This window comes from Carassius carassius, chromosome 12 (genome assembly GCF_963082965.1).
Source record: "Carassius carassius chromosome 12, fCarCar2.1, whole genome shotgun sequence".
Taxonomy (NCBI): Eukaryota; Metazoa; Chordata; class Actinopteri; order Cypriniformes; family Cyprinidae; genus Carassius; species Carassius carassius.
In genome coordinates, this window is record NC_081766.1 from 15,399,788 (window position 1) to 15,543,966 (window position 144,179).

General features: G+C 38.2%; 1 protein-coding gene across 1 annotated transcript; it reads left to right on the top strand.

The window, feature by feature from the left end:
• The first annotated feature begins 71,299 nt into the window (after window positions 1-71,299).
• On the top strand, window positions 71,300-114,999 carry LOC132154899 (cadherin-6-like). The gene is made up of 12 exons (XM_059563623.1): window positions 71,300-71,432; window positions 92,349-92,681; window positions 95,205-95,499; window positions 97,454-97,573; window positions 98,853-99,026; window positions 99,708-99,895; window positions 100,086-100,336; window positions 101,769-101,905; window positions 102,153-102,283; window positions 106,219-106,336; window positions 106,576-106,827; window positions 112,804-114,999. The coding sequence occupies exons 2-12, from the start codon at window positions 92,469-92,471 to the stop codon at window positions 113,307-113,309; spliced, it is 2,385 nt and encodes a 794-aa protein (XP_059419606.1). The 5' UTR covers window positions 71,300-71,432; window positions 92,349-92,468; the 3' UTR covers window positions 113,310-114,999.
• Window positions 115,000-144,179: the final 29,180 nt, after the last annotated feature.

The following is a 144,179-nucleotide window of genomic DNA, read 5'->3' on the forward strand; positions in this document are numbered from 1 at the left end:
AGCTAGCAAAAGTTAAATATGGAGTAAACATCCAAAACAGAATTAAACCTGAATATGTGGAGCGGTGTTGACCAAATGTATGCAAAGCCAGTTTTTGCATTAATATTCCCAAGTGAGTAGCAAAATTACCCACTCAGGATAAATTGGTTATTTTCCAAGCAATTCGATATACCAGTTGGGATTGGGTGACTTGGATTTAATCCTGTCAGGTTATGAGTATGTTCATGTTAAGCCTCATGTCAGTGTCAAATAATGTGTAAGTGAAGTTACATGGACATAGTGAGTCAATTTCCTTAAAAGGATCGCTCTTAAAAAAAAAATCTACAACATAGTCGGTCATTCATGTTTGACTTGAGAATGGGTAAATGAAGTTTTGTGTGTGTTTGTGTGTGTGTGTGTGTGTGTGTGTGCAGTACATGGTACTCTGAGAAAATCACATTATCCTTTAACCTTATCGACATTCTACTGATGAAATAACTATAACAGAGTTGGCAGTTGAATAACAACTATATGTGCATGATGTGAAGTGAACATGAAATGTTAAAATCTAGTTATAGATGTAGGTTTAGGGTTACAACAGCAACATCACTGTCCTTCATTACTGAACTGCTTCTAAACATGATCCACAAATAAACAGTACAAGCAGACTCAGATAAAGAACTTTTAAAATTCCATGAACTTGATCTAAACAGTATTCCATTTACACCAGACCTCCTTATTTAGAGATATTATGTTTATTTGAAAATGTCACACATCCTTATCCTTTATCAGTAAACGTCAGATGGCCAAACTTTCCAATTAGTGGGACTATTGGGTTTGACATGGAAAATTCCACTTTGCTTAAAGTTAAAACAACACCAGCTAATGGAACCTACATTAGAAACATATGCTGCAGAGAGTTTCTAATCCCTACTGTGTCCAGCGGATTTAGTGGTGCTTGCGAGCAATTAACAATTTCAGAGATGTTAAGACAGTGTATGTGCTCCATTTACTCAATGGACAGTTTCACACTTTTGGGAGCTTTATTTTTGAGCCACATGTTCGCAAGGAAAGAGTAAGAAATACTAATTTTGGCGGATTAGTATGTTTTTAGACTTAATCCACTCTCCCATGTGCAATGCGGTTTTATGGCAGCAATCACATGTTAGCCGTATATGGCAGGGTGTATAAGGTCAGATGCTTTAGCATGACACTAGCACGCCAGGAGGATTAGGCTATCTTACAAGGTAGTGTGTAATTATACTAGAGACACTGAGTAAGAATTTATAGGAAAGAGAATAATATCAACAGTCAGGACGTGGCTGAAATGGGAGTGAGTGGGAAACGGCTTAACTGTAGGTCTCAGAGGAGGACAGAGAGGATTTTAATCCCTGCAGTGGATGAAAACATCATTTTTGAAAATGTTTTTAATCAGAAGCAAAACAATACACCACTTTTCTGGTGTCTGATATTTCAGCCAGTACTTATTACGTCACTGTCAACATTGAAATGTTTTGTGGTCACAGGAAATGGAAATGTTCTCAAGGTCACTTTTCAGCAGAGCTGTGTGGTCTGCGCCTCAATAGTTTCATGTGGAAGGTGGAGCTCTTTTCTAAACATTTATGAAGCCGAATATAGAAAAGAAAATGAGACTGTTTCAAAGCTTGTCTGAATGTGGGTCATATAACCTCAGTGGTGCTTTTTTAAATTGCTACAGGTGGACTCATAAATTCATTTCTTTCTCACAGCTTTCTTCCCTATAGTCCATGTGTTGATGTATCTCTAAATCTCCTCCCACTTTCACCCTGAGGATTTCTGTTGTTCCTACTAGACCCTGGCAGGTTTATACAGTAGTTTCTCTGAATAGACTGTACATGCAATGTATTATTATTTGTATTATTATATTATTGTTATTGAGTACATTAAGGTCAGTTTGGAAATTATACAATAACTTTTAAATGGTCAATTCCTGTGTCACTAAGGAGTAATTATTAGGGTTTAATCTGTTTATGTTTCACATGCAAACCATACTGTCTTTTTTAACTGTTGTTTATGATATACATGTCCTGTTTATATTCCTGTTTATTGTAGTCTTACTGAATTTGAAAAGCAGTGTGTATATAATTACATCTTTGATTAATGCATTTCTTATGTAATATCCTGAATTAAATCTATGTTATTTATTTAATGTACATTTTCTGTCTGGGTTTTTTTATTGGGGAGTCATACCTTGCCAAAATCCCTTTTTTTTTTGTTTGTTTGTTTAGTTTTTTGCATCCTGACTAAGAATATAATACTGTCCAACTTTTTTGGTTAAAGATTCATTTTAGCCATGCCCACATCCCCATATTTCAAGTTCAGAGATAAATTACAACATCTTCAAAGGTTAATCTCCACTTTTGACCTTTTAGACCATCGACCTGAGTGTACACTCCTTTTTCCTGTTGACCCCAGTCAGGCACTTGTTCTGTTATATGTTCCTGACCTAGCTTCTGTCTGTGTAATTTGAAGGTCACTCAACAAAGTCTTTTTGCAAGCTTTAGCATCAAGCATAAAATTGAGAGCACATGAGGTCAGTGAAAAGCAAGGAATATGAAGATTCAAAGTTCAGAACAGGTGTTCAGCCTTATTGACTTGCATAGAGGCAAAGCTAGTTTCTGTTTTTTAAATATGATGTAAATCCTTGGCTTTTTTTCCAAGTGGGACTTTTTTGCTTTCTGAACTAGTACAATCAGGCATTGTTTGGGTACTGTGCTCTTATTCAGTATGATGTTTATGCTTTTTGCCTTCTAAATCTAGTGTTTTGACTCTGTAAATCTCTGGTGCACATTGTAACTTTCTGCACACTTAGACAGCAATGAGGCTGATTGACATATAATGTCTTTTATGTTATGCTTTGGGTCAGATAATCTGTTTTCTCAATAATAGACTGACATGACAGTCCATTCAAGAAATGACACAGCAGACTGCACTGGAGAAATCAATAAACATTTTAAATGTTCAGAAACATTGTGGTTAGGATTTCCATCCATTCAAAAGTAATAAGTACAAACTATTTCACTGACCATGACTCTGAAAAGCGGAATACAGTTCAAGGATTTTTCATTTAATTGTTACTAATTGTCTATATCTTTCACAAATGCTATACCAGGAACCTCACAAACCTTGGCATGTGTATGACTTCTGGAGACTCTGTAGAAGCCAGTTTAATGTCATTTGTGTGTGCAATATGAGTCAGATGGTCTGTGAACAAATTATTGTAAATCGTAATATATTCATTATATAAAGGCAGCACTAACAAGTTGTGAAAGACTGGTGGTTGGTAATAGTACTTAAAGGATTAGTTCAAAAATCAGTTACTTTTTTTTTCTTTACCATACAATGAAAATCAGTGGAGTTCAATGCTCTTATTCAATCTTTTACATAATACATACACTCTAAACAAAAATGGTACTAAATAGCACTAAAAGTGGTTCATTGGCTTGTAATCATAGGGGAACCATACAGAACCTTTGTCAATGGTGCTATATACTGTAGAACCATAAGATGAACCCTATTCTCCTACTTAGATTTTAGTCATGTTACTGAACTTTCATACATTTGCTATGAATGTGTATTTATTACAATGGCAAAAGCTTTAAGTTTTAAATCACTTTTATTCTTTTATGAGGTCAAAAGTTCTTGTTTGGGGGCACTGGAATAGTTCCTTATAGGGGAGTCTTGGGGGCAAAAAGGTTGAGAACCATATTATCTTCATGAAATAAACTGTATGTTAATATTGTTTTTAGTCCTTTCCCCAATTAAGATAAGAAACTAGAGAGAGTTAGAGAACCTTTAAAGAACTATACAGGGGCTTAACGGATTCTTTGTATGGCAGTGGTGCTATATTGTACCTGTCCTTATCCACCTAAAAGAACAGTTGAAGAACCAAATGTGTGTGTGTGTGTGTGTGTGTGTGTGTGTGTGTGTGTGTGTGTGTGTGTGTGTGTGGTCACAGAAGGAAGAAGGATTTGGAATGAGTAAAACATTTTCGTACATTTAGTCTGTTTGACAATGACTCAGCAGTTTCAAACATCATTAATACAAATAAAAAAATAAATAAATAACCTATAAATACAAACCTTGGATTATAAATATAATGTAACTTTTTTTAACAATGTTCTCAATATTCACAGCATGTTTGATGAATAGCAAAGTTAACTGGGATGTTTATGTAGCATTACTTAAAGGTCTAGTGTTAGTGTAATCCAAAGCCATAATCTTTAATCATGCTCTGGAGTCTATATATTAATCCCTTTATACTACGATCATGAGCTTCCATTTAGAATAATTGTATAAAATTAATCTTTAAATGCCTTCATGCTTTGAACAAAAAAAAAATGAATAAAATTGCCAAATTTACTTTGTTTATTTGCATTTTTAATTATCACATGATAATTACATTTAAGACATGCTTTACCTTCTTTTATTTTATTTATTTTTCTCTCACATATTTCTCAGCTCAGTCTCTCACTTTCAGAAAGGCCAGATGGAGGTTCACCAAAAAGGATCTGATGTCACCAACACAGTCTGCCACAAAGAAACAATGATACCTACGAAGTATGTTAGAGTGCATGTACTTGTGATACGTCTTAAAACAGATGGTAAGACATCATATTTAGTTTCGTAGTACAATAATCCCAGAGAGAGGTTTAATCTCATTGACCTTTTTTCTAATGGGTCGAGGTGTGCATGACATGTCCAACATGCCTGGTTTATTTCAGAACACCAAATAAGGGGGAAAATAGATATTATACCTGAAAATAGAGGATTAAGGTACTGTGTACTATTTGCTGCAAATTATTTTGGGTTCCAGCAAATTTCCAACAATTCCTAAAAACAGAGCTGTATAATTTCCAAGCCATATTATCCATGATGCAACTGCGTTCACACTCCCAGCATCCATACCTCATTATCCACAGCGCAGTCACTCACAGCAAACCAGTCCATCAAGTCATCATCACGAGAGCGGTTAGATACAAGTGACCTAAACCCAGAATCTGACCTCAAACCCACTCAATCATGATTATGCTCTTAACCCTAAAACTAGACTTCTAAAATGACTGACGGATGAAGAAATATGCTCCATTCACAAGTCCCTTAATCACAATGAAACTGTGCAACCACGTCCTAGTCCTAGTTTCTGACCAGAAGTGTGAGTTTTGCTCCACCGGCGCCCTGCATTTCTGCTTGCTGCATCTTTACAGTGCCTCGTAGCTTTTATCACCACAGACTGAAATAGCTTTGCCTTTCATGGTGACGGATCCAAAAATACGACCTGATTCATTTCCCCCACGTTACTCTATTAGCATCAAAGCCTTTGTTCTGAATCAGGACTCGGTCCTCAACAGTGACTTTCGAAAGCAATGGAACAGTGCATATTAAAGTGTGGCTATTGACCCCAGAGTTAGATGGGAGAGAGAATACGAGACAGACCTCTGATGGCTTTGATAAATGTCCTCCCATGGATGAGTCACAGGGAACATTATTTAAAATCAATGTGGCTTTTTCACTCTGGCCCTAGAGTGGCCTGGCGCCTCTGAAAGCTCTGTAGCCTGGTTTTAAGAGGACAGTGATGTCCTTTTAAATGTGCCTGTTTACACAGGGGGTTAATGTAGCTCAATTACACGTGCGTTCTTTTTGTCATCACTCTAGACCCTTTGCTCTCGATTTTAATAATCAATTGGATTACTGTAACTCTGTGAAGGAAGGTTAATCCATATGTCAGGTATACAATTATCACTCAGACTCGCTGTGTTACTGGTAAGAATGAGGAATTGAAATATCATGGGTCGACTGAAATGTGTTTGCGTGTGTACAGTGTTGGAGAGTAACTACGAAAGAAACTACACCTGTCAGTGTGACTGTAGCTCATCTGGTTTCAAAACGGAGTAGCTTTTCCAGTAATGAGCTACTTTTGTCCAGCCATTAGTGGTGTAGGGTGACAAAATGCTGCATCGCTGTCACGTTGTATCGAGTGCACCACTTTACAGCCGAGCAAACTGAGGTAATAATCAAACCTCCTAAATTTCCAATCTCCTCTTTCATATGAAAAATGGGAAGTTTCTTTTTAATTAATTATTCCATTTGAACTCTTCATCCAGATGACAAATTATTATAAAATAATTATTATTATATTATATTATATTATATTATATTATATTATATTATATTATATTATATTATATTATATTATATTATATTATATTATATTATATTATATTATATTATATTATATTATGTACAATGAACAGTAATATTTACATAATTTATTCGTTTCAATTCATAATATGTTCAATTCATATAATGATGGGAAGTCATGGCCTAATGTTTAGAGAGTCAGACTCGCAATTGAAGGGTTGTGATTTCGAGTCTCGGGCTGGCAGGAATTGTAGGTGGGGGGAGTGCATGTACAGTGCTCTCTCCACCCTCAATACCACGACTGAGGTGCCCTTGAGCAAGGCATCGAACCCCCAACTGCTCCCCGGGCGCCGCAGCATAAATGGCTGCCCACTGCTCCGGGTGTGTGTTCACAGTGTGTGTGTGTGTTCACTGCACTGTGTGTGTGCACTTTGGATGGGTTAAATGCAGAGCACAAATTCTGAGTATGGGTCACCATACTTGGCTGAATGTCACGTCACTTTTTTTTATTTTTATAATTCATAATTGATTAATTGATAAATTATGTTACCTCGAAATGTTAGGTGAAGGAAACGGCAACTCAGAGTGATATGGATTTTCGAAAAATAATTTTTTTGCAGTTTGTAACGTAGTTATCCTTCAGTGTAAACAGTCTGCAATGTTGTTAATCAAAAAAGCACATAATAAATAAAGATATTGTCTCTCTCTGCACCGCTTTAACAAGGCATCATATTTTTTTATATTCTGCCTGTTACCTATATACATCACAAGTTAACAAATTTGCATAATTCCCATCTGCCCGCAAAATACACGCACTCTGACCTGCCCACAAACACTTCCGCTAGTTAAAGAAGACCTGTTTTCAGCTTTCACTGGCCATTCTAACACAGTTCCTACAAGTGCACCTCAAATAAGTAAATAATAATAATGAATACAATAAAACTGCTGTTGCGTCTCTCAAAGTTATCACTGAGAAACGTTCTGATCTAACTGTGCTTGCAGTGGAGTTTCCAGTTGAGCAACTGCATCGGTATCATCCTTGGACTCGGGCTCGAAATGATAAGGTAATATCAATGCCATTTTTGTAACCATATAGCATCTTTGTTTACAAGTAACTCTCCGGAGCAAAATAATAATAATAATGGTATACAGAAAGACCAATCACAACAGACTTGTCCAGCTGACCAATCAGAGCAGAGCAGGCTTATGGCAGGGAGGGGTTTACAAACCTTAACCTCAGAACTACTTTGAACGAATCGTTTCGAAATCATTGAAACATTATTGTAATATTAAATGTATATTCTAAGAAAATTACAATGTTTTCTGACCTTAGATGCATTTAAAGGGTCAAGAGTTTACAGGAGTCAATATGATTATTATAAGGGAACACGGTTCAATCTGTTTATATTATATTGTTTTAATAAATTTGTTTTCCCCTGTTTGTTGGTGTTTCAAGTAATATCCTGTTTAATCATGTATTTAAACTTACATTAAATAACCATATGTTAATCATATACTGTTTATGAGTGTTTATGATATCTCATTCATATCTCATGTTTCTAGATATGTGAATATTTATAATTATCTGTTAAGTATCATATAATGTTTGTTAATGATTTATAAATTAATGTTATTATAAAGTGTTCCCTAAAGTTAAAATGTACTAATATTTATAAATAAATAAATAAAAAATAATAAATAAATGACATTAAGTAAGATTAATTATGATAATTATTGTTCATTGTTTGTTCATTATAACTAATGCATTAAATAGATATTTAATTATTTGGTATCACTTTACAGTAAGTTGCAATTAGTTAATTTAATGCAAAAATGTTAAATGTTGCTTTTCACTGTTTTAGACTTTTTTTTAGTTGTAAAAAGTTATATAAAGTTTTAAAGTTGATTTAATTGAAAATTGTTTATGTTCAAAGAGTTCACCTTAATTGAAAACATTTATATATAACCACTGATAGTACAGATAACCATAATTAAAAATATAAAAAGTGTGGTTTCAGTGTAGTATAATACATTCAAGCTACTCGTAATTAAAAGTAACTTCCTTAACACAGTGGTTTACCCCCAAGCAAACACATTCTAAGGAGCAGTCAGAGGTCAATGTTTGATATCAGATGTGAACAAGGTGTCGTGTGCCCTGTCTGTGTGAGGACTCTGGATACAGCAGCAATCTGTCAAGCATGTTAGCCACAATGCCTCTTCTTCCTCCCCCTTTTGCCCTTGAAAGTGGTTCTTCCCTCATGGGATTGAACTGTCCCAACCGTCTGCAAGCGCCTCTGGCACTTAGTCGCAGCACTCATACCAAATGGCTATCAGATTTTAGATTATCCATTTTAAAAAGTCAACAGCTGGCCACACAAGCTGAAGAACTCTCTCTCTCTCTCTCTCTCTCTCTCTCTCTCTCTCTCTCTCTCTCTGTCTAACTGCTACTCTCCATCTCTCAACACATTCAGTAACACAATAAAGCCATGGGAAATGGCAGCGATCACCCTGATATTCCATTATATATAGAAGCAGTAATCTTCCCTTCGTGGCTGTGTATTTTTATGCTGCAAATGGACAAATACAAGATTATGGTTTATGTGGAAGGTAGCGAGTCCACGACAAAAGACCTTGAAACATCCCTTGGTCTGAATATAATCACAGATTCATCAAACAAGATGCAAACAATTTCACCTACATGGTACTTGGAGACATGACCATGTTTATTTAATCTTGTCTACAAGCTTGTCAACAGCCAAGAGTTAATTATAGCATATATTTGTACTTTTATTCAAAAAGGATGCCTTCAGTTGATCAAAAGTGACAGTAAAATACTTTTATAACATTAGAAAAGGTTTATTTTTCAAATAAATACAGTTTTTCTTCTTTTTTTCTTAATTATTTAATTATTAATTATTATATATATATTTAATTATTTAGGCTAAGCATCAGCATTCTCAAACACTGTCCACTGTTATTTTTAACAAAAAAGAATGCAACGAGCTCATAATCACGACTTTATAAGTGGGAAATAGGAAGTTTCCGATAGCACTTGAAAACAGTCCTCTCACTCAACACAGTGGAGTGTATCATTTAGTTGACTTTGAGGTTTATTGTTTTGAGTGGTATGTTATTAATTATTAATTATTAATGTTATTAGTTAAGATTTACAAGAAATATTTGAACTGCTATGTAAAAGGAATACTGCTGTATTATATATATATTTTTTTTTTTTCATGAGAACCAAATCAGCACATTAGAAAGATTTCTGGAGCATCATGTGACAGTGAAGACTGGAGTTAATGGCTGCTGATCAAATAAATTTAAATTTGATCAAATAAATAATAATAGTTATAATAATAGACAAATTCCTTGTTTAAATAAGGGATAATGTACATCCAGCTGGTTGTTCTCTCAGAATAAACCCAGACAGCTTGATCAGGACCCCGATGCGAAACGGAGGAGTCTTGTATCAGCCTGAAGCGGTTTATTCTGCACATTAAAATTAGACGAACATTTAAGGGAAATGGTGCAAACCATTTATTATACAACATTTCACCACAAAAATAATTAAGGCAATAAAAGAATTAAGAAAAAAAAATAAACCCTTTTGTTTCTCAGCTCTCTTAAAATCCATGACAGCGTACAAAACAATTGTAGCAAAATGGCAGCAGCTGCGTTTGAATGAAAGGAGATTGAGTCCAGGATGACATAATTAAATAATTGTACAGCATTTTGAATCGAGTTTTAATATTTTATTAGCTAAACAAACGCAAAGCTTCCACCAAGAAAAAATAGTTCAAGCAAGAGTACAGCACCGACTGCATTTACCCGGATGAGCCTGTGTTATTAGCTTTCACTGGTTGTTATCTAGGGATAACATACCTCGGAATGCTGCGACTGACCAATCAGAATCAAGTATTCCACAGAGCTGTGTAATAACAGAGAATAATGTATAGATGATAACGTTGAGAGTAATGCTGTGGTTACAAGTGAGAAAACAATGTCTTCATACCTTTAGCATCACATTTACAGGTATCTATCTCATTCTTGTTCTTTCTCTCCCTCTCTCCCTCTCTCTCTCTCTCCATATCCCTCTCCCTCTCCCTCTCCCTCTCTCTCTCTCTCTCTCTCTCTCTCTCTTTCTCTCTCTCTCTCTCTCTCTTCCTTTCCCTCTCTCATTCAATACAGATATGCAATTAGCCTCTGGAGAATATAGTTCACACCAATACTAATGGTGCCATTTTGTGTGTGAGATTGAAGTAGTCCACAAACCAATGACTGTGTGCTTCAACAGATGTACAAAACATTCAGTGCAGTTTTTTTATTATTATTATTATTTTAGGTTTACAGGTCACAGTTCTCAGTTTGTGTGCCTTGATTTGAATTTTAGAGGGAAATATTTCCATTCTACTGCATTTATTACAAAAGCAAAAGCTGTCCTTGGTTTCATCTGAACCTCTGTAACCTATCTCACTCACACAAAATTTGCAGCGTATATAAAGACCCAATACGCAGTTCTCATCTGATGATTATTATTGGACGCAACTCTCCAAGTAGGACATTAACAGTTTCTCACATTCATCACAGTAAAATTCACTGCCTTGACCATATTTACTTTACCTTCTTTTTTACATTTCTGTTTCTTCTACCCACAGGAAATGAAACATGAAGGTCAAGGTCTAGTTAGAGAAATTAAGTAATGGTAGAAAATTAATTTGTGAGCTGAAAATATTGATTGTTATCCTTGCGAGTGTCAGAGTGTTATTTTAATGGATTCAGAACATATGGTCTGTGGCCCTAAGGGAAGGCAGGATTCACTGACCCTTCTCCCCATTTGAAACCGCACACCAGAGCATGCCAGAGGATGAGATTGATTTGCCTTAAGGCCATTGACAATGTAAATGTTTCCGCACCCGCCCTTCATAGTCAGATTCTTTCTCAGTTATATGCAGTTTTTGTATAACAATTATTTTATTTTACCTGTCATTTATTTGGACATTTTACACATTTCTTTGTCTCCTAATGGAAGAAGCTTGACCAGATACACACACACCGGCTCACACTGCCGGTCCAATTTAATCCATTTAAAGCGTGCAACTTAATGGATACTACCTCTCCATATAGGTCACCTCTACATCGATTGCCTGAGGAAAAACACGATTTCATTCTGATCCTGTCCTAACAGTTTTGAAACCATTTATTTGGCTCTTTCGCAGAGGGCATTTGGATCCATATCATATGTTATTGTGGAAACATTTGTTCTTTCCTGTTCGGTCGCATCTGTATGCACAATTCAAGCATTCGAAATGTGTGCACACATGTAGGCAGAGCTGTTAATGCTCCTGCTAAACCCTCTTCCTTCTTGTGAAAGCCTTTCTGTTTTAACGCCACATTTCCTTAAGTATCTCACTAAGGATATTAAAGCATTGTGCTAGTGTTAATGTTTCTCCAGCACTGATGTAACAAAGAGAAATCTGGCGCCTTTGTCCTTTTCATTACAGTTGAACAAATGAAATGAATTCTTTAAGAAGCTAACAGTCACTCCACGTCAAGCAAATGTTAACGCTAATGTGAAAGCGGCTAAATCTTCGCACTTATTTGTGTAAGTGACAGAGAGTGGCAGGAATCGATTGTCATTGTGGAAGGTACAGAGCGGAGCCTTATTTAAAGTGTGCCTGGGATATGCTTGACAGGAACTAGTCTGGATTTGGGTGACTGCTTGAGGTTCTGGAGCTCCACTTCAGTCACACTCTCTGACTCTGGGTCATCCAAAGTCCCAGAGCTTGTCAGATTGACTCTGTGCTGCCTTTGTTTAGGTGTAAATCCTATTCTCACACCGCATGGATAAAGATGCTGTTCTTATAGGTATAATGAGAAATGCATTCTATGTATTAGTGTGCTGAGAGAGGTTTTCTTCCTGTGAGATTTTCTTTGCTTTTATTTTGCGGATCTGCGTATAATTTTGTAGGCTGCTCTTTGGAAAATATATCCGTATGGTAAAACTGCTAGGGAACTGAAGGAAATGAAGACATTGCTGGAACGGCATGAATAGATAAGAAAGGGGCCTTACTTGAGAAAATGCCTGTTTTGACAACAAAGCTGACCTGAAAGTAATGTTGTCATGGCGAAGATAGAAGGTCATAGTTGTTTGTGTTTGATTCTTATTCCAAACTCATTACAGTGGGAAAATCTCTAGATGGATATGGAAGAGAAAGGATTACGTTTCCTCTTCTTTATGTGTGTCTGTTATGTGTGCCCGCTGATGCTGTGACCCCTGACGCTCCCTCTCTCTCTCCGCTGTGCTTACATGGGCATAGAGCGAGGCTAATTCGCCACAGCAATGTGATAATTAACCCTGATGGGAAATGTCACATCAAACAGGAATCACGTGAATCCACCTTTTTGTGACACGCTATTAGCAAGTCATCTTCGTCGAGCGAGAGTAGTTTAGACACCGTTTGACATGCGTTGCAAGAGTAAAACTCCAAGCAGGCACAAATCTGGCATGTAGGAAACGTGTCAGTTATTTAGTGCTGTGAAGACACAAAGCTTTAGACTTGGCATCAGGCCTGTTAAAATCAGAGATTCCGGAGCAGTACTTTCAGAAAAAGCTCCTCAGATAAATTCTGTCTTCACCTTCAAATCCAATAAGTCACAGTGCCTCTGTCGATGCAGAGTTAAGATGTGCTGAAGCCTTTTGGCAGATTTTGTAAATAGCAGCAAGTTCTACAGTAAGTCCATTTTTTTTTTTGGTCAATGGTTCATGCATTAACCAGGGCTGTTAATTGAGCATTCATTTATTGTGACTTTAAAAAAAAAATGCAAAAGGTATTTATAACATCACTGAAGACACTTTTTGTGATGTTTGTTCATCACTTCTGCCTTTATGAATTATGGATCTTACTTTATGTACTCTTGGGAGTTTTATACAGAATGTGAAAAACTGGGACTGATTTGATTTATTGTACAGTCCTTCTATTAACTAATCATGGATCATTAAGCATAATGTCTTTTGCAGGGATTTGTAAAATATAAATGGTGATGTAGGTGAATTTTCCACTCAGTTATCTCTACTCTAGTGTTGTAAATCTAAAACTGTTAAAATTGTTTTCAGTAATTAAAATAAAGCTGAAAAATAAAATAATAAAATAAAATAATGTAAATATTAGATGGAAAAACTTAAACTTAAAAAATGTTTCAAAGACTTAAATTATTTTAGTTTTAGATTAAAACTAAAATAATATAAAAATAAAGATTAATTCAAAACATTAAGAAATGCTATAACAGTAAATAAAAAATACTAAAATAACTCTGTTCAATGTCTGTGATATAATTGTTTTTAATTTCATGCATTAATTTAGGTACAATTTAACTAATAGCATGATGCAAATATCCCATGATAATTTTTTTAAATTTCATTTTATTGCTAGATTCAAAAAAATATAAATAAAAGAAAAAGAAAAGAGAAAGAAAAAAAATGTTACATTCTTCACAGCTTCATAAGGACTAATCACAAGTTTGTCCAATTACTGTGATGCAAAGCACCCTTCATTCCTCGATGTTGTAATGCTTTCCAACAATTTGGAGCTTGAGAGGAAATGAGCTGTGCATATATTTAAAAGCAGTAACAGGTTTCAAGTCAATGGAATTCATGCTCAATCAAGTAGAGGAACACAGGCAATAGCGGTCCATTAATCATTTTCACCAATACCATTTTTCACACCATAATCCATATCTCGTGAACCTGTAGTAATTCATTATTAAACAGTTACTATTATCTCCCGTGTGAAAAAGCCAGCAAAGGCTGCCAAGGTCCCAGGTAATGCATTACAGAGTGGCATGGAGGGTGCTTAGTGAAACTTCAGAAGTCATCCAGGCAGTTTAATGGCCTTTTCTGAATGACTCAGCATGTTACTTCCAGTGCTATGGTGCTCTTTTATACTCCACAGCAATGTGTCCCTCTCTTTTATGGTCTCACAGACTCCCAGAGTTCTCTTTGAATGTTGCTTGGGTTTTATTTGAAGATTCAGACAGCTTTCTGTGCTGTGTATGTTGACTACAGAATAGCTGTAATGTAGATTGCAAGTAAAAAACTCTTTGAATGTTAACACACCATAGATCAAACCGTTTACAGAATCTAAGCAATGAGACTCCTAGGCTAGAGTTAAAATTCAGTCTTCCGAGCTAGAATGGAAATAGACAAATTATGTGTCAAAGCAGAATAGTGCACATGATATGCAATGTCATTGCCTTTCCAGGGATCTCTGCTGATTTCAGCTGCTCTTCTCTGCCACAGACTGGAGGATAAAAAGGACAACTTCAATGTAATTATTTAAAAATCATATCAGAGAACCACAGCAGACAAATTCTATTCTCATGAAGTAGTGCAAAAGACATACCAAATGATGAAAAACAATAAAACTTAACTTCAAGTGCAAACATTAAATTTGCAATATAGGTATCAGTTCACTCTCAAACATATTTCATATTTGTAATTATATCTGAACATATACACTTCAGATTGAATGTTTATTGATCAACAACTACATACTGTAGTTTTCAACAATTTTGAAGCCATTTAGAATATTTTGTAGGATTGTAGCTCATTCCCTCATTAACAACATTAAGTCTTTTTTTGTCTGATTGGTTGGTTGGTTGGTTGGTTGATTGATTGATTTTGCTTTTGTGATTCACCTCAGAGCTGGTTGGTTTGGTGGATGGTGTAGAAATATTTTTATTTAACTACTTCCCAATGAACAAAATGAAAAATCATTCTGGAACCAAGGCTTAAAAAATGGATATGCACTGTTATGCTCATTTGTCTGTTTGTTGACTCTAGAAAATGCAGTTGCATCTGATTTGAGCTAAAGAATCAAAATGTGTGATAAAATTGTTGTCACATTTTCTTGCTAAAACATATTATCGAAACATAATGTTGACAAAAAACTGGAGATTTCAGTTTTCCTCAAATAGATAGGAGAGAACATAGAATATAGCTTCAGGGAATATTACCAAGATGGCCGCTGTGTGAACCATCTCGCCCACACTGTCTTCTGGCCAATTGTCTTTCTGAATGACAAGAAGGAGAGAGAGTGAGATACAAAACCTTTTGACAGATAAATTCTAGTCGTCTTCTTCCAGAGGGTGGCATGAGGTTGGATGGGCAGAGCTCTACCTTTGGCCGGGCGCAGAGCAAAGGTGCCTTGAGCTCCTCAACTAGAGCTTAGCTGAGATCTCAAAGCAGCCATGTATTTTGACCTCTATGCCCACATGCCATTACCGACTTGCTGAAGCAGAAAAAGAGAGAGAACGAAAGAGAGCTGGTCAATTGAAGGGAGCTCAGCAAGACACTGTGGTAATGGTAATGCAAATTCAAACACAGCGGCCCCTCTGAAAGCACAGCTCGCTTTAGCTGGAGCTATGAAAAGGCCTCTCTGCGGCAATAATACAGAATGATGTCCTCTCCACTGAGTCTCTGCAGAACTCGGCAGTCATTATTCATGTAGATGATTTAGATGACACAGTGTGGCACAGTTTGTGAGTCTTTTCAAATCAGCCGATTTATAAATGAATGGCTTATGAAGAGTAAGAGTTTCAATCTCACGGTGGAATGATATGCTTTCACAAATACATATGACAATAATTACCTTAATCAGAGGTGGCTTTCCGCAGCTCAGCAGCAAAACTTGGATGGAGACAACTTGGGGTTAGATCAATGTGAGTGAAATTGCTATTTAAAAGCAATAGCAGGACTCAAGACAAGACATTTCAAATAAATGCTGTTCTTTTGAGTTTTCTACTCATCAAAGATGAGATTATTTTTTTTACTCATATACAGTTTCCACAAAATATTAAGAAGCATAACTGTTTTCAACGTTGATCATAGTAAGAAAAGTTTCTTGAACGGTGAATAAGCATATTAGAATGATTTCAAAAGGATCATGTGACCCTGAAAACTAATATAAATGTAAATATAATATACTAATATAAATAAATTGCACACTTTACCTTTAAAACATCTTTACTTTAAAAAAATATTAAAGACCATTTAAAAGCTTAAAAAATCATTACAAATTAATGCAAACTGATTTTTTTATTTTATTTTATTTTTTTATTGGTCCTTCAGTATGTTGACTTCTTATGTTTTGGGTCTCAGATCCCCCTTGTATTCTTTCAATCTGATTTTATAGGGGTCAAATAAAGATGTTAAGTAGTCAGACATTTAGTATATGAAGACAATTATTATTTCACTTTAGCGTGGGTTTTTAGAATGAAAGTTTTGGATTTATGTGATTTATTAGTTAGATCCACTTGAGAGATGTTTTGTTCTCCAACATAAATTATACAGAGTAAAATGTCAAGCATCAATCATAAAGCTATACAACGACCAGAATGTTGTTAGTTAGTGTCCTTGACAAATCAGACAACCGTAGAACTTTTGTGGCGACCAAGGTTTTTCCAAGAACATAACCAGCCATTGAAGTGATGTATGAACGAAAGTTAACACATGATGACTTAGAGCAGGGATAACCCATGGATGACTCTAGGCTGTATGTGCTTTTTACCAATGTAACTAATGTGATAATCCACCTCTCTCTTCCTCTCCTCTCTGCTCCCAGACAGGAAGACTACAGAGAATGTTGACAATTATTTTATTTTTTTCTCGTCTGTGTGTCTGAATGTGTATTTTCGTTCATAGAGTGGAAGTGACAGTTTTGCCCTGAGCATCACCTTTGTCTACTTGGGGTTATGGAAACTTTGAAGGCCTTGTCTAGAAGAGACCTCGTTCCTGACCAGCACTAACCCTGCACAAAGCCAATGACAGATGGGCTTCATAAAGGCCTTTGAAAAGCCCCCTATAGTGCTGATCAGGCACTTTCCGTGTTTCCACCTAAATTACCCGGAACATTTGTACCAGGAACTTTTTTTCCCAGGAACTCCCCCACCCAGACCTGTGTGAAGTACCGGGAAGATTAGGCAAATAGTCTGGTGACATAGGTCTGCACGCGTTTCTCAATACAAAGCACTCTGATTTTGGACTTGCATCCTCGGTAGTTCAGACTTTGTGCATTCGACTCGGGAGCGCGATGTCCACAATGACGTGAATCCAGTAATTCTGCAAACAGCAGCGTACTTGATAACTTCAGTCAGCTGACCATGGCTACTGCAATTTTCCTGTATGTATATTTACAATAAAACGAAATAGGATATCAAATACCACTGCCTCCTTTTGTTTTCATTTAAACATAATAACAGCTGCAGAAATGTACTTAGTTCAGGGATATGTGTATATACAGCCATTACAATGAAACGAAATATTATATATATTTATTATATTATGTTTAATATTATGTTTAACCACTAAAGAGACATCAAAGCCAGCGGCACATATCAGAAGGTCTAGCCGAGGTGAGGCTGCTCTCTGCGGATACATAAGCACTAAGCTCCCGCTGATCGCGTGGAGCTCACCGTCTCCGGGATCGGCGAAACACATTTTAAAAATAGGCGCTGTCTTGATAAAAAATTACTTTTAAAATTACATTTCATGACACAATAACAGTAATATTTTGAAAATGATCCGAATAAATGGTGGTTAACCCAAACAATGCTGCGTAACTCAGCTCGCTTTGGCTACTGCAATTTTCCTCTATGTATATTTACAATAAAACGAAATAGGATATTAAATACCACTGCCTCCTTTCGTTTTCATTTAAACATAATAACAGCTGCACAAATGTACTTAGTTCAGGGATATGTGTATATACAGCCATTACAATGAAATGAAATATTATATAAATTTACCTTTTTTATTTTCATTTTAACATATAGATAAACTGAATACAGACCAAAGATAACCTGTTAGATTTACCCAAAACAAATAATATTTTATGTTTAACCACTAAAGAGACATCAAAGCCAGCGGCACATGTCAGAAGGTCTAGCCGAGGTGAGGCTGCTTCTTGGCGGATAGATGATCACTGAGCTCCCGCTGATCGCGTGGAGTTCTCCGTCTCCGAGATCGGCGAAACACATTTTTATGATTTGAGTTTTAAACAACTACATTCTCGCCTGAAATACTTTTAAAATTACATTTCATGACACAATAACAGTAATATTTTGAAAATGATCCGAATAAATGGTGGTTGAACCCAAACAATGCTGCGTGAACTCAACCAATCAGCATGTTTAGCTCCCAAGTCCCGCCCCCGAAAGTTCCGGAACTTTGAAAAAGTACTACCTCGCCAGCAGGGACTTTCTGAGGGGCATTTTTTTACCCGGAACTTTATTTAGTTCCTGGTTCCTGCGGTGGAAATGCACCGAGTACCAGGTCAAAGTCTCTAGTTCCTGGGTAAAGTTACTGCGGTGGAAACGCGGCATTAGTGCTGCTTCCTCTGTTGGCTGCCTTTACCTTTGAGGGCCTGTCATTCTGCTGGAATGACACTAGCATGGGAATCTTAAATAAGTAATTTCTTTACCTCACCATTTTTTTTTTCTTCTCTCTTTTTTCAGGATGGCAAGTCAGGAAAGCTGCGCAAGACTCTGTCATTGATCTTAAGTCATGCTTATCACTGTTGAGGAAGCTAGTTTGGAACTACTCCTAATTTAAAGCAGTTAATCTGCATTCAATCTGCCTTTTACTACAAGCTACTAAAATAGATAACTACATTTAAGCTATTTAAAAGGATAATATTATTTCCAATATATATTAACCTATATAATAATGTGACAATATCATTATGTGTCCTATGTGACAATCTAATTTATTCATTTTAACAGTCGGATCATTTATCAGAGTATTTATCTCTGATAATAATAAATAAATAAATAAATAAAAATAATAGCAATTTCAAACACAGTTAGCAATATTGACAGTTTAACTGCAGAATAGCAATAAACACTGATACATTTCAGAATCAGAAACAAAACAAAAACAGCCTAAGCTTAACAAAAAGTGAAAACCTCTTGATTTGTACTTCTGTTCAAAAGTTTTGGGTCAGTAAAATGTTTACTTTTATTCATCAAAAATATATTAAATTACTCTAAAGTGATAGTTTTAGAAGTTTTACATTGTTGCAGAATGTTTCTATTTCAAATAAATAAAACTGTGCTCAACATTGATAATAAGAAAAAATATTAAGTAAGCAGCAAATCAGTATATTAAAATGATTTTTAAAGGATCACATGACACTGAAGACTTGAATAAAGGCTGCTGAAAATTCAACTTTGTCATCATCAAAGGAGTAAAAAAAAATTTTTTTTTCATATATAAGAATAGAAAATTTTTGATCTAAGAAATGCAGCCTTGGTGTGCATTAGAGTCTTTTTCTAAAACATTTCTAAAGTGTAAAAACCCCAAATGTTTGAACTGTAGTGTAAATTAACTGCTTAAACAAACTTCTAGAATGAATTTTCAAATGCTACATATGAAAGAATGGACAGTTTATAAGAGCATATTCAATTCATACAAAAACAATTGTGATTTATGAAAGCATTTATCTGCTACTCCACTAAACAATAGATTTGACTAAAAGTTAAAATGCTTTTTGTAGTTAGTCATTGGCCAATAGTGATGCTTACACAACTGTGACTTTAAGTGTGACTGTAAGTGTGAAGACACCTCAGGGCTGACTGTTGTGTACAGACATACACACACACACACACACACACATCTGTGTTTTTGTGAAAAGTGGGTTCATCCCATAGACGTAAGGGTTTTAATACTGTACAAACTGTATATTCTATAACCCTACACCTAACCCTAATCCTCACAGGAAACTGTGCATTTTTACTTTCTCAAAAAAACTCATGCTGTATGATTTATAAGCGTTTAGAAAAATGGGGACATGGGTTATGTCCTCATAAGTCACCCTCTCCTTTTAATACCTGTGTTATACCCATGTCATTATACAGAGTTGTGTCCTGATATGTCACAAAAACAAGAGCACAGATACACACACACACCGACACACACACACACAAAAAGAAATCCACATAAAATCTCACACCCAGAAACATAAACGCAAACAAACACACTTGTAGCATGCCATTTTGAGAAATGCCAAGAGAAAAAAAGGGCAAGAGGTCATCGATTTGACAGGCCCAAAGAAGCCCAAAAAATAAATTGGTTGCAATCATCCACCCATGTAAAACAACTTTAAGGTTTGTTGTTTTTTCATCAGGTTTTGTGTTCCCTCCTTTATTCCTGACATGTTTATGGTGCTCATCAATAAGCCATGGTGAGTTTCACTCCTGTCTCTCCAGACTGTGAGTGTGTTACCAGGCAACCACAGAGTGCAAAGAGTTAACAAAGGCAGATTCTGTACAGGCCACATGAGTGGGCAGCCTCGCCATGTGGAACAGGGAAAGGGTTGCGACTGCCAACTATTGAATCACGCTGGCCCCTGAGATCAAAGCCACAGTGTCACACAGAAGGACAGGGCTGGGTTTAGAGGCTGTGGGAGCATGGAAGGAGAGGTTGGGGGGTTGAAGGATGGCTGGATGGAAAAGGGGGACAGGTCTGATGTGAAGTTACAGAGACAGAGCGCTCAGGAGGGAACCATGCCTGACTTTTTGGGCGGTGTCAGAAGTTTGAGGCTAGCTAACCCCAGAGGACAAACAACTCCAGTGTCTCAGGAGGAAGGCATGAACTGGTGTCCTGGTGACACCCTGCTGTTCCCTTGTAGGAAACTCAAAGAATAACCCCTCCTGACATTTCTACTTTATTCTAATGCTAATGCACTCAGGTATGACTTCATAACTATGGCCTGAAAGTGTAGTAGGAATTTTGCCAAAAATGTTTGGAAAGCAGATTGTGTGCATAGCCAGTGGATATTTGCCATTGATTATTGCCACTGGTTATGTAGCTTGTATAAACAATGTCAATGTTGTGACACAGTTTACAGCACTGCTTTATGTTTGGACTTAATAAAGGTTAATATATTGATGTTTGGTTAACTTTTTGCCATTCGCTATGAGAACATATTTATTAATCTCCTATAAACTATATTTCATAACTATTATAAACCAGATTGTAATAAACCGCTTAACTGTTTGATATAATGATACATTGTGATAATCAAGACGTAAAACAAGTAAAAGCAATCATCTTCTACATCAACAATATGTATGGTGTGTTTATTTGTATTATTTTATGTAGTTTGAAGTGTTGTAATTAGCCTGATATTTTCTTTTCCTTGAGTTATTGCATAATTAGTACCACATGCTCTTTCTGAAACAAAAACAGGACCAGGAATAGACAAACTGCCTCCAAATGTTCTGAAACTTGTGCAGGGCGAAGTAGAAGAATTAAAATGTTGTAAGTAAAAGATTATTATGTGACAGGGTGTCACAAAAGTCTCATATACAGTATACAGATTTTCCATCTATATGAAGTTGTTTCTTTCAGTGAATCAGTTAAATGAGTTTGAACAACAATCTGATTCGATTTGCCATTCAGCCTGAATCATTTGGAGAGCTCACTCATGCACTGAATTGTTTTGAAAAAAAGAAAAAAAAAAGAAAAGAAGCTTAAAGTACCTTATTATTTATTTATTTTAACAGATCCATCTTATTTGTAGATTAAGAGTGGCTGTGCCCATATTAACTTGCTAGGCTACCAGTTCCAGCTGCTTCCTGTTAATTTAGCTGTACAAAAACAATCTGTTATGGCTGCTTCATGTTGCAGACTGGAATTTGTTATCATATTTTAATTTATTATTGCAATGATAAACACACAGATTTAATTGTGCAAATAATATTGCCATTGACTGAACTTTGCTGATATTTATAGTTATTTAACTAAAGTGGCTAATGAATCTGAATAAGTCTTGCACATTCACAGGAAATATCTTACTTCTACTCTGAAAAATTAGGTGAATTCCTTGACACATGAACATAAGGGCCTTTTGCACCGCTTTAGTTCCAGAACTAAATGTACTGTACTAAAGTCCTGGGAGGATTTTGCGCGAACTATTTCCCAGTACCATTTAAAGGGTTGCATTTGCATTTGCATTTATTAGAACGTGACGTAAGCTGGTCGACAGCTATGTCATTTGTGCCCAGCGTTCAACAACGTTAACGAAGAACAACGTCAACAACAGGAGGATGGAGGACACTCTCTCCACCCTCAATACCACGACTTAGGTGCCCTTGAGCAAGGCATCGAACCCCCAACTGCTCCCCCGGCGCCGCAGCATAAATGGCTGCCCACTGCTCTGGGTGTGTGTGTGTGTGTGTGTGTTCACTGCTCTGTGTGTGTGCACTTCAGATGGGTTAAATGCAGAGCACAAATTCTGAGTATGGGTCACCATACTTGGCTGAATGTCACTTCACATTCTTCACATTCTGTGATTGAAGCTGTGTTTTTGTTGTGTCTCGCGGGTTTCACAATAATGGACATGGAATGTCGATGTATACGGAAAGTGATTGAAAGAACGGAAAGGAGGACTAATAATCTCCAACTACAACTGGCAGTGCTACATTGCTACAAGTGCCTGCACTTCAGCGTCTGTCCATCTATCACTGTTCTCCATACTTGCGAAATAAGTTGACACAATGTTTACAGTGTGTTACACAGCGTTTTAAATCATGGCAGGTGAGAGCATTTTCGAATGTATCTGGCCAATCAATGTCTACTTATGTCACGGGTGGTACCAGTTGTGCTGCTAAGACCCTACTCTGGAGTAGGAGCTAATTTTGTTCTTGAAAAAGGCAGTCCGGTACTAATATCGCACCTAGTTCCGGCGGTGTGAAAACGTCCAAAAGTGGGTAGTTCCACAATTAGTTCTGTTACTATGAAAAGGTTCCGCCGGTGTGAAAGATATCATATCTGAATCTATCAATATACCATATTACTGCTACAGTAAACTGCTCTTGTAAAGGTAAGGCTGTATAGTATTTGTTTTTCCTTAAAATGTAGTTTTCTGACCAGAGTTTGCTGGGTTGATGCTAAGATTTCTAATTTGTAAAAAAACTTTTGTTATGCAAGAAATTGAACTAGTCAGTTATATGAAGATCACAGAACTCATTAATAGTAAAGAAAACTGTATGCTTATTGGGAGACCTTTGCTTCAGTTCTGGTGGCTAGAATCTCCACTGGTGTACGATTGTGTGGTTTTAGCTCCAGCTGGAAAAAGTCTGTTGAATCAATTTTTATACTTGACTCAGTCATAAATGAAGAAATCATCTCATGCTGATAGGTTACTATTCATTTCACTCGCTTTGTCTGCCACTTGGATTCCAAACTATAACTGCAATCTCTAAAGCAGATTGCTGGTCTTTTGATTGAGTATTAGACACACAGTGACTTATTATACAACATATTTCTGAGTATATATATATATATATATATATATATATATATATATATATATATATATATATATGTTGTTATATAGTTGAATATATTCAGAGTTTAAAATATATAATAATTCGTGCTATTTTTCAATGGTGCTAGCAATGACAAGGTTTGATTCCCAAGCAATGTGTGGATTAATGTATAACTTGAAATAATGATATATACTGTAAGTTTAGATAGAAAGCATAAATACACACAAAAGTTCAGCATTTCTAACTAGGTTTATAAATATATAAGACATATCTGTGTGTGATGGGAGAACACCATTTTTTTTGAATGAATCATTTCCATATGGGGACATCTGTATCCCTCTGTTTTTCTGTTCATTGAGTGCATGTGATAAACGGTCTCATTCCCAGTTGTACAAAGGTAAACCTATAGGGACCATGAGTGTGCGTCTGTATGCATCTGTCTGCACATTTGTGCAGTTTTCTGCTACTTCAAAGTCAAGCAACACACCCCCAGCTCTGCCCTGTTCAGGCTCACTAATGATTAGTTCATGAGTGCTTCTATTCACATGCAGCCAACCTCAACAGAAACCGAATTCCTGCTGACGAAAATTGCACAGCATTGCAAGCTATTGCACTAGAAGCCCTGTTTCAAACATGCATACTGTAGACAGGAAATGACACTGTGTGGTAATAGCAGGACAGACATGACAGCTTGTTGTCATTATTTTTCATCTCTCACTTCAGCCCCACCACAGCGAGATGGACTCCCGCTAAAAGCTAATGTATGTCTTCACTCGTTCCTCTCTCACTTTGTTTCTATAAACATCCCTCTCAGCCTAATTTCCAGCCGCCTATTTTATGTCCCCCTCGTGGTACGCAGCCTTCACCCTCCATGTTCTCCAGCTGCTACAATGGCCATTGTAGCTCAAAGGACTTGTCAACAACTGAGAAAACTGAAAGCCCTTTTGTTGTGAGTTTGCCTGCATTATCTAAAGTGTCCTCAAACCACTCAATGAAGAACAGGGGTGGGCTGTCTGTCAGCCCTGTGCTGTACAGAGTGTGACTTTTAGCATTATTTTCAATTGTTTGGTTTAATAATTGACAGCAGCAGTGATTTCTCTGAAAAAGAGAGAAAAAAAGTTTTTTTTTTTTTTAAGGTTTCTGCAATTAATGGTTTGGGAAGATTTTAAGATGGTTTCAGATTTATTGTATAAACATTTTATATTATTATTATTTTTTCCATTATTTGTATTGCTGTATTATTATTATTATTATTATTATTTATTAATAATAATTGTTATTATTATCATTTGAGTCATCAGTACAAATCACATTAGAATTATGAATTTAATTTAATTTAATTTAATTTAATTTAATTTAATTTAATTTAATTTAATTTAATTTAATTTAATTTAATTTATTACAAATGAGTCATTGGTGCAAAAATTATGTTTTTGAAGTAGCATGTGGTAAAGTTTCTGCCAAGCATTCCCACAATATGTTAACATGAATGGCAAATAGAGTTGGCCTACACTGAGGATAACTTGTGAACATAAAAATATTTATGGTGCTGGGAAATGGAGTCTTATGGTGCTAATGTGGTGCTCTATGCCTAATATCGAAGTGTTTTGAAGTCATAAGCTGTCTTTTTGGCATCACAACTGAGTAAAGCAGGGTCTTTAGGGCGACTCCATGCTGACATTAATAGCATAGTTCTGCTCAGAGAAATGTGTGTCACCCGAAGGCCTGTAGGAAGACTCTGATGCCCTGATTGACTCCCTGGGGGTCACACTGAGCCTCCAGAGTACAAATGAGGGGGAGGCAGAAGGGGATAGATGGCAAAACACAGGACTAGATTAAGACCGTATACAGCTACTAGGCAGCGCTGAATGTATCTGTAGTAGTGTTAAGCAGAAAAGGCTCAATTCACCTTGTTTTGTGAAAGCAGGCATTCCTATACTCCATCTATTATACATCAAACTCGCTTAGACTTAAATCAAAACCTTCCTAAATGCACAGAACCACAGAAAGACAAAAGCCACAACATGTACAGCAGATCAAGCTTTTGTAAGCACTTCTAGAGAGCTCATTTCAGGCTACAAAATAACAGTAATACTAGCATTTTCATTTAAGGCAGAATGCCCAGCCCCCAGTACAAATAATGCTAATGTGTAATCTGTATACCTTCACAACTGTATTTCCGTTCACAAAGGTATAATTGTTCTGTTGAGATTTAATGAAATGCAAATGCTCTTGGCATTTCAGAATCAATTTAATACTGGGAGGTTTAACTCTCATCCACAAATCCCTGGATAACATTGTTTAAAACCTTGTTAATAGTCTTAGTATCTGGAGTGCACAAAATGATAGCACAATGAATAAAAATGAGAGACTTTGAGAGTGGTTTAATTTTCGAAATTAATGGAAACCACTACCATTTAGCAAATTAAATTTGTTTTAATGGGCGAAACAGTATTTACATCTTCACAAAGGCTATACGATTATTTGCATGTAGTTAAATTATTACAAAAATAAATCTGCATTGGAAAATGAGATGCACTTAACTGTCACCCTGTTTCCTGGCTTTTGTATGTTTTTGTAACAGTGCTTCAGAGTTTGTAGGAGGTGGCTGAAGCCCCATATCTGTGAGCATATGGAGGCATTGTGCTTTACGCCCCTTGGGCTCACTGGTTTAGGCCTGTGGGCAGGCCTGTGGTGTTAGATATCCACAATGAACTGGAAACGTAACATTTATCTGCAAGTTTCATCATCGTTTCATTATTAAAATGATGATGACTCACCATCATAGAACTCTACTTCTGATGTCATCTCAATTTTTTGAGTGTTATTTCATTGTTTGCTTGTCCTCCACACGGCTACCAGCTATGAATGATGTTATTCTTATTTATAAAGGTGAAACCATCATATCTGCTGAGGGATGAACTAAATATCATTGCAGTTTGTAAAAACTGGGTCTGCTTGGTTTTCTATAGTTGACACAAAAATGGAAATTCTGATATCATTTAAGCACAACATTCTTACCCCCCTCCCCCCCATTAATACTTTCAGAATCAGAATCAGAAAGAGCTTTATTGCCAAGTATGCTTGCGCATACAAGGAATTTGTTATAGTGACATAAGCTTCCAGTACACAGAGACAACAACAGACAGACAAAAAAAAAAAAAAATTTGGCAAATAAATAAGTGTATAAACAATTGTGCTATAAATGATAATGGCATAGGATTGAGTAAGATGCAGGGATGTACTAGGATGGAGGGGTAACAAATAAATATATGTATATTGCAAATTTTTTGCATAAGCATAAGTGGGGAGCATTTAACTGTTCATGAGGTAGATTGCCTGGGGGAATAAAATGTTCTTGTGCCTTGCTGTTCTGGTCGGCCAGATGGCTAAAGTTCAAAAATGGGGTGACTTGGATGTGAGGGATCCAGAATGATTTTCTGAGCCCTTTTCCTCACTCTGGATGTATACAGTTCTTGAAGGGTGGGCAGGGGAGCACCAATAATCCTTTCAGCAGTCCGAACAGTTCTCTGTAGTTTTCTGATGTCTGATTTTGTTGCTGAACCAAACCAGACAGTTATTGAAGTGCACAGGACAGACTCAATGACGGCTGAGTAGAACTGTTTCAGCAGCTCCTGTGTCAGGTTAAACTTCCTCAGCTGGTGAAGGAAGTACAACCTTTGTTGGGCCTTTTTCACAATGGAGTCAATGTGATTGTCCCACTTCAGGTCCTGAGAGATGGTGGTTCCCAGGAATCTGAATGACTCCACTGCAGTCACAGTGCTGTTCATGATGGTGAGTGGGGGGAGTGCACGGGGGTTTCTCCTGAAGTCCACGATCATCTCCACTGTTTTGAGTGTGTTAAGCTCCAGGTTGTTGAGACTGCACTAGACAGCCAGCTGCTCAACCTCTTGTCTGTAAGCAGACTCATCACCGTTCTGGATGAGGCCGATGACTGTAGTGTCGTCTGCAAACTTCAGGAGCTTGACAGAGGGGTCTTTAGAGGTGCAGTCGTTGGTATACAGGGAGAAGAGCAGAGGGGAGAGAACACATCCCTGAGGGGCACCAGTGTTGGTGGAGCAGCTGTTTGACATGTATATAATATAAAAAAGCATTTAAATAATAATGATTAACAGATCACTATTTTATGTAAAATAAAATTCTTACAAATATAATGTCAACTTTTTAATTGATTTAGTAAGTTTATGTTAGTTGTTAACATGAACAAACATTAAACAATTCATTTATTACATTGTTAATTCATGTTAATTCACTGTGCATTAACTAATGTTAACAAGCACAACTTTTGATTTTAATAATGCTTAAAAATTGTAATGTGTACCAGCAATACTCTTCTTGAAAATCTACAAATAACTTTAACAGATTTTATGCAATCATTAGAAGCTTTTGTTAATACGCAACACTTTTACTGCTATTGGCTAAAGTCAGCGATGGGCAATGTTTGTTAAATGTGCTAAATGATTAGTAAACAGTTATAAACATTTAAAAATTATGAAAAGTCTAAACTTTAGATTGGGTGCTGCAAAAATATGAACAAATGATTAATAAATTATTTGTAAATATGTGTAAATATGGTGAATTGAGGTCATTCTGAGACTTTTTGTCATTGAAACGGCTGCACATTGTAATGGTTGGTAAACCGTGATCTCTGGGTGTTTGCACTTTGTGGTGAAGTCTGTGTGTCTCGCGTCTGCACTGATTAGTTTGTGGGCGTCAAGGCTCATCTTCGGTAACAGACTATTCCATCGAGTTCCGCACCCTGGCAGCCACGTGCCAGTGGAACGAGGCCGCACAGTGGGGTCGATTCCTGCATGAGTTATCTGACTGTGTTCAAAAGGAGATCTACCTCCTCGAGCTTCCCCCCACACTTAACGGACTCATAGACTTGGCTCTACGAGTGGACACACGGATTAACCGCCTGGGTCGCCAGCCCAGTCCAACACGCCCAAACATCTCTCCTGGCAGGGGGCGCTCGAGTCGAGAGAACGCAGTCGGTCCCGTCGACGATCACGAGCCCATGCAGGTGGGTAGAGCTCGGCTGTCCCGGAGGGAGAGGGAACGGCGGAGGTCCCAAGGACGGTGCTTATACTGCGGAGGCTCAGCTCATAACATCTATTCATGCCCGGTAAAAGAGGCAGCCCGGTAGTAAACTTGAGGCTACTATCGGGTGGGATCTCCGCTGGGAAGTCCTCAACTACATCATCAACCCTCCTTCCGGTGAAACTGCGGTGGAGGAATCAATCTCACGAATGTCACGCCCTTCTGGACTCCGGAGCCGAAGGTAATTTCATTGATTCTTCACTTGCACATCACTTGAACATTCCTGTCCTTCCTGTGTCTCTCCCCATCCATGTCACCGCACTCAACGGCCAGGAACTGCTTCACGTCACTCACCATACTGAACCCATCACACTGCTCACGTCTGGAAACCATCGCAAAACCATATCCTTTTTTCTCATGGACTCCCCTGTTGCTCCCATTGTGTTAGGTCACCCCTGGTTAACCAAACATAATCCACGAGTGGAATGGGGTTCAAACACTCTCACACTGTGGAGTGAAAGTTGTCATGAGTCTTGTCTGGTTTCTGCTTGTCCTGTTGTCCTTGTTTCTGTCTTTCAGAAGGAGAACATGGTCTTGCCAAACGTGCCAGCAGAATATCTGGACCTGAAGGAAGTGTTCAGTAAGTCCCGCCTAAGGGCAAGTTATACTCTCTGTCTATTCCTGAGAGGGAGGCCATGGAGAAATACATTTCTGATTCCTTAGCCTCTGGGTTCATCTGTCCTTCCTCTTCTCCAGCGGGGGCGGGATTCTTTTTTGTGGGTAAGAAGGATGGTTCCCTGCGACCTTGCATTGATTACCGAGAGCTGAACAACATCACGATAAAGAACACCTATCCTTTACCACCCATGTCTTCAGCTTTCGAGAGGTTGCAGGGAGCATCCATATTCACAAAGCTGGATTTACGTAATGCTTATCATTTGGTCCGCATCAGGAAGGGGGATGAATGGAAAACCGCCTTTAATACCCCTAGAGGGCACTTTGAATACTTGGTGATGCCGTTCGGGCTCTCCAACTCGCCCGGGGTTTTCCAAGCGCTCGTTAATGACATGTTGAGAGATATGGTAGATCAGTTTATATATGTTTACCTGGACGACATACTGATTTTTTCTTCATCTCTCCAGGAACACGTTCAACACGTCAGACGAGTGCTCCAGAGGTCACTTGAGAATGGGCTTTTTGTCAAGGCGGAGAAATGCGTATTCCATGCACAGTCTGTTCCCTTCCTAGGATATATCGTCTCGTCCGAGGGAATACGTATGGACCCTGACAAGGTTAAGGCTGTGATAGATTGGCCATCCCCAGATTCCCGTAAGGCCCTACAGCGGTTTCTGGGGTTCGCCAATTTCTATCTGTGTTTCATTCGCAATTTCAGACAACTAGCCTCACCTCTGACAGCCTTGACCTCCCCCAGTACTCCGTTTAGGTGGTCGGATGCAGCTGAGGCTGCGTTAGCTAACCTCAAGAGCCGCTTCGTTTCGGCTCCCATCCTTGTGGCCCCTGATCCCACACGGCAGTTCGTGGTGGAGGTCGATGCGTCAGAGGTGGGGGTAGGAGCAGTGTTGTCCCAACGTGCTGCTTCTAACGATAAGGTACATCCTTGCGCGTTTTTCTCTCATCGACTATCTCCTGCTGAACGTAATTATGACATTGGCAATAGAGAGTTGTTGGCCGTCAAATTAGCATTAGAGGAGTGGCATCACTGGCTGGAAGGTTCAGGGGTTCCTTTAATTGTTTGGATCGATCATAAGAATTTAAAGTACATTAGAACTGCCAAGAGACTCAATTCCAGGCAGGCTCGGTGGGCACTTTTTTTCGGTCGTTTTGAGTTTACTTTATCGTACCGCCCGGGTTCCAAGAATGTCAAACCCGACTCTTTATCACGTCTTTTTGATTCCTCCGCCCGCCCGGTGACTCCCGAGTGTATTTTACCTGAGAAGCTAGTGGTCTCACCACTCGTATGGGAGGTCGAGTCGAAGGTCAAGACGGCCTTACAAGGGGTAACGCCTCCGTCCGGTTGTCCACAAAAGTGTTTATTTGTGCCGGAGGAGTTAAGGTCCGAGGTTGTCCAGTGGGGTCATTGTTCTAATGTAGCTTGTCACCCAGGGATAAGTAGAACTAATGGGTTGGTTAGACAACGATTCTGCGTTCCATTTCTAATAAATTAGCTCCCAAATTTATTGGCCCGTTTACTATCACCAAGATCATTAGTCCGGTGACAGTCCGCCTCAAACTACCTCCTGCGTACAAGAGGATACACCCCGCCTTTCATATGTCCAAAATTAAACCCGTGTTTTATGCACGTATTAATCCGCCTACTCCGGTTCCCCCGCCGCTGCGTCTCGTAGATGGGGAAATGACTTATTCGGTAAATCATATTCTCGACTCGAGACGGAGGGGACGAGGATTCCAGTACCTGGTGGACTGGGAAGGTTACGGTCCGGAGGAGAGGAGTTGGGTACCTGCTAGGGACATATTGGATCACTCCCTTATTGATGACTACAATCAGCAGGTAGGCCCTTCTGGGAACTCCAAGAGGCGTTCTTAGAGGGTGGGGGGGGGTGGGGGTTTTGGGCACTGTCATGGTTGGTAAACCGTGATCTCTGGGTGTTTGCACTTTGTGGTGAAGTCTGTGTGTTTCGCGTCTGCACTGATTAGTTTGTGGGCGTCTCCGTTAATTGTCATCAGCAGCAGCTGTCCCTCATTACTCATCCCCTATATATTTGCTTGTCTCACGTCTTGTGTTTGTGAGATCGTTGTTTAATGTCATTTACCCTGTTTGTTGGCTTCAGTGTTGTCTGCTTTGGATGTCCATGTTTCCCAGAACCTCATCCACTCTACGCACTTCGACTCAGCTACAAACACTTACCTTCGGCTCTATTCCCCGCAGTTCCTGTGCCATCCTCTCCTGCTGTCTTCTCACCGCCATCATCCGGATTCCTCATCTCCTCACCACCATCTTGGATTGTCGTCTTCCCAGCATCATTGTCCCTTCATGTTTGTTTGTTTGTTTATTTTCATTAAAAACTGTTAACTCGCATTTGTTTCCAGCCTTTCCTTCACCCCACCGTCACACACATAAAGATGCCAATGATTAGTAAATGTTTATAAACATTTACAATTGATGAAGATTTCCACCTTAGATTGGGTACTGCAAAAATGTGTACAAATAATTTAAATATGATTTGCTAAATTATGTGTATATAGATGTTTCTTTTGAATAGACTAAAAAACTTTGTTGGCATTAATGGAAGTGCATTAGCATGGTTCAGATCATACTCATATGACCGCCATCAATTTGTGGCAATGAATGAAAAGGTATCATATCGATCACAAGTGCAGTATGGAGTACCTCAAGGCTCAGTACTCAGAGCCATCACTCTTTACGCTTTACATGTTACCCTTGGGAGATATATTCAGGAAACACAGTGTTAGCTTTCACTGTTATGCTGATGATACTCAGCTCTATATTTGTTCACGGCCCGGCAAAACATGCCAATTTGAAAAACGAATGGAGTAAATGTTGATATAAAAAAAATGGATGACGAGTAATTTCTTACTGCTAAATTAAAAACAAAAACAAAAAAAACAGGTGTTAGTTATAGGACCTAAAACCTCTGCATGTAATAACATAGAACACTGTCTAAGAATTGAAGGCTGCTCTGTCAATTCTTCGTCATCAGTTAGGAACCTAGGTGTGCTATTTAATAGCAATCTTTCCTTAGAAAGCCACGTTTATAGCATTTGTAAAACTGCATTTTTCCATCTCAAAAATATATCTAAATTACAAGATATGATCTCAATGTCAAATGCACAACTGTTAATCCATGCATTTATGACCTCAAAGTTAGATTATTGTAATGCTTTATTGGGAGGTTGTTCTGTATTCTTAATAAACAATTACAGCTGGTCCAAAATGCAGTGACTTTGCTGCAGCCTGGAACTGAACTGCTGGTTTCATCTAGCCAGAGGAGAACAGAGGAGAAGGTTTTTTCTCTATTCTGTCACCGATAAAGTTTTGGTTCCTTGCCGCTGTTGCCTCTGGCTTGCTTAATTGGGGACACTTAATTTCCAGTGGTATCGCTGAATTGATTGTACAGATACTATTTAAACAGAATTGAGCTGGATGATGACATCACTGAATTTAATGATGTACTGCGTGTTTACTATTGTCATTTTGTATTATTGACACACTAGTAATGCTGTACAGTTGCTTTTACACAATCTGTATTGTTAAAAGCGCTGTATAATTAAAGGTAATAAGTGAACGTCTCCAGGTTATGTATGCAACCCTAGTTCCTCGAGGGAATGAGACGCAGCGTCGAAACGCTTCGGGGAACGCGTTTAGCGTGAGCGACTCTGAATATCATATCTAATCTGTCTTATAGAAGAGCGTGACGTCACGGGTAGGGGTGACGTAAGCGACCAGGAAGCTATAAAGGCACGAGCCGCGCAGCTGGCTTCAGCTTCGAGTACCAGCAAGCGCCAGCAGGGGTGCCGGGGGTATGGCCTCGAGACGCAGCGTCTCGTTCCCTCGAGGAACTAGGGTTACATACGTAACCTAGAGACGTTCGACCCGCTCGAGGGTATATAAACACTTTGGTCATGCCAGGTGCAAAATCAAGATAGGTAGGGGCCACTGAGAGGGCCTGTAAATCTCCTACTCTCATCAGAGAGGTAATGGCCACAGAAGGCGGTTTTAAGAGTCAGATGTCTGTCTGAGATATCTTGAATCAGTTTGAATGGAGATTTGCAAAGAGCCTTTAACACCACAACCAAGTCCCATGGGGGAATACGGGACCGTACTGGAGGTCTCATCCTCAGCGCACCTCGGAGGAAACATGTACCTAAGGGGTGTCTTGCCAAAGACTGGCCATCGAGAAGGGCGTGGTAGGCTGCAATGGCCGCCACGTAGACCTTCAACGTGGAGTGGGTCAACCCTGCAGAGAGCCTGGCCTGTAGAAACTCTGGAACTGTACCAACTGGGCAGTTTGCTGGGTCTAGCTGACGGTCTCTGCAGCATGAGCTGAAGAGTTTCCCCCTCCGGGTTTACAGTTTCCTCGTTGAGGGAGCTCTGGATTGGAGGAGGGTCTCAACAACCTCGGATGAGAGACCAGCTGCTAATAGTTGTGCCCCCTCAGGGGCCACACCCACAGCTTCCACAACTCCGGGAAAAAGGGGGAATTACTGTGCCCTGCGCCTGTGAGAGTAGGTCTGTCCTGATCGGTATCTCCCATGGAGAGCCGTCGAGGAGCAAGACCGGGTCTGCGAACCATACTCGGCCCGGCCAGAACGGGGCTACTTATAACAGACGGACCCCGTCCCGGAGTACTCTCGCCAGGACTCCCAGGAGCAGAGCAATAGGGGGAAAGGCGTACAGACGAAGCCTCGGCCAGGTCTGTACCATAGCGTCCAGCCCCAGAGGAGATGGATGAACTAGAGAGAACCAAAGGGGACATTGAGATGTCTCTTGAGTCGCAAAAAGGTCTACTTGAGCCCTGCCAAAAACTATCCATATCTGCTTCACCACCTCGGGGTGAAGCCTCCATTCCCCCGGGCCTCGGCCCCTGCCTCGACAGTATGTCTGCTCCCATATTTAGTTTCCCAGGAATATATACTGTTCTTAATGAGAGGAGTTTGCTCTGGGACCACACAAGGATCTGGTGCGCCAGCTTGTACAAGGGGCGCGAAATGCAGACCTCCCTGGTGGTTGATGTAAGACACCACCGATGTGTTGTCAGTGCGCACCAACACATGGTGACCCCTTAGGTCTGGGAGGAAGTGCTTCAGTGCACAATAAACTGCTAGCATTTCTAGACAATTGATATGCCATGTCAGATGGCGACCGCTCCATAGACCACAGGCAGGGTGGCCACTAGTATTACACGGCGACAAGGAGCTCCCAGCACCGGTCCCCGATTCAAGAACCAAGGTTTCTTCCACATGTCTAAGGCACGGAGGCAGCACCGCGTGACCTTGAAAGAGCGAAGTGGATTGCCCCTCGGGGAAAATCCCTTGGTCTTGAGCCACCACTGTAGGGGTTTCATGTACAGCAGGCCAAGAGGTATCACGTTGGACGCAGCTGCCATCAGACCCAACAGTAGGGGCTGCCCTCTGCAGTCGTGACCGAAACGTGTCAGGACTTCTTAACCGCGCGGACAGCAACGCTCTGACGATAGACTGAGAGGTCTGCTCCCATCCAGCAGCCCCTCCAGTATATATAATTTCTCAGAGTGAGATAAATGTCATTATATTCCTCAGAATTTAATGCAAACAAACAATCAGACGAGTAAACACGGTCTGCCTTGTTGGTATAATTCATATCTAACTTCTCATAGTAAGACAGATACTGAATTTATTCCTCAGAATTACTGCAGTTAACCAATCAGACGAGTAAAGACGGTCTGGTTTTGGTAAGATTCACATCAAAACTGAAAATGATGTAATACACACGTTGCCTCGGCAACACACGAGCCGCTTAGTCACACAAACAATATTAATCTCCCCGGAGATAAGTAGCTGCAGCTGCGAGTTTACAGAGGGGGAAGGAACAGCTGCGCATGCTTCCGAACCTCGAGAATTAACTCTAAATCTAGGGAATACGGGTGGAGATAGGCAGAGCCATCTTCGCCCCGTCCAGATATGCGAGAAGCACAGTCAGCCCCCTTATTTTTTCCCGAGAGCTAACTGAGTGAGCTGCGCTCCTCATTAATGCTGCTCGTTATACAGTTAGGCATAATATGATTGTGAAACTGATGCTTGTGTAACTGTTGTCTGTGAAACTGATGTTTATGCAGCTTATGTTTGTGCAACTGCGAACTCATTGACGCCCTCCATTTCAATCTCCTCGGTGAAAAAAAAGGCACTACGTCACGGCCGACACTCGGGGGGAAGGACCACAACACTCTGGCTTCCGAACCCGGAGATTGGGCAGATCTGGCGGGTGAGGTAGGAGATAGGGACGCGCCTGTCTCCATACCCTCCAGCAGATCTAATCTGCGAACACAGCGAGTGCAGGCGCCGCTCCGCCTCGGGGATCGAAGCGTCCTCCGGGATCGAAGCGTCCACACTGGCTTGTACCAGTGCAGGCAGTCGGCTCCCTCAAGAGCCGAAACAGTGTGCCTCGATCCCAGGCAGACCGCGCACAGACCATGTATTCCCACTCGTGATGAACACACAATCTGAAACGCGATCTGGATTCGCCTTTCAGATGTCTCGTCTTAGCTTTGCTTTTTGACTATTGCTTACTCTTTGAGGAGCTAATAGTGACAAACAACAATAAATAAGACTGACAAGACAGAATGACATGCACACACAGAGCGCTTGCTGAAATACGCGAAGCTGACTCGTGGCTTTATAGCTTCCTGGTCGCTTACGTCACGCCCTTCTATAAAACAGATTAGATATGATATTCACAATCGCTCACGCTAAACGCGTTCCCCAAAGCATTTCGACGCAGCTCGAGTTCCTGAAGAGGAACTGATGTTTAATGACATTTGTATAGCATTGAAAAATACAGTAAAATATAAGCATTTAATCATTGTATAATTTCTGTTAAAATAATTTTGTAGATTTTTAAGTAGAGTATGATCATATGAATTTAAAATGTAATGCCATTTGTAAGTATTTTAATTTACAATAAATAATCATGTTAATCATTAGGTAATGTTTAATTAGTTCATTAGTAAACATTAACAAGCACATTATCTCGTGTTTCTAGCTATGTGAATATATTAACCAATGACTTGTTAATATATCTATATATAATTGTTATATAATGTTTGTTAATGATTTATTAATGAAAGTTATTATAAAGTGTTACCTCCAGGCATACTGAAGCCATATGATGACTTTGTGTGAGAAACAGTCTGAAATGTAGCTATATTATTCCAATGATAATCTTACCTCTGCAGAAGCATGCTGATAAAACATGACACATGGTACAGGTATCATGATGTTTGGCTACAAGAACCAATGTCTTTCAGGGGTTGTTGACACCCTACCTTCTCCAAGTGGGCCATGTTTGATTTGATCAAATAAACATCGGTAGGCGAAGAGGACTTACATTTCGGTAAGTTCTTCACAAATTTGCATAACATGACTTCAGAGAGAACTTGAATATGCATGCAATTTGTATGTTTTTAGAGAGCTTTTTTAACATTTCGGAAACTTGACAGCCTCTTAAAAATGTAGCATACATGGTTGAAACATATGAGGGTAAATAATGTAAATAATTAAGGTATTTAGATTTTTTGGTGTTCCTTTATAAGATTGTGACTTGCACACTAGCGTGGGTTGATTTCCAAAGGGTACCTCATGACTCTACTTTGTTTTCACGCAAAGTTATGATGGTGCCTCCGATATTACCTTTGTGTTATTCAAATGCATTTACCTGACTCCCACAGGTTCATGTTCAGGTTGCCATAAGTGCATGTAGTACTGCTCAAAGCAAAAATATTTTATTCCTATTAAAATGACCAATGCATTGAATTGCTCATGGCCATATTAATGTAATTTTAATATCTCCCTATTTCAGAATTAAGGCCTAAATTTAAAACTAATTACAGATGCCTTTCCATTCATTCCCAGAGGAACAGTTCTATGCTTGTGGAAAATTACAACCTCCGCAAGCTTCCCTGTTGGATGCCATTGTCATATTCTCTCTACAGAGACTAGGATCCAATAGGGGGCCTTTCTCCTTCCAGACGCCAACTTTCCGGTGGCTGATTGACGAGAAAGGAAGGGATGACTTGACTTAATGCAGCGTAACCAGGGCAATCTTCCAGGTGATGATCCTATTGGGGGAAAGGGGGACATAGAAAACCTGTATTCTGTTTTTGCATTGATGCCTGCCGACCCTCCATGAAACTCAAACATATTTTTTGCCTTTTTTCCTCTTTTCCTTATTGTCAGTGCTTTGGAGGGATGCTGGCTGGAGGATGGCCCTGAAAGATCTAGAGAAGCTGTCGAGTAAAATCCATTGGGGTCTCTGTGATGTTTTCCGAGCCCCTCGAAGTGTTCCTTTTGAACTTGTGCTTCTGAAAGGTTGCAGGAGCAGCAGGTCCAGCCAAAGCCGATGCACACCTATGGTTCTAATCATGTGGCACGTGAGTGGACTTGTTTAGGTGTTTTGCCCTTATTTTTTTGAGTAGTTGTTTTCTTCTTAATCATAATGTGTTTGGTTCAAGCTTCCTCCATTCTTATATCTGATGTGTGGGACTGAAAACATATTCGCAGTGCATCCGGTATGACATGATTAAAGAGACTCTAAAGTTTTATGCTCTTTGAAGAGTGGCTTTGAATGCTGAGACTCCTGAGGCCCCTGTGGAGCGGTATTATTCACTGGTTGATGCAATAATTGGATTTCACAGAGTATTATTTTTGCATTAGATTTATAATTCAGTCGCGATAACAAACACGCTGGGAATTTGCTCTTATTTATTTCCAAATATGTTCCAAATATTTGTCGGTATACAAATAATACATTTCAAACAATGAGAAATAACAGAACAACATCTCTTTTACCCATTTATGGCATTTCTGACACTGCGTCAAAAGTGTCAAAGTGTGATGCTCAGCCCATAAAAGAGATGACTTTGAACTGTCAGCACATCCTTCCTACCCATGTTACATGCTTGAACTCCCCAAGTATGGTTTATTCTTTGACACCATTTTACTCCTGCCTCATATCCTTCCTCTCGTTCAGAGTGTTCATTCACCTGATAAAGAGGCCGAAGAGTTCAAAGGTATCACAAAAAGATTTGAGAGACTTTCGGTAGCGAATAAACATCAAAGTCAGCATCAAGGTTTGGCACGACTGAGTGCTATAGTAGCTTTGCGAAGGTAAACAATTAAGTTTAAACCTGTGGAGACAGGCCTATAATGAGTTCTGAGGTTGTTCAACAATGGTATGTTTCTTTAGAAGTCAGATAATGTGTGATTTTTTTTTTCTTTCTTCAAAAATATTTTTTAAGTTTAATTGCTGAATTCTTCATGACAGTCTTTAAGCTAGATTAGCGAGGTTCGCCAGTCGAAGAAATTGCTTGTACCACGTAAATGGGAAACGCAGCAAATGAACTGAACAGTGGCTGTTACATCATTCACAATGCTTTATGGTAGTGGACAGAGTTAGTTTCCCTGCACATTTCTTGTGCGTGTTGGCTTCTTTTAGAAAATGTGAGGTAAACGTGTCGTGGAGTAGAAAATAAAATGACCTGGCAAGTGTAATGATACATTATCATTTTTAAAATGTGTTATGAAGCAACAACCATATCTACTGTTTAAAAAAAAAAATAATAATAATAACCTTTCTGTTTAAGGAAGTAATGATTGATGGGAGTAATGTAGGCTATTTTAAATAAAGCCTTTTACACCCTGTCTGGTCTGCACAGCAAGTAAGTGACGCTGCAACACTAGAATGGCTCCATTATAATAAAAGCTGTCCACATTGCATTATAATCGACATACTCTTTTGTAGCATGGATAGCTTTGTTCATTGTAATGTAATTATTGTGTTACTCACTGATAATGAATTTTCAAATGGATTTTATGTAAAACAATAATAATAATAATTTGGAATGTGGTGATACTGATGGGTCACTGATATCCTCTTTACGGACTACATTACATTATTTTCAATATTTTGTAATAGCCCATAGATTCATATTGTAACACTGTTGTTGATTTGATAACAACATGTGGTGGTTACAAAAATATATAAAGTATAAAAATATATAAAAAATATATAACTAATAATAATTAGTGTCATTAGAATATGTTGTTGTCATTGAAAAATAAACTAAATGCCGCTAATGCATAGTGTATTATTTTGGATAATGGTGATTGGTATTCCTTGCCTAGTATGGATGATAGATTATTTGATTACTTTTGCCTTGCGACTTTCACCTGCTGGGGGAGGGGGCGCGCTGCTCAGACAATACACAAATCCACCGTGAACTCTATGGGCGCCGCCATCTTGCCTGCCGCCATTACTGCGTGCCTGTGAAGTGTGACGGTGTGACACTTGGCGGTGCCCTCTAATGACATTTCAATGAAAGCGGTTCCTGCAAATTAAAGAAAATGTCTGGTGAAAGGGAACATTGGGTAGATGATGTCAGGCAGTGGCCAAAACTTACTGATAAAGGTAATTTATTGACAACATAATGTAATAATGTAAAAATATGTAATGTAATTAAGAAGTGTATTAATTTATGACAATAATAAAACCGAACGCTGTCAATACAAGCTGTGTTGCTAATATGTTCACAAGTTTCAAATAACTATAAGGCCATCCTTAAAAAATATTCTTGTTTGCCAATAACCTGACCGACCCAATTAATATTTTTTTCCCCTTTTAGTCCGACCGACTTGCCGACTGTAATTGTGTTACGAACACAGTCTATGGTTAAGACCCACAGATTTTTTTTTACTCTTCAAACAACTAATAAAAAAAAAAATAAACGCTTCTCCCACGCTCTCACACCACACATCCATTTTCTCACGCACAGAAAAATCGCAAAGCAAAGAGGACACGGAGACCGACAGACCAGGTTACTTATGATAGAAAAAAAAAACTCAGCTCTCATATTCTGTCAATTTTATTTCGAAATTCAAACAATAAATACTCCTCCGCTCGACCAGGAACTCTGTGTAATCCGTATGGCCGTAAACATGGGCAGTCAATGTGCAACAAAGGCTCGTGAATTTCACAAATGGTTTTATTCCAGGCCTGTAGTTTTGTGCTGTTGTTAAAACAGTCAACCACACAACACGCTCTTCCCGGCATCACTGGACAGCATACATACTAAAAAAAAAATAATAATAACTTTTTGTACAGCTTGAGCTAACATCTGCTACAGCTGCCTACAGGACAAACACGCTACTTCTGCTACTTCCTTAGCAGCAAAGGCACGCAGTAATGGCGGCACTGCTTTACTTCCATGTTTCGCCGGATTTGTCTATACAGAGACTCAGAAGATATTGCAGCAGCTCCGTGTCCTGTGTCTTTTATTGACTGTATATCTCCCCTAACCAGGTATGATGCTAGTAAATTGTAGTGGAAATACACTTTATATAAGTCAAGGCTGTAAAAAAGTGAATGAATACCATATTGGTGTTTTTGAGAACTGATTTAACAATTAAGATACAGGTGACAGTGCTTAAAGAGAAGTAATCTGTTGGTTCATAAGAGAAAGTGTAATATGTGTTCATACTAATGGTGTGTAAAGAGATCATTAGTTTTGCTGACATGCTATAATTCTTGAGCTAATTTAAGAAGTTTAAAAGAGTTGAAGATATGGTAAACAACACATATGTTTAAACTGTAGAGTATCACATGAATATTGTATGCAATATACTGTACGTTGTAGTATTAATGTGCATTGTAATTCAAGTTTCTATTGAAATTATTTGTTTAATTGGTGGAAACAGTACCTGTTGAGAAGCTGTATGTGAGTAATTCTATATATTTTCCATATATTGTGTTTTTCTCTAAAAGAGGTATGTTGTTATATGTATTGTATTACATATGAGAATGCAGAATTATTTGCATTAATGTGAGACAATACAGAGACTCAGAAGATATTGCAACAGCTCCATGTCCTGTGTCTTTTATTGACTGTATATCTCCCCTAACCAGGCGGTCAGGGTACTACAAACACACACACACACACAAATGCATAAAAAGCAGACTTTTTGTCATATAATTAGTAATTAATTCATTCACAAAATACATTAAGTACACAGTCTAGTACTTTTGCCTTTTTTCAGTTCTTGAACACTTCTTTTGCTTCGTACCAAATTTTGGTTTTTATCTTTCTTTTTTTTCTTTTTTTTTAATGCCTCTGAAGAACATCAAGGGGAAGAAAAACTTCTGCAATCAAGGTCACTGGAAAAGTTGTGATTTATTTCAGCAAAATATGAATTTGAACAGAATGTGTTGATACAGCATTAAAGAGATAGATAGATAGATAGATAGAGAGAGAGAGAGAGAGAGAGAGAGAGAGAGAGAGAGAGAGAGAGAGAGAGAGAGAGAGATTTTTTTCTAGATGATCCATGGTGAAAGTTTCTCCTCTCAGCAGGAGAATCACTGGGAAGACTGCTGGGTGTTGTGGGTAAGAGAAAAGTATTGATGTCAAGATGCCCTTGTTGAAGAGGAGGTGAAGTAAGCAGTTATCTTTGGTTTCTGAGGAAACCTCTCATGTGCTTTCATTGTTCCCCATAGCCTTCACATCTTATCAGGAAGATGAGAAAGCGAGAAAGGCATAAACATCCCCCTTATCACAGTCTTTCTGAGAAAAATGAATGCGAATGGGAAATGTGGCTCATCAATTGATCAACAACTAACTTCTTACTCTCCAGGTGGACATTTTGACAGGACTATTAAATATATATATATTTATATATAATATAATATAATATAATATAATATAATATAATATAATATAATATAATATAATATAATATAATATAATATAATATAATATAATATAATATAATATAATATGTAAATAAAATTCAATGTTGCAAAGTGGGAGGGAAGTGCCAATTTTTTTATTTATTCATGTAGCAGACACTTTTATCCAAAGCGACTTACAAATAAGGAATATTTTAAGCAATTTATTTATAAGAGCTAACAATATTTGTAGCACACAATGCCAGGTTTTGAGTATAAGCTATATTACTGTAATATGCAACCCAGAGCAGAAGTATAATGCAGAAATCTAGAGTAAGAGAGAAGAAAACTTTTTAATTGTTCTTGTTGGCTATTAGGTGTCATTACTTGGTTCCTTCAAATAATTGTGAATAAAAGTCGGTTGTTTGTTGTTTTACATAATGCTACCATGCTACAGAATAATATTTTTGTTTGTTTTTTTTTTTTGTTTTTTTTTTTATGACAAAAGTGTTTATATATATATATATATATATATATATATATATATATATATATATATATATATATATATATATATATATATATATATATATATATATATATATATATATATATATATAAATCATGCAAACCATGATGGTTTGATACCAGCAGATGGGCGTTTCAGATGTTTAGACTGTTCTTTTCTGTTCCACGAGCACTTGCAAGAAAGTCACGCCTTGCCAGATTGCTTAGTTTTACACAAGTGTCTGAAATAGCTCAAGTCTGCTGGGAAGAGTGTCAGCATGCCCAGTGTTATACCACCTTCAAGGTCAAATCTGGACGTTGGGCAGATCTGGGAGATGGGGGGTGGTTTGATGGGTTTAACATCTCCCAATTCCCCAGTAATTGTAGGGCAGGAGTTCTCTGCCTCGGCAGCTTCAAGGTCAAACACATTTAGCAGTTGGCTTTGAATGTCGACGCAGCAGTGACTTGTTTCATCTCATTATTATTCACTTGTTTTGGTGTCTGATGTTGGTAGAAGAGCCGATAATAAACATTCTGTTGCTATTACTAAGAAAAATAGATATTTGAGTCATTGTGTGGTAATAATAATCATACAGTGAGCTGCTGATGGAAGTTTGCCAAGAGCGTTTGACCATTGCCCATCTGTTGAGTTGGTTTAATGAATCTCTTATGTCCATTTAGTGAAGGAACTGTGTTTTACCACAAATGAAGAATATTAATGGATTGGAAAAGAAACATTATGTGACTGAAGATAACAACATTATTTTCCAAATCATGAAACATGTAGGTCATGATTTAGAATTTATTGTCAGGTCAGAAGAAACAGACGGAGATAAGATGAATAAGTTCCAAAAGTCAAGAGAGAGAGAGAGAGAAAGAGAGAGAGTCCTGGACAGAGCCCTGGGGCCCCTACTTTTCATCATTTACCTCCTTCCACTCTGCAAAATCTTATTTTAACATTCACTTCCACTGTTATGCTGATGACACCCAGCTCTACCTCTCAACTAAACCCTCGTCCACTCTCCCGCCCACTTTTCTTATTGATTGCATCTCTGAAATAAAAACCTGGTTCACCCAAAACTTCCTCAAATTAAACAGTAATAAAACCGAGGTTCTCCTCATTGGCACCAAATCCACTCTATCCAAAACCGATAGTTTCCCCTTACCCCCCACACTGCTGCCATCCTTGTCCACAGTCTTGTCACTTCCCGTCTGGATTATTGTAATTCTCAGAGAAATTCTCAAAGAAAGAAAGAAAGAAAGAAAGAAAGAAAGAAGAGGAGGAAGAAGGAAAGAACAAATAGAAGTAGGAAGGAAAAAGATAAATAGGCAGGGTAAAGAAGGATAGGAGATGGAGATGATAAATTGTACTTAAATGAAAGGAAGAAAGCATTAAAGTAATTGTCAGTTATTTATATTTTGAAGTCTGTGAGAATGTTTTTCAAAAATATATGTTTTCACAAAAAGTCGAAAGTCCAAAAAGGTTAATTAATCCAGATTAATGTGGGTGTAGCCTCTTTCTTGTAATAATAATAGTAATAATAATAAATAAATAAATAAATACATAAATATCAGGTCATCAATCTATGCTGTTTAATGAAAGTTCTTGTCCTACAATAAGAACCACACCCAGACAATATGTTAATGTCTTCTAGCAACAGATAAATTTAGGTGACCTCCTGAACAGCATCACTCCATATTCTTAGGTTCCTCAGTAGTGTAGGATTTTTTTTTTTTCTGTTTTGAACTATAAGTGAGTCTTTCCCCACCTTGTGCTAATAGGGTCATGATTAATTGTACAAGCTGTTGCACCTTAAATGCACCACGGTGAGCTTTTATTCCCACAAAAAGAAAGAAAGAAAAAAACAATCCTGTCTGGATTAGCGAATCATTGCCTGATCCATCATTCTTGGCCGTGAGTAACTTGGCCGAAAAAAATCTGTTTGAGAAGACTCTTCAGAAACACCATCCACCATAATGTGCCAAATAAAGCTAAACACGTGCTTTGCAGATGTATTCAAAGTTTCGAAAGAGAAAGTGTGATGGTGTGTGCGAGGGCGAGAGTGAATCTCATATCACTGAAAAATGTATCGTACCAGCTAAAAGCAGATGGTGGGGCACCAATGCCTGAGCAGATCAACAGCACATCAAAGAGCGTGTGATCCTTCAGCAGATGCTCAGAACAGAGGCCACAGCCCTGACCTGCTGTGCCAGAGATAGCTCATGCAACGTGTTCAACCTATGGGATACAAGCGCTTTGGCTCATGGTTAATCAGCGTCACCCTAGCAAAAGTTTGTCCAGCTCCAAATACAAATGGGTCTAATGATCATCATGAGAACCACAAAGAAGGTGATGTGAATCCTGGAGGTAAGTACTCCCACAATGGGCTTATGGCTCTCTGATAAGGCATTTATTTCTTAAATCTCCTGTGATACACCTGTCAAAGGGTTAAGGAATTTGGAAGGGTCACGGTGAGCTTTGCTGTTATAGTTCATCCGAGTTTTAGGCCACGACTCCACCGGTTTCGAACCACATATACAGTTTCCCCAGCTCTTATCAATGAGGGATAGGGAGTGATTTACAGGCTCTGGGGGAGCTTGTCTGGTGGAGTTCATCTGACAGAGCTGGAGGCCTTGATGTGGGGGTGGAGAGGGAATATTTCTTCAGCTCGTTAAACATTTGTGGAGCTAGTTCTCTCCCTCTGCCCGTCCTCCTAAATCTGTCCACCTGCATGACAGAGCTGAAGTTACTCACTCAGTATACTCTGTCAAACACAATTCCCCAAAGTCGCTGACTACGATGGTGTGTTCGGTTTACAAAGGAAGTGTATGCTATGTGCCTCCCTGTCTTCGTTTTCCTCACTTTTTGGTCGATGAAAGAAAAATGTTGGGGTATTGTTGTTGGTGGAAGTTCAGATTCTGTGTGGTCCTCTGTGAACCTTGGGAAAATTTCAAGGGAGCACTAACTTGGATTTTGAGGGTGTTTACAGACTAAACTATTGTTAGGTGACAAAATAATTTACAGCACAAATGTACGGGACGAGTATCGTGAAATTCCTAAACAAATGACTCTCATGAATGGTTTTAATCAGCACAACCATTGTAGTCTGATTCCTGAATAATGACTATAGCTTGTTCTATTTAGAAAATCAGAAACATACAGCACACAAGTGTTTGATTCCTGAACATATTATTCTTATTAAATTATTTTTTTTAGCAAAAAACATACAGCACAATCATAGTAGACTGATTCATGAATGTATGACTTTATGAACTGGTTCTTTTTTGGTTCTTTTTTGTGAATCAAATATATACATCACAAGGGGTGTCACAGTGTGAATTTTTAGCTGTACAATTATTATTTATAAAAATAAAAAAAACTGCTTGGAGATCTAAAAGGTGCTACGACAACTGTAATCATCAACTACAATGCTTTAATCATCAAGCAGAAATGCTCAAAATGATGCAAAAATTAAAATAAAGAGTTTTGCTCTGAGACATTACATAAAAACACTGGCGGATCATGAACTGCACACATGTATACAGTGCAGCACTTCACCCTAAAACGCAGGGTGCAACAAGTAGCAAATAGATTCCAAATTAGCTGATTTAATTCACTTCTTCAGCAGATAACAATCTGGGAGATTGTACTGTTCTGCCATGTTTTAGGTTTGAGTTTCATGTGTATTGAATGTTCATGCTCTGCACGTGCCCAGCCTCACCTAGACTATCACCTCATGAACTCAGTTACCCAGTAACAGACCATCCAGGCAGAGGTCAGGGCACACACATGGCACCAGTGAACCACACTGAAAGATTCATTGTCAGTACATTCTTAAATGTTTGGTTTTCTGAATTATAGCTTGATAACCATAAACATTTTAATTAATAATTAATTTATTATTATTGCAACAAAAAAACTACTTTTTAAGTATTAACATTATTGGTAATGGAATGGTTAAGGACTTGATGATTGAATAAGGACTTATTATGATTATCTAATAATATGTATGTGCTTTTTTCACTAAAACTCTTACAAGCTGCTGTTAGCTTCTTAGAGAAACTCAAAAAGAATTTGAACAGTGACAGCAATCTTTTTTTTTTTTAAGTGTGTTTTTATATGTATATTTAGAAAGGATTTACATAATGATATGTCTACAGATGGAAAGGCAGTTATTGAAACACATGCTATATGCTTTTTACCTCTTGCATTTTTACCAGATAGTGTTACTTAAGAGTTGGAAGAGTTTGCAAATGCAGTTCTATCAGTAGGTATCAAAATGTACCAAGTGAAAAAGGCCATAAAAGGAGTGTGACTGACAGTGTATCACATGATATCATCAGTTGTATTGTTTTGTTTTTTGTTTAAGTTTGTTCTTTTGTTTGTGGTTCGTAAACTGCTCTTTCAGTGAACATGTTCTGCTCTTGTACGATTCTGCTAACATGACAAATTGTTGCTCAAACTCAGAGAAGATAACACGGGAGGGATCCTTCCCCTTCCTGTCTCCTCTGAGTTGCTAAACCAACCATATTTTAAGCTGTAAAATTGGATGGAAATTCACAGAGGTATGTGCTGGTCATTAGATTAGCCTGTATGATTTATTGACTGTCTGAACAAAAACAACAGCACAAGCCCATTAAGGTTAAAGATTGATATGGGGCCTATATATTAGTATTTGAAACAAAGAAACTATGAAAGTTAAAAGTTTAAGCTGTTGAAAAATAACTGGAATGGCAAGCCCCTCTGGATCCTTACTAAATTGATATCATTCCTTTGTCGTTTATAAGATTAATCAAAGAATCTTGCATCGTGTCCCTTTATTTCATCGGCTGCTTTCGGTTGCTGTTAGTTTTCCTGTTTCCGCTCTAATCCAGGCACTGGCGAATTGTTCTTTTTGATTTAAGTAATCTGGAAACATATTCTTATCTGGATTATATTTCAATTCTCTTCAAATCCAGCTCTCAAGGTTACTGTGGGTCTGTCTATGCCATCTGGGCAAAAGTGTTCAAAATGCTGAGCCTGGCTCCGACTGCCAAAACAGGCAACAGATGGAGGGCGCAAACAACTGAGAGCCTGTGCGCTTTAGAGGAGTATTAAGGAAAATCTCTGCGTCTGCACTTGTATATTCTTACCATTTTGAGCTAAATTGTCATGTACATATTTCAGATATGCATGCGGGGCCCCCTGATTCCTGGTTCCACCACCCACAAGGACTTTCCACATTCCCCGCCTTTAAGTCAGCCAGCCATTGACCATGAGACAAAAGTCCTCTAATCCCTGAATCAGGCCCAGTTCCTTGTGAATGATTCAATTTCCCTCGCATTGTATCCAAACAAGGACTCAGCACGTTCCAAGCCCCTGTGTCCTTGTTCTTTGTCGTCATCGTTCCCGGTTTCACCCCCTTTTTGACAGAGACGAGATCCCTCAGGGGTGGCAGTATAGGAACAATTTGGAAACATGTCATTACCTGCTCAACCTTGCAGCCAGTGAAAATATCCTTTGTAAAGTGGCCAAGGCGAGGCGATGTGACAATATATATTATTTTTTTGTGTTCCTCTGTGCCACTATTCTTACTGATTTCAGAAAATTATTATTATGAACAGTATTTTTAATTTAGTAAGGGCAAAAGTTTGGGCATCATCTTAGAGTTTGCAATTGAAAAGCCTGCTTTTGTCATACTGAGGACACTCACATATTCTGCTTGGAGTTTTAGACTGTCTTCCCCAGAAGCAATTTCGCAGAGCAGAAGCACGTGGACTCAGGTTCAAAAATAATTGGCCTTGAGCCGACCGGATCACTGAATTACCTCCAATTACAGGAAATCAGCCTTGATGTATATAAATCACATGTGCCTTACAGATGCTCACTCACAAACCCTGAAGCATCGATAAGTCAATGTCAAAGACAGTCCTGTCCACATTTTCATACACTAGTTGTAACCACCAAGGAAATGATGCATGTGGTTAAAAGGATAAGATTGGGTGGAGATCTATTTTACAAGTATTGACTTCCAAGCTTCTTTCTAACATCATTGTGAATTTTTTTTTTTTTTTTTTTTTTTTTTTTTTTGTGCTTAATGCAAAACCAGGTTCTCTAAAGTATTTCCTTGTAATTACTAATAAATAATCCATACGTGAAGGCAGCTGAAGTAAAGTCCAATCAATTGGGAGTAATTGACCACCTGTTTCAGTTTAACTGGGGTAATTTAAGATATAATTGTTGCCAACACCTATATAACCTTGGGACCCTTAAAAGTATAGTAATTGACCAATTGATGAAAAGAATCAATAGAAGACATGTGCTACCACTCAGAGCTAATAGTGCTATCATTTGCTTTAGCATGGGACCATCTGGGATGGTCAGACAAGTGAACCTGCCTATTAACTCTACAAAAAGCTTTCTATTTATTTTTTTATAAGCAATGGTGCACTGCTTCAAGTCAACCCACTGAACTTGACTCAGTGATTGTTCTGCAATCTTTGTTGAGTTGGTTAAACCTCACATCAGGATAATATGAAGCTTCACTGTAATTTATAGCTTCCTTTGGTCTTATATAAAGAAAAGCAATAATGTTTTACAGCATGCATCTGATTCTCATCCATAATGAATCCATTTTTAGGAATAATATGCACATCCTGAACTAAGTTTCAGGTGTACGCTTGCATGACCCATAATAATATGTGTCTGAGCCATGCAATGCATGCTTTATGAATTCAAAGCAACCTCATCTCTTCATTGCGGTCTTCTGTTCTGAGGGGATTGTATAATAATAAATAGAAGTTGATCCTCTTGATTCATCTTTATTCTCTGTAATTTACATCTCGACATCTCTGCTCAGTGGTATCGGCACTTCTCTTTCAGCCTCCTGCGTTATTCCACATCACATTTCTATCCCAATAACACACATAAGCCAGACTACATAACACCACATTCAACATTCATACATTATAGTTTGTTTTTTTCCTCCAGCTATCAAGACCAAAAGACTTTAAAGTGCACTGAAAGGAACATGTTATTACTGCAATAAATCTAATCATCTTGACAAAGTACACTAAGCATATCATAATGAATTGCAAAAAAATAAAGAAAACTGTTATATCTGGTCATTCACAAAATATTTTAATTTCAAACATCTGTTGAGGAGTGTCAGCCTCAAGTAGTTAATATCAGTGTTGCATTAACACAAGATTTGTGTCAGCCATTGTCCATTGTGGACACGAACAATATGTTGACATGTAGGAAATGATCTATTAGAAGTCATCAGTTCCATTTATATGATGAGAACCAGCTGTTGATCCAACTGTGACATCTGGCACTAAGATGATTCTATAAATTATGACCTAAATTCCACTTGGACCCAATTCTCTGATTAATGTTATTTGCACAGTATCCCTCTCAAACATGTATATGTCTGAGAGATAATGTGTATTAAACCTGCCATGAGTTTAATAGTCAGATCAAAACTCTTTGGAGACGTTGCTGGTAATTCCCGCTGTGTTGAAGTGCCTCCTACAGACAGGGCACCCTATGGCCTATGGTATTTCTGCCCCGAGCACAGAACACCACGCTGGGCTGCTGTTGTCAAGGGTGGGCTGCTGGGGAGATGGTAATGATGCCCTTTACTCAAAAGGCCTTGGGAACTCCTTCTCCCAGTTCTTTGAGACTTCTGTAGGCTTCTTGGCCCCTGGTGGGCTTCATAAAACCTTTCTACATCGCACATGCCCTGGTTTCTGGCTAAAGATCGTATAAAGTTACCCCGTTATTCTGCCTCTTTAAACTTGGTGACAACACCCCATTTCTCTACATCACTTTGGATTGTAAGCCAATAAATCAAGATTACATTATTCATATACGATATCGTAACTGAATTATTACAGCATTTGCATGTTATCAGATGAGATCAGAATGTTCTCTTTTTTCTTTTTAGATCTTTTAGCTTTATATTTCCTCCCAAGAATGCATCAGTGTCTGGCTTGCAGATGAGATAGGAAAATTAGTATTTATGATGAGTTACAATGAAATCCACAGTATGGGGTAAGAGGTTTATTTTCTTCTTTAATATTAAGCTCTGAGAGACTATTACTACTGAAAACTCTTTAATATCACAGCACTGAGGCTTTTGTTTGGTTAAGACTGACTCCAATTCGGAATCAAACTACGAGGTAAATAAGGTATTAAATGTTGTTTAGTTTCATTTCAGAGTTGAAATAAGGTTAATAAGATGCAAAGTGAGGATTTATGTGTTTGTTCTTAAAGGCCCACTAAAATTTCTAAATTAGAGTTAGAATTTTAGTCCATGATTATCAACTTTTACAGGTCTAAATCTGTGCTGGTTTCAATAAAATTCACTTTTAAGATATAAACAGATACAAACCTTCTAAACCAAATATAGACCAAATATACAGATACAAATATAGAATATATATATACAGTACAGACCAAAAGTTTGGAAACATTACTATTTTTAATGTTTTTGAAAGAAGTTTCTTCAGCTCATCAAGCCTGCATTTATTTGATCAAAAATACAGAAAAAAATGTAATATTGTGATATATTATTACAATTTAAAATAATTGTTTTTACATTTATTATACTTTAAATTATCATTTATTTCTGTGATGCAAAGCTGAATTTTTAGGATCATTATCACATGATCCTTTAGAAATGATTCTAATATGATGATTCATTATCAAAGTTGGAAACAGTTCTGCTGCTTAATATTTTTTCAGGATAAGATAGGATAATTTGATGAATAAAAAAAAAGAAGCTATGTTTTTAAAATATAAATATTTAGTAATAACAATATACACAACTGGTCAGTAATTTGGGGTCAGTACAAGTACAGTTTTTCTTTCTTTTTTTTTTAATAAAATCAATTTATTCAGCAAGGATGTGTTAAATTGATAAAAAGTGATAGTAAAGAAAATATATTATTAGAATATATATTATTAGAATTTTTTATTTTTTTTGAATAAGTGATGTTCTTTTTATTTATATATATATATATATATATATGTGTGTGTGTGTGTGTGTGTATTATTGACTTTTATTTTAATTATTAAAACGTGTAAAGTATTTATTTATAATTCAGCTATTTTTTGTTCACAGTTTTCTATGTTTCCTTTCTTACTGTTAGAAACTATGGCTATCAATACAATAAAATAACCATGATTAATCTCACAAATTTAGAACGCAGAATAAAATGAAAATAATATCAAATGTATTCGAAATGGTTGTGATTAACATATCTAATTAATATGTTAAGTTAAGTTTGACAACTCTAACAAATATTTTTTTGTAAAGAACTATTTTTTCTTTCTCGCTCTCAAATTTTCTGCAGACTCCCATCCCTCTGTGGACCCCTGTGGTTCCCTGAACCCCTGCAATAGAAAACATGTCAGCCGGAAAGAAAACTGCACTTGTCAAGCAATATCATGGGGTCTTTAAAGTTGCATTTGTATAATAATGGTGTTCACGTATTCATGAATATAATTTAGAAAAGAATAGGGCAACAATACAACAGCCATGTCTCAGGGTACTTAGGGAGTTATGATGAAAAGATGCATTCATTTATCATCCAGGCTTTAATTGACCGATGGAAACGTGACGTTGGTTTTACGAGGCCTCATTCATTTATATGGCAGACATAATGACATCTGCTCAGTGTGCAGTACGCAAATAACCTCCTTCTCACAGTAAGATTTACTAAAGAACATGCAGAGCCCATGAGAAATGGATCAACAGGACCAGATTCAAAGTGATGATAAGTTAGCCCATGGGCAATGGGGTGCTGATGGCAGGGAGTGTTGTAGGGAGAAAAGAAAGAGAGCTGGAGTGTCAGCAGTCCATAGAACTGCAGTGCTGAAAAAAGACCTTATTTCATAGTGAATGAGCTGTTCGATATGGAATTGAATTAGAGTAAATTGGACTCTCAGAGACAGAGGCACTCACAGAGAAAGGGTAAATGACAGTGAAAGGGGGGATAAAGGGATAGGAGGAAACATGAAAAGGTATTCTAAGTGAATTTGAGCTGTACAGGAGAGAGACTGAGAGAAATGGAAGAGATGGCATGATTGGTCTTTTAGGTGTTGGGGAGGTGCTGGGTTGGTCACCAGTAGTAACGGTATCATGCAGTGACTGTAATGAGACTTGTCTAGAGGTTGCTGAGAGAGTCTGTAATTACAGTCGGAGTTAGCTCTTAGCCCAACAGTTTCCAGTAACACACCACATCTCACTTTATCTCTCTCTCTTTCTTGCTTTGTGTGTTTTGTTTTAATGAAATATAAGGTTATATGGTTTAATTTTATATTTTATCATATGGCATATGTTCTTTGACAAATTAGAAACTCACTTTAAAGGGATATTTTATTTAAAAATGTAAATTTTGTTATTTATGGTAACTTTGTTTAAGTTTCATTGGTTAACATTCGCTAACATGTACTAACTACTGTATGAGCGATATAGTTTTACAGCCTTTATTAACCTTTGTTAATGTTAGTTAATAGTACAAAGCTGTTGTTGTTGTTGTTTTGTTAGCTCACAGTGCATTAATTAATGTTAACAAAAAAATAAGTATATGTAGAAATCAGCATTAACTAATATTAATAAATGTTGTACTTTGTTAAGTAATGTATAGTAGTTAGCAAATGTTAACAAATTAAACACAAAACTGTGTTACCTAATAACATAAGCATCTTCTTTTTGTGAAGAAATTTGTATGGATTAAAAAAATAAAAATAAACATGAAGACTACTGAATTTTATTTTATTTATCTCTTTAAATGTCTGCTGCCTGGCTGAAGAACGAATTATTTCTCTTGGGTTTTGGGTTGATTGTTATTTTCTGCAAAGAGGAAAATTTAATTCCTGTCAGCAGTGATTTAGTAAGCTAACACCAGCCTTTAGTCAAGCTAATTACCACAAATAGTTTATGCCTGTGTGTGTTAACAGCATTCACATGCAAATAAGAATGAAAAATATATCACTGGAGCAAAACTGAGGATTATGACCAGTAAAGACAAGTAAGAGACTGCCCATAGGCCCATGACTCACTCTAGTCAGTGATTTCTGAAATCACAACTGTGAAAGACACATGCGTTACACTTATATGCTCAGCAAGCCTCTCTGCTGCTTTAAAACATAGTGATTTCTTTTCACCAGTGCTTTGGAAAACATCGCCGCTGCCAAAATTATTATCTCCCAACGAGATGATATGTAACCTATAACTCATGCCTAGAAAGTGAAGGCTACTCTCTGTGGGCCTAGTTATTCACAAGGCATTTAATTTGGCCTGCATTTCATGGTCATTTGAACAGACTCTCTATTTTTTTTTCCTTCTTTCTTTCTTTCTTTCTTTCTTTCTTTCTTTCTTTCTTTCTTTCTTTCTTTCTTTCTTTCTTTCTTTCTGGCAAAAGCTTTTGTTGTACACCCTGCATGCACCCCCTCTATTGGAAGCCAAAGCTTGGCATCATTTGGAGCCAAAGTGTGCTACCAAGCTAATAAAAAGAATCAAGGTCTTTCAAACAATTGCCTTTCAGAAAATGTGTGTGTGTGTGTGTGTGTGTGTGTGTGTGTGTGTGTGTGTGTGTGTGTGTGTGTGTGTGTGTGTGTGTGTGTGTGTGTGTGTGTGTGTGTGCCTGCATGCGTGCGTGCGTGCGTGCGTGCGTGCGTGTGTGTGTGTGAAAGAAAAAACAGAAGAATGGGCATTTAAAAACGAGTGATCCATTTTCTCATCCATTTCTTATGTCTTATTTAGGCATATCCCTTCCTCTCTCAACTCTGTTTGTGATTATTCTTAAATTACAAAGTAATTTATGTTTATCTGTTTTGATTCTCTGATTTTAAAAGCTGTTTTGTCAATGAGTGCAATTTTGTTGTTCATGTTTCTCATATCTCGCTGCACTGATGGGGTCATCTGTGATGCATTTAATTATTGTAAATCTAGCATCACACGCCAGATGTTTCCTGCAGATAGATGGCTTCAAAACCAGGACAGAGACAAAAAATTATGACGCACACTTTCCCAACATTTCCCAAATCGCTCTTTAATATTGCATTGTGCACAAACAGTGTTGAGTGCACATGTTCAGTGGAAGTCAGCTAGACAGAGATGCACCTAAACGTGCACATATACACGGATGCACATGAATCGTCTGACTGACAGCTGTCTGTAGTGCTGTCCAGTGAGTTAGAGGAACAGACAGCTTATATAAGCCTGATGATCCCGTAAAATTTTTCCCTCATATTCCACCTGATCAAAGCCGAGGCTTCTCATTAAGCCAAAACTCTGCTTTCCATTTTCTTTCCATGTGTTCAGTGCTCACATTCATGTACTGTACCTCAAGAGTTTAATTATGTATGTGGCAGGGGAGGGGAAAGAGTTTTGTAGATGTCAGGGTCTGGAAATACATATCACAACCTTGAGGAAATAAATTGACAGATGTGAGAGAGGATCATGTGCTGGGCGTAAGCAGTTTAGGGTAACCGGCTCTCTGAATGAAGACATCTGGTGGGACAGTGGGGATGTAAGAGAAAAAATATGAGGAAATAAACAATATATTATGCCTCATGTTCTGTTTCAGGTCTGAAAAAACCCAAGGCTCTTTAAAAAAATATAATAACAACATATTACTATCATGTTGATATTTTATGATGTTGTGTACTCTGATAAGAATGTAATTTCAACTTAATAAGCTACAAAAGTATTAAAGTATAATTCATTCATTCTTTATGTTTGGAGTCTGAAATACTAAAACATAAAGTATAAGGGAGGTATAGAGGGAGATTCATTATCATCTGCCTACTGGGTGTTGATTAGATCGAGTAATTTATTAAAATAATTTGAATGAAAAAGAGGTTAATTTTCAAAAATACTGTTTTTTTCAATTATGACAAGGTATCAATAAAGATTTCCCAATTAAATTCTAATTCATAAGCTCATAATTTGATTTGATTTTGATTTAGGTTAGAATAAAATTATTGTCTTACATACACTGAACAAAATTATGAACACAACACATTTGTTTTTGCCCCCATTTTTTATGGGCTGAACTCAAAGTTCTAAGTCTTTCTCTATGTACACAAAAGGCCTGTTTCTCTCAAATATTGTTCACAAATATGTCTAAATCTGTGTTGGTGAGCACTTCTCCTTTGCTGAGATAATCCATCCACCCATCAGGCATATCAAGATGCTGATTAAACGGCATTATTATTGCACAGGTGTGCCTTATGCTGGCCACAATAAAAGGCCATTCTAAAATATGCAGTTTTACTGTATTGGGGGGTCCGGGGGTCTGAAAACCAGTCAGTATCTGGTATGACCACCATTTGTCTAAAGCAGTGCAACACATCTCCTTCGCATAGAGTTGATCAGATTGTTAATTGTGGCCTGTGAAATGTTGGTCCACTCCTCTTCAATGGCTGTGCAAAGTTGCTGGATATTGGCAGGAACTGGAACATGCTGTCATATATGCTGATCCAGAGCATCCCAAACATGCTCAATGGGTGACATGTCTGGTGAGTATGCTGGCCATGCAAGAACTGGAATGTTTTCAGCTTCCAGGAATTGTGTACATATCCTTGCAACATGGGGCCGTGCATTATCATTCAAAATGCCATCAATAAAATACACCTATGTTTGTTGTCCATAACATATGCCTGCCCATACCATAACCCCACCGCCACCATGAGTCACTCAATCCACAACGTTGACAACAGCAAACCACTCACCCACACGATGTCATACACACTGTCTGTCATCTGCCCTGTACAGTGAAAAAAACGGTATTCATCCATGAAGAGAACACCTCTCCAAAGTTCCAGACGCCATCGAATGTGAGCATTAGCCCTCTCAAATCGGTTACGACGACGAACTGCAGTCAGGTTGAGATCCCGATGAGGATGATGAGCATGCAGATGAGCTTCCCTGAGATAGTTTCTGACAGTTTGTGCAGAAATTCTTTGCTTATGCACCCTGTCCGGGTGGCTGGTCTCAGATGATCTTGGAGGTAAAGATGCTGGATGTGGAGGTCCTGGGCTGGTGTGGTTACACGTAGTCTGCGGTTGTGAGGCCAGTTGGATGTACTGCCAAATTCTCTGAAATGCCTTTGGAGATGACTTATGGTACAGAAATGAACATTCAATTCACGGGCAACAGCTCTGGTGGACATTCCTGCAGTCATGCCAATTCCACCCTCCCTCCAAACTTGAAAGATCTGTGGCATTGTGCTGTGAGATAAAACTGCACATTTTAGAGTGGCCTTTTATTGTGGCCAGCCTAAGGTACATTTGTGCAATAATCATGTAGTCTAATCTTCATCTTGATATGCCACACCTGTGAGGTGGATGGATTATCTTAGCAAAGGAGAAGTGCTCACTAACACAGATTTAGACAGATTTGTGAACAATATTTGAGAGAAATAGGCCTTTTGTGTACATAGAAAAAGTCTTAGATCTTTGAGTTCAGCTCATGAAAAATGGGGGCAAAAACAAAAGTGATGCATTTATAATTTTGTTCAGTGTATGAAAGAATTGATCTGTCTGTCACCATATAATTCAGTTTGAACTTTTCTTTCACAACATTTCTGTGCATTGAGTTAATTGTGTCATTTTGTTCGGGTGTGTGACATTTAATTAGGCTAGTCTGCTTGTGTTTATATAAGATTTATATATAAATCAAATATTGCAACTTAAAGTTCCACAAAAGGCTGTGAGTGGCTGCACAAGCAAACTTGACTGTGCTAGTCATGATGATATAGCTCTGTGGATGCATTCTTTCCATAACAACGCCCGGAAACATGGAATATTCTTTCACAGTCGTGTTCTCACTATAATTGTATGTACCCTATATGACAGCTTTGTTCTGCACATGATGCCCTTAATGGTACCTTTCTTTTCAAAGTGATTCAAGCAATTCAAGACCATCATGGCCGAACACATTGGAAGTGTCATCAATGGTAGGCAAAGAGAGTATCGCAGTACATACAGTGGGTGGTGTATCGTGGCTATTCGGTTCGGTTTGAATATCATTACACCCCTAATATTGAAAAACGTATTCATCGTTTTTATTTAGAACTTGAGGTTTAATTCTGTATACTCAGGGGAGTACAGTAAATGTGTGTGTGTTGGTAAATATTTTTAACCACATTATAATAAGATCTCTTCATTTAAATGAATATTGGCAAGTCAGTTTCACAGTCAGTATTAACTTTGTCTTGAACCTGTTTTATTTATAGGATGGATGGATGGATGGATGGACCTCACCTGTGGTTCTGGGCCACTGGTGCATACTGTGGATAATGGCACAATGTGCATGACTGGAACAATGGGATCAGACAGTTGAGAGCATGAGCCGACAGAAGGAAGTGTGATAATTCTCTCTCTCGCTCTCTTTCACTCTATCTCCAGCTATGACGTGTCCTCTCTCTTTCTCTCGCACACACCTTTCCTTTGCATGTAGGTCAGTGTCTCATCTTCAGGAATTTGATATGTCCTGGGTAATGGACTATGGCTTAAATTGGGCCAGAACGATCTGGAATGGTGTACCAGCACCTTAGATTCAATTTGTTTGTGAATGAATTCCATTTCCCGTATGCTCCTGCATATTTTTTGTGGATTCATTATTGCTCCATTTAGTAAGTGTACTTGGTCATTAACCTTTAAAGTTTACTACACTAAGCATTATGTTCCCTTCAAATCGGTAACTCTGACAGAGACAAGATTATTGCCCAGTTCTGTGATATATAGCAGCATGGGGCATCTCGCCCCTCTCTAAAACCCCATTCATAGCGCCAATGTCTTTGTCTCTGCATGTCACCAGTCTCAGTAGTGGTTGGTCATCTGTAGGCATTCTTAGTACTGGTTGCCCTAGAAACAGTAAAGGAGTAAGTTTATTCAGATCTCAAGTATGTTTTTTTCATGTGTCATTTTTTTTTTTTTATTAAATTGGCTGACATAATTATGTGTGGTTTATCGTTTTCTTTTTACATTGAATTTGTCTTTGCATAAATGTAGATATATTTTGTTGTTGGATATGCCCACATCGATTCACCAGTGGTCTGTGTTGCTCATGTCACTGCATCTCGCCAACGGTCATTGAAAATTAATTTAACAATAACAATGTAAACATGTAAAGTTTACATGTCATATTATTTCACATTATTTGCACAACAAAATGATTCAGTAATCCCTAATTAAAGCTCCCAATGTTCACCTCATTAAGTAACTACATAAATATGCAACCTTTCCTTGTAGGTAGTTACAGCTTGCTACATCAAGCTCAAGCAGCTGTTATCCATGCAACAGTGGAGCAGCTACTTTCAGCAATTAAACCACTATGGTTACAGTAATCCAAGATTAGACATGAAGAAATGTAAGAGAGGGGGAAAAAATCCAATCAATGTGCCATTTAGCACTTAGCTCCTCAGTGGTTTATCATTATTTCATCAGAATTATTGCTCTTTTACCATGCCTGATATGACAGCAGATCTGTGTTGAAGGTGTCATCATTGCAACTGTAGCTCCACAAATGATGAGTAGATAAATGGAGGTTGGGAGAACATGTTCTCTGCGACTGTATGTCAGAACCTGCTTTGTGTGCAGCTTTATCAGCCACAATGTGATCCCTCTGGCAAGAGAAGACACACAATCACAGAGTACTGACAGTTCAATTTCACACTTCATTATTGGGCTGCAGAGTGGTTGGAGTTACTCAGAGAACTAGCATTGTTTTGCTTCAGTTCTGTGATGCTGTTCATTTTTCTCTCCAAATTAATCTGGAACACAGTATTATCCACAAGGCTTTGAAGAATGTATTCTAAAAATAGAGCACCTGTGCTTTTATTTACGGTATATGCATTGAATGTACACCTCAGGTGTATGTGAGGTAGAGAGGGCTGGTTCTGAACACGAGCTAATATGTTATACTGTACTGTATGTGTCAATAGTATTTGACAAGGTAAAGAGAGAAGGGGTATACACATTTAAATAAGGTTCTGCAAATGCCTTGAATATTGAATCATTGAGATGATTGAATACAATGGTAAGTTACAGTAGCTCTGATACTGATAAATTTTGAAGACCCCCTCGTTTTTATTTGTATTTATTTATTTATTTTTTATTTAAGTTACATTAATGGCATTGTATACATTTGCCTATATGCGCCAAAGAAACAAACACATTGTCATCTTTTTCTAGCTGGTGAAGTAGATTTAGTTATTGTAGAGTTAACAAAAGTTATCCTGAGTATTATAATGACTAAATTGAATATACATATATAATGAATATACATAACAAATGTCAGCAGACCAGAAAGATTTAAAAATGGCCTGATAATTCATAAATCCATAAGATCTTACCTTCATGCTGTGGAAGTACTGGTGTTTGGACAAATCAAAGGGCCAGGCGAGGGGGCCCAGAATGTGATTTAAACACACATATATGTCAAACTATTAGTTTATTACTTTAACTATTAGTTTATTATTTTACTTCCATGCAAAACAATTTTACTTACATTAAGCTTTTACTTAATAATATATCTATTTTTTTATTTATTTTTATGGGAAGACAAATTATTTTGAAAATGTACATTTCCTTAGTACATATTTTCCTTAAATGTCATAAATCTGCATGTAGAATAATATAAGTTCCAAATTTCATTTCATTTACAAGTTTTAACACAAATTATTAAGAAACTGTAACCCAATTTTTTTTTTTTTACATTTCACAAATAAATACATGTTTAAAGACAAGGAAAGGGAACCCAATATATAGAGCAGTACACATGAGGATCAGGTCAAAACAAATCAAGTTAACAAAGGCTAAACAAGGACCAGGGGTAACAAGGAGGTGGGACAAGAGGAGCAGACACGAACAAATACAGATCCATGTGCTTAGACACAAAACAAACAAACATGGAACAGAGACAATATGGACAGGACTGTCAGGGCAGGATCCTGACATATATATATATTAGGGCTGTCAATAGGGCTATTAATCGCACACTTCATGAAATTAAGAATATACCAAATATCTTGTTTCAAATATTTATTTATTCAAAATTTGCTATATCCAGCGAATTAAACCAAAATATTAAAGGGTGATTCTCAAAAATCTGCATTTTTGCTTTTTCAAGATAAATGTAGATGTCTTTCCAAAAAAGGACACTTAGAAACTCCAAAAGGACACAAAAGAACCAGATGATATAAGGAGTCCATGTAAACAAAAAAAAAAACAGAATTTTGTAGTATGTGTACAGTGAGCAAAGAGCTTTTTTTACATTTTAGAGAAGTCAAGTTGCAATACTTGAGAGACAATCACAGAATATTACAGAACTCATGTTTAAAAGCCAAACACACTGGAATGAATAATTCACTGAAATGCAATGCGAGTCTTTGTTCTCTCTGCAATCTCTGATGTAATCAGCCTGGTTTCCTTTATATTAGCGCTGTTTTGGACAGATTAAAAAGAACTGATAACAAGCAGAGATGCAAAATTTGGGTTAAAGGGTTAGAATATAATTTGTTCATCAGTAATTTTGTGTTAACTGTGTTAAATTATTTTAATACATTAAGAATTGTAAAATTAATAACATGCGTTAAAGATGACAGCCCTAATATATACATATATATGATTTGGAATGATTTGGGGGGATGAAATGGTCAGTATTTTTTTCCAGAAAAACCTTGTTGTAGAGTATATATATATATATATATATATATATATATATATATATATATATATATATATAGTGAAATACTTAATTATAACCAATTATTTATTTAGTATTAATAATATCACATTAAATTTTCTTAGTAAAATGTGCCTAGGACAACTGGCGCCTCTTTTAACATATTATGCTAATACTAATAGTGTGCTACTGCTATTACTGCCACTAATACTTTTAGAATGACCTCTTTTTTCCACAAATGTAACGGGGCTGTTCTAGGTGGGGATTGAACCCGGGTCTGTTGGGTCCAAAGTCACTGAATTAATGGATGAGTTAACTCCCCACGGAGTTAACTCCCCACTAAATGAATCCAAGAGCAGGGATGATCAAATGGCCAGGAGTCGTGGGTCTTCAACAAGACAAAGCTTTACTAATAAAAGGTGCAACAAAACAAGAGAAGCCGTGCTTCCAAAAAACAGTACAAAGAAAAATAGACACAAGGGTCCAAAGACTTAAACTTTAACAGACTTAGCTTGCAACAGGTAACATAGGCTCAAGACTGAACAATAAGGCATGGCACAAACACACTTAAATAGGGCAAGACACAGGTGTGATGCATCAGGCATAATGAGTGGTAGTGTTCAGCAGGAATCTGGTGAGGGTCGCCACCTGCCGAAAATAGCAGTCCAGTTAAGGATTCCTTACACAAAATCTTGTTATTTTTAATGGGCATCTGATGTAAAATATTGACCATAAAATTAACATCAGTAAAGTTTATCTCCTGACAAACTGCTTCCTAAGAGATGTGCTTGATTAAAGCAAACTTTCATTGAACTGTCTTTTTGAAGTTCCTTAAAAGTTCCGGCTCCATTTTTGATGCTGTTGGTGATTGGCCAGTGAACCCAGCTTAGATCTACCAGGACCAGCTAAATCAAACTTGCTGCAGTGAATACTTTGACAGAAAAAAATCTGAGACATTGCTCCAAAAATCTGCTGCTGGCTATTTGCATTGATTTCTAAAATTGATTTCTAAATTTATTTGAGTTAAAGGTTTATTTGGTACAAGTGTATAATCATAAGTCAGAGCTAGAAACATGAATTGCTTTTAACATTAGGGGATATCTGGTTGTTTGTTTTACTAGTAGGTAATGCTAAACTAGCTTTTTTTGGCCTAAGTGGCTAATAAAGTAGCATTGCATGGCTAATGGTTAAGTCTTCCAGAAGAGTTACTCTTTAAACCATACCAAACAGCAGTTAAATTTAGCTTAGGATTCATTTAGATAGTGGAGAACCCCCTGTAGTCCTAACTGTGTTCCCCATTTTAGGGCCCTATTGTTTAGTCATCAAGTGAAGATAAGTGAAACAATGCTAATCACCTGTCAGAGAACAAAAGTACACAGACATCAGAAAGCCACTACTGATAATGGTGGACATCAGACACGTAGTGTCCTCATCCAGCCTGTCTCCCGGCCTCCATATCTACATGTGTGCAGGTGGAGGGAAACAAGAGAATCTTTATCTGGCTTTCCCTAGGTAACATCAAGAAAAAAAGAATACTGTTGTCAACAAAGGGAAGGTCCATTGCATTCAATTTATGTAAAGCACAGTCTGTACAGGAGAGAAAAACTTTGAACTGTTGAGCAGTAAATGTGTTGAACCATATACAAAGAATTACTGTAAAATGTTACCAAATTATTAATGCACAAGTTATCAAGCTATGCTAGTTATATGTTTGAATGTTTAAAAATAAAATAAAACCGGTAATGTTTCAAGTAATGTTTAATAATGTTTAATAATACTATTTCAATTTAAAACAATGTTTCTATTGTAATGTATTTTAATTGTAATTCTGTGATGGCAAAGTTGAATTGAATTGTTTTATTAAATTGTTTTACATTTTTATTATTATTATTATTATTATTATAATTATTATTATATATTTTTTAAATTGTGATGTGTTTTTGTCAAGATTTTTTGATGAATACAAAGATCAAAAGACCAGCATTAATTTAAAATAGGAATCGTTTGTAGCATTATAAATTACAACCTAATTAATTAATTAATTAATTAACTAATTAATTTAATGTGTCCTAATATAAAAATATTAATTTCTTTAAAAAAATAAAAAATAAAAAAAAATCTTGCAGAGCCTAAACTTTGAAACAGCAGTATATATGTTTATTTTCCACATTATATAGCCTTTTCTTAACAAAAGACCTCTACAAAATTCTCCAATCCAGTTTAAATCATAAATACTGTAGTGAGACATTTTACATCACCATCCCCATAAATAGCAGCCAGAAACAGATATCAACAGATGTTACAAAGTGGTATGAAGAAATCAATCCTCAGATGTCTTAAATTTTTAATTTTTATATATTTTCCATCTTAGGCGGTTTTCTGCTATCTTTTGCATATAATGAAAGCCCTACATCTCACAATCCACTCTTGTCTTTTTTCAGGCCCTAAAGCTTTTTTCAACAGAGAGGCACATGAGAGCGACTGTCTGCAGTGTGGTAACTGCTCCTAAACTAGTGCTCATTTGTAAGATGGTTGGCTCAGTATTGTTGATCACACTCCCACTAATGGGGTGGGGGGGGGTGTATTTAAACATGGTAAAATCTGTTGAACAGTTGAGAATATTAGTAATTATTTTTGCTAGCTGCAAGCATAATCAAATTAGCCAAACTCGTTCATAAACAAACAGTGACGTGAAGAGCTTTGTCAATGCCGGCTTTCCACATGTACAGATATTTTTGTGGAGTTCTGCACGATCACATTCCTGCCGGCCTGCTAATGAGGTACCATTCAAAGGAGAAATCCTTCAAACAGAATCCAACTTCTGTATTATTTAAAATCAGACTATAACATGAAATTAAAATGGAGTCAAATATATACACATATGTGTGTGTATATCACAGTATTTACAAAAATATTAAGCAGTTTTCTGTTTTCAACTTTGATAATAGTATGTTTCTTTAGCACAAAATCAGCATATTCAAATGATTTCTGAAGGATCATGTGACAATGAACACACACTCTCTCCCTCTCTCTCTCTCTCTCTCTCTCTCTCTCTCTCTCTCTCTCTCTCTCTCTCTCTCGTATGGGTTATAATAATGAGAAATAAAGGAGAACCCACAGAATATAGCTTCTAAAGACTAAATCACTCAGCAGGAGAGAATATAGCTCTTAGACAAAATCATCTTTCAATGAAGCAATCTATAGTTCAAGGAACAGAAAATACTGTAAATGAATTAGCTAAAGCTACTTTTCCTCTTAAGAGACTGCATCTAACATTGTTTAAATGCTCATCTTTGTATAAATTGAATGTGTTTTAGATATGAGATGGTTGCTACAAATTGCATGGACAAGTGTGGTTAGTTTGTATAAAAGCATTACTGCTGAAGGTCTAGAGGCAGTTGCTGAAGTGCTGTGGCAAAAGAATTGCAGGGTCGAGTGCACTCTTCAACCAAAGGTTGCAACAAAGTTAATTACCGTAGACTGAAGTTATTTTGTGTTCCCCATGTGATTTCCTCAGAGCAAAAATAAAGTAGTTACTTGTGAATTCATGCCATTTCCTGGAGCCTTCCGCCTCATTTTAAAAGGAACAACCTCCAGTGAATGTTACCTTGGGTTTTCAGCAGTCCCTGCTCCTGCTTATTGTAGTCCTATACCTGAACAGTATTTTTGACTAATCCTTTTATTATGTTCTCTTCTGTCAAGACAAAGGCTCTGTGGGTCATCATCACCCTTTGGCTCTTTTAAACCTCAGACCTGGTCTTTACCAGTTGGAAAAAGCAGATTCCGGGGCACTTAAAAAAAAAAGAGGATTACGTCCATTGGCTTTGTAAACCACCAGCACCTGGTAAAGCCTTTTTAAAATGGGCCACACTCAGGTTTTCCTAGATTTTCTCATTTTTGCCTTGCTAATTTGAAGATGGATTTAAACAGACCTCTTGGATTAATCGACTGAACAGTCTCTAAAGCTTTAAAAATGCCAAGTGCTTAAGGGTAGTCTTCAGACAGCCCGAACCACACAAGTGTGAAAAGTGATTTTCCTGAGGGACGGAACGGAAATATCCTTATTTGCATTTAGAGAATGCATCAACTTTATGAAATGTTTAGCAACTGTGAAGCAGAGCTTGTGTTGATGTCACAGCACTATTTGGCTTTTAATAGGACCAGAGGCTTAAGCACGGCATTACATCTTTCCTTCCTCTTGAAATTGTCACTCTGTAATCCCTTGGCAAAGAGTAATGCAGCTAGATTAGTGGGCCAACCCCAGATTTCTGAGCGATCGTCAGAGAACCCACAAAGAGATCACTGAACCATCTAGCTCCCAATATATATGTTGCTCTGTGTTTTTCTATTTGACATCTACAGAATGCATTGTGATGCTATATGTATGTGATCTGATGACGATGGGGGGTTTGAAATGTGTTTATGATTTGAGCACAAAACACTCCGGATTTAATAACAATGAACAGGCTCTGTCCATCTGGGCCAGCGAGGGGTGGGGGTGGGGGTGGGGCGATTAATCCATAGCTCTGTGCAGTATGAGGGATATTAATAATGGACAGTTGAAAAAGTACCTGTCTAAATACAATGAAAGCCGAGGGAACTGTTTCTTTTTCACGTGAAACAGCTTACATCTTAAAATATGATGAATTTGATTGCCTTCTTCCCTTCAAATGGTAATTTCCTCAACCCTCATGAGATGCCTTTTCAGAATATAAACAAGATTAGATTAGCTCAACACCTCAGAAGAAAATCTCATTCAAATACTAATGTAATTGTCTGTTAATTCGCTTTTCAGCAGCTTTTATCACCTGTCAGCATCTTTAACAGCGTAAGGCAATCAAGGGGTAATTGACACTAATGTTACATAGAAATCCAACATATTAAATGAACAATGAGAATCATTTTGACTGTGATCAGCACTAATCGTCATAAGAACTGATTTTATATTTATATTGCTTTGTGATGTATGTGAGCTGAAAATTATGAAATTTAAATTAATCTTTGTGAACTTTATTTTACTGTTACTCTTTAGGTAACACTTTGAAATAAGGATTAATTCATTAATATTAGTTAATGCATTATGTAAAAAATGAACTATCGGTTCACAATGATAGTTCAAATATTCGCCATTTAAAAATAATTATTGGTAATATATATTTTTTTAATTATTTTAAAATTATAATACATTTAAAGTTTTTTTTTTACATATCATTAATATTAATATATTTAGTTGAATTATGTTTGTTTATAATACATTTGAGTTATTTTATACATCTTGAAAAGTAAAAAAAAAAATGCATTAGTATGTAGATATTACCATGAACCTAGAATGCTGTAAAATACTGTTCGTTTTATTATACACTGAAAAAAAAGAAAAAATAAAAGGAATGGTGTAGAAACAATTTCACTTAAAGATTGCTAGGATTATTTCATAATTACTTACAAAGAAATTGCATATAGCACATTGAATTAAACATGAAAAAGATGTGTTCTAGTAAAGCATACTATTATAATCTTTGTTTTATTTACAACATAGAAAAAATAATTGTATACCAATGTATTAATTAATGTTAGGGAATTGTACATTATTGCAAAGTTACCCTCTTTTTTGTAGTTTTATTTAAAAGCGCACACACATGATTGTATGTTCTCCTAGAACTCTTTAGGCCAGTGTTTGTCTCTTTCAGTCTTGTTTCCCCATGACAGTAGCCCTATAAATGCAACATGACAAAGTCTATTGAGAAGCACGTCTAATAAATTTTTCCCCCTGCTGTAGTGATGTTGCCCTGGGTCCTTGGGATCTGCTCTCTTGCTGAGGGTGGAAATTACATTCCAGTGGCGGAGACGGGTCAACCCCTGCAATTTTCCATGCTCAGCAAGAGTGCACGGGACTACTCTCTTAGGCCCCAATGACTCGCATTTGAATCCTCAGGGAATAGATACCTTACAGGTCATGAAAATACAGTAGGATGCCCTTGAAGTTTCCACAATCAATAAGAGAAATTCAAACATTTGCATTAAGAAGCATGGAGATAGGAAGACTCGGATGTGACAAGAAGTCATCAGCATAATTATGTATGTAATACAAACTGACATTTGCTCCATGCACTTTTTTCCCCTTAGAAATATTGAAGGCTTTGCGTGACATATTTGGGCTGCTTATTATTTTACATTGCACCCATTGCTCCTTGACTCTCTCTTGGGTAGTATAAGGTATAAGCCTGAGCCAATATGCTGTTACTGATTTAAAGCGGATTATCGTTTGCTGTCCTAAGCCTCAGTGAAATCCTTTAAAATATTCATATTGGCAGACCTGGATTAGAAAACGAAACAACAGACCCTTTTTTGGGTATTTTTTACATTGTAAATGGAGTATATGTTTTTTTCTTTTTCTTTTTTTTTTTGCAAAATTCATATGAACACAATAGTTTGGATTGATCTCTGCTTCTTTACATTCACCTTAATGGTATTTTCATAGTGTGATGGAGTGTGTGTTGTCTCCATGTTAGATTAGATTGCACTTAATGCAACATAAACATAAACATCTGCTGAGTGATTGGCTGTTAACATAAAGCATGTTAGCTATCGTTCTGTACTCCGTCACCACATTTATACTCATTTCACATTACAAACATAATCTCTGTTAGCATGAGACTGGAGACAGCAAGGATGAGAATTTTCAGTGTCACTTTTTTGTAAATCACATGCTTGTCCTGCTTTATCAGTGTAGGACAACAACGTATATGCTTTTTTCCCATTTTTCCATTTTTACACACATACTGTAAAAGCATTTGTAGATTTATTCACGCTGACTTGAGCAAGACTTTCTGCTTTGTCAGCAGTCAAGTAGAATGTGCATCAGCCATGTCAAAGAATACATTTAGGTCATGTCAGGATTTCATCAGTTGGAATTCAGCTGGTGTGTCTAAACGCGTGGCATTTCCAGAGTTGAGCATCATGACTGTGAGCACATTGTCACACTCCTGCTAACTCGAATGTAATGTGGTTTTGGTGATTCCTTAAAAAAATAATAATAATAAAGTTGTGAAGACAATGTTTTAGAATTTGTTCTGATGTTGTGAAATGTCTCAGGGTCTTGTGAGCAACGCAATAAAAATTTCACAGGATTCAAGACTGCTCCTCAATGCTGAGTCATATATCGGCTAAAACAATAGCTTTATTATGTGCTCCCACTAACAGACCCACTAATGAGGCATCATCAGGTCTAAAGGAATTCCCATTGTGTTTAGGAGTAGTTGGATTTGACAGGAAGGGGGCTTGCTTCGTTAAAGTGTGACCAGGTTTAATGAGGTGTCTGTCTGATAACTGAAAATGTTTCACAACAAACTCAATTGACAAGTTCTATCTCATTCAAAAGTTTCAGGGTACTGGTCCCTTTAAGTTTTAATGGTTTATCACTTTATACAGCCTGTAAATCAGTTTTCACTCTGCATTTAAGTTTACCATCTAATGTTATCTATAGTTGTCTTAAAGTTTGTTAAGATGAAACCTACAGAAAATTTAAAGTAGAAGTCACAGATACATCATTGGCAGCTGTGCACGTAAAATATTGTAGTGGCAGAAAAACACTGGTAACAAATGGAGGGAATGGATTAAAACCCATGGGATAAGAGAGAAAAAAAAGATTGTTATGCCTTTGGATGTCAGAATCGGAATACAAATATTTTTTTTATGTAATACTATCATTAAAGACACCATTTGAAGCTAAACACAGACATTTAAATGAACAAACTATGGATGCTATGATTACCCTACTTTTAAAGCATAAATTTGAGTCAGAAAATAGGTCTATATAATATTCATATAGGGAACATGTTGTATTAACCCTACAGTTAAAGCAGGAAATACTATTTAAACCTATAACATTTTATATAGAATTTACCTATTTTATCTCACAATTGGGACTTTTCTTTTTTCTTGCAATGCAAGTTTATCTTCTAGTTTGAACATTATAACTTAATTCAATTCAACAATTGCAACTCAACAATTGAGTTTGTCAATTCTGAAAAAAAAAAAAAACAGTGTGGTATTAATAACTCATGATTCTGAGCCAAGGGAAAAAGAGAGAATGACGAGTTGATTTTTCTTACCAGAATTGTGAGATGTAATCAGAAGGAATTTGAAGGGAAAAAAAGACAGAATTTTGAAATATAAACTCAAAATTGCCTTTTTTATTATTTGATTAAATGGCTTGCATAGACATGCTACGTTAAAACACTAAAATTGGTCTATGCGTCTGATCAGCAGTATACTGAAAAACAATGGTGTGTTTACTTTGGAGAAAAGAAAATCATTCAGAAATTGCTAGTAAATTTCACACATAATTACAAAGTTAAAAGTATCATTGAAATAACACAACATTTGGAGTAAACATACTCCAATAATCTTTGTTTTATTTACATCTTTGAAATTTTGTTTTCCAACATGTATTTATTCTATTGATAAATATCTATTATATCTATAAATGTTTTCTTAGACCATAAAATCCAATGTTTTCTGAACAGTGAATTTCAGATTACATATACAGTATGTGTGACTTTTACAGACTTAAAAATACATTGTGGCACCTGGAACCTAAAAAAAAAAAAAAAAATGTATAATTGAGTCAGTAACTTTAGATACAATTTATGGTTGTGTAACATTAGTCTCCTGATGGACAACAGTATCCAGCTCTTTTGAGTTTGGGGCCCCTGATCCTTGATGTACTGATAGAGTAAACTGACTTGGCTTACTGTCCATAATGGAGGGCTAAAGTGCTGTTTCCCCCTAAATAATTAAATTATTAGTAAAGTTACAACAAAATAAAAGATGCCGGAGAACAATTGTCACGGGAGTGAGCTGAGCAGCTGTTTATATATTCGTATAACTGACAGGAGTAGAAAATCATGCACCTCCCGAAATTTCATTTAGAGCTCCATGTAATGCAAGAATGCCAAGAACATAACATAATAGTTAAATTGCTTCTGATGTAGGAGGCCTGATGCATTCCCCTTGGTTGTGGAGAATAACTGTACAGCAGCTTCTATAACCAGGGATCATACAACAGTAATTATTTTATCACTAGTCAGAAAAGTGCTAAAGCATCATAGTGTAAAATAAGTCAGACAGGGTTCTTGAGGGGGTTTTGATTCTTAGCAGAAAAATATGGACAGTAAAACTTCAGTGTGAAATGGTAGGCCTAATGCCCACAACAGCTACGGGGTCAATAGATTTACGACACCAATCTTTGAAAAATGAACTAAAAACCTTGTTCTCCATCTTGCATAACATGTTCAGGACTCTGAAGACTTAAAGGGAAAGTTCACCCCCCAAAAAAGAAAGAAAGAAAGATAACCCTGTCTTGTGGGTCTACCCATCCTGATGTTATTCCAAACCCGTATTACTGTCTTTCTTCAGTGGAACACAAAAGAAAATGTAAATATGACAGCTTCAGCAGGGGCGCTACTATGGTCTCTGGGCCCCCTGAACAGCATATTGACCCGGGCCCCCTCGGTGATTGCGTTTTTGTATTTTATTTAATTTTATTAACCCCTTAAAAATCCCTTTATGGGTACCCTCTACCTTGTCGGACCTTTGAATTTGTCCTAACCTTCCCCCAATTACGGCTTCACCGTCATAAAAAAAAAAAAAAATTAAAGTAACTGGCTGTCAAAGTCCCCAAAGTTAAAAAAAAAATATATATATATAAAATAAAATAAACAAAAGAGATTTTTTTATACATCGTTTTGAGCTCCTCTGAAAAAAAAGAAAGCCATACAGGTTTAAAATAACACGAATGTGGGTGAGTAAATTAATTGTCATTTGGGTTGAAGTATCTCTTTAAAAGCCACATGAACACAAGTTTATTTATTATTTTATTTATTTATTTTTATCTTATCTTCGCCTTTTCATTCCACGGCCAAAAAAAGATGAATGATAAACTGAATCAAAGTATAAGACCCAAATATAGGTGAATAGTAGTGACCCAAATATCTGAACAGACGCGACATATCACAGGCTTAATTTTCAAACTACTTTCGCATCCCTTAATGTTGATGATCCCTCTCAGTCACCGCGCTACGAGTGACAGCCAATCAGCGGCTCTGTCGCTTAGACCGCATGAGATTTCAGAGAGAGAGAGAGAGAGAGAGAGAGAGAGAGAGAGCGGTGATGCTGCGCACAAGGGAGGGCAGAGAGAGAGTCCACACAGTACAGTGTCTTCACAGTGCTCAGCGGATACGCATCGAAAGCAGGACTACTCTCGACTCCTCAGCATTGAGGTGAGTGGGGGAAATTAACTACACTTATCTAATTTCTACGTTTAATTGAACAGATCTGAATTGAATGTGCACGCGCTATTTGACCCCTACATACTTAAGCGGTAGACTGACTTTCGTGGATGATGGTTAACAAAATTGGCCCGGATACTTTTTTTAACTATTAAGAAACATTATCTATCTATCTATCTATCTATCTATCTATCTATCTATCTATCTATCTATCTATCTATCTATCTATCTATCTATCTATCTATCTATCTATCTATCTATCTATCTATCTATCTATCTATCTATCTATCATAGCGAAACATGTTTAGGCTATGTTATCTCCTACGTAGGCCTACTACGCGTGAATTTTATTTGGCTCGTTGTAATACTGCACGCGATAGTGTTGTTCATTATTGTTTTTAATGCTTAAAGTAATTTTCGAATACAAGATGTTAATAAAAATTTCTTGAGGAAAGTTTAAGTTTTGCAATTGCCATTTAAGCTGCAAAAACCTACTGTTAAAAAGTTTTAATCTGTTTCCATCTATCCATATAACTTGCGACTATATATATATATATATATATATATATATATATATATATATATATATGTGTGTGTGTGTGTGTGTGTGTGTGTGTGTGTGTGTGTGTGTGTGTGTGTTTCAGCTTAATTGTCTCCGTCAGTAATTTAATTCAAATGAGTGAAAAGTGTGATGACCCCTTCACTGCCGGTTGTGATGAAGTGATTTTACATAATTTAAAGTAGCAATTATAGCCTACTTAATTTTTCAGTTTATGAAAAAATTAAGTCAAGTAGGTTGACATTTTGTGCAGTGCTCACTGTCCATCTGTTTTGTGGAGCGGCTGAATGTCCTTAGTTATTTACATTTCAAGGCCTTTTTTTCAGAGATAACACTGAACAAAAATTTCCAGCATGCATATGCAACATCTAATTTTAGCAATACTTGTTATATCAGAGGTTATATGACGGAGACTTTCTTTGTTGCTTTGTTGCACCTTACCTTTGTACCTTTTTACAGCATTCACTGTATTTTGGTGTCAGGACTTTTAAAACTGAGATGTTAACTTTAATATTTGTAGATATAAACTGACCACATCTGTAAAGGTCATGCAAGATAATAAAATCTTTTTCTTTCAAGCTATGTATTAAAAAAAATCTATTATATATATATATATATATATATATATATATATATATATATACTAAAAATGGCTCTTTGTGAGCACAGTCTCTATAAAATTATTCAATAAATCCTTATCCAGTAATCAAGGATGACTGAAATAGTAATGGAGAAGTCATGGAAATTCAATGATCAAAAGATGTGGGAACATGTTCAGACTGTGGCTCTGTTTGAGCCCTTTTTATGTCAGGCACCTGTAGATTTCTGAGTGGATTGATTAAAGTTGTTGTACATTATGTATATTATTCAGACATTTTGGACTTCTCCTTCAGATTCTATTTTGAGGAAGAACCACAATTGTTGTAAGGGTTTCTAAAATTAAATGTGTGAGATGGTATTTTATGTTCTTTGACTGTTTGTTCTTTCCAGTCTTTGCAGTCTTTCCCAGGATATGCAGTTTTTAATCCAGTACATTTCTGAATTTGACACACTGTAATATATCTTAGTCTGGGAAATATTGGTTGAGCAACTCTGGTCTTCGGTGTATGGATTGGCTTGTGGTGTTCTGCTTGTACTTTGATTGGAGTTTTAGGCCATATACATAATAAACAGCAGACCTCTTATGTGATGTTTTTTGAAAACTTTGATTTTAGGACCTTTTTTTTTTTTTTTTTTTTTTTGATAAATGAAACTGGAAGATGGGTGTGTTCAAGTTTAAAGATTCAAGCAAAGATGTGCAATTTTCAGTTCTCCTTTTTAAAGGAATAACACTTTTTGTGGTTCACTATGGATTTATACTGGATTCTGAACAGTTGGGTTCATACATTACCCTCATGCATTATCTCTAAACATGGATTTGATGCAGAACATGGATTTTCCAAAAGATAATTGAAGGAAATAGGTGCCCACCACTTACAACGTGTTTTAAAACACAAACATAACATTTAAATGTTAGCATGTTGAGAAATATGTCACCTCATAATCAGAGTAGTTTGCCAAAGTCTACATGATAGTAAGGCTTCATGACCTTTGACATGCTGAAATTCTTTGATAACAAGCCACATCACCATTGAATGGAGAATATGCCATTCATGTTGTTGATTTTATCATGGGCATTTTAATTAAACTGGAGAGGCTGCCTGAGAGGTTTTTTTATTTATTTAAAAACATAAAACAAAAAAAGCCTTTTAATGGCAGTTGTCATAGTTGTTTTGTTACATTCAAACAAACAGATTTTAAAATATGTTATAGCAAACAATAGACTTCCCTTTTTTTATCAATAGTTTCACACTTTTTAGACAGTTTTAATAGTTTGAGTTTTGAGTTCCCAGATCGAGGATGCCTTTATGCAAATGTTTCAGTAGGCTCTGTATGATAATTAGATCAGAGCTATCTGTCACCTGACACAACAATGGCCCAGTAAAAGATGTATTTGCTCGCAGGAGATAAAGCAGGATAACATTGATTAGCCCATGCATATGATTAATTTCACCCAAGAGTGATTTATGGAGCTCCATCTTGCCTTTACCTTAATAATGGAACCCCTCACAAATATCGCAAAAAATTAAGCACTTTCAGCCAGTTGAAATGCAAAATAACTTAATCAAGGAAAGCGAAACTGGAGTTTATTATTCCAAGATTTTTCCAAGATATGGATCATGTGCTGTTCTGATGTGTAAAACACTTCCAAAATCAATAGAATGGTGTTTATCTACACCCGCTTTAGTCCAATTCGAGGCAATTGATTTTCTTTACCAATTCATCGTCCGCTATCTCTTTTCAGTTTCCTTGCTTGTTCGTGCTCGTTCTTGTTGTTTACTAATTTGTAATGATGAGGATGGAGGGAGGCAAATGAATAAAACAGTGTCTCATGTGAATCTTTAAATGGGCTCACAAAGGAAAATACATTCTCCTTGGTTTCTATCTATGATAATAAGTTTACATCTTACAGCAGGTTATTGTTATTTTCTTTCATCCACACATCCCTATAGGAAATAGCCTTGGTATATGAAAGCTCTGGATGTCCTCCATAACATACTCCTCACATCATTCAGTGTATAAGATGACAGGGCAGATCACAGAGAGTGCGAGTTGGAGGGAATTTGGGGGAAAAAATAGCATTGATGATGAAAAACAAACTTGAAACAGAATTCGCTATACACAATGAATATTTCTTTCATTAAGGCTGGTGCTTTAGAATAAATAAGGATCGCTTGCTCTCTTTGTGCCGAGTGTGAAATAAGAATGCTGATGACAGAGACAACATGCTGGCGGTCCTAAGATGTAAGATGATTTATTCAGTCAGCATATGACTGCTCTGATCTGTAGCTCTCCTCCATCTTAATCATTGTGACCCTGGTGATTTTGGTAAAGTTCAGTTCAACTCAGATTCTTCTGAGTGTGTACGGTTATTCAAAAGGGTGGGCTCCAGTTTGAATCGAATGTTTATGGTGCTTATGGATCCTTTAGCTGTGGATGGTGAGATTTTAAGATGATTGCTTTTACATAACTTTCACTGTAAAAAGAAATCTGTGAAATATGGTAGCAACATTTTGTGCTACACGGATTGAACTTAACTTTAAAGTAAAAAAAAAAAAAATATATATATATATATATATATATATATATATATATATATATTTAATTAATTCAAATACTGTTAATATCAAAATACAAAAATTTGCATTTACCTTTATAATATACTGACCACCTTCAGTTGGAGAAAGCCGCTTGATGAATCACAAGAAACCTATTTTCACAAGTTGAGGTAAATACTAATATATAGAAGGTGCTCAGTATCAAAGTTTAAAGTTATTATTATTTATTATTATTTTTTTTTTGTAAAAAAAAAAAAAAATAAAAAAATAAAACTGAGCATAAATGACAAGTAAGAACAAGGAAACTAAACCAAGACTTTAACATAAAAGTCCTGAATGGGGAATGCTACATGCTACATGCTACACTTAAAAATGCTATAAACATTTATGAACATAAATTATAAGAAACAAACTAAAAAGCATACTAGTTTTTTCAATGAAAAACCATCAAATGTAAAGTATAACAAAAATTTTGAATGTCAATTTACATTTTTCCTTGTAAATTATTAGAGTTGTTCCGATTCCGATATTAGTATCGGAAATATCACCTATACCACAACAAATTCTGGCATCGGCATCGGCGAGTACATGAACCCATATACCAATTCGATACCATTTTCTTAGTTATGACCGCAAGCTTTGCCTAACCGCTGCACGGTTCTTCTTCGCTGCTCAGAATGCATTACAAACACAGGAAGTTGTGCTGTGTTGCCACAAGCAACCCCTGTTTAGAGCAGCGAAGAAGAAATGAAAACGCGTTAGCAGCACTGATCTATATATGACTGGATCACTCCTCGAGTTCTAAACTGCCAACAGACAATGAAGCCGCTTCTATATTGTATATATAGTATTGTATCTATACAGTGGTTAGCAGTATGTCCACTGTTTAGCAGTATTTCAGACTGGACCAACCAGACAGTAAAACGGCGACTGGGGATGCCACAGGTACTGGCACTTCACTACCAAGTCGGTGCTGAAAATGTAAAAATGTGATAATACCAGAGTCTCTGTAGTACCAGTAGTAAGTTACCAACTCCCGAGTATATTCAGTACCCGCAGCTGCGTTCAGTCGCTTCTGTGTTAGTCTAAGCGCAGGGCTCCAGACTGTAGCCGAATATATACTAGTGTCTGTGAATATTAAACTGCAAAATACTATTTAAATATTACTCCTGCAAATTCTACATCTCTGTGGGTGACGGGCGCAGATGCGCGGGAGCTCGCTGTTTTGTAGTCTCTGCTGTGTGTCACTATATGAGGACACAAACGCATAAACTGTCACTTCATGAGAATTTTCCGTTTCATTTGAGAAAACTGTCATATCATAAACACAGACACTCAAAGATCTTCATCTGTAGTAATAATAATATGTAATAATAATAATTATGCCTAGACGGTTGTTTGTTTTTTACTTGTTTTGTTGTAAAGAGATTATCTGATTAATATATCATTTTTTATATTCCTAGACTTATTTGTTGCAGTTTTTTATCCAGTTATATTGTAAAACTAAAATACCTTTTTTAGTTTGCGGTGTTAGATTTTTGGCTGCATTTGAAGTTCTTTTTCGCTTAAGAAAATAAATAAGATAATAAAAATACTGTAATAAATACAGTAGTTCGCCATGTATTTGTCAGGGTTCTGCCCTGGCAGCTGTGTCTATTTTGTCTTTGTTTTGTGTTTCTCTGTTTTCCCTGTGTATGACCACATGGCTTTGTCTCTGTTTATGTTGGCCATGTGCTCCTTTCGTCCTGCCACCTTGTTTCCCATTACCACGCCCCCTTGTTTAGTCCTTGTTTGGTGCTCATTAATTGATTGTTCTCACCTTGTGTTTGTGTGCTTTCCTTCCTATTTATTGTGATCATTTCCCTCATGTGGTTGCTGCTTCGTTTTGTACGTGAGTTAATGTTTGCTTAGCTTGCTAGCTGATCTATACTATAGAGTTTTTCCTTGTCTGTTAAAGTCTGGTATTTATTAGTTTAAGTTTATCTTGTCATTGTTTATTCTAGTCTAGTTTAAGCGTTTCTTTTTGTTTGGATCTCATTTTTATTTTCTCGTGAGTTTGACTTGTTGTTTAAAGTGTTTATTTTCCCCTTTGAGTTATTTTCTTGGTTAGTTTTTCCAGTTATTTCTAGAACTTTATTTGGTATTTGTTTCTTTACCTTTTTAGTTCACTTTAGTTAGTTAGCTTTGGTTATTTCTCTAGTTCCCCTTTTATCTTGTTTCTAGGTCATAGCATTCTTGTCTGACTTTTTGCCCTTGTTTATTATTATTATTATTATTATTATTATTATTATTATTATTATTGTTCTCTTGTTATCTTAAGTCTTGTCTAGTGTTTTGTGAGTTCTGTCTGTTCCTGTCTTGCCTGCTGCTTTCTCCCTGGCCACTGGGTCTCCCCGCCTGGAGGTCTGACGTGTGTGGCTTCACCTCCATAGCCAAGTGCCCTTGGTTCCTGGTGCTGTGGTCTGGTCCCTTGCACCGCCTCCTCTACAGTCCTGCACTCGGTTGTCTCCCAGGGCCCCCCTCAGCGGTCATCCACCCCCATCTGCCTGCTCCATTGTTGTATGCCCCATCCCATTGTCTTGATTGTTCAAACCACTCCCCCCCTATCGTGCTTTGTCTAAATTGTCAATAAAACGTCCCTTGTTCATTCTGCATCTGGGTCCTCTCCCTCAGTAACCTTGACAGAACGAACCGGCCAAGTCAGGACCCAGCAGAATGAGTCTCAAGATCCTACCCCCTGCAAATGCTCAGGAGAGACTGGCCCGCCAGCAAGGCCTGGGGGGCACTTCGGTAGCAGGGGCAAGAGGTGAGGGCCTTTGCCCAATTCTTTTGGACTATGTCCAGGGGCATTGATTACCAGGATGCAGCCCTTAAGGATGTCTTCAACCTCTGTTTGGATGATCCACTGCCTCAGTGGGAGATGGAGCAATTGAGGATCTTGGACTTTTGGAACTTTTCTAAATATTTGCACCACCGCAAGGATTGGCAGATACTTACACCACCAGAGTCCCCCTACAGTGACCGTGATCACCCCACTCTCCCTCATCCATCGAGTCAAGTCCCTGATCGTCTTCCGACTCCCACTGAGAAGAGGAGAGACCGAAGAATGAGGGCGGCCAAAGCTGCTGCATCTGCCATGGAGGCCTCTGTGCTGGTTCCAGCCTCCGACTCTGCTGAACCCCTCACAGTCACATCAGAATCAACCAAGTGCTCTGAAGCAGTCAAGCTCCAGGAAGCTGTGAGGGAGGTTCCCCTGTTAACCTGTGTTCCTGTGCCAGTCAAATCTGTTCTAGGTCATTCAAAGCCAGTCGAGTCCAGTTCTGAAAGTTCTGTCAACGTCAGTTCAAGTAAGTCAAGATGTAGGTGATGTGAACGCTTGCAGGCCCGGGAGACGGAGGGGTAGGAGGGCCCGCGCCAGGAGTGCTAGAGAACTTAGTCTGGAGATCAATCCTGCAGTATCCCTCGAAGATATCAAGTGGTCAGCTGCTTCAGTCATGACCCTGGAGTCCAGTGGCGAGCAGCCAGCCCCAGAGCTCACTCCAGTGTCGGCTCCAGCCCCTGTGTCTAGCCCAGAGAGGACTCCAATCTCGGTGGCCCCAGCGGGCAATTCCACAGCCCTCAAGGGTGGTCAAGATGTAACTCTCACCCCGGTGGGCAATTCCACAGCCCCCAAGGGCGGTCAAGAGTCCACTGACGAGTCCATTCCAGTAGCCTCGGAGGGCAGCTCAACAGCCCCCGAGGGCAGTCAAAAATCCAATCCCGAGTATGTTTCAGTAGCCCCGGAGGGCAGCTCCACAGCCCCTGAGGGTGTTCAGGAATCCACTCACGAGTCTGTTCCAGTAGCCCTGGAGGGCAGCTCAGCAGCCCCTGAGGGCGTTCAAGAATCCACTCCCGAGTCTGTTCCAGTAGCCCCGGAGGGCAGTCCAGAACCTATTCCGGAGTCCATTCCAGAGGTCCTGGAGGGCAGTTCTGCAGCTCCTGTGGAAGGTCAAGGGTCTGCCCCTGAACCCGCTCCATTGTCGGCTCCAGCTCCCGAGTCTGCTTCATTCCAGAGTCTGTCAAAGTCTGCTACAGATTCAATCCAAGAGCCCTCAGAGCCAGTCCCAGCACTCATTCCTGATCCAGTCCAACTTCAGGAAGGGGTACCTTACCATACTCCAACCTCAATCTCCAGAACTCACCACTTCACCTACCACTTTCAAGCCATCACTTGTCATGCCGGTCAGTACTTCTACTTATGCCACCACCCGTATCCCTATGGCCCCGTCTTCTCTGCGGCGAGGCTTTAACTATACTCAAACCATGCCTACTGCCTTCAGTTCTACCCTGTCAGGCTACACCCCTGGACTTACTCCCACCCCCTCTCATGTGCTGCCTGGTTGCTTTGGTCCTGCGACATCTGCACCCCCCTGGACTTGTTTGCCTGGTTTGGACGCCAGGAGGCGTCCTTTGGGAGAGGGGTACTGTCAGGGTTCTGCCCTGGCAGCTGTGTCTATTTTGTCTTTGTTTTGTGTTTGTTTTCCCTGTGTATGACCACATGGCTTTGTCTCTGTTCATGTTGGCCATGTGCTCCTTTCGTCCTGCCACCTTGTTTCCCATTACCACGCCCCCTTGTTTAGTCCTTGTTTGGTGCTCATTAATTGATTGTTCTCACCTTGTGTTCGTGTGCTTTCCTTCCTATTTATTGTGATCATTTCCCTCATGTGGTTGCTGGTTCGTTTTGTACGTGCGTTAATGTTTGCTTGGCTTGCTAGCTGATCTATACTATAGAGTTTTTCCTTGTCTGTTAAAGTCTGGTATTTATTAGTTTAAGTTTATCTTGTCATTGTTTATTCTAGTCTAGTTTAAGCGTTTCTTTTTGTTTGGATCTCATTTTTATTTTCTCGTGAGTTTGACTTGTTGTTTAAAGTATTTTCCCCTTTGAGTTATTTTCTTGGTTGGTTTTTCCAGTTATTTCTAGAACTTTATTTGGTATTTGTTTCTTTACCTTTTTAGTTCACTTTAGTTAGTTAGCTTTGGTTATTTCTCTAGTTCCCCTTTTATCTTGTTTCTAGGTCATAGCATTCTTGTCTGACTTTTTGCCCTTGTTTATTATTATTATTATTATTATTATTATTATTTTTGTTCTCTTGTTATCTTAAGTCTTGTCTAGTGTTTTGTGAGTTCTGTCTGTTCCTGTCTTGCCTGCTGCTTTCTCCCTGGCCACTGGGTCTCCCCGCCTGGAGGTCTGACGTGTGTGGCTTCACCTCCATAGCCAAGTGCCCTTGGTTCCTGGTGCTGTGGTCTGGTCCCTTGCACAGCCTCCCCTACAGTCCTGCACTCGGTTGTCTCCCAGGGCCCCCCTCAGCGGTCACCCCCCCCCATCTGCCTGCTCCATTGTTGTATGCCCCATCCCATTGTCTGGACTGTTCAAACCACTCCCCCCCCCTATCGTGCTTTGTCTAAATTGTCAATAAAACGTCCCTTGTTCATTCTGCATCTGGGTCTTCTCCCTCAGTAACCTTGACAGTATTTGTTCATGTTTTATCAAGGGTTAAGTCTGAAGCACACCTTAAAATAATTCTAGCAATTTACACAGGGCTAGTAGTATATACAGATACACACCCAGGTATCGGATCAGTACTCTGTATCGGCCGACACCCTGAGCCCAGGTATCGGAATCGGTATCGGGAAGAGAAAAAGGGTATCGGAACATCTCTATAAATTACATTTTCTTTTTCACTTCCAAAAACTATACTTGTAAAAGTAGTTTACTGTAAAATTGCATGAAATGTACCAAAGAGTAAGGGAATTTATTGTTAACAAATTCTTTTTACTATAGCATTTTTACAGTTTATACTATTAAAATTGTTCATTTTTGGTGTTATTAGCACAGAAATGCAGCTCGAAACTGTTTTCGTGAGACTGGAGTCCCTTTAATCGAAAATCTTCCTCAAAGTTTTTGATTCGTGTTTGAAGTGACTTTTGATTTATGTTTGCAGTGACTTGCTCAGCTCGGCTGTCTCTGCTGATATGATCTGCTCTGGTTCATGTTGAAGCCAAGTTCTCCACCCATGTACGCAGGGATGCACGAGTCCTCTCGATCAATTTTTTATAGTCATATATAAGACATCTCTAACTGTCTCCAGATGTCCACCATGTTACACTAGGACAGAACAAGTCCCAGTTGCATGGAAAATTTGCGTGTTGCTAATTATCTGGTGGCTGTTGTTTGAAATATAGCCCATTGAACTCTAATGGTCATGTATCTCCCTCAGCATAGCCTCTTGTAATACAGTCTAGATTTGCATAACTGAGGAGCTTCCTCCCTTTGTAAGTTGAAACTGTGTCCACAATATGTGGCGGTGGCACCTAATTACTCACCAGCACTGAATTGTCAGAAATTTGCTATCTGTGCACGCAGCATCCAATCATGTAGTCCACTTTCAGGCACAATAATAGGCCTAATGTCATTAATGTTCCTCTCAGTTGTCATGGTTCTTTCAGTTGATTGCTTTCTCCTATTACGTACGAGTCAGTCCAAAATGAGGCAGAATGTGTTACAGCTCTCCAATTTTCAAACCTGTCCTGTACGTGTGCGATATGAATTACACCAGTATCCATTCTGTTAAAGAATCACGGTTGTCACAAACATAGATTGGTCAGACCATCTAGCCTGGAAATTTTCAGCCGGTGACATCTTGCACTGAAACTGCGATACTGATATATTTACCCTTGGAAAAACAAACTATCATACAAGCAGCATGGCCTAAAAGCAAATAGTTATTACCGGGAAGACGACATAGTCAGAATGTGGTTACAGAAAGGGCACAAGCCCTAAGAGCAAAGTGCAAGAAATACAAACCACATATAGATGACTGTTTAGCTGATGTATTAAATGGTAAATGCGATGCAGTCTGTTATGGAAATGATTAACAAATTTATTTATATTAGTTATTGCATATTTAATTGTAAATGCTCATTCATGCTCATTCTCATAGAGTATTTATAATCTCACTTAAAATTATGTTAGTTGTTAGTTTATTTTTATATGTTAGACAAGTCATTAAGACAAACTGTTATAGAATTTACCAGTTATTTTTATAATTCATTGTGCATGCTAAATTTCTTATCGGCATTGAAAAATCCAGGGTCTTTTATATCCAAGTGCAAAAAAAATTAAAGATAAAAAAAAGTATGTTTTAATCAACAGCCTTTAACCTTTGCTCTTTGTTTGCCCTTGGCATATACAGTGTCTTTTAATGCGAAGAATTTTCCAGTTGCCACTCACAGGTTTTGTTTATTTTTGGTCACAGAGCGTTGGGATTTTCAGTTGAATTGCTGCGCTTGTTAATGTCAATAAATGTCATTATCGATTATTTCCATTGATATATACTTTTTTCTTTCCTTGCCGTGTGGGGCCTGAACTGTAATATCAACAAAGAAGCAGAATCAAATGTCAGAGTTTGTTGTGATTGCAATCAAGATGACTTCTTGTGACCTTTTGAAATGGAAGCATTGTTACCTTGATTGTAAAATCCTGTCTTTAAGGCTTCTTCTACAAAGCAAGGGTTAGAGGCATAAAACAACACAATGAATTACGACCTAAGCCAGGAACGGTTCCATTTAGATACCTTCATGTAAATCCCAGCCGTAAGTCTGGGGGTTAAACAACCATGTCACAGTTTGTCTGGAACACAAGTCTTGTGTTTACCAAGGTAAAGGTGCCATACTTACAAGATATTGAGAGTCTGAGGATCAGTTAATGGCATTTTCAAGTTGTAAAAGGGCCTTCAGGGTAGAACACGCAATAAATATCAACTATGGTATGAGAAACAGTCTTTGACTTTGACTGCCTCTGCAAACTCTGTTAGCACAGTGTTTGTGATTTGCGTATTTGACGGCCGTGGAAGTGACAAGTAAACAAGCACGCACATAAACGCGCGAGCACAAAACAACCAGACTTGGAGACATTTGCATTGCAATGGGAGCTGCATTCCAGGGCTCAATCACAATGCTGAAGGGAGACTGCTGTCTCACAGGCTCCCGCGGAGCTCTTTACACAGGCCGTAAAACTGTGGTTCCCACGGCTTCTCCTGTGCCTCATGAGAGGAACCCTAAACAAACACCCCACAATGCTGTTATGGGATTACAGGGAAACCTTTCCAGCTCCATTGTAAATGCTAGGGCCACACTGACACAAGGTTAACAGGTGTTTTGTGTTATATATTTGAACAGTCTGCACAAATCGAGAAAGCAAGGGCAAGCTGCAGTCTATCATGCGACGCTCTCATGAGCAAATGAATGGCATGCAGCTAAATGGGGATTTGAGGAACATTTGATTTTAGCAGGTTTGGCTAAATTGCTTTAATTCACCACACAGTGCGGGCTGCTCCAGGCAGTTTGTGTGGCAAAAGCAAATGCTTTCACCATCATTATGGCTGACCAGGAAAAGCAGATTCGAAGTCAGTGGCACAACATTGCTTCCAGATCACATTATGGCCTCTCTCGTTACGTAATTAAGAGGACCCATCTGGTACGGGCAGCACTCCCTGACACTAATTGTGTTGGTGTGCACATGGCCGTCCCATTGAGCAAAAAAAGACCTCCAACATTTGAAACCATTATCTCCTGCTGTTCAGATTAAGGCACACATGTTGCCGGGGAGATTATGAGGGACGCTTGTATCTTGTAGGGTCGAGGCTTGAGGATTAAGTCTGTGGTTCGGTAACCACATTGGTTTGGTACTTCCAGCAATCTAGTCACATGTTGGGTGTGCTGTGTCTTAACAAGTGACTCTTTATGTGTAGAGACTTTATGTATAGAGATAATCGGTTTTGACCGATACTTATACTTTTCATACTTTTTAACTTAATCATATAGGAGTTCTTTAACAATGGATCTATTTGGCAAGAATAGCACCCATCAAATTTTTTCAAATAACAGCCATTCACTCTTCAAGTTACAAATGTGTAGCTTAAATATTTGTCAATAATTACAACAATTATAGTGAAAAATATCAATAAAAAATTATATAAAATATAAATGTATAATAATAAATCTAAATATTAAAATGTATTATAATCTTTTTAAACAATTATTATCACCAATAAATAAAAAATAATATATATATATATATATATATATATATATATATATATATATATATATATAATAGCAAATTTCTATTTTATTATATTAATATCATTAATGATAATAATAACAATAATAGTGCATATGTTGCTATTGTAGTTTATTTGTGTCAAATAAAACAATAATTTGCATTTAGTTTTGAATTTCAGTTATTGGATACTTTATTCTTAACATTAAAATAATCCCTCACTATTGATCATAAAAACATTATATTAATCGATTGTGTTCTGTTATATGATACTCCAGTACTTTTGGTTGCGTCAGCTGCAAAAACAGCACAGTATTATACCTTCTCATCACCGATTTATTCCACATCTTAGCCTTCTTGCTGTCAGGTAAGTGTGTTATTGCATTTAAACCTCAAGTGATGTGTATAAATAGCCCTGGCAAAATGTAGGGTAGGTCAGAGTTGGGAAAAAATGGATGTCTAAAATGAATAAATCAATCATCGCTTACAGCCAAGCTAAAGCGTTGCAGGAAAAGTGATACCTTAGCTTTCGAAAACCCAGCTGTCTAGACAGCCCTTTTCCCCCCAAACAGACAAATCAATATATATTGATTACCCACAATGCCCTCGGGAATGACACGGATACGCTGCTTGGCAGGCAAGTGCACCCGAACGGACCGAAGAGGAGCTTGATTCTGTTCAAGTGTGCCACCCTGACTGAATTTGTGTTCACCTGATCTCGACTTTGCCTCTCAAGCACTGTTGCTCAGTGGTAGGAAGAGAACCCACAATCAAACATGGCACATGTCTCCTACCATTTGCTCGAGCGAGATGAGTACTAGCTGGAGAGTTTTCTCTTAGTGTTTTCACTAAGATGTGATGTAGCCAGAAGCTACACGAAAATTTCTTAGCGGAGGCAAAAAAATAAATAAGTGCTTTGCACAGCTCCAAAATTCAAACATTTATGCCATCGCTACCTTGAGCCGCTATATCATGTACCTTGGCTATGCAAACAAGAATGACCTATTTAAGAGCTATGGCGTCTAGTCTTTCTAGTTAATGGGTGGTGGTCCGGTGCCTTATTCATTTTAATAGAGAGCCCGAAGACAGTGTTGGCATTAGCTAGCTCTGTTTCTCTCTGCTCTGCTGGTCTGTGTTCCTGCAGCAAGACTTGTTACCTGTCGGCTCCCTCCTCGATGCCCGTGGCTGACATTCTCCTTCTCTCTCTCCTAATTGCCCCTGTGGGACTTATCAGGGCTGCTGTGGCTGTCTGCAGTGTGGCAGAGCTTTCAGCGAGGGCCACTCTCGAGGACCGGCCTCTCTCTTTCTTTCTTTTCCCCGTTTCGTGCCGCCTGGCTGACTCCCCAAGTCCTCCACAGGTGTCGCCGGTCTTCCTCTTCCTCCCTCACCTGTCAGCACCCACCTTGCTCACATTCCCGAAGGGCTTCTGGGGGGATTGTGTCTTTGAAAGGAAAACAAAAACAAAAAAAAATAGGACATCTGATGTCTCAAGGTCAGACTGGTATGTTAAATTGCCTGATCTGAAAATAAAAAGCAGATAACATTCAGCCAGACTTAAGTGAGGTGCTGTTGAGGTTAATTTGTTTTGTCTGTGTTTTGGATAGCAGACGACTGTGGCCCTATTTATGGCAGGCACCCTGTGAGTTAATTACTTTATCGTTGCATTGATTGAAACATGAAAAATGTAAACATGCTAGTGTATCAGAGTCAGTTTAAAGGTGTTGTGTGTAATTTATTCTACGGTATGTAGGTTGATTTCTCTGAAACTCTGTGGCCTGTGGTGCTTTCAAAACATTGGGTGTCTTAGCTTCTACACCAGCCTGACACATCAACAGTGGCTCAACCAGAGGTGTTTGGGGCAGTTTGGACAGGACTTTTGACCAATTGCTGACAGGTAGAATTTTTAGGAAAACTGTCATTATTTTTGCAGTTCAATTTTAGTGATGCCTAGTGAAAACGAAATGACACACTGCACCTTTAAGGTAATTGTGAAGTTCGCCAAATCTGTTATATTAAACAAATAATGTTATTTTTGAGATTGATCATGTTCATGTTAATGATACTAAAATGATAATGTTAATAAAATAACCAGTGGGTACTAACATAACAAAGTGTTCTAAACACTTGCATGTTTCCTTCTTTTTTTCCCTGGTGTTGTTCATTTTGGGGGTCACACTTGTGTTATTCGAATTCAAAAGTGACTGAACACCTGAAATGTAACCTTTTTTATTTTAATTTTTTCAGTAAAATCAATGTAATATATTTTTTTTCAATATTTTGTTTTGAGAGAATTTCATGGTAGTAATTAATATTTATGTTATAATTATGATTGTTTTCCCCCATTCCATTACTTTTCAATTAAGGCAGTGTTTCACGTTAAAACAGAGACAAAGCCTTTAAAATGCAATTTTTGAAGGCAAATTAGGGACATCTGGTTGGAGTTAAATAAGAAAAACATATTTTAGCCACTAGATTCCTATATAGCACTAAATGAAAAGGCTTATAAATTATCTATTTGTTTTTAAACATAAATGCTTATTTTTATTAAGTTGCGGATTGGGATTTATATTTAGACATTCTCAAAGACAACTTTTTGTAAAAATTTTAGATTTTTTTTTTAATTATTATTATTATAAAAAATGTCAATTTTTCATTTTACTAGTCACAAGTGAACACAGAGAAAGACATTTTATTACACATAAAAATCGAGAAAAAATGAAATAAAATAAAACAATGTCTTCTGGCTCAATTTTGCCAAATTGTTACAGCCACACCAGTTCATTTGTGTGTGTGTGTGTGTGCGCGTGTCGCTGAATTATTGATTTAATTTCATGCATTTGTAAAAACATGCTTTGTGAAGTGTCTATTTTGTACTCAATATTTTTGAGTGTCACCCCTTCACTGCTGTGCACTTTTTGTGGAAGTATTTCCCATCCATTCCAATGGTGTGTCCATTTCTTTCTTTCTTTCTTTCTTTCTTTCTTTCTTTCTTTTTTGTGGTCACATAACAGCTACCATAAAAAGTCAGTGTTTCATACCATTCTGATGAAGTAGCGATTTTTAAAAGCTCAAAATATATTTTTGTTTCATCTAAAATGACTAAACAACACCAGAGGGTTAAAATATACATAAAAAATAAGTCTTATTTTTAGCATTTATTTTCACCATTCTGTGTCATGCAAAGCATGCTTAAAAATGTAAGTTGTTCCAATGCAAACAAGTAAATGATGACAGATTTAGAATTTTTGTCTAAATTATCCTTTTAAGGTACTCAATCATGACATAAATAGTATAAGACTGACATAAAGAGTCTGCAGAGTCTGTAGATCCGCATGTGCCAAAATGACACAACAGTGAGCGTGTAAAATGAAGTGCTGTGTGAAACCATAGTGTCCCATTGAGTTCTCCTAGGTTTGTGCTTATATTTAAGGAAAGCAGGGGAATTTTCATCCTGCACTATCCATCTCCCTCTCAGCAGGATGGACTTGTAAATGAACAAGCAGACATTTTGTGCTGGAAACTGTGTCTGTTCACTCTGACACACCATGTAACAAAACCGCTTTAGATCCAGCTGAGTTCCCCCGGCAGGACTGTGTCAAGGGATTTGCCAGGTCACAGAGCTGAGCAAAATGGCTGCCTGAGTTTGACTAATGTGCTCCAGGAGGCCGCTCTCATTGCCCAAGAGTTTTGGGTGGCTGAAATTCATTAAAGAGTAGAATCCATAAACTACAGTTGTTTGACATAACAGGGCCCACATTTCCCATCCCGCTTTCCTGTTTGTACTGAAATACACAGATAAAATCATGTGCACACCTATATTTATATATACGTAGAGCTCCCATGACAATTTCTAGCTCATTGACTTTGACAGCAAATCAATATTCTGCGCTATCTATTGTTAGCTAATTCAATTAGTCCAATTGATAAAGCAGAACATAATGGAGCTAATGGAAAGTGCTATTAGGGGAATAGCGGCATCATTTAAGTCACGCACGGAACTACGAAAGTCAATTTGGCATTGCAATTGTGCATTTCCATCTGAATTGCTGGCCCTCAACCGTCGCTCTTCCCGGATGAAGAGCGATGTTGACCTGATGCATTTTTACACTGACGAAGGGAGTGAGCGAATGTCGCAAGCAATATTGTAAATAAAACAAAATAATACAGAGGTACTTAAATGCGATTCATTGAGAAGCCTTCATCTCCCCTTCAGCACTTTGTACAATCGCATTTGCTTCAATTCAATTTATTTATTTAAATGGGACAGTGCATATTCATGAACTTACAATCAAAGTTGAACGTAAATACGCCGGATTTAGCACAATGCTAATTTCCATCCGTAGACCCAAACATAAACAAATACAAACCAAAAAACAAACAAACAATATACATATCAACAAATATACATATATAGCTAAATAAAAAATAAAAGTTCCTATACCTTATTTTGTACTTATTGTAATATTAATTTAAAATGCATAAATGCCTGTACATAGACATCTCAAAGTGCTTATTATAAATATATAAATAAAACTACCTATCAAATTTTACCTGCATACTTAATGATTACATTTTTGATTATTATTCAGCCATCTTTTAAGATGTTTCTTAAATGAAACAAAAGTGGGGCTCTCTCTAATTACCGTTGGTATACTATTCCAATTTGTGCAGCCTGTAATAGAGAGGACATTTTGTGCAAACGAAGATTTTCTAAATAGTACTTCACAATCTCCCCGGGTAAATGATCTAGTCTTCATCTCGCTATTTCTCTTTTTGATAAAATCGCCCAGGGGTGGTGGGGCGATTCCATTCATAGATTTATAAATAAGACAGCTATTTTTAAAAAATTTTAAGATTTTCAAAATTTAGTAGTTGATACTTCTCAAGAATTAGACAAAGGTGAAACGACTGTGGGTTTTAATCCAATAACTCCAGCAAAAGACCAAACTGTGAAGCAGTATTCAATATGGGAAAAAATAATACAATGGAGATATGATTTAGCAGCCTCGGTTGTAATGTAAGATCTGATTTGTTTGTAATTTTGTAGATTAAATTTTATGGTATTAGATACCTTTTGTATGTGTTTTTTAAAAGTGAGGTTTGAATCTAGTATAACCCCAAGATACTTGAACTGGGCTACCAACTCCAGTTCCTCCCCTCCCAAAAACACAGAAGATCTACTTCTTGTTGGTAGTTGTTCAATGAGTGTATTACAGTCAGTTTTTAAAATATTTGGCTTCACAGGTTTTTTTTTTTGTAAAAATCATCACAACGGTCTTTTTAGTATTAAGAGTGAGACAAATTTGATTTAGCCAGTTTTGAACTTTAGTTAGTGAATTTGTAAGGTTTGTAGCTATTATCTTTTCATCTTTGCCATGTATAAAGATCACAGCGTCGTCCACATACATCTGCACATTACAGTCAGGACAAGCAGCTGGAAGATCATTAATGTACATTGAGAACAATAGAGGTCCGAGAATTGAGCCCTGCGGAACTCCAACATGATTGCTAATGGAAGGAGATTTAACCCCATCTATATTAACACATTGTGTTCTGTTTGATAAATATGATTGAAACCATGATATAGCATCTGTAGAAAAGTTAAAATGTGTGAGTTTGGTCAGAAGTACTTGATGGTTGACTGTATCAAAAGCCTTTTTAAGGTCTAAAAATACAGCTCCTACACAAGGACTCTTATCCAATAAATACTTGATCTGTTCAATCAGAAAGCAATTCGCTGACTAAGTGGAATGATTGGGCCGGAAACAGAACTGCATACGATGCAGTGGGTTAAAACCTTTATCCAGATGTTCAATAAGTTGTTTTGCTATCCACTTTTCAGCCACTTATTGGCAGGATGCTAATTGGCCGGTAGTTGGCGACCTGTGTTTTTGATCCTGATTTAAAGATGGGTGTAATAATGGCCTCTTTCCAAGTTGCCAGAACTGCCCTTTGATTGATTGATTGATTAACCATAAGAGTAATAGGTTGTACCAAGGCATCGTTATGAGTTTTTAAAAAGTTATTGTCAATACCATGGACATCCACAGCTTTGGAGTTCCTGAGCGCAGCAATGATCTTTATTACCTCTGCCTCTGTTATGTTTTGTATCTGAAAGATGGGCTGATCTTCATTTAATAGTCGAGGTAAAATATTAGAAGGAACAATGGAACTTGTTATTTCAGATATACTGTCTATAAAATAATTATTAAAAGTGTTTGCCACGATCGTAGGATCTCTAATCAGGGCATTGTCCACGGCTAACTCAATGGCTTTAATTTCCTTTTTATTATGTTTACCTAATAATTTATTTAAAATTTGCCATGTTTTTTTTCCCATTACCTCTTGTATTTTCTATAATGGAGACAAAAAAGTCTGCTTTAGCTTTTCTTAAAGTTTGTGTAACTTTATTACGTGCATGTGTGAATTTTTCCCTGTCAGTGGACAAACCAGATTTCAGATATTGTTTAAGCAGCACATCTCTAATTTTTAATACATTTTTACAGGTTTGATTTAACCATGGTAAATTATTTCTCTTCTTAGCCCCTCCACTCCCCCTACAGGTGAAGGAGGACATTACCTCTTTAAGCTTGTTGATAAAAGAGTTACAACTGCTTTCTATATTATTTGAGCATAATATTTCCTCCCAATCAACCACTTTCAAGGCTGTATTGAGATTCTGTGTTTGATTCTTAGGTATAACATTTAATTTAACATCGGAGGAATGAAGAGCACTATTTAATTTTAGATGCCTCTTTTTTGAAAGCTTCCTAGAAAATAAAATCATGTTATGGTCTGATAAACCAGTAAAAAAATTAAAAGTCTTAATAATTCGATTTGGCTTATTGCTGAACAGAAGGTCTATTATTGTCTGGGAGTTATTTGTTATTCTAGTTGTCGATATAGGCATATTAGAATAAAAGACATTTCATTTGATAGAGTGATTTCCACACCGACACAACCAAATGTAATATCAATTGACCATTCTAGCTGTTTACAAGTCCAGGTATTTCTAACATAAAGCAATACTCCGCCACCTTTGCCTTTCTCCCTGTCCTTTCTAAACACATGATACCCAGGCATACCTACCAGGGCTTCAGCTGATGTTGGTTTCAACCAAGTTTCAGATAATCCTAAACAATCAATATTTGAATCACCTAGGATGTGCTCTAGTTGTTCACGCTTATTTCCGAGACTTCTAACATTTAAATGTCCACATAGCAGTCCCTTAGGTTTATAGGTAGAGTCCCAGATTGTTCTCGATTGATTGAGAGTCTGGAATATTTTAGATCTGCTATGTTTTTTTAATACAGGGTTTCTGAATTTTACCTTTGTGCAGTCATTGATGTTTGAGTATTCGCTGCATACCGCTAATGGAGATAGCCTTGGGATTTGCAATCTGCTTGATAAAGTGTGAGAGGGAGCGAGGGCAGGCGTTCAGTCGCAGACAAAGCTGTAGATTGATGTAGAAACAGGAAACGTGCTGATTGCTGATTATTATGTGGTGGCAGGATGCTTTTGTCTATGAGACTGTCATTCCAGCAGGTCAGTTCTGAGCCAGAAGGCTATCGTGACCACGCATGCTGATAAAACCCAACACACATTGGTTGTTAGAATTTTTTGAGGGGCAGCTGAATTCAATAGCACCGCAAGTGTTTAGATCTTTTAAGCAGGGCATTTAGAGAGCATGCGTATTGATTAATTGATTACAGATTTGTGAGAGCTCACCCATTGGCCTGCGCTGCAGTATTTTAAGAGTCGTAGGTTAATGGCTAAGTGAAAAAAAGGCCTTTCTGCCTTTTATAGTGACGGCTGCAGCACTTTGAATGGCCTATGGTTTTATACTTCATAAATGTGGGATGCTAATTATATACATATCAGAGCCTCGGCCACAAAACTTGCAGTGGAATTGGTGTCTTATGGAGAATGTTTCAAAGATATATTTAATAAGAGGATGGCTGTCGTTTGGTACAGGAGCTCTAGTTGCCTTTAATTAGGAAGAGAAGCATTGCCAGCAGCCTTGGGATAACACTCTGAGACTTCACCCAATAGCTGATTGTTTTTCAATTTCTTTTTCTCTCTTATTACAGGTAGTGGCTCGCTGGCAGCAGGAAGGACTATGAGGGTGGCTTCCACCTGCACTGCAGAGCTCTGTAACTTTGGCAGATAGGATCATTATCCCACTGTAAGACACCATAAGAGCAGAAAAGATGAGGACTTGGATTGTACTTCTTCTGTGGGCGTGTGCACAACAGAGTGTGAATGCAGTTGCCCTTTCAGGAGGGCCAGTTCGAAGAAAAACCAAAGAAATTGAAGGACGGCAAGACAAAGAGTTGCTCAGACGTTCAAAAAGAGGGTGGATGTGGAGACAGTTTTTTCTGCAGGAGGAATACACAGGAACGGAGCACCAGTACATTGGCAAGGTATGAGATTGTGTTTCTTTTCCAGGGTATAAACATGGTGTGAGCAATGCTGGAGTAATGTTGATGGAGTCGATTGCAGAGGTAGATCTGTATTCATCACTCCTTCTGATTCTGTCTTTTGAGGTTAATAAACAGAGAATGATCAAAAACTGTGCCTATTTCATATGTAGGGATCTCCAGTGTAGAGCCTGCTGGATTTGAGATAAGGAGCAGGGTGAAATCTGACCTCCCTGGTACCTCACACTTCATCTAAAGCTCAGAGCTGCTGAGGATCAAAGATTAGAATAAAATATTGCAGCCTGATACTGTTACTTATAGCAGAAGATCTCAAACTCTGGCCCTGAGTTGGTAGGCAACAGTACCTAAAATTTGCAATACTAAAAAATATAAGGTAATCAGTTTAACCTGTTAATTCTTTCAAATATTCTATAAAAAAAAATAATAATCGACTGTGTAAACAGAACAAGAGGGCACAAGAAGCATCACATAAGTGAAAAAAACAGACACAATATTTAATATGTATATGATTGCACTAGTATAAAAAATCTGACAAAAACATATCAGTTGATCGTAATTTTCATTTTAAGGCTAAAATTATTGTACAACAGGGGTGGGCAATATATCTAACGATATGATCATGTGCATCTAGTCAGTAAATCTGGTTCCGTGATTACAGCTAAATCACCTTTAAATGACCTGCTTTTAAATGGAGCTGCATTTAATAGACAGAGCCGTAGATCACTGACAAGCTACGCAATATCGCGTTCTTTATCGAAAGTAATGAACTTTGATATTGCGTAGCTTGTCAGTGATCTACGGCTCTGTCTATTAAATGCTGCTCCATTTAAAAGCAGGTCATGGCGATTTAGCTGTAATCACGGAACCAGATTTACTGATTAGATGCACAAGATCATATCGTTAGATATGTCGCCCAGCCCTAGTGTACAATATGAAAATTTGATATTAATAAGAATGCATTTAATTGTCATTAAATTATTTATTTTATTGTAGATTAGATGATGGCAAATGTAATATAAATTTGCATTTCACAATAAATATCTAATATCAACATACCAAAATAAAAGTAATGGACAATAACCAATATAGTACAGATATATTATGCATCCCTAAATATACTCTAAAGTTCAAAATGTTTAGGGTAGGTAAAATCCTTATTTTTAAATAAATGAATACTTATACTCATCGAGGACACATTAAACTGACAAAAAGTGACTTATTAGTAAAGACATGTTACAAAAGATTTTAAATTTCAAATGCTCTTCTTTTGTTCTCTCTAAAATCACATTTCCCCAATAATATTAAGCAGCACAACTTTTCTACATTGTTAATAAAAAAATGGATATAATTTGAGCACCAAATTTGCATATTAGAATGATTGGTCTCTAAAGGATAAAAACTGCATTTTTTTATTATTATTTTTTTATTGATACTAAACATGGGTTTGAATACTTTACAATGTTCATTATTAAAGTTTTAATTGAATTGTAAAATGTGTATATTTACAACAATAGAGCCTGAAATCCTTATATGTTTTATTCTAAATGCTGTTCTGCCTAAGGCCTGTGAAGGAACTGATAAAAGATTTTACAGGAATATTGATATTAATCAAAATACGGCACTGTCTTTTGTACACAGTCCTTAAGCTTACACTCCAGTGAGGAAAATTTATTAGGTGGTATTTGATCAAAGGTGCTTCTTGGCCTGAAAAGTCTGAGAACCACTGACTTGGAGACTCGAAAGCTTTGCAAAGGATCACCAACCACTGGATTATTCATGTGGGATGTTGTAAGCGCAGAATTCACAAAGCTCTCATTGTTGCTATGGACATTATGTGTCTGGATCATGTAGCAGTCAATGTGGAGTAGAAGCAGCTATTTCTCAAATGTTCAGATGGAAAATCATGAAGAGCAAAAGAGCCATTGTGTTTCATTGGTCTTAAGTATTTTACTACCCTATTTTATTGTAACAAAGCAGCTTATTCAAGTGGAAAGAAATGTCAAATCATTCACTCACTCCTCTATCAGATGTCATTGTCCAAGCTAATCACATCACACCTTCAGCTCTGAAGTGTGATGTTCCTATCAATCAATTCAGTCATTTCTTCTAATAGTCGATGTCACAAATTCAAAACGGTTAGACACATCTTTAAAAGACAAGAAGCTGAAAAGTTTGATTTGCCTTATGAATATCAGAGAAAAGTGGTTGCACCGACAGCATCACTGTTAGTAACAGACGTGCATTCACCTTGATTGCACATTCAGTACTTTCATCTGATATGCCATCAGAATGCAATTCCACATGGACTCATTTTCACATATTTACCATGGAGTACCTGTCTATTACCACATTCCCCTGTAGTATTTCTTCATTGTTTTATTCCTTCAAAATCAGCGGATGTTGAATGCATTCAGAATATTGAATGCCATACATATTCATGAGCCCTATCAACAGCAGAATGAGCGGAGGTGCTAATGAAATGCTTGAATTGCTTCCTCTCAACAGCTTCACTCAGATATGGATAGAGGAGACGGCACGGTGATGTACGTTCTCACAGGTGAAGGTGCGGGGACGATCTTTGTGATAGATGCCAACTCAGGAGATCTGCATGCTACCAAGAGCCTGGACAGAGAGGAGAAGCCTTTCTATGCGCTCCGAGCCCAGGCTGTCAACAAGAAGACCGGCATCCCACTGGAGCCAGAGACCGAGTTTATTGTGAAACTGCATGACATCAATGACAATGAGCCCAAGTTTGACAAGGAGGTTTATACAGCATCTGTACCTGAAAGGTCACACATCGGTAAGATTCGGCAGCTTCAAATACAAGCTTTGAAAGTTTTGTGAGCCCACATGAATTATAGTATATAAATACTCCAGAAGTAATACAAAACAATCTATTTCAGTGGTTCCCAACCTTTTTCAACTCGCGGCCCACACATCCAAACATATATGTTTGCGCGGCCCCCTGCAAAAAAAATAAATAATAATAACTGACCCCGCTATTGTACGGTTAATAACTTAGTACTCAGAAGCTAGATTGTTAACTGTATTTATTGAATGAACTAGGGCTGTGCGATATGGGGAAAAAATCGCGAAATCGCGATTTCTTTGATCAATTTTGATATTTTGATTTTAATCACAATTTTGACGCACACATATATGCTTTACAGTCATAAATGCATTCAGGATGAATTTGAAACATATTTCCAAAAGAAAACCAATTAGAGCTTTATCAAAAAGTTGTAACGTCTCTAGAACAGACATAAGTCAAAATAATCACTAAAGGTGTAACAACATTTATAGACTTATGGCAAAAAAATAAATAAAATATAAATATATACAGTTATGTGTGCGGTGCAGAAGCAGCAGAGAGAGTGCATTATTGTAACGCGAAAGCACATTAAAATAATGCACGAGAGCGAATCTCTCCGCTCGCACGCAGATTTCCTTTTGCTCTGTCACAAAACCAGACGAGATTGCTCAGATACACGCTGCTCTCACCCGGAGAGAGTGTGCGCACTTAAAACGTTTCTCATCACACTTAAACTGCGTCCTGTGCACTCACAACTCTCTCTATGCTCATGTGCTAGATATTAATTTTCGCACATTTTTATTTAAAGCCTTTTACCTCGTGCAGTTTGAACGCTCTGATCTGTTAACATGGGCTCGGAAAAAAGGCGCATCACAGACAGTGTGTGAACCTGGAGTTAGGCATATGCCCAGTCTGTTCTGTTCTCGCAGTAGGCGCTGCATTCTGATTGGATCAGATAGCATAATGCGGGAGGTCAGAGCCGCGGAAAATCTTGCTATAAAGCGATTTAGAAATCGCGCAGGCTCAAATCGTTATTTTATGATGATTTCTATTAATCGCACAGCCCTAGAATGAACTGGCAATGAACAGAAAATAACTCGGACTGGCACCGCTCAGCAAAACGGGAAAACCAGATCCAGGCAGAGCTCAGCAGCGGGTAGACAGTCAGCGGAGCAAGCAGTCAGGGAACATGTTGAATTTGTTGTTCTGTAGCATATGCAGCAAAAATATCTAAGATAAATTGGCGGTTTATTCTTAAACCAATCAGCGAGCTCCAATAGTGGAAGCATAGTTACAGTTTTATATTTATTTTTTGTTATTTAATTATATATATGAAATATATTATTATTTATTTTATTAGTAATTGGCGGCCCACCTACAATACCATCAGTGGGCCGCGGCCCACAGGTTGAAAACCACTGATCTATTTCTTAATATAGTAGTACAAAACAATATTGTATCATCGTACTTTAATATGTATACCATCATTTTAAGGAATAACAGAGTCCAAAGTAATACTAGTAGAGTCCATACAGTTCAATTAGTTGTGACTGGCGTTTTTAAAGTTTTAAAAAGGATGTAAATTTGGTCATTTTAGTTATTACTCACTGATAATCTTACCCTGGAAAACTGTTAAATGCTGCAACTGGATTACTGAATCAGTGAGTTGAGCTTGAAAACCAAATCAATCAGATTCATCAATGAATAATATACGTTTTGCACAATTTTGGATCAGTTTATCTTTGTAATCTTTTTGTAGCTTGAAAGTTTCAGTCCGAATTCTGTAGACATGGACAAGAGTAACAAGCACTTTCATATTTCCTCCTTTTGTTTTCCACTGAAGAACGAAAGTCATAACAAACATTATATTAGTGGCTACATAGTGACAGATTTTTCGGGTTTATAGGTGAACCCCTCCTTGAACTGATTTCTTGTTTTTCAGGCACCTTTGTCACTCAAGTTACCGCCCAGGATGCAGATGATGAAATGTTTGGCTACAGTGCAAAGCTGGCCTACAGCATCAGCCAGGGTCATCCATACTTCTCAGTAGAGCCAAATACAGGTCAGTCCTGCTGAACTGTTATGTCATAGACAGAGATGCCGAGATGAACAGAGAGATGCTGAGAGAGTGTGTGTATCTGTATAATTTGATATGGTGCAAGGGTTGTACTGCGGCTCTGTCGTTCAAGCATTTCAGCCGAGCAAATTCACCCAGCGAGTTTAATCATTGCTAATGTGTGCCCTGGAACATTTCCCACAGAGGTCTTTATTTAAACAAAAGAGAAATAGAAACACAAAAGCTCCCATGGCAGATTAGTGTCCAGCTTAACACTGATATGCTTTAGCCCAGATGGGACACGAACGATGATGTCCATGAGCACACAAAATCCTAAGATCGAAAAAAGGGATATTCATTAGAGGTGGGGGTTAATCTGGGAACATTTGTGCCATTCAAAGAAGCAGCAGGGCCTGGGTTCTTCTCTACATGATAGATTTGCCTTTTTTGGGTCTGACCGAGACATCAGGCGTATTCACGTTCAAAGTCAACGTGAATCACTGTTTGATGGACGTTTTACTTCTGTAATGTGACATAACAGGAATTTCAATGAGAAAAAAACTAATTTAGAATGGGACTGAGGGCGTTTCAAACCAGAGAGTGAGATTAATAACAATCCTGCAATCATATAAAAATATATTTGGGTGTTGTTTAAACAGTAGCTTGCATTTTTCTAGTAAAAAAAAAAAACTTGAAATAATGTGCAATGATCACAAACATTTAAAATAATAATAAAAAAATTTAAATGTGTGTGTGTGGGGGGGTCATATAAATGTAATTAATAATATAAATATAATTTAATATGTCTGCATTTATTTATGCCTAATTAAGGATTATGATTGCATGTCGTTTTAAAATGGAATTTTGCTTTTTTTTTATGTTAACTTTTCATACTTGTACATTGTCTTGTATGAAATTGTATTTCTTGCTGTGAGAAAATTACATATTTTTATGACTTTTATTTTGGTTCAAAACTGTCAAGCACGTCCAACGATGTCTTACTCTGAAATTGTTTGGTTTAGCTTGTAAAATAACGCTTTTAATAATCCAAGGTCTTGTTTCTTCAGAAGCCGCAGCGATCAACCCGCTCTCAGTAAGCAGCTGCTGCGTATAATAATCTCTGCGGCATAATGTCAATCTCAATGCATGTACACAATTAGTTCTGCACTGTTCAAACACTACCAAGACTCAGCTGCCACTGCGATCTAGTGTCGTCCATCTCCTGAAGTAAAGAACTAGGCTGGATCGGATGTCAAAGAATAAAAATAAACCATCTTCCCCTCAGGTATAATCCGGACAGCTTTGGGACCTTCCGATATGGACAGAGAGCAGAGGGAGCACTACCAGGTGGTGATCGAAGCCAAGGACATGGCCGGCCAGAAGGGGGGCTTAACAGGCTCCACCACAGTAAACATTAGCCTCACCGATGTCAACGATAACCCCCCTCGTTTCACGCAGAGTAAGCATGCATTCACAAGATAGAAAAATATTTGTCAATGCATAAATATCATCGGTCGGATATTTGCATAAAACATCTGTTCCATAATTCTAAAGCTTCTTGATAGGATTCATGCAAATAACAAGAAATACAATGCAGAAACTTAAAAAAACAAAGACGGATACACTTTTTTTTATCTTGTGTTTTATGTGAAGGAAAATGGTTAGTGGCAAAGCTTACGCAACTGCGTGAGGTCTGTGTGTTAATCCTGATTAAATGGACAGGGTGGACTCAGCTCACTTACTCTTTTGTGTTTCTCTTAATATAATCTATTCTTTTAGCCTGCATGCAAATAGAAAATGCTTGGAATTTCTGTCATGTTAATAAGAGAAAAGCAGGGTATGAGCACAAAGCGGATTTATAGCAGGCAGCACAATATCTGTCACGTTCGCCATTTATTACAGTAAAAGGTAACACCAAGACTATGCTTTAAAAAACACTTTAATTGGCTACAGTGTTATATGCAGGGATCAGATTTTTGAATGTAATTTGTCAAGTGCGATTTGTTCCTCCGAACCCTTCTTTTGGTTTCACGATAGTTGGCGTTTATATTATAGATCTTCTCTCAAGAAAACAAAAAAAGAAGACTCTTGAGAAATCGTAGTTTTAAGCACAACCTGACGTTAACATTATGTTCCCCAGGTATATATCAGTTCAGCGTTCCAGAACTCACCAAGGTAGGATCATCAGTTGGCAGGATCAGGGCTGTGGATGCCGACATCGGCAGAAATGCGGAGATGGACTACACAGTTGTTGGCGGAGATGGTCTAGATGTGTTCGACATCAGCACTGACAGAAACACCCAAGAAGGCATACTTAGTCTTAAGAAGGTACAGAGGATTTTTCATTTCTCATGTAAGTTTGAAAAGCTTTTTGTTTTTGTTTTTTTTTTGTTTTTTTTCATTTCTTTTTTAATTAAATGTGTTCAACTGGATGGTTTGTGAATAAAATGCAGGTTTTTGTACTGAACATTTGACCCTGAGGGGGTTGTTTATTCCTGTGGATATGTTTACGTTGCAGCCTCTGGACTATGAAAAGAAGAAATCGTACATGCTTCAGATCCAGGTCCAAAACACACATCCAGACCCACACTTTCTGAGCTTGGACGCTAAGGACATGGCGACCGTCAGGGTCAGTGTTGAGGATGTGGATGAGCCCCCTCAGTTTGAGAAAATCAGCTATATTTTGGAGGTGAAAGAGGACGCGGCTGTGGGCACCGTGATAGGATCGGTCAGCGCAGTGGATCCTGACATACGCCGCAGTCCGGTCAAGTAAGGGCTTTGCGTTAATATCATCCCACATTGTCTCCATCATTTTAATTTATAAGATCTGTGTAAATCTCTTTAAATGCACATTTACCAACACACAACAGCTTGTGACAGTAGCTTGAAGCCTTTTAAACATCTGCCCATTTCTTCCTGTAACCTTTTGATAATCGCAAAACCCTGATTAATCTGTATGAAGCTAGGGCGATATGAGGTTAGATGGACTGCTTCCTCAAAGCGTGCTTATTAAATTCTCATTTAATTCAAGAGGTCCTTCAATTGCGGCATTTTTATGAGATAATTGTAATAAACTACAATTATGAGAATAAATGAGGATATTATCACTGTCCAATGCGCCCTAATGATAAGGCTGATGCAGAAGGCTCAGGAGGACTATAAATGGATGTTTTTCTTTTCTTTTCCTCCGGAGACCACAGTAAATAAGAATGGAGAATGGAAGCACAATTAAAAAGCCCTCTGCAGCACAGAACAGGACTTCAGGGCTGGTAATTATCAGGGACATCAGAAGCACGAGCAAGACTGTCGCTCGAAACATCAGGAGGCTAATTAGGAAATTGGACAATCCCACTGATTGATTGCATTTGAAAGAGCAATATTGTGATCTTCTGGCGAAAGATGAATAAATGGGAACTGGGCATGTGTGGGCTCAGGGCATGCAGTTATAGCTGTGGTGTGCATCAAGCCTTTTCAAGTGTCTCCCGTTCTAAAAGATCAGTCTTGTTAATGTTTTTGCAAACCTGTGTTGGGGAAATTGTTTTGCCGAGTTACAAGCTAATTAGAATTTCAAGTGGTCAAACTAGTCAGTGCACCCTTTAAAAATGTTACCAAAAAAAAGTAGTTACTGTAGCGGCACTACAAGCAACTGACTTAAAGAAGCTCACTACATGAAGTCTTCTTAAGGTGCAGTATCTTTTGAAATAAATGACCTAATAATATATAAATATCTGAATAAATAATCTAATAATAAAAAAAGACCTAAACTGCCACAATGATTTTTGCAAATGGACTCAAGTAAGCGAATCACTTTGATCTATATGTACCATCATAAGCAAACTAAATTTCTAGAAAAAAAAAAATATTTTCAGAAAGGTGGCAAAGTTTAGCAGTTTGGGTCTGATTATTCTTTCCTGCAAAGACTTAACAACTATGAAAAGATTTCAGTTTTTTGTATCAGAATTTTTAATGATTTTCACGTTCCATTTTCTCTGAACATAAACGAGACAAACCTGTTTATCACAGGTCATGTCTTAATTTAAAACACCCAATTTCATTCAAAATTTGTAGTAACAATGTTTTTCCTTGTGACACATGACATGTTCTGTCATGCTAAAAGGCAAGTTAAAAGTAGTTAACCTGTACCAGTTCACACTATTGAAAACATATTGCTGAGAGTTGAGCTAAATGGTATGAATTACAGGTACTCCATTGATCGGCACACAGATGTGGACCGTATCTTTGGTGTCTATGCTGGGAATGGATCTATATTCCTGCAGAGGCATCTGGATCGGGAGGAATTAGCTCGGCACAACATCTCAGTGATTGCAACAGAGTTCAGTAAGTAATTCCACACGGCTCACAGACGCAGTTCATTTGGAATGAATTTAGACTGATAAGCTCAAGTCATCCAGCATTAAATTTCTCCAATAAGATTTACGCATTTACATTTACCATGACAGCTTATATTGACTAAATATATTAGTTTACTTTTTTAAATTAGAAATCCAGTTTCCTCCTGTGTCTCCAATAGTGTGAGTTATTATCCTCTCAAGCAGTCAACCATCATCTGCCACATCTTTTTAAGGGCACTTAGACAACCCTGAACAGACCAGCCGAATGCCTGTGTACATCCGTGTACTGGACGTCAATGATAACCCCCCCATGTTGGCATCCTTCTACGAGACCTTTGTCTGTGAAAACGCCAAAGCCGGTCAGGTAAAGAGCATTTTAGTATATGTTTTCCATTTTATCTGCCACATTGTCAATTTCTATGTAAGATAAGGGGTCGGGGGGGTCCACTTCTCCTGTCCAGCCAGTGAGTGGATGTGTCGATTTAAAGCAGGGGCATCTGTTAAACAGTGTGTGACCTCTACAGAATTCACACCTCCAGAGCGAGATAGAGATCAGTGATGAGCATTTCTCCTTCATGGATTAGACGGCAGAGCCTTTTTCTGTCAGACTTGATGAGATTATATGTCATGGTGGATGACAGGGGCTGTCACATATCACAGGCACTTCATAATAACTGTCCACCTCTCCTCCATTTCCTGACTCTTCCTGTTTCCCTCGTTGTCCGTCATCACCCACCTCACTGACCCACCCACCTCAGCTTGTGTGCCACGGTTATTAGTTTTAGTTATTACTATTATTAGTTATTACTGGGTACAAAAAGACAGTTTTTTAAAAACATACTAGAGTAGAGTAAAGCCAATAAAAATAAATAATTTTTAAAAGTTTGAAAAATGTACATATAAAAAAACAAAAAACAAATATATATATATGGAAAATGAATGGATGGATGATAATAATCTAATATCTATTCTCTAAAAAAGTGTATTTTTTTTACAGAAACAAGCACATATGCTTTCAACTACATATACTAATATATATTTATACTTTTTATATAAGTATCATACAGTATTATAGTATAGAGCAGGGGTTGGCAACCTACGGCACGCGTGCCAACAGTGGCACGCAGAGGGATAATCGCTGGCACGCAAGCAATAAGGAAAACTGTATAATGACGTACAGTTTGATGTAATAACTTCTCATAGTCACACAGCCTGTTAGGAGCTACAAATACTATTAAAGTGTGAGAATTAACTTGCATGGATGCACGTGCAAACACTGCACATACTAGGTGCTTCAGATCAAAGCCTCGGTCTAACAGCACTCATCAATGTCAAAATCACTGAGATGGCCAATCAGATCAAAGTAGGCGGGGTTTACTGTTCACAGAAGCAGAGCGCGAAGCGTCAGTTTAACGTTAAAGAGAGTGAGGTAAGATGAAGCTGCAAATCAATTAACATTAGTCAACTTTTAATAATACGTTTTACCATAGAAATGTTAAATGACCTAAAGCTATATCCAGCGATGAAAAATTTTCTGAAATATGGCCATTTTGAGAGAAAGAAAGTGGGGGGGGGGGTAAATTGTCTCTCTCTGCAGACAATGAAGCGATTTTGCCCCTTTGTTGTTGAGAAATATAATGTAGCGATTCAGTATCGATTAATAAAAGTAGCGTGACAACACTCATAGGTTTATGAGCTTCTGAATGCTACTTTTTGCACAGCACGATCTCAGATCTCTGTGTGCGAGTGGTGTGTGTTGTGTGTGTGTGTGTGTCTGTGTGTGCACGTTCATCAATTAAAGCAGTGCATTAACGTTGATTAAACGTTAAAAAAACTTTTTTTATCGTATAATAAAAAATTGTGTATGTACCGTTTAAATACAGAATTATATCGGGGTGTGGGGGGGGGGGGGTGTGCACACTTGGCACAGTGGTTAACCATAAAAATAAAAAATGGCACGTCATGCCGAAAAGGTTGCTGATCCCTGGTATAGAGGTTTGCAAACGCATCGGCACGCTCAGTTGCATTTTTGTTTTCCTGATAACAGTGAAAAGAAGTGACAATGCTCTGTCATTTTAGGCCATACAGTAAGAGAAACACATGATTAAACAATCTGTGTCTACCATTTAAAGGCAGGTTAGGTAAAAAAATGTATAAAAACCTTTTTTTCCAAATTTGTTTAAACTTTATTTATATATCAATACATAATTAAAATGTAAGTACTCTGAAAAAGAAAGTATAAAAATCGAGTGTCTGTAGACCTCTCACGACTGTTTTAAAGACAGCTCATTATTTCCATTCACTCCACCCCCTCCCTTCTGGGCTCCTTCCAAAGCCTCTACTACGGCTCGCTAAGTAATGTTATGTTAGCTATATTACGCAGCTACGTGTGCTAATGACACATGCTTCATGAAAAAATAAACAAAAAAATATGTATGATCAAAATACAAAAAGAAAGATTTACCTGTCCAGCAGAAATAAAGCCATCAAGGAGTCACTTTTCAGCCCCTTGAGTTCCCTCAGTTCTCGCCATCGCTGGAAAGCCACGCCGATATTAACTCGCGTTTTATTTCTTTGTTTATCCAAAGACTTTTTGTTCATTGCCTTTTCTTGTACTGTTATGGTCTTCCTTTTTTTGCCTGGTTTGCCTTCACTAACTGCATTGGCCGGTACTGTGAATTTTGCTTGCTGTTTCTCTGCCGTTGTTTTGGTATTCCTAGGATCCGTGCCTCTTGAATTCCTCAAATCAAACGTGCGCTTGCAAGTGGGCAGGTCATGTGTGGCAAAAGGGTGGTTGCCATGGTTGCGAGAGAGTGACAGTCGCCTAAGCCAATCCTATGTTTCGTCCCGAAATGGAAATAATGAGCTGTGTTTAATACAGATTAAACGGTCTAGAGTCACTCGATTTTTATACTCTTTTTATCAGAGTACTTACATTTTAATTATGCATTGATATATATAGAAAGTTTAAACAAATTTGGAAGAAAGTTGTTTATACATTTACTACCTACCCTGCCTTTAAGTACATACAGGTAAAAGAGAGTTACAAAACAGCAGACTTGTGTAGCAGTGCTGTTATTTGCATGATGAAACTAAACATATATTAATTATTATGGTGTTTTTTTAACTGTATTTAAGCGACAGCAGTGTGAGATAAGGCTAGGATTTTGGTTTCTTATCAGCAGTTATATTCTAACAGACTGCAGTAAAACCCAGAAGAAAGGTGAGCCAGCCAGCAACACAAGAAATCTGGCCAGTACTTGAGCCTGGCAGAGAAAAAACACAAAGTACACAATGGATGATTACATTTTTGTCACAGCGTGTTGCCAGTGCACCCTTGAGAGGTGCATTTAAACTTAAATTGCCCTTGGTGACAACTAAAGATAACCATAAGCCTCTATCACTGAGCCAACATCTTTCCTCACTGTAAACATGCTTGTAGTGTTTACATGTAAACGCTTGTAAGGTCTGGAAGATGACATTGTGAATGGGCCATTCCTGTTATGCAGTACCTTTCTAGCTCTGTACCTTAAATTATATATATATATATATATATATATATATATACATACATTACTTTTTTCAAGTAATATTATACAGAATTTTGTGATGGTCAAGCTCATACATTTAAATTGTATTTTAAATAGTAACAACGCAATTTGCATAATGTCAAGAGAATTTGACTGGATGGATCGTGACTGGATGGAAATACAGAGCAAAAGTTAGCTAAAGGGAGACCAGGATGGAAATGAAAAACAAAAAAAAACAATATCCCTAGAAAGCATGTATTTATTGAAAAATTTTCATTCAAGAAAAATATTAATAATTATAATTGGAAAATTTATAATTGTGTTTTTTTATTTATTTATGTTTAGGTTGTGTTTTCACCATCATACAGTATAAATAAAATGTTATAAACAGTCAACAAACCCCTCTATATACACTTCAGAATAGAAATAATATTTGGTCTATGTAAGTGCTGAACTAGAGATTTATGGCTCAGTGCAGGAGAAAAATCCAATTTTGAGAAAATGGCTTTTTAAATATATGTTATGTAAAATTCTGAAATGTGAAATCTACGTATACTGTACAAATAGATAAAGTGCATAAAAGACACACTTAAAAATGTATTTTGGATGTTTTCTTTACACTAGAATGAATGAATGAATGAATCCCTTCTTTATGAAAAGCTCAAAATCTATCAAATTGACCAATGCATGAAAATCAAAAGCAATTTGTAAAGTATGTTCCTTAAATTTTGTTGAATATGTGTTGTCATCATGACCTTCTTTGTCTCAGAAAATCCAGACAATAAGCGCAGTGGATCCAGATGACCCAGTCGGTGGACATCGCTTTTTGTTCTCCTTAGCACCAGAGAGCTCAGTGCGCGCAAACTTCTCTGTCCGAGATAATGGAGGTGGGTGCCCTCTCACATTGTCTGGCCTTCTAGCTAGCTCACTGTCTCTCTTCATGACAACACAGACCGATCAAACAGGAGAAATATTTAGGATACATGGCCTCTCCACGTCTAGCTGTTTAAATTGGGGCAGCTCTTTCTGCAGTAGCCATAACATGAGGTCAGTCTGGGCCTGCTGTGGTCTGCAGAGTGGGCAGATCCTTCGTTTCTTAATGAACTAAGCACTCAACTCTCCACAGATAACACAGCTGGGATCTTCACACGACGCACCGGATTTGGCCGAATGCACAAGAGCACCCATCTAATTTCTGTGGTAATCTCAGATGGACACGATCCCAGGCAGACCAGCACGGGCACGCTCACAATTCGGGTGTGCACGTGCAACCGAGATGGCAACATGGTGATGTGCAATGCAGAGGCTCTGACAAGCTCCGCGGGGCTCAGCACAGGGGCGCTGGTGGCCATCCTGCTCTGCCTCCTCATCCTGCTCTGTAAGTCTCCTTCACTGCTCTCTTTTGACTTTAACAATCAGATCACTTCTACATCCATCTGTCTGATGGCCACTTCCTCCATCTGTCTGTCTGCTGTGAATCTGACTGTTCATCTTTCAAGCCATTTGTTAGTGAGACTTTACAGTTCATTTTCCCACCTGTCTTCTTGTCAGTTAGCGCTTTTGTCTGCACTGCCATTTGATTAATTACGATTCCAGTGGTCTGAAGTGTGTATGCCTGATCTGCATGCAAAATAATTTGCAATTATGTGGAAAAAAAAGAAAACAAAGAAAAACTGTTTCTGACATGCTCAGATGGCTGAACTGATAAAACTCACTTGTTGGTTATTTAATCAGGAAACGTGGTAACAAGGGCTAGATTTCAGTTAAACTCACATTAATCCAGTTTTGATTTAATTCAACAAAACAGGAATATCACATCTGAGTTTTATTACTTAAATTGAATAACATGTTTTTTTCATAATTATTTGATAAATAGAACGTTCAGAACTGCATTTAATGAATATAAATATTTTGTAACATTATAAATGTTCTGTCATTTTGGTCAATTTAATGTGTCCTTTGCTGCATACAAGCATTCATTTCTATTTATATATATATATATATCATTATTTGAGTTTGGGCAAAGTGAAATTAAGTTGCCAAAAATGGTAATATCGTATTTTAGGTGAGATAACAGATAACAGATGAGATAACATTGATAACTGAAACAAATATGTTTTTTATCTTTAATGGAAAGACACCTCAGGTGAATAGGATTGTAACTAAACTATTAACTAATAAATATCATCGTACTTCCCCAGTTGATTACATTTATATTTGCAGACGTTTTGTATTAGGCCTACAATTTTTCTGAAACTATATTATATATATATATCGTCTCAAGGTTAGGTATGTAACCCTAGTTCCTTGAAGGAACGAGACGCTGCGTCGAAACGCTTTTGGGGAACGTCCCTGATGAGACCGACTCTGAATATCATGTGGAATCAGTCCATCGGAAAGGCGTGACGTCACGGGCGGGGTGACGTAGCGACCAGGAAGCTATAAAAGCACGTGCCGTGCAGCTGGCTTCAGCTTCGAGTAGGGAAGCAAGCGCCGGCAGGGGTGCCGGGAGTATGGCTCTGCGACGCAGCGTCTCGTTCCTTCAAGGAACTAGGGTTACATACGTAACCTTGAGACGTTCCTTTTCAGGAACTCGAGCTGCGTCGAAACGCTTTTGGGGAACGATGTGCCCACGCTGCCAGACTTCCAAATCCCTGCCTAGTGTGTAGTCAAAAGAGCACAGCTAAGACGAGAGAACAGAAGAGCCCGGCGTGGCTCGCATGTCAAGATCGTAAAATCGGACAAATGTGGAGGGCGTGGACCACCCCGCAGCGTTGCAGATGTCCAAGAGGGACACACCTGCTGAAAAGGCCTTGGAGGCTGCCATACTCCGAGTAGAGTGAGCCTTGGCCCCCAAAGGAGGGGGAAGACCAGAGGACTCATAGGAGACGTTGATAGCCTCGACTATCCAACGACTAAGGGTCTGCTTGGTGGCAGGAGAACCCTTGTTAGAAGGACCGTAGCAAACAAGCAATTGGTCTGATTTTCTCCACAGGGCAGCTCTGTGGACGTATGCGTCCAGTGCTCGCACTGGACACATACAGTTTAGCTTCTCTTGGTCTGGCTCCCGAAAGGGAGGAGGACAGAAGGCCTGCAGTACGATAGGTTGTGGTGTAACAGAGGGAACCTTCGGAACGTAACCCGCTCGAGGGTATAAGAATGCTTTGGCCATACCAGGGGCAAAGTCTAAGTAGGTAGGGGCCACCGAAAGGGCCTGAAGATCTCCAACTCTCATTAGTGAGGTGATTGCCAGTAACAGGGCAGTTTTAAATGTCAGATGTCTATCTGAGATATCTTGTATTGGCTCGAATGGAGCTTTACAAAGAGCCTCTAGAACCACAACCAAATCCCAGGGGGGAACACGGGATCGTACTGGAGGTCTCAGCCTCAGCGCACCGCGGAGGAAACGTGTAACTAGGGGGTGTCTACCCACTGACTGACCATTGAAAGGGACATGGAAAGCAGCTATGGCCGCCACGTAAACCTTTAAGGTGGAGTGGGATAACCCCGCAGAGAGCCTGGCTTGTAAAAACTCCAGAACTGTACCAACTGGGCAGTCTGCTGGGTCAAGCTGGCGGTCTCTGCACCATGAAGTGAAGAGCTTCCACTTCAGGGCGTACAGTTTCCTCGTAGAGGGAGCTCTGGATTGGAGTAGGGTCTCAACAACCTCGGTTGAGAGACCAGCTGCTAACAGCTGTGCCCCCTCAGGGGCCACACCCACAGCTTCCACAACTCCGGGCGAGGGTGAATTATCGTGCCCTGCGCCTGTGAGAGTAGGTCTGTCCTGATCGGTATCTCCCACGGAGAGCCGTCGAGGAGCGAGACTAGATCTGAGAACCATACTCGGCCCGGCCAGAACGGGGCTACTAGTAGTAGACGGGCCCCGTCCCGGCGTACTCTCGCCAGAACTCCCGGGAGCAGAGCGATAGGGGGAAAAGCGTACAGACGAAGCCTCGGCCAGGTCTGTACCATAGCGTCCAGTCCCAGAGGAGCTGGATGAACTAGAGAGAACCAGAGGGGACATTGCGATGTCTCCTGAGTCGCAAAGAGGTCCACCTGGGCTGTGCCAAATACTCTCCATATCTGCTTCACCACCTCGGGGTGAAGCATCCATTCCCCGGGCCTCGGCCCCTGTCTCGACAGTATGTCTGCTCCCACATTCAATCTCCCAGGAATATACACTGCTCTGATCGAGAGGAGTTTGCCCTGGGACCACAGAAGGATCTGGTGTGCCAGCTTGTACAAGGGGCGCGAACACAGACCCCCCTGGTGATTGATATAAGAGACCACTGATGTGTTGTCGGTGCGCACCAACACATGGTGACCTCTCAGGTCTGGGAGGAAATATTTCAATGCTCGATAGACCGCTAGTATCTCTAGGCAATTGATGTGCCATGTTAGATGGCGACCACTCCACAGACCGCGGGCAGGGTGGCCACTCATGACCGCACCCCGACCGGTGAGGGACGCATCTGTCGCTAGCGTTACACGGCGACAAGGAACTCCCAGCACCGGGCCCTGATTCAAGAACCAAGGTTTCCTCCACATGTCTAAGGCACGAAGGCACCGCCACGTGACCTTGATAACTCGAAGTGGATTTCCCCTCGGGGAAAAGCCCTTGGACTTAAAGCCACCACTGTAGGGGTCTCATGTGCAGCAGGCCAAAAGGTATCACGTTGGACGCAGCTGCCATCAGCCCTAACAATCTCTGAAATTGTTTGACAGTGAGTGACTGGCCTTCTTTGACTCTCTCGACTGATGTGAGGATCGACTCGATCCGAGCAGGAGACAAGCGTGCCTGCATCGTGGTCGAATTCCACACTACGCCTAGATAGGTGGTTCTCTGAACTGGAGAAAGTACACTCTTCTTGGCGTTTAGTCTCAAACCCAGCTCCCCCATGTGTGCGAGGACGACATCTCGATGTCGAACCGCCATCTGCTCTGATTGAGCTAGAATCAACCAATCGTCGATATAGTTCAGAATGCGGATGCCCTGCATATGGAGGGATACCAGAGCCGCATCTACACATTTCGTGAACGTGCGGGGTGAGAGTGCGAGGCCAAAGGGAAGTACTCAGTATTGGTAGGCTTTGCCCCCAAAAGCGAACCTCAGAAACTTCCTGTGTTGTGGAAGGATGGATATGGAAGTATGCGTCTTGAGATCTATTGTGACAAACCAGTCCTCGGATCTGATTTGAGCTACAATCTGTTTGACAGTGAGCATTTTGAACTTCAGTGACATTACTGAGAGGTTTAGATGACATAAGTCTAAGATCGAACGCAACTCCCCATCCTTCTTTGGAACTATGAAATACCGGCTATAAAACCCGGACTCCCTGACTAGAGGAGGGACCACCTCGATGGCCTCCTTCCTAAAAAGGGTATTCACTTTTTTGTTCCATAACCAGAGCCTGCAGGAGGCCGACTATTGTCTTTCCACTGTGCGCAGGACCCATTGAGATACATTGGCAGTAGTTTCCACGCTGCTAGCTAATGTACTAAGGGAATCAGTCTCTCGAGACTGATCTCTGGAGTAAGAGGCCCCCGAAGGGGAGGCGAGCATCCCAGCTCCGCTACGCTCACGGGCGGAAATAACTGAGTAGTGCTCGCTGGAGGCCGCTGCACCCTGAAACTCCGGCAGGGTTGGCAGACCCACCTCCCGAGGGCACTGAGGTGAGACGGGCACCGTGTAATGAGGTGGACACCGCTCTACCCCAGTAGGGGCTGCCCTCTGTAGTCGTGACTGTTTGTACGCGGAGGGAGCTGCTCCCGCCCAGCAGTCCCTCCAGTACATCTAACTTCATGAGTCAAATAACTGTCATTATATTCCTCAGAATTTAATGAAATCAAGCAATCAGACAAGTAAATACGGTCTGGATTGTGATACAATACACATTGAAGTGATATATTGAACTTCTCGAAGTTAGATAACAGTCATTAGATTCCTCAGAATCTAATGCAATCCAAATTCCTCAGAATTTAGTGAAATCAAACAATCAGACAAGTAAACACGGTCTAGATTGTGATAAAGTACACATATAGTGATATATTGACTTCTCAGAGTCATATTCCTCAGAATTTAAAAATAATCAAACAATCAGACAAGTAAACACGGTCTAGATTGTGATAAGGTACACATTGAAGTGCTAGAACCAACTCCTGCTTATTAAATGGAGTTAAAATAACCAGACACGCGGTCGGGTATAGAAAAATTCACATCAAAACTGAAAATGATGTAATACACGCGTTGCCTCGACAGCGCCCGAATAGCTTAGTCACACAAACAATATTAATCCCCTCGGAGATTAAATAGCTGCTCACTAACGCTGCCCGTATAATGACACTGTTTGTTTTATACTGTGCTTATGCAACTTTGTTTGTGCAACTACAAGCTCGCCGACGCCCTCCGTGTCAATCTCCTCGGAGAAAGAAAGGCAGAGCGTCAAGCCCGACGCTCGGGGGGAAGAGCCGAAGCTCGGGCTTCCAAACCCCGGAATCAGGCAGATCTGGTGGGAACGTAGGAGATAAGGACGTGCCCGTCTCCATACCTTCCAGCAGATCGATCTGCGAACCCAACGAATGCCGGCGCGGCTTCGCCTCGGCAAAGGCGGAACCGGCATCGCGAGGAACGCTTGCGAAGGCTCACTTCTCGAAGAGAGCCCTGTGGGATCGAAGCGTCCGCATTGGCATTCGTTCACAATGCGGGCAGTCGGCCCCCTCGAGAGCCGACTCAGCGTGCTTCGATCCCAGGCAAGCCACGCACAAACTGTGTGTATCCCCACTCGTAATGTAGCGAGGGCAGGGAGGAACACACAATCTATAACGTGGCTTGGAATCGCCCTTCATATGTTATGGGTTTTGCTTTTGTTTTGGCATATTAAGCTGTTTTAGCGATCTTTAATGGCTAAGGGACATACAACAATAAATAGGACCAACAGGACAGACTTTGACATGCACACACAGAGCGCTTGCTGACAGATTCGAAGCTGGAGCCAGCTGCACGGCACGTGCTTTTATAGCTTCCTGGTCGCTACGTCACCCCGCCCGTGACGTCACGCCTTTCCGATGGACTGATTGCACACGATATTCAGAGTCGGTCTCGTCAGGGACGTTCCCCAAAAGCGTTTCGACGCAGCTCGAGTTCCTGAAAAGGAAATACATATATGTATATATGTATATAGATAGATAGATAGATAGATAGATAGATAGATAGATAGATAGATATAGATATATACATACATTATTTCTGATGCCAAATGCCAAACTTTTAATAAATATATGAGTATATATAATATTTGCCAAGGTAATTCTGGTGCATCACTACTAATTACATTGTTCCTATCTTGTTCTGTAGTGATCGTGGTGTTGTTTGCTGCCATGAAACGTCAGAAGAAGAAAGAACCCCTGATCATCTCCAAGGAGGACGTGAGGGACAATGTGGTCAGCTATAATGATGAGGGTGGTGGTGAGGAGGACACACAGGCCTTTGACATTGGAGCGCTTCGCCATCCGGATGTAATGGAGGAGGGCAAACTGCGGCGGGACATCCTGCCCTCTGAGTCACTCTACCCTCCGCCACTACTTCGCAGGACCATGGCGCCATCCCGAGAGAATGCAGACGTACGGGACTTTATCAACCAGCGTGTGCTGGATAACGATGGCAACCCCACGGCTCCTCCTTACGACTCACTGGCCACCTACGCATATGAAGGTAACGGATCGGTGGCCGAGTCACTCAGCTCGCTGGGGTCCATGTCCTCTGAAGGGGATCAGGACTATAACTACCTCAGCGAGTGGGGGCCACGCTTCAGGAAGCTAGCAGACATGTACGGTGGTGAGGACAGCGACTGGGACTCCTAACGGACAGACTGAGGAGCGAGACTCATTTGCTGATCTGCCTCTACATGAAGACTGGAGTGGCAGAACGAGGCAGCCTAATTTCTTTTACAAAGTGCCCTTTTATCCTTCTCTTTGTCCTACAATCAGGCAGCCGGTTTCTCTGTCCTGATTGGCTGTGCAATCTGGAAACGAACTTCACGCTCTGTTGAGGAGGACTTATCTGTATGTGGACTTCTCATCAGAAAGTTCATCTGCGGTGACATCTTCCAGCATAATCCCAGATAGTTCTGGAGATGTCTGCAGTTTTTCATATCTGCAACCATCACTGAAAACGTTCTTTTGAAAAGCCAAGCATCTGATGCAGAATTGCTCTTCAAATCCTGCTGCAAAGAACAGTTAATCGGTTGACTGTGAGCCTGTGAAACACTTGAAGTGAAACTCGAGCAGGTCATTGACTAGATAATGGCCAAGGCTGAGGAATTTATGAAAGTGACGAAACCACCGCCAAACTCGACCCTGTGAATTTACCATCAGACCTCAACGTGTAGCGGGCAGCTCAGTATTAAACAGTTCAACATCATAGGAGTTGTCTAATAACTGGGAGGAATTTTCAAACCCTTACTATTAACCATTTGCATAATTTTACTAATCTACTTACGACGTCAAGAAAAGATGTTTTGTCATGTAACCAGACGTATTGTATTAAGCCCATCTAGAAAATGGGTCAGAAGATGTTTCATGGTTGGCACTGGTTTTCATCATCCACATGAAAAAAAAAAAGCTAGAAGCTTACAATTATCTGCTATGTCATTGGACCTGTCATTTAGCAGTCTGACAAACATTTGGTTGAACTCAGAACTGCTTAGTATGATTTTCTCCTTGTGAGAAACAGACTTCCACACGGTCAAAATTTACATTGCATACTATTACTGTATGTTATTTTTTCTTCTCTCTATTCTTCCAGATGAGACCTTGACATAGATCACATTAGAGTCCAAAAGAGAATTAAACATTAATATCTATACATAGAATTATGGCTTTGTGGACCAAAAGATTGAAAGCAAAGTTGTTAATTAATCACAGTTTGAAGCTGCAATTCTCACCTTTCCTCTGACAACCTTCTGCTTTTAATAGCAAGCGTCAAATAACCAAGGAAGTAATAAAAGCTCAACTGATTTATTCCTCAGCTGAATGTTAACCACAACAGTGTTGTATTGAAGTGTGAGTCAAATCTTAAAGTAAATCACTCTGCAATGATTGCGCCCTCTCTTCAAACCACAAAATGAGCCTGAGATTGCCTTCACCTCTTCGGTTAGGAGGGGGTGAGTCAGCTCTGAATGGTACTTCAGCAGGTAAATATGTGTGTTTTAGAAGCGGAATTTCCATTATTTGTCATTGATATGCTGTAAAAAGAAAAAAATATCGTTACTCATGCTGTAAAAACTTGGTTAAATGAACAGTGCTTTGTACCAGTGGCTTGGGAGAGTATATAATGTCCATGTACAACTTTACTTTATATCTTGTGAAATTTTGTACCAAATATTTATATACCACAATGATGTCTAAATATTCTTGAAATATGTACATTCAGTATTATTGTTTCCGTGTTTTGAAAGTGTTAAACTGTAAATGTGAGCTGTTTGCAGTTCATTTGATGATGCGCAAATGGAATCAAACTTTCATTCAAATAAATGTTCTCTTTTACAGAAAACCTGAGCAATTCTCCACACACACAGAGACACTTAGAAATGCATTACGTTAAGCTTTTGACTTATCACAAGCAATTTGTATTTATTTATTTATTTTGCAAATGAGAGTTGGGCTGTTGCCCATTTTGTGAGCAGAGATAAGTTCAATCATAGAACCTGAAATGAATGTATTTAAATATATTTAATATGTAAATGTAATAATATTATATATTTGATTTATGCTGCACATGTGTGTGGTGTGTGTAAATACAAAAAGTATATATATATATATATATATATATATATATATATATATATATATATATATATATATATTCTTTTTGTATTTACACACATTATTAAACAATATATAGCACATGTAAATATACAAATTAAAAGCATATTATTTTTAGACATATATTTATATGTATATTTAAATATATTTCAGTATAGATATATCCTACATACAGTATTACTTAGTATTATTTCCTTTGATGCTCAATATATAGCCATGACTTTAACGATTCTTACAGGACAAATGTCATGATCGTTATCGGAAAATTTCCAGTTTCTGTCCCAGATCGTCAGCTCATTAGGCTAATCTATAATGAAGATCTCAGAGCTCGCCACTGGATTTGGAGGGAGAGGAAACAGTTTTCATTTTAAATTGATTGGGGATCAAGAGTTGTGAGGCAGCTGGTGACATTTCAAACAAGGCCCATGTTAACTCAATCACCCTGCCATCCAGCGCTCTCTGCAAATATGTACGTAGACACTAGTCTCATTCAATCTCTCTGTGTGTCTGTACAAGGCCATTAAGGGCTTTAATATAAAGCAGCACTTCAGGATTCAGGTGCACTTACCTCATTTAGAAGGGTCAGTATGCATGTATTGGAAAGAAAATGGAAAAAAAAAGTACTCCAACAGAAGTGCTTTTGCTTCTAAGAGAAACTGGTTGAGATCTCTTTATAACTATATGATTCCTTCTATCTATCTATCTATCTATCTATATATATATATATATATATACCCACATGCTCAAAAAAAAAACACAAGAAAAAAAAAAAAGGAAGTGGGCACCCAGCAGTCATTTTGTATTTAATTTTTTTTTTTAAAGTAAAGATTTTAGCAACTGTATTTTTTTAAGGCACCATAAAAGTCATCCATCAAGCTTTATTCAAAATAAGCTATATGCTTTCTATGAAAAACAGATTCAGATGTTGGTTAATGTTTTGTTATAATTATGATTTAAGAAATAAACACTAAAAACAGCTTATGCTTTTTGGCCGGTCTTAGCTGGTTAAAGCTGGAAGTAGCTAACACCAGCCTGACCTGCTAAAGAAAACAGTCAAAATCCCTCAAAACCAGCCTGGAAACCAGCTATGACCAACCATCTTATAGGCTGGTTTCAGAGGGATTTTTTTCTTTCTTTCTTTCTTCTCCAACAGGGAATGGGTGAACTTTAACAATATGTGCTCATTCCTCAGGTTCAGGTTTTTTTATGTAATTTTTTTTTTGGATAATGAAAAAGCCTGAGCAAAACTTAAACAGCTTTTACCTGATATGCATAAGACATGAAGTTATGCTGCACTAAAATGTTGCAATCTCCCTCTAGACTTGAGTTTATTACAAGCGTATATCTTGAATCAAATACGCCTGGTAATCATAGGATAAGCCCCAAAGAAAAGATTACATGAACTTCGCTCTAACGAAAGCAAGGGCGGCACAAAGCCGAGGAAAAATGTACACTCAAGTGTGTTTTAATCTCTGTAATATTAAGCTGACTAAAGGTTGCTGTGCTTGAGGCCCGCGCTGGTTGCACGCTGGGGATCCGCTGCTCTCACAGCCGACTCTGAGAATGAGCCTCCTGAATCAAGGGCAGTCAACATGTCACCAAAGCAGTGCGGCTGCTGAGGGTTGTAACTCATCATGGCTGAGGCTTAAAACGCTGCGTCGCTTCCCATTAGCCTCGTCTGTCTCTTTAGCCTTAATCTTTAATGGGCATGTCATGTTAGGGGAAATGCTAAACACCAATCTACCTCATCTCGGGCTTTGATTTCCTTCTCTTTCTACCAAATGCTTTCACAGGGTGCAGTATCATCCACTGTTGCCATCATCGCTGACAGGTGAAGTTTTCATTGTAATTTACAAAATCATGTAAAAGTTTTTGGATTAAACTTTATCTTCAGAGAGTTCTAAAGCACCATTCCCGCTTTCTTTAGTGACATAAATGATGTTTATATTCAATCTGTCAAGCTGCGAATGTTGTAAAATGCACTGAAAGGTCTGTTGTCTGTGTTATCTAAGAGCTCCTGATGTTGTTTTGAATGCGCTGTGTCATGGCCTATTTTCCAGTCATTCACCAAATGAGTTCCATTCACTTCTACACTCATTTTGTTTACTTGTTGTAGTTCTGACTCATTTAACAAGCAATAGACTGTTTATTGGCCATACAAAAGACATTTAGCTATGGCTCAAAATAATCTCCCGAACAGCATGTTTAGCGATACGTACACCGTCGTTCAACAGTTTAAGCAACAGTGACTGTTAAAACTGTTTAAAAAAATTCGCAGCCATCATTAGAATCCGATACAGTGAGTGCTTTTGATGGATCATTCCAATTAATATGGACTCTTGAGCTTTTCTTGGAATGGGACTGATGGGAAGTCTCTAATCTCAGAGTCCAATACATCTCGTGTTTCAAAAGTGTCCAAACCTTTAAACTTCTCAGTATAATATAAGCCTACATTGATTACATTTAAACAAAAATATGCGCTGGAGTAATATTTTTTATGGTTTATCTTTACTTTTTGTGTACTGCAAACCAAAAGTCCTAGTACTAGACAGTACTGTGGCATTAGTCACATCACAGGGCCTTCGATTTTGTCCTTTCACCCTGCTTATCTGGGTACATGACAGGTATTTGGTAATCACTGTCTGCCCATCAGAACAACACAGCGCATTGAAGAGTGAGTGGTCTGAAAGACATCTGATGTCAGAAAGGCCAGCAAAAATTCATTAGAGCTTGAAATATTGAACCTGTAAGGCACCAAGTAACAATCTCCCACCGGGTTTCATGTCTAGTTTTTCATGTCTGTAGTGAATGTGAAGCCATGCACAGAGGATCAAAACATGTAAGGACACCCCCTGTATATGCACTGAAGGAGTCACACTGCTTTTCTTTTTGAACTTCTGAACCTTTGCAGCCACATCAGGCAAACACTGTTTTCTGTTAGAAAGCACATGAAGGTTTGCTTAAAAACAATGCACATCTGAGGTGCTAACATCCCTCTCCAATGGGCCGGAAAATGCAGCCTTTAACGCACACCAGTGGAAAGAAGGAACATTTATTGGCCACACAATGTCCGTCATCACAGACCAATTCGTGAAAGCAAAGACAGCATTATATTTTTAACACCAAATTCCAATTTTCCCACAGTTTAGCATTTACCTGCCTTCAAAATCATGGCTATTTCTTTGTCATCAGATGGTGGATTATTGGTGGAAATGTGAAGCTGTTGTCAAAGGGATATTTTCTAATATGCCTCTATCTGCCAAGTCTATGACTTTAATGTTTACTCGGAGGGGGGATGGAAGGGTCCGGAGGAGAAGAAATGAAAGATCATCGAGTCTGCAGCATCTCATCCACCTCTCTACATTTCATTTCACCCTTAGTATTCATTTTCCTGCCCCTAAAATGATCAGAATTATTCATGTGCTCTTGCGTTGCCTGTAGAATGTGATTTCCACTTCTCGGCCCTCTCAGCTGAACAACCCCACAGAGGCTTTGGACTTTGAGGTCACTCAGCTCCAGCATAGATGATGCCCATATCTATAATTCAATGGACAGAAAAAGGGGATGAGTACAGATCACAGACTACTTAGAAGACATACGATGGTGTGGAATCTCCCTCGTGCCCGCAAGATTGGACCCACATTCCGATGGGGGCATCTAAAAGCAAAGTCCATTAGCAAGAATCCTGTCTTTAAAATATTCCTGCCCTCTGAAATATTTGTTTTGGCCCTTTTAACTGAACTTTTAGTTTTAGACTTTTTTAGGGTCTTATGCATTTGTAGATGCACCTCTTTTTTTCAAATGTAAGTGTATTTCCGTTCTCAGTTCGATCGCCCAGATGTCACTGAATCCACTTTAGTTGCTAACACATGGCAATATGAAAATGGTTCCATTTTCATCTTAGATGCACTTAGTCTAAAACTCCTGTGTACTAAACAGGCTTTTTGCTCAGAAATGGGAAACATAAAAATTGCACTAGTTCAAACAGGATTACAGACCTTTTCATGTGGAGTGCTAGTCCTTTCAAGTTCGATCACAAGTGGCCATTAAGTCTTCTTGCATAGCTTCTCTCTCAAGCACTTCATTGATTTAGCTCAAGGGCCTCCCTTAACCAGTCCAGTTACCTAATCCTCGTTGTAAACAAAAAATGACAAGGGCATTTCTGTTGAGTCTCAACTCATTGTAAAGACCTTATAACACGTTTGTAAGGAAATGGACAAAACGGAGAAAATTAATACTGTGGGATATTGCCAATCATACCTGCCCTCGAGATGGAAATGACTAAGGTTTACTTAAAAAAGAGATGCCTTCATAAAACAAACATTATTCTTTATTGTGGATCTGAAGCAAGATTGAGTCCTTGATTCGATCTATGCGCTATACATTTCATATGCATCATGTGGCTGAGAATTGAAGAAAATTGTTAAATTATTGGTTTGTTTAACTGTTTTAAACCAATTTTCTGCACTTTGCAACCACATGATGCCTATAAAATGTCAATAAAATGGTTAAAAATGCAACAGAATGAACCAGTAAAAGCTTTTACTTTGGTCACATTATATCCTGTAGTCAATTTAATGTCATTTTCTGGCACGATGCACCATGTAAGCACATTTGTACTCTGGAGAATTGCTCTCAGAAAAGCATATTTATTGATTTTACTCATTTTAGAGTCATGTACATTTTTAGTATTCTCAAATTAAAAATGTATTAAATTTCAAGTCGCTCGCTTTCACTATAAATCATTTTTTAAATAATCACACCAGGGCAAGATACCTTTTTGATTCTCAGAAAAAATAAATAAATAAATGCATACTTACATACATACAAACAAACATAAATAAATAAAATGTACAAAAGCATTCATGGTACTCTTTTGAAAGGTACTAATATGCACCTTTTAAGGGTAAATAAGTTACAAAAATGTACCTTTTGAAAAGGTATTGTCCCAGTTATATGTAGTTTTTGTACCTTTTTTGTTGGATGGATGGGTACGCTATTCATATATTTCTGGTTTACATTCAGTTATGAATTTTTTTCAGTCTGATTGCAAAGGTTTTTGTTGTTGTTGTTGTTGTTTGTTTGTTGTTTGTTGTTGTTTTTGTTTTTTTATGTATGATGGATAATTAAAACAAAAATCTGGCTTGTGTATATGACATCAATCAAATTTTATTTTATTTATTTTTTTCAGAAATGGAAGCAATTTAAATGTAAAATGTTGTTGTGTGTTTGTAATAGCCTAGTAATATTGTTTAGCTACAGGCCTATTTAGCAAACCTACAGAGCTTCCAAGAGCTTATTTATTTTACAGAGCTGCAAACACTGGAATCTCCAACCGCATGCAATCGTTGACAAACACCCAGTTCATACCAAACTTGGCTATATGTTATTAAATCGTACATAATATCAGATTACTTTATTTAAAAGTTTCATGCTTGTGTTTATTCCATTGCATCTGACAAATACTTTCAGAAACAACCCAACCAACCCCAACACCCCCCACCCAAAAAAAACACGGCCCTCCAAAAATTGCACCTGCCCCCTCACTTTGTGTGCTCTGACGCCGACCCTTTTAAGATCTATGGTTCATTTTAAGCATCAGCGATCTAATCACTGATGCTCTCCACGCTCTCCTTCATTCATGGTAATTTCAAATATTGAGGGCCCTTTAAATCATCCGTGGTACTTCAGCAACCTCTGCTTTGGTCTGGAGGAGAGGTGTCCCTTCTCATCTTTTCTACACCTCTCATTCTCAGAGGCTCTAAGACACTCGCCTCCCACAGAACTTTAAATGAGACCACCATTCTCTGTCATAAGGGCTTTTAAGAAAGAAAGAGCACATTTTCCTCTGTATTCAATGAGTGCTGCCTAAAATGTATCGTTTCAAGGGTTAAGCTGCACGTGTTGAGACTATTCTCTAAATCATTATCTATGTTTTATCTATGTTTGTCAAATTTAATAAAATATCAGTTATAAAAAAATGCTTTCATTTATTAGAAATGACTTTGAGGAAGTGTAATAAAGTAGTCTGCTTCATATGTGTATCACATCCCATCAGGAAAGGCCTTAAGTGGAAAGTACATCGAAATTGGCTGCCATAAAGCACGCCTGTCCCACTTTCTTGGGCACATTGTGCTAGGCTCCACATTTGAATTTTCAACTCTCAAAAGACACACACCTCATTAGGCATGATGTGATGCCAAGAAAAGGAATGAATGGAATAAGTCCGCTAATACATGAAAACTCCCCTGATAAAACATTGTCATTAGATAGCTTACAAAAATACTTTATTTTAGAGGACTTGTATGATTATTTAAGCAAGCAAGCAGCATCCCCACTCTATATTTATTGATGGAAATGAACAAAAGAGCACCATGATTTTCATATGGATTATTGTGCTCTGGAGACCATGTACATATCCATCCAAACAGGCTAGACAGACTGGCATCTATGAGCTGTTAACCTAGTGTGACGAGTCAGCTGCCTCTTCCCTGATTGTCACCGGCACCCCGTCCTAAATCGCCGCCCTTCACCAGGCTCCCGACTGGAGTGGGTATGTGAGAGGAGGGGCGCTGGACGAGTCAGGGCTGGCGGCGTGTGATGGGGCACACCTGAAGGAAATGGAGGCCGGTCTCTTCCCCGTGAATGCACACTGGTGTCCTCGTGGGTCCAGGAAGCAGGGGCGCTGGACTGGGGGTAAAACCAGTACTGATTACCAGGGCCCCAAAGGAAGAGAGGGCCCTTGAAAAGTCTGGAATATATATTTGCAAGGGGAGAGGGGCCCATTAGGACTGCCTATGCATAGGGCCCGGGATCTTGTGCAGCGCCCCTGCCAGGAAGGGTGCGTTGAGGGACTTCCGCGTCACCAGAGACATGAGCTGCCGGACCCGCTATCCGGATGGGAACCGCAACCGTTTACACGGCCGTCGGGCCAGGATGCCGGGCCATCCATCCCCTGCCAGCACTGCGGCCAACGAGAGTGATGCGGCTTCTAGAGGAAACCCTCGCGCCCCGGACCGAAAAGGGGAGCGCGTGAGGCCGCCGGACTCCGCCCCTTACCTGGACCCTTCCTCCATGAACACTGTCCGACCCACACGAACCCCGCAGCACGACGAGGACACCAGATTCCCTGGTTATTTGGGACACTCTTCCCCTTTGGCCACCTTTATCCCCTGTTTTATTTGATTTTCTGTTAATAAAAGCCTCTCTGAGGCCTGACACCACGCCCACTGTGTCTGTCTTGTGCTCCTCCCGTCACACTAGCTAGCTGAGATAATAAAAATAAAAGGTTTTCTGTTTCAGAGTGGTCCTATATCATAAATCCAGGGTAAATGATAAAATACCAGCTGTTTTTGATGAGTTGATGTACTGTTAAGAGACAGCGAAGGTCCTGAAGGGAAATCAGGCTTAAATCAAGTTTACCTACCTCTAGTTACAGTAAATCAAGGACAATTCATGAAACTGTCAGCATTGTGACATCAAAGAGACCTGCATGCCATGCCTGTCATTGCAGAATGCGTTTGAGTAAAAGTTCAGTTGTGTTTATGTCAGACAAGTCTGCTTGTTTTTTGTCTGTATGTGGAAAGTGTATAGTTCAGGCATGTGATCAGCTGATTCTTTTTTTCAGTTCATAATTCAGTTTATATATGTTCGACAACAACAACAATAATAATTATTATTATAATTCTTATTATTTCTAAATATTTTAATTTTAGTAAACATATCAATAAAATATTACTATTTTGCTACTATTAATATTATTATGCTTTACATAAATGTATTTTAAATGTATTTTAAAACGCACCATATATTTTTCATTCGATTTATGCAATTCTGCTTTTCAGAACGTAATATATGAAATTCTGTATAAATACAGAAAAATTAAATGACTAATTAATAATTTTAAAAGCTGTTTTACTCTAATACTTGCAATTTTCAAACTGGGAGTCACGCAACAGGTAACAGTGATGGAGTATTTATGCCACCTTGAATTCAGTTCTTGAATTTAGTTAACAAGTCTGTAGGTGTAGATTTGGCATATACTTAATGTACATGTTTCTGAAATGACGATGGCATATTGCACATCATGGCTGTGTTTTCAGCAAAGTATTTTCTGTGGCGGAAGCACAAACAGCAGTGTCTGATTCACATGCAGTTCTCTCTTATGAGCACTATAGTATATGTGTGGTATGAATGTACTTTCATTGAGCTGAATCTGTCAAAGTGGCTAGTACTGTATGGCTAGTGCAGTGTATCAAAGACTCACTGAAACGGGAGCTGCACTGGGACCTGTGTAATCAAATGACTCAGTTCTTTTAATGAATCCTCACACAGTGAGGAGTTACCAAAGGAGTTACCCATCTGAATCAGTCTAACAACTCCTTAAGACACACCAAATCCATGGTGAGTTCAGCTACATAATCAACACATATTCACTGAACTGAATTTCCATGTCAATACAGCCGCCACAAAGAAAGCAAAAACATAGAGTACTCACTCTTTATCTGTATTCAAAGCCATGTGTATTCTCATTTGATTGCTTACCATGAGCCTCCATGCAATGGATGAAACTGATAACTAGGCCTGTAGCTACCCGATGTAGAAATATGACAAGGGGGAAGAAAAGAGAAGAAAAGCATACTTTTTCCTATATATCACTCCAAAAAAAGTTAGGGAGCTATTATTCAACTGCATTAGTGCTTTCAAAAATAGTAAATTATTAATGCAGTTGGTGTGTAATGTGGGAAAAAATATAAAATGTTAGTTATGATAATATACAATGTGGATACTGATATTAATATAACTATATTCCTTGATATATAGGCTATATATATTTTGTACAATGCTACAATACAATGACGATATCTGAGTGACTTAATTATGCTTTTTCAAAATACACACATTTGTCCACTACTAACCTTCAACACTGCAGTTCACTCCTTTCCGTATAAACGTACAGTACACAGTATTGCCAGAGTTTTATTTACATCCTTGCTGCCATCACTGAATTCAATTTGAGTTCAGATACCAGTAATGGATAGTTTAATAAACCTGCTCCTCTCCCAGTGCATCGCTGCAATGGGCCCATACGAGCAGAAGAGGTGAATGAGGAAAAAATCCTCTCTCTATTACCCCGGAGGACCACTTAAAACATCTCCTACAGTAGAGGAAATAATTGAGGGCCCCAATCTCTCATCTCCACAAAAGCTCAATGCACAGGCAGGGCTATGGAGCCTGGGGTAAAAAGGGGTTGGCGAGGTGGAGGCTCAAAGAGAGCAGAGGAGCACCTATCAATATAGTCTGACAACCTGTCCTGTTTTCTTCCTTTATGCCAAGCCAGAGAGCATCCCTCATCCGTGTCCACTCCACCCCGGCTCCTATACTTTTACTTCCCTCCTCTATGCTGTTCAATCTCTTTCTCTCCCCCAGAAGGGATTCTGTCATCTACTATCGGCTCTGTCGTTAACAAGAAGGGAACACATCAAAGTGAGGCTGAAACCTCAGGAGAGGAGAGATCAAAGTTTGGCTCTAATCTCATCAGGAATGAGGCAGATTGATGAAGATTTGAGGAAAGGTGGTGGTCTGCTCAAAGACAGGAGCACGCTGGGAGGAGGCCGAGGCGGGGAACCCGAGATCTTTCTTTCAATCAAGCAGATGCTTTATGTGGACACCGAATGCTGTCAGGAAACGAGACTTGGTCCTGAAGTTTTCCTGCTCTTTGATTATTTTATTACCATTTCAAAAGAATATATGAATGACTACAGGTGAACGGGGAAGCAGAAAGTCAAATTAACCTGTATCACCTTTTATATCACAATCTTTATACTCCTCCAGAAGCTGCAATCTTGATTTCCATCTTCTTGCAAAACAGTTTCCTGTCATTTGTGAGGGTTAGCAAAGCTCACTTTTAACTACGCCGCTCTCAAAGCATTTGTGTGCCTCTTTTGCTGCAATCAACGGAATGATATCTCTATATGATTGTAGCACACTCTGCTGGTTACTGCCGCAACATGTTGACATACAAGCAAGTGTGAGATGCAGCTTAACAGCTTTCAGCCAATAGAAGAAACGCAAATGCAGATATGCAGATCTTGGGCTACATATTTTCTTATATAATCACAGATAATGTTGCGAACCATGACTGCATATGACATTTAGTCTTAAGCAGTCATAAATAAACCTGTGCATCTTCTCTGAAGCTGTTTATATTCAACATAGAGGCGCTGAACTGTAAGGAAGGGGTTAACATAATGTCAGGGGTAAAGAATTTGTGCCAACAGCCAAATTCAAAGGCTTGTGGTTGTCCTAGCAACAGATGCAAGACCTCAAAATGCAGGAGAACATGAGTGACATTTTTTCACTGTACTAAAAAATCAGCAATATCAAACATTCCTTTCTCAATGAACACTGAAGTGGTTCCTGTACATCATGTACAAAGAAATCCAGAAAGGAATGATCATGTTGTGATCTGTGGCATTGAAATCTATTCTTTCTACACTCTAGTCTTCATTGGAATTTATTTCTAATGTAAGTCAAATCTTTATTTGGACTTTGTATATATTCCTGAACATATACCCTTTGGTCCTGCAGCTCCATTGTTAGAGTGCATTACTAGCTGGAAACTGGTAAATACTGTACAAGCTGAATGTACTGTAGGTCACTTAAGAAAAAAGAGTTTCATACATGCTTTGACTTGTTTGTTTTACATGTTTTCAATTCCATTAAATGGTGCTTGGAGTAAAAACGCAATTACAGCTGCTGTTATTGCTAACATTTTATTGCATTCATATAAGAAACATTTTAAAAACAGTTAATTCTGCATGTTAACTTTCAGAAAATAATATTTTTATAACCCATTGAGAATATAACATCAAAATAGAAATTGTTTGCTTGAATGCAATTTAGTGATGAACCATTTCTGGCTGACAATCAATAGCCGATGTAAAAAATTCTAGTTCACTCAAAAATAAATAATTTACTCAACAATGACGTTTTAATGTGAATCATCTCTATGAATTTCTTCTGCTGAAAACAGACAAATATATTCTGATGAATGTTGGTAACCAAACTGTTAAAGGTAGCCAAAGACTTCCACAGTATATAGTAATAATAATAAAATACTATGGAAGTCATGGCCTCTATCAATTGTTTGGTATTTTCATTTACAAAATTTTGACAAATCATATTTAACAGTGCATAAAATGGAAAATGAACACAGAATATATTCATTCTGAGATTTTCTATGGATACATTTAACAGTTATTATATTGTTCATGTTAAAAAGTAATAAATAATAAAGTTTTTATTAATTTATCATTAGATGTTAGCAAAGGTAATCGGAATGTAAAAATAGGAGAAATAAACATTAAAAATATATATAAATAATTAAAATAAATTCAAAAAATACTCATACATTAATAAAATGTATATTATTGACCAGTAATCTATATAGTACTGATGTATCAATGTATTTGCCGTGTTTTAACTACATCTATTGATAATCTCACCTAACTATTATAATGAGAAACAGACCACAGACTGTCGCTGAGCCACTGCATGTGGCACTCATTTGTCATCCATTGATTTGTGCACAGCCCTCAATAAAAGGCTTTGACTTCTGGGATTAGATAAAGAGGGGTGAGCATGGTTGGTCACCGGAAGATGACCATGGCAAACACAAACACCCCTCATTGCTCTCTCTTTGTACATTGCTACCTGAACCTGCTGTGGGTCGCATCTCCTCCTCCATCACTGTCCTGATGTTGGTCCACCCCCAAAGCCTCATCCATCACGACCATCGCATATCCTCCCCTAGTCCTCTGGGCTAAACGTGCTCTTGGCATCATGCTCAGCTTGCATGTTTTTATCATCCCTGCAATCTATCATCAGCAGCCCAGTACAGATCAGATGCCCTCTGTTCTTGCTGGGATAAAGCAAGGCTTGGACAAAAGAATGTGTAGCACTTTGGGAGACTCACATGGTTTGAGTCACCCATCGCCTGGATTCATGCATCCACTCCAGGTGAAACAAGATAAAGCGTGTCCTTATGGATAGCCTTGAGTGACATAACAGCATCTTTCAATAGAAGAACCCCCATCAAATAAACAACTCGTATAGCCACTGAGTGTGAAATGTCCACTCAGTGGCAGAGCTTCACCAACAACACAAAAGGCTAAAGTCTATAGCAGAGTTCATTCTTAAATTGAGCGGTTTTGCAGAGAAAAAATATATAACTGCATTGCTGCAGATTGCCATGGGGGAAACAGCTGTTTGAAAGGCCATGGCCCCTATAATCTTACCCAAGGCATTGCAGAACAATATTGCAAATATCACCACTGCCATATGGAGCATCATTCTTCCGCAAGTGTGGGCTTATCTCTGACATTAACATTCATCCAAAAGCATTTCCTATTCTCAATCTTTCCAACAACACAACTCTTCTAGTTTCTAATAAGTTCTTTTATAAAAGTATGTAATTTCCATCATTCGTTTTAATGGCATTTTGACTTATGCAGGTCAACGGATTGGTGCAGTTAATTGAACTGGCCCTGCAGCTTTACTTTTGTAATTTTGGTTATAATTAAGCCTAAGCTTTAATACATTGTACAAAAATGTTCTGTGGATGAGTTCCATATTGTCTCCTCCAAACACAGCTGAAGATTTTCTTGAGTATATGAGTGCAAGCAGGAGTGGAACCATATTTCTCGGGTCATCTTTGGCCACCCACTTTCTATGGGCCAGTATAAAAGCATCTTTACAGTGTAATATAAAGATGAAATCTTTATTTAAGACTTTTTACAATATTTAAGAAGTAAATGCATGTGTAAAATATTTTATACAATTGTTACATTCTAATTTCAGTTTAAGTAATTATAGTACTTCAAGTAAAACTTTTAATTTTAATGTAAAGTTTTTTTTTTAAACATCATGAAATGATGATTCACCCTATCTGTTTTCTAAATGCATTATATAGATCGTATTGTGAACAATTAATCTGTGCATATGTTTATTTATTTATTGTTTGGTTAAAAAAGGTTTGACCTCATAATGTTTAAGCAAAATGTCCTAAATGGACCTTCTGGTAAAAAGGACAAGACTTCTCTCTGGTGAGTTATACAGGACTTCTCCAATCATTTTGTCCACTTAAACCCAGTCCCACATTCTTCTCTCTTCACTTTTCCAATCAAATCCAATCGATAACTGACTGATAGGACTAAGTCCCACCCTAAATGATTAATTTTTTCACCTACTTGTACAATCTGTTATACCCAAATATACTGATTATGAATGACAAAATAATATTTTATTTACAAACAAATTACCAATCTAGGTTATAAATCAATACTATAAATATATATATATATATATTGTTTGGTTATATGGTTGTTTAGCTGTGCATGTGTGCATTGGGAAATTGACGTGAACAAATGATATTAAAAGACTTTCTACATAGGCCTTCTAATAGGGCAGGCATTATCCACCAGGGGGCAAAAGACATGTTAACTATACGCAAAAGTGTTTTGCAAAAGTATTGATTATGTAAATGAAGGCCTTGGAGGTCTTAGAAAGCAAAAGCTATTAAATATAATAAATATTGCTTAATAGGTTTGAAATACAATACCTGTAATCCCAAAGCAAAATGCAGGCCCTATTTGTTACCTCATGTACTTTCTTCACTTATATTTCTTATACTTTTCTGATGGATTCCTCTATTGGTCTTGGGTCCATCTGCTTAAATTCAGCATATACCCTGTATTCCTGTGAGTGCAAGCATGAGTGATACTTTAATACTTTCCTTCACCTTCCACTCAGAATGTTTCCACCTCATTGGTGCTTATCGGCTCTGACTTAGTGACAATGAATTTAAAAGAGAACATTTCTTTTCAGTCTTTCAAACTAATTTCCTTATTTTATTTATTTATTTCATTATTTCGGAAACCTCTCCACCTGGAAGTGCACTCCCTATGATCACAGAAGTCCCTTTGGCTATTGCATTAGATCCAGGGTTTCTTACCAGGGGTCCCTGAAGGCACTCTAGAAGGGCCATGGAGAAGATATATATAAAACTTGTTATATTTATAATATAATTAATGATCTAGTAAGAATTATATAATGTAGTAATGGTAGCTGATATTCTGAATTAAAGTTATTATATTCAGCTGGGTGCTGAGCTCTTTGGGTTTATAAAGGTTGCAAACTTTCCCATTAGACAGATGAATAACAAAGAGATTTAGAGCCTGTCTTAAAAAAAAAAGTCATATATCATAACAATATTCAGTACTATGGTGGTAATCCTGTATTCTGGTCTTTGTAATAAGAAGAGCTTAGAAAGAAATACAAAGCCGCACCATCTGCTCTGCAATGGCGGGTGGCTCCACTAGACTATAATCCACAGATCAGCTGCACATAGAAATTAGGGGCATAAAGAACAGCAAAACAGATTTCTCTCTCACTGCGTTTGATGGAAATGAAGCTGAGAGCTTATCAGCTGGAGAGGCTTCTTAAGTGAAGATAGCACTGAAAAAAAGTCAAGCGAAGTTCTCCAAGGAGTTCAGCGGTCCACTTACACAGTCTGTGAGAGTGGAATCTTTTTAATTTGAAATTCGGGAGATGGTGACCCCCCACCATGAAATCCATCGAGCCTTGACAAGATGATGAATAGAGTTCTGTGCGTTCACACTGGTGGGCTTTGAAATTCGGATGAAGTCTGGGTAGGCACTGATGATGTCACGCGCTGACTCTACGAGAAGGCTTGACGGATCTCCGTTGTGTGCTTGAATTATTAGTTCTCCCGAGTCAAATAGTGGCAGTGATTTTCCAATCTCTGCAAAATAATTTGGATTGCATGGGAGTTGTAATGTCATAATGATCACCATGGGAAACCAAGCTGAGGGGGAAAATCAACATAATCACTTTCAGTGCTTCTGTACCTCATGCAAAACCAGGTGTTGTTTTGAAGAGTGAGCTCTGTTCTGAATCCCATCATCGTCCAGACGGTTTCTTTCAAATCCCAACAGCTTTCGTAAAAGCACAGCGAGACGCCAGAGCTCTGTTTAACTGATCCGAGTGTGACGTTGATAGAACGCGGTGTCGCTGCGGAGTGGTTATGTGGCCACTGCCTAGCCGCTGAGCGATGGCTGCTCCTGTTGTCAGCGCTCTCTGTGCCGGCCTGATAGATGCATTCTCACAGGGCAAGAAGAAAGCCTTATCTGCTCCGATAAAGCCTGCTTTCTCTGGGGGCTCTTAGTTTAAAGGTCGCATTACGTTGACAACAGTAAGACCGGGGTCTTTGGAGTGTACACGGCATATCTGAGGTATCTGTATATGAGTCACAAGCGTGGCGGGAGACAGCAAAGGCACCCTTTGTGGCCAGCCCTGAATAGCATTTCAATATCAACCTGTGCCTGCAGGCTGTGCTCAACCCCTTTGGTGTCAACAGAACATCGTATTAGCTTATCATGCTCAGTTTGGGTTCATAGATGGAGAGACAGGTTGACACTGTTTGCTACCAAAACTGTTCCTCACATTCAGGGAGGATGACAAAAGTGTCAGGGAAGAGTGATGCGTAAGGGTGGGAGGTATCGGAACGCCACATCTTCCCCTCGGTCATGGATGCGCGGCCCACAGTAAGCCACCGCTACCGGGGAAAGCTATTCCAAGTCAGTCCTCCATAGGATGACTTATCTGCTTATTATTCATAGAGGCTGAAGGTGGAGAGATAAAGTGTGCATTGCTGCCACTGTGTCCTGTTAGCATGGGTAGCTGCTATGAAGAAAGGCCAACTGTGGAGATGAATATGAAAGAGCATGAGAAAAAAGGTGCACACACGCTCTCACGCTGGGTACAGCCTTCACTGCCAAATGCCAACTTGTTATGATACAAAATATGGTGGCCTGGCCAAAAAAAAAAAAAAAAAGAAAGAAAAGGGTTTCTTTTTGAAGGGAGCGCTAACACCCGCTGGCGTGCACACAAATGATAGATCTTATCATCTGCTTCTTGAACAGATTGGAGTGTCAAGTAAGAGGTGTGATGCCATTGTAAACTGATGTGACACAAATAAATAAATAAATAAATATCAAGTTCTGCGGGAAGAATGTTAAAGCAGTGGTTGCGCCTTTTCCCATGTGCATTACATTCCATCTGGTCCATACAGCCGACAGATGAAAGTGCTCTCGCAGCTCAGCTTGGGCCTCACCAAGCAGATGTTTCACCCTCTGTCTAGCTATAAACACAGTTAGCCAATGCACACAAAAATGTTTTCTGTCTGGCCCACGTAAACGTCTAGACTACTGAAGGACAAGCGTAGCCTAAAGACTCTGAGACTGCAGGAACATGTCAGAGCGAGTGTTGAGTAATGCTGGGCCATGCAACTCAGGGAACTCTACTGCTTCCCTTTTACAATGTTATTGTGGTTTTGGATTTTCAATTTCGTGTTCATTATTAATAGCATTTTAAGATTTAATTTCATTGTCAGTTAATTTCTGATTTTATTTAAAAATAGTAAGAATTGGTTCCCAAACTAAAGTGTGTCCGGTTTTGTCAGTGTCAAGTCAAACCAGTGTATTGATGCTAAAGTGAATTTAGGCATGCCACACTATTAGAATAAAAATATGAATACATATTCGTTTTGAGATTAAGAATAAAGGCATCACCTTTTGTTATAGGCTCTTAAAGAGTTATAATTCAGTGCTGACCCTTTAAGTTAGCACTAGATGAAAGCAAAGGTATTTTTAAAATATACAACAACAAAAAATTCAAAAATTTGCATCCACAATTAAATATCCAACCTCTATCAGCCGATTAATATCCCATATTGTACATCTCTGAAAGAAACGAAAAATCAACATGACATAAACCGGGTTATGTACAAGTAAATTCCACTAAATTGTTAAATTTATTCTTTGAATAGAATAATGATCATTCAAAATAGAGTGTGTATGTGTGTGTGTGTCTGTCCATCTTAGTCTGTCTGTCTGTCTGTCTTTCTGTCTAGTTATATCTAGCCCTGTACAATGACTGCACTGATATGGAAATTCTGAAACCATAAGAAGAGATTTGGAGTGAGTTGGACCACAGCATGGTCTCTCCTTGTGTGGTTGAACCCCACTCTGTTTGAAGCTCTGTTGGAGAGCTCATTAAAAAATATGATGGACACTGTCCTCTACTGGTGAGACAGTGATTTTATAGCTAGCAGCATACTACACTCGGATCTGTAAGTGTGCTACAAAAACAAAAATATGATCTATAGTCAGCTATAATCATCATGCACCTCCTCCTCAAAATCAGTTGGCAAATTAGTGTTAGTAATTATGTTGCCTTGGCAAACATGATGAGTTTTACAAAAGACTACAAGTTTGAGGTAAAATTCAACCCTCAGATACCCATAGCTCTGAGGCAAACCTTACGACTGTTAAGTCATAGAGTTTGTAACTGACATGGGAAGAGTTTGATATACCCACCACCATCAAAGCTCAATGGATACACACACACACACACACACACACAAACTCTATGATAACTGCTTTATTAAATCTGGATCAGAAGGAATAAAACGGAAAAAGAAAGAATGGAGATTAAGATGTTCTTGAAATGAAACAACTGGTCCAAGTTCTTACCCTGTGGCCAAATCCAAGGGATCACAACTCTGCCCTAGAATGACTCTTTGAGTCCTACTTATAATCTTACATTTATCATCATCTCATACTTTCCTCTTCTTGATCTTTTTAAGGTGGTTTTTGCATTAAAATGACTGCTAATATGGCCATACATATATGTTTTTAATGCATACTGATACAGTAAAGATAGCAGTCTATTTCCCAAAAGCTGGGCATTACATTAATGAGAGATTACCATCAAGAGACTTGTCAATTATATGTTTAAAGGTGCCATATAATATAAAATATATAATATATAATATTTTAATTGTTCTCTTATGTCCCCAGAGTGTGTATGCAAAGTTTTATCTCAAAATACCCCACAGATAATTTTTTATAGCTTCTTTAAATTGCCAGTTTAAGGGTGTGAGCCAAAACGATCTGTTTATGTGTATGTCCTCTTTAAATGAAAATGAGCTGGTGCTCCCGCCTCCATTCCAGTGTTGCCAAGGCTACTTTAACACTGTTCCCATGGGTTGCTTTTAACACTGTTGCTGCGGGAGGGTTTTGTTGTGAAAACCTGGCAACCCTGCTCCCTTCTCAGAGGCGTGCGGAGCTACAAGAGCTCATGCTCGCGGGCATACCAGTGTTACGGTGACCATGTTACTGACCTCACACATTGCTTCCAAATGCAATTTTTAACACATTCCTATTCACGATCATTCTGCTAGCACATGAAGGCAGCATTATTGAAAACAGGCATAGATTTAGTAATATTAGCCTTACAGAGAGCCAAGGATCTCTTTTGGAAAACAAGATATGATGCGTAATGCTTACTTTGTCTGTAGTCTGGATGTTTACGCACAAAGCGTTGGTATCAATCACTCTTTCAGAAGCAATCTTTGCACAACTCCATCAATGAACTAACCCTCGTTTGTGAGGCAGTTGAGTCCGGTGTAAAATGTTAGCACAAAGTATAGGACTCCGTTTTTATCCTTCGAAAATTAAATGTATCCACTGTGTCCTCAGTCCCCTATGGAGACTCCTATGTTCGTTGGTGCATCCCAACATATGACACTTTTAATGGCTCTTTGGCGCTGACATTGTATCTACAGCAGCTACAGCACGAGAACAGTAATGGCGGACCGCAGCTTCTCACTCTGGTCTGTTTATATACTAATAGGGTAGAGAGCATCACAAATGGGCGGGACTTTCACCGACTATGCCATAATAGTCTGGAACTGTTAGTGTAGAGAGACTGTTTATGATTTTTTAGAATTATAAAACAATGAGTGAGTGGATTTTTACCATAATAGGCTGGTTGTTTTCACACACTGTGGCCACACAACTGTGTTCAAACACCTTATAAAAGTGATTTTTTTCATTCTATGGCACCTTTAAACATTATAGATTTTGGCAATACATGATCCTGTAATGTGGTTGGAGGAGTTTTTGTGGAATAAATGGCAACATTGTTGACTTGACTGCACAGAAACTATTGGAAGAGAACTGAACTGAGCTGGACAATGACATCATTGAATCAACAATGAACTTACTTTAACTGATGAATTGTTTTCTTTTGTCTTCTTGTATTATCAACTCACATTTCACTGTAAAGCTGCTGTGACACAATTTATGTTGTATAAAGTGCTATATAACTAAAGGTTTTATTTTCCATGTGTCATCCATCTGCTCGAAAGAGAGTCATCTAATACCACAAAACAAATTTATGATATCTATACAATCAAGCATAAATCACAATGACATATCAGTCAATTACATATTTTTCTGCATACAGTAAATAGCAGATATTCCGATTTGTTTCAGCTGAACAGATTATTTCAGCAAGGGCAGATATCAAACTGCCATGTCTTCGAGCAGCTGACTATGGGATTTCCAAATCTTTCTGCAACCAAAATATGAAAAGATGCTCTTCACTTGATAAAACTGTACAGCTGAATTATTCAAGCTCTCTGGGACGTCTCTACTCCTATCTAAGAAGAAACAGAACTACAAGATAAAACGAAAAAGAAAACAAGCACTAATCTTGGCATAAGATTTCCTTTTTTTAATGACTCATCACACAATGATACTGTCAAGTCTGTTTCTTTACGTCATCTAAAACACACAAGAGGGTAAAACATATGTACCTATATTGAGAATTAATTACCTTTTTTATAATATTTTTGTTTTTTCTGTCACACACAGAGATAAAAGACAAAGGGCTTGAAATGATGAAGAAAGACCGTAAACAGGAAATGTCGCAAACTGGATCGAAACTAGCAGAATCTATATGAGCACCATGTATTTTCTCCAAATACACTATTATGCCCTAAAATACATCAAAACAAATAAGCTAGCTATCATTAGCCTCCATATACAATGTGTATGTGGGTAATGGGATCCAGGAAGACAGATTTGACAGGACTGAGGTTACCATAGTGAAACAAGAATCACTGTGATTACTGTGGCTCGGAAAGAGAAAAAGTGTTGAAGCCCACTTCATAAACTCTCTTGGACTCAGTCTTGGAGCCCCAACATTTGAGCACAGTCTCGTTGCTGTCTGCCACACTCCCTCCAGTCAAAGCGCCACCCACTCACCTACACTGGACTCTTTGAAACTTCAGCCAATCAGGATGCCCCAGGAGGCATGTGTCCTCAGTGGTGGCGGATGTGACAGGGGCATTCATGCGATATGGGAAGAGCTGTAAAGCAGAAAATAGACAGAGGGAGAGGGGAGAGAAAAACAGAATAGAAAGAGAGGGAGAGATAGCATAAAAAGAAAATGCAAAAAAAGGCAGTTAAAGAAAGGATAGAGCATGACTGTGAAAAAGGGAGAGAGCGATGAGAAAGGGGGAGGGATGGGAGATAGACAGAGAGAAAGAATGGGAACATTCTTCCTTCAACACCTCACTGTGTTTCTAAAAATAGAACACACCTGCAAAGATTGTGGGACCTTCTTGACATTGATAAATTTTCCCTGCTCTTTAAAAGGGCACAATTTGCCCGTGCAGTGGGCCATGATGCAGTCTGCTCCACACAAAGGCTATAGCAATGGGCCATTAAAAGGAACAGAATCTCTTTTGTTCATACAACAAATCAAATGTTCTACAATGATCAGTAAGATCGATGAGACCCACAGAATACAGAATGCTCATAATGAGCATGTTGTAAATTACAGGGTGGAGGTTTGCAATTAGGTTTGAACCTCGCAAAATTCCAGAACCAGTAATATTTCTATGTTTTCAAACATTGCATTTGCCATAAAGTACAGTACAGGGGAAGAAGTATACAGCATAACATTAGGGAAGCAATGAGAGAAAAAAACAACACCCAGACTATGCTCCGTTGGGAGTACAGTGTGAGAACAGGAAAAACACCTCAGCAACAAAAGCACACCACAACATTGTAACAACAGGCATCACAACATTGTAATGGACAGTATGAAAATAGATTTTTATTTTGAGATTCTGATAAATATTACATTTAACAGTGTAACTTAAATTAAATTATTGTTATTAAATTATTAATATTTTTAAAGATTAAAGTAAGCATTGGATGGTGAAAATTTAATGAAAGAGAGAGAGAGAGAGAGAGAGAGAGAGAGAGAGAGAGAGAGAGAGAGAGAGAGAGAGAGAAATGACCATGCACAATTAAACATCCAACATAAATTATAAAAAAAACTCTAATATTGACAACAATCAATGTAGCACCAATATATTGTGTGTACGGTTTAACCAAGACAGAAATATTATTAAAATCATCTCAGCAACCCCCAGTTATTATAAATGAATCATGGCTGACTGCAAATAGTGCATTTCTTCAAAAGCATTGTTAACTAAATGTTTGTTTTTGCAAAATGCTACATCTATCCCACTAGATGTCAGTATGAACACAAGATGACAGCTGTATAAACGGGCATAAAATAAACCGAAGCATTACTAAATGCACCTTTTTACCCTTTGACCGACCAGAAAGTCATTTTAATAAACAATGTTCTGCAGAAGATGACACAATAGCAAAATGAATCCTTTGGCGAGACAACAGAAAACAGGAAGATGCTGGAAAAATGCCTCAAGGACCATCTCACATGCAATGTATAGAGAGAGAGAGACCGAGGAGAGAAAGAGAGAGAGCGCGCGAGAGAGAGAAGAGAGAATAAGGGCGAGGCCATGAGAAACAGCAGGAATGAACAGGAAGAGAACATGGAAATCCATCAGCCCTTCATTATTTATTCAGCAGAGCCCTGACAGAGAGTCAGAGCTAATAATACAGCTGAAGTGAATTGAGCACCGTGTGTCCTAAAGCGCTGCGAGCAGCACTGCTTCACTCGGCGAATCAGAGTGCCACGGATCATGCTGCTGAGTTGCAGATGAACAGACTGACTGACAGACTGACTGACTGCACAAAGTTTCCACTTTCTTCTCGGCACCTGCCTCACCTACTGTGAACTTCCTGGCAAAAGTTTGAGTGAAAGGGGCTGGAAGCCATATAACCCGAGGAATAATTCAACAAAAGAGATATCCACAGCGCCTTCCGCTCCAGTGTGAGCTTTCCACTAACAAACCCTCAGCAACTGACGTGCAGGGCCACCAGCCCAACAGGCTGCCCCCGGAAATGGGGAGGGATGAGGTAGCGGCGGGCCCAGCATGCAAGACGTGTGGCCTTCATCATTAGATTGGGTCAAAGCCAAAGGCCTCTGCATTAATCATGTAGGAGATGGAGCACTGCATCTCAGAACACATGCTCATCTATATATTCCAGTGACGTGAGCCCTACAGCATCCCTCACAGCTTCTAATTAGAGTCAGTTTGGTGTTGTACCATAAGAGACATGTAGAACATGTGCAAACAGGTTACAGACTAATTATGGAGTCAAGGGTAAGCATCACAGCTTAATAATCATTTCTAAGAAAGAGAAGCTAACTTCCCTAACATGGTGACTGAAAAAAAATCCACAATACATAGTAGAAAGTATTGGAGTACTGATTATGACATTTGCAATCAAAATACAAAATAAATAAAATATATAAAACTACTGCAATGAGATTATTAAGTTTAAAATGTAGATTTTAAAATTTTTAGAAGTAGTACTGTACGTGTAAAACTTGCTGCCACAAAGCTAGGGTGTTATGGGTGGTTGCCAGAGCATATGCAGTTGAGTTTTTAGCACACCTATTTTCTAAATGCAATAATATTGATCTTGCTTTGAACGATTCATCATTGTCTAATTCTTTTAAAATAAATTGAGCTCATTTATTTATTTATTTTTTTATTTTGTTTTTTAGAAAAAACAGAACTCAACCTTCTGGTGAAAGGACAGATTTCTCTTTGGTCATGTAAGCAGGACTTTTCCAATAATTTAGTCTGCTTAAAACCCTGCCCTTTTTTATACAATTTTCTACAAGCCCACGTTCAGATCTGCCTCCATCCAATCAACAATCAATGGATAGAACCAAGTCCTGCGCATATTTTTTACTTTTACAATAATCAGATTTACATAGTACACAAGAAAAGATCTCTCAGTACTTTCATCCCATTGTGACTTTCAGTGGCTGTCAACAATTTTGTCTGATATGTGTGTGTGTGTGTGTGTGTGTGTGTGTGTGTGTGTGTGTGTGTGTGTGTGTGTGTGTGTGTGTGTGTGTGTGTGTGTGTGTGTGTGTGTGTGTGTGTGTGTGTGTGTGTGTGTGTGTGTGTGTGTGTGTGTGTGTGTGTGTTCTGATTCTGGCCATTTTCATATGCAGTTTTAAATCCAAGACGTATTAAATATCTGGTCTGGGTCATCTGACCTAAGTCTCACATTCACTTAGTCTCTTATTTTACAATTTTCATGTCCAATTTTATGTTAATATTCAATGTAACAATATTTGTTTCCATTCCATCTGTGCGTGTCTAAATGTAAATTTAACGTGTATATAAGTAATTGTAGAGCTGTGAGCAGCTATGAAATGCATTTTGCAGTCAGGCGATGTCAAGGTTATACCGCATTAAAAGAAATGTGTAAATTAATATACACAGTGAGCCTCTCGCTGACTCATTTTGTGATACACCCAAGGCTTGTTTTATGGGCACATAATTTAACATAATGAGCAATAATCTTCAGTATTTCCTGAAGAGAAGAGCAAGAAAAGCATGAGCAAGTTTATTCAACAAACTTCAAGGAGCATATGAACTGGTTTTTACCTTTCCAAGTGCCTAAATCGCAGCCTATATGATTGCAAAGACTTTAAATGACCAGGTAGCAGCAGTAGGCCACAGGGACACGGGCTTTCCCCTCCTGTATTCACTTAATACAAATAACCATGCTTCCTATAATGCATTAGTGAAATTGCTAGAGTGAAATTTCAGATGAAGCCTCCCTGAGCTTATCTCTGGGGTGATGATGCAATGGGACCTAGAGACTCGAGCATTGCAGCTTTGGTAATTTACTTCATCACACATCCCTTATCATTCCCCTCCCTGGAAATAAAAGATCACTCGTCAACAAAGTCACATGTGTTCCAGTTCCTGGCCATTTCCAAAGCTCTTAAATGGCACAATAAACAACATTTATATTGCTCAACAGAGAAAAGAGGGAAGGCACCTAAGACTATTTCACATTCTTAGACACAATCATCCTCTTTAAACACAATCAATTTAAAGCCTTATTAATCACTGTCTTGTATTTGGCTGTACCTGCCCCGTTCCAAGAGCAAACTGCAGTTTATTTTGACAGATGCCTCACATACACATACATAATGATCTGCAAGGCTTCCGGGCAAGAAAGCATGCTGTCTAGACCATTGCTATAAACTCACCCTCCAGTCACTAGTTCAGTTTTTACAATTTCATCCTCCCGGCCCACAGGTCAGGTCAGTGGAAAGTGAAGCACTGTATCTTTTCCCAACAATATGGGGGGCCATATAAGCCATAATTCATTCTGGCACTCTCACACACATACATTCTCCATTCACGTACATACATTTCTACTCTCACACACATACATTCCCCTTTCACATACATACATTTCTACTCTCACACATACATTCCCCTTTCACATACATACATTTCTACTCTCACACATACATTCCCCTTTCACATACATACATTTCTACTCTCACACACATACACTCTCCTTACACATACATATATTCTTGCTTTCACACAATTAAATTCTCCATTCACATACATACATTTCTACTCTCTCTCACACACTTACATTCTCCTTTCACATACATATATTCTTGCTTTACACACATACATTCTCCTTACACATACATATTTTTTTTGCTTTCACACACATGCATTCTCGTTTTACATATATATATATATATATATATATATATATATATATATATATATATATATATATACATATATACATATACATATATATATCACACAGACAAAACAGTCACACTGAAGGCATCAAGGGCTACTTGACCAAGAAGGAGAGTGATGGGGTGCTGTGCCAGATGACCTGGCCTCCACATTCACCGGACCTGAACCCAATCGAGATGGTTTAGGGGTGAGCTGGACCGCTGACAGAAGGCAAAAGGGCCAACAAGTGCTAAGCATCTCTCGGGGAACTCCTTCAAGACTGTTGGAAGACCATTTCAGGTGACTACCTCTTGAAGCTCATCAAGAGAATGCCAAGAGTGTGCAAAGCAGTAATCAAAGCAAAAGGTGGCTACTTTGAAGAACCTAGAATATGACATATTTTCAGTTTTTTAACACTTTTTTTTTATGTATATAATTCCATATATAATTCCACATGTGTTAATTCATAGTTTTGATGCCTTCAGTGTGAATCTACAATTTTCATAGTCATGAAAATAAAGAAAACTCTTTGAATGAGAAGGTGTGTCCAAACTTTTGGTCTGTACTGTATATATATATATTTCTACCTTTTTTGGTATCCATTACTTCCTGTTTAAGCAGGACGTCACTCTCAGAGCAGGAAATACATGTGCAAGACCTGCTCAGCTCTTCCTCACAATTTTACAGTTATGCTATTCAAAGTCATCCTGTTTACTTTTCAAGTACATATTTTAAGTTTTTATTTTTAACATATCATTATGTAACCGTGTTCTAAAGATCTGTGTACAAGTACTTAGACACTGATTTTGATCGTATTAACAGGGCTTAACGCTAAAGACATTTTCAACTGGTCCAGTTCCTGTGGTTTATTTATTTTTTACTTGCCCTGGCAAAATTTTCACAGGACTTGCCACAATCAATCAATCAATCAATCAATAAGACTTATTGTTTTCATTGTTGACTGTAAACATTGTATTGTAATAAATAATAACCAATTTGAACAAATAAATAAACCATGCTTTTTCGGGTCTTTCAGGTAGGCCTAACTATTCCAGTTAAGGATGCACTGATCAGGATTTTATTTATTTTACAATCAAATGAGCCGATTCCCATTCTCGTTGCCAAATTATTTAGTTCTTCTTCTTTTTTTTCTTTTTTTTTTACATTTATTAAATGTTTATTTTGCTCTGTTACTGACCATACTAACCTTGAGCAAACAAAAAAAAACATATATATGCAACATGAAGCAAGTACACAAAACAAAAACATCAGATTGGCTTAATGAATATTTTATTATTACTATTTATTATTATTAGTTTTATTTCCTTAATTATATGTGTGTCTGCACTATGTTTGTAATTTCTGTACTGGAAGCTCCTGACGAAATTTCTTCTGTGTGTAAACACTTGGCAATAAAGCTCTTTCTGATTCTGATGAAAATGCTAAATCAATCTCTGACAACAGGTGGCGCTTATAGATCACTATTCTAGCACTGAGTTTTTATTGCTGCACGCAGAGCTGCAATTGAAAAAAAATAATTAAATAAGTTAATGAAAATCTAAAAATAAATAAACCGCAATGAGTCTTGAGTTATTTAAATAATATAAAGATTTCGCTGTCCCTAACTTGCAACCTCCCACTTTATTCACTTCCTAAATTAAATGAAAAAAAAAAGAAAAAAACCTTGGACGCTTATAATACATCTATCTGGCAACACGACTGAGGCTGAGCTCGCGTCCTCAATCACAACTCGCTCAAAGGACGAGGCCATCTAACCTTTTCACAATAATAATATTTATTTATTTTTTAAAACCCAGATAGCTTGCTGAAATACATCTGCGGCTTCCTCATCTACCTCAGCCATGCTGATCAAGACCTGTCACGGTGAGCCTGATCGCGCCTAACCTGCCTTCCATTTCAACTAAACGCCTTCCGTTTCCACTATACTCCTTCCGTTTCAACTAAACGCCTTCCGTTTCCACTATACTCTCTCTCGCACATACATACATTCTTCTCTTACATACATCTATATATGTATGTGTGTATATGTATGTGAAAGGAGAATGTATGTGTGTGAGAGTAGAAATATATGTATAAGGAGAATGTATGAGTTTGAAAGCAAAAATATATGTATTTGTAAGGAGAATGTATGTGTGCGTGAAAGCAAAAATATATGCATATGAAAGGAGAATGTAAGTGTGTGTAAGAGTAGAAATGTATGCATGTGTAAGAAGATTGAAAGTGTGTGAAAGAAAAAATATATGTATCTGAAAGGAGAATGTAAGTGTGTGAAAGCAAGAATATATGTATGTGAAAGGAGAATGTAAGCGTGTAAGAGTGCCAGAATGAATTAAGTCTTGCACGGCCCCTCATAGACAAACAATTATGGTAAGCTAAAATATACTTTCTACTGAAACTTGTATGTCATGTATTTAAATATGTTGCAATATATTAACTTCCAAAATATGAAATTTAAATGTACTATTGAATAACACAACAGTTAAAATTATAATCAATTACTGTACTTTACACATTCTTTATGCTAGTCAATAAATTCAAAAAGTGCACTTTAAAGCATGCCAAAACACTATTAAAATGTGAAATGCATTTTAAATTAAACTTGTAATAGTTAAAAAAGTGCACTTTTTAAAAGTTTAATACAGTGTGTTAAATCTGCTCCTTTACGTACATTTAAGTGGCCCTTTATTGTATTGTTTATTATATATATATATTAGTTCTGAAGTACAAGTGCACTTTCAATTAGGCATATTTCTTCTATCTCCACATTGATTTTGATATTGATTTTAAGCAAACAAATCTAAGTTTCTTTGCAAGCATTTTGCTAATCAGAGATACTGATCAATATTCCATAACAAAACTCATTCACAACACAATGTTTTGTATTATCTGACAGCTTCCCTAAAATCAGGCATATTAGCTGGGTGGAGGAAAAACAGCTTGACATCGTCACCGAGTCTGAGATTTACTTACTGCCTTAAGATTTAGTTCACACCACTGATTGCTTCTTGTTTTTTTTTTTTGTTTTTTTTTTTTGCTGTTAATGCATTTGTAAATTGGATTTATTTCACTCCTGTAAAACTACAAAATACAAAAACAAAAAAATAGTAGAAACTTTTTATTTTTTGGATTCCACTGATATGCATTTACGAGACAAGATATGTATGTGTTTAATTGCTTGATTGCATAGTAAATATCACTTTATGTGCCTAATTGCATAATATATATCACTTTATCACAATATGTCTTTTCAAACACACAACTTAAAATAAAAAAACGATCAGTGCAGTCTGCCTGTCAGGAATTTTGCTGTGGAAAATAAGCAACTAAAAAATAAGTGCAATTAACACAGAAGTGACAACACTGGCCTTTAATAAAGACCACCATAAGTCATGTCTGGAGTCTGCTAGAAGCCATGAGAATGAAGGGTCAATTGAAATTATGTAATTGTGATTGTTGTTTACCTATTGGTTATTTTCCCCCCTTTCATTTTCTGTCTTGTATGTATCTCTCAAGACATTTCCTGATTGGGTAATTGTGTCCCCTCCACATTACTGACTGCTTTTCTGAAATATGATTATGAAGTCTCACAGTAGTCAATATTAAGGTCAGACGTTATTAAATGCAAATACTGTACACTCTAAAAAAAAAGGGTACAAAAGTTGTCACTGGGGCAGTACCTTTTCAAAAGATTCACTTTTGTACCTTTTAAGTACTAATATGTACCTTTAAGGTACCAATATGGATTCTTTAGGTACAAAGGTGTTCCTTCTGAAAAGATACTGCACCAGTGACAGTTTTTGTACTTTTTGTGAGTGTGTATATATATATATATATATATATATAAAATGTTGTTCCTTTAAAAGTTAATACTGTACATGTCCTAGAAGATGTGCTAGAAGATAAGTGTTCTCTCATGGTAAACTATAAAAACCTTGGAACAGAAGGACAGTTCTGGATTTGTTGCATCATAGATAGGACATAACTGGCGTCTG

Bases quoted from the DNA above. Each gene is read 5' to 3' on its own strand.
- LOC132154899 (XM_059563623.1), top strand. From the start codon at position 92,469: ATGAGGACTTGGATTGTACTTCTTCTGTGGGCGTGTGCACAACAGAGT. The intron at 95,500-97,453 runs GTAAGATTCGGC...CTTGTTTTTCAG, and splicing joins ACCTGAAAGGTCACACATCG to GCACCTTTGTCACTCAAGTT. The intron at 102,284-106,218 runs GTAAAGAGCATT...TCTTTGTCTCAG, and splicing joins AAAACGCCAAAGCCGGTCAG to AAAATCCAGACAATAAGCGC.